General features: G+C 43.2%; 5 protein-coding genes and 10 non-coding genes across 18 annotated transcripts; 5 read left to right on the top strand and 10 right to left on the bottom strand.

Moving 5' to 3' along the window:
• Positions 1-24176: 24176 nt before the first annotated feature.
• Positions 24177-68400, top strand: Cep295 (centrosomal protein 295). The gene is made up of 30 exons (XM_059267350.1): positions 24177-24371; positions 27261-27394; positions 28988-29188; positions 30591-30715; positions 31627-31720; positions 37000-37095; positions 41379-41519; positions 43779-43962; positions 44146-44253; positions 46814-47035; positions 49684-49776; positions 49906-50009; positions 50348-50488; positions 50683-50780; positions 51058-54475; positions 55514-55694; positions 55800-55943; positions 60329-60478; positions 61460-61563; positions 62025-62127; positions 62487-62708; positions 63580-63725; positions 65327-65468; positions 65898-66436; positions 67123-67260; positions 67649-67742; positions 67827-67916; positions 67997-68096; positions 68172-68271; positions 68351-68400. The coding sequence occupies exons 1-30, from the start codon at positions 24254-24256 to the stop codon at positions 68387-68389; spliced, it is 7569 nt and encodes a 2522-aa protein (XP_059123333.1). The 5' UTR covers positions 24177-24253; the 3' UTR covers positions 68390-68400.
• Positions 61664-61743, top strand: LOC131915757 (small nucleolar RNA U2-19). The gene has a single exon (XR_009380412.1). It is a non-coding gene; the product is annotated as a small nucleolar RNA U2-19 (small nucleolar RNA).
• Positions 61867-61935, top strand: LOC131915756 (small nucleolar RNA U2-30). The gene has a single exon (XR_009380411.1). It is a non-coding gene; the product is annotated as a small nucleolar RNA U2-30 (small nucleolar RNA).
• A 240-nt stretch (positions 68401-68640) lies between the features above and the next one.
• Positions 68641-68769, bottom strand: LOC131915749 (small nucleolar RNA SNORA25). Its single transcript, XR_009380404.1, has one exon. It is a non-coding gene; the product is annotated as a small nucleolar RNA SNORA25 (small nucleolar RNA).
• A 175-nt stretch (positions 68770-68944) lies between these two features.
• Positions 68945-69065, bottom strand: LOC131915753 (small nucleolar RNA SNORA32). The gene has a single exon (XR_009380408.1). It is a non-coding gene; the product is annotated as a small nucleolar RNA SNORA32 (small nucleolar RNA).
• Positions 69066-69378: 313 nt separating this feature from the next.
• LOC131915745 (small nucleolar RNA Z40) lies at positions 69379-69452 on the bottom strand. Its single transcript, XR_009380401.1, has one exon. It is a non-coding gene; the product is annotated as a small nucleolar RNA Z40 (small nucleolar RNA).
• Positions 69453-69634: 182 nt separating this feature from the next.
• LOC131915750 (small nucleolar RNA SNORA1) lies at positions 69635-69767 on the bottom strand. The gene has a single exon (XR_009380405.1). It is a non-coding gene; the product is annotated as a small nucleolar RNA SNORA1 (small nucleolar RNA).
• Positions 69768-69842: 75 nt separating this feature from the next.
• Positions 69843-78555, bottom strand: Taf1d (TATA-box binding protein associated factor, RNA polymerase I subunit D). 2 transcript variants are annotated; one of them, XM_059267348.1, is made up of 10 exons: positions 78224-78555; positions 76798-77196; positions 75742-76117; positions 74309-74484; positions 73882-73933; positions 72731-72896; positions 71870-71930; positions 71141-71178; positions 70888-70921; positions 69843-69875 (listed from the first exon to the last, which is right to left on the bottom strand). In XM_059267348.1, the coding sequence occupies exons 2-7, from the start codon at positions 76866-76868 to the stop codon at positions 71920-71922; spliced, it is 852 nt and encodes a 283-aa protein (XP_059123331.1). In that variant the 5' UTR covers positions 76869-77196; positions 78224-78555; the 3' UTR covers positions 69843-69875; positions 70888-70921; positions 71141-71178; positions 71870-71919. The 2 variants fall into 2 exon arrangements, with proteins under 2 accessions (XP_059123331.1, XP_059123332.1); XM_059267349.1 differs by having other exon boundaries at positions 69855-69875; positions 71141-71196.
• On the bottom strand, positions 70040-70177 carry LOC131915747 (small nucleolar RNA SNORA8). The gene has a single exon (XR_009380402.1). It is a non-coding gene; the product is annotated as a small nucleolar RNA SNORA8 (small nucleolar RNA).
• LOC131915764 (small nucleolar RNA SNORD5) lies at positions 71030-71102 on the bottom strand. Its single transcript, XR_009380418.1, has one exon. It is a non-coding gene; the product is annotated as a small nucleolar RNA SNORD5 (small nucleolar RNA).
• Positions 71228-71360, bottom strand: LOC131915754 (small nucleolar RNA SNORA18). The gene has a single exon (XR_009380409.1). It is a non-coding gene; the product is annotated as a small nucleolar RNA SNORA18 (small nucleolar RNA).
• On the bottom strand, positions 72051-72178 carry LOC131915758 (small nucleolar RNA SNORA40). Its single transcript, XR_009380413.1, has one exon. It is a non-coding gene; the product is annotated as a small nucleolar RNA SNORA40 (small nucleolar RNA).
• Positions 78556-84487: 5932 nt separating the features above from the next.
• C7H11orf54 (chromosome 7 C11orf54 homolog) lies at positions 84488-100624 on the top strand. Of its 2 annotated transcripts, XM_059267346.1 has the most exons (8): positions 84488-84751; positions 88810-88908; positions 92065-92138; positions 92312-92413; positions 93900-94076; positions 95202-95351; positions 98071-98187; positions 100364-100624. In XM_059267346.1, the coding sequence occupies exons 1-8, from the start codon at positions 84697-84699 to the stop codon at positions 100535-100537; spliced, it is 948 nt and encodes a 315-aa protein (XP_059123329.1). In that variant the 5' UTR covers positions 84488-84696; the 3' UTR covers positions 100538-100624. The 2 variants fall into 2 exon arrangements, with proteins under 2 accessions (XP_059123329.1, XP_059123330.1); XM_059267347.1 differs by lacking the exons at positions 84488-84751; positions 92065-92138 and having other exon boundaries at positions 88808-88908.
• A 5963-nt stretch (positions 100625-106587) lies between these two features.
• On the top strand, positions 106588-127292 carry Med17 (mediator complex subunit 17). 2 transcript variants are annotated; one of them, XM_059267343.1, is made up of 12 exons: positions 106591-106997; positions 109255-109421; positions 110957-111176; positions 112375-112511; positions 112606-112690; positions 115122-115274; positions 116396-116526; positions 117394-117578; positions 121676-121813; positions 123657-123774; positions 125282-125441; positions 126769-127292. In XM_059267343.1, exons 1-12 carry the CDS (start codon positions 106754-106756, stop codon positions 126978-126980), a joined length of 1950 nt encoding a protein of 649 aa, XP_059123326.1. In that variant the 5' UTR covers positions 106591-106753; the 3' UTR covers positions 126981-127292. The 2 variants fall into 2 exon arrangements, with proteins under 2 accessions (XP_059123327.1, XP_059123326.1); XM_059267344.1 differs by lacking the exons at positions 112375-112511; positions 112606-112690 and having other exon boundaries at positions 106588-106997.
• Positions 127293-134376: 7084 nt separating this feature from the next.
• Positions 134377-135401, bottom strand: Vstm5 (V-set and transmembrane domain containing 5). Its single transcript, XM_059267221.1, has 3 exons — positions 135050-135401; positions 134820-134960; positions 134377-134420 (listed from the first exon to the last, which is right to left on the bottom strand). Exons 1-3 carry the CDS (start codon positions 135399-135401, stop codon positions 134377-134379), a joined length of 537 nt encoding a protein of 178 aa, XP_059123204.1.
• Positions 135402-140841: the final 5440 nt, after the last annotated feature.

The raw sequence follows: 140841 nt of genomic DNA, 5'->3' as shown, positions 1-140841 counted from the left end.
GGGAATTACTCCAGCCTAGGCAATCAGACTCTGCAGCAGCAGCTGGCATTGAAGAACCCTCAGGACTCTGGCATTGGCAGCTGTGGCAAATTCTGAATGAAGAACTTGTCTTTGTCATGTTCTAGTATCTTTTTCTAAAAAGGAGATGGTGATTCCAATCTTTCCATCACATGCTTGGCCAGCAGGGCCTCTGCCCATAGAAGGGGCTCAGTCACACTGGTTCCTTCCTGAAGGAAGCCCCCATATAGGTCCCGGCTTCCTCCCGGACCCCGGATTAGGCCCAAACCACACCCAAACACCTGTTTTCACAGAGAGCTCCTTTATTAAGCAGGGAAGAAAAGTTAAAGTGGCTGCTTCTGACTCAGGCAGAGAAACAGCAGCGAATGACTTGGCAGGTGTAGTTTTGAAGAGGAGGAAAAGGGGAGGTCTGTGTTAGGATGGGCTAGGATGGGGTGGTAAAGGGGATAGGGGACCTGGGAGAAGGGGAAGGGGACAAGGGAAAGAAGGATGGGATATCTGTCCCAGAGGACAAAGGACTGCCTCTGGATAGAAGGGAGACAGATGAAGCACACAGGCAAGTGGGGGTTTATAAAGGTAAAGGAAGAGCCCCATGTTAGGACGAGGTGTTTAATTTTAATTGGGCATGTTGATTAGGTGAACCAAAGGGGGCTTTTGATAGCTGGACCTTGGTAGTCAGCCTCAGGAGGAGGAAGTGGCCAAATAAGGGAGTAGACCTTGGTGGCTAGCTTTAGGAATGTAATCTAACAGTTTTTAGTAAAGCAGAGGGAATGAAAAGAAGGGCAAGGCCTGCCAGAGCCACTTGTTCGAGTGGGCTGGTGTCCCTTCACTTCCTCCTAGTCTGTCAGGAATCTAAGCCAGAAATTACACATTAGGAGAACTAAGTACCATGTTTAGCTCTATGTGAACAACAAATACTTTTCTTTTTGAAGGAAAAAATCCCTTTGACAGTCCTAGAACCTCCCAGAACAACTCCTCTCAAGTGTGAGCCACCCTCTCATACCTTAACTACAACTCAGCCTTACCCCAAAGATGGCCAGGGGAAGCCCTGGGATTGGCGTGTACGTGAGGAAGTGGGTGTGTGCACATGAGCACACAGGCGTGCATGCACATACATGCCGACATCAGAGGACAATTGAGAGCTATCCACATTGTTTCGAACAGTCTCTCCCTGAATCTGGAGTTCACCAAGTAACAGTTTCCTCTGAGATTAAAACACTCCACCTTGCTGGGGCAGTGTTGATGGACACTGGGGCTACACAGAGTGACCCCATCTCTGAAAAACCAAACCAACACCCCCCACCCCAGTTAAAAAAAAATCCATCTTGCGGGAAGTTCCTTAATCGGGAAGGTAAACAACTCAAAATAGCTTCAGGAAGTTTCTGAAACTGACCAGATTCACTAGGCCCCTCTCTACCAGAATAAGCACTAAAAAGCTGACGGAAGGAACCTGAGCCGCAAAGAAGACTCTCAGACAAGCAGAGGCATAAAAAAAAGACTCTGAGACCCGAGCAGCTGCCTGGAAGATGCAGAAACCAGCCGAGCTGCCTGGAAGAGGTTTAGATCAACGGAGGTACCTGGAAAGGACGCTCTCCAACCTGTGGAGCGCCTGCAGGCTGTGTAGTGTGCTCCAGGTTCCCAGCTTTGTGAGCTGTCACCATGCTGGGGTGGGCTTGGGTGACGCAGCTGTCTTGGAGTCATTTCTGCTCCTGTGAGTAACCCCTCACCCATGTTCCTTAAGTAACCCCAGTAAAACTCACTGGTTCACCAAGTTGAACTTCGATGGTATCTGTACTTTGGTCTGTCATGGGTTCCCTGTCTGTGAGGAGTAGGGTGTGTGTTGCATCTCCTCAGGAAAATTTTTGTCACACACCAACCTGGCTGGCTGGCTATGAAGTCCCGGGGGTCTACCTGTCTGCCTCTCTGGTGCCGTGATTTAAAACACATACTATCTTGCCTGTCTTTCTGTGGGCGCTATGGATTGAACTCAGGTTAATGTGTTTATAAGGCTAAGCTACCTCCCCAGTGCCTGGGTACTAGCATTTTTAAAGAAGTTTCTAAAGTAAGTTAAAGAATAAGTCCAATGGTCCAAAGATAGATTTACCTTCCATCTCTGCCTCTTACAATATGACCTTAAATACAGCACACAAATTCCCCCAGATTGAAAATGGAGATGTCATTGGGCTTATTGTCATAAGGATAAAACGATATAATGTAAGTTAGAGGCTTTTAAAACCACAAAGCACTGGATGAGTTTAGTTTTTATCATTTTGAAGACAAGAGTCTTTCAGGCTAGTTGTATAATGGGACACAGCCTTTCCAAGACTCTAGTACTTAGAGAGGGATGGAGATCTAGGCAAGGGGACACACCCAAGAACATGAGTGTGACAAGACCTTGTTTGCTTTCTCTGTGTTGATAATTCATGAAACTTTAGGCAAATTGAAAAAATGGTAAATTTCTCTGTCACAAACAACAATCTGCCTGATGGTGAATGGTTGCTGGGACTTTTTTCTGCAACATGGATTCTCCTTCCCCATTGGCTTCCTCCCACTACGAAACTCCCCCACTGGCAGGGCTTGGAGGGAGCGTGGACCAGTTCATTATTTTCTGCTCACGCAGTTTCTGGGCATCAGGTTTAATTTAGCTGCCAGAGCAGTAGGATGCTGGGATATTTTCAAGCCTTTAGCCCTTGGCACTGTAAATCAGCCTGAATGTCAGCCAGGAAGAGGACTGAGATGTGAGCTAGCCTTATGCCCGCAAATTCCATTCATTACTCCTGAAATAAGGGAGGAAACAATAAATGTTGCATTTAGACTCACCTTTGGGACACATCTTAAATATCAAGAAGCATGAACTGGGAAGTTTCAGGACTGTTTCTCCTCCCCACTCGCCTTGGCATTCAGATGCCCATTGTACACTGTGGCCCCACAATGCTCTTCTGTTTCTTTAGTCCGTGGTTCTCAGCCATGTCATATCATTTGGGGGTCTGAGAGAAACCAGTACCTCAAGCCCAATTTCAGACATTCTGGTACATGTTGATTCAGAATCTATGTGTTACGGCTGGGGAGACGGAGTTGATAAAGTTCTTGCCTCAGAAGTATGAGGACCAGAGTTAGAATCCCAGAACCCATGAAAAAATGCTGAAATGATGGTACGTACTTACAATCCTGAGGCTGGGGAGGTGCAGATGGGAGGATCCTGGCGCTTGCTTCCCAGCCAGCCAGCGTAAATAATGAGTTCCTGGCCGGGGAGATACCCTGTCTCAAAGAAGGTAAATGGCATTTCTGAAGATGACACTTGACCTCTGATCTACGATACATGCACACACATATACATACCTGTATTTTAACTTACATTCTCACACATGATTCCTCCTCGGCATACCAGGTTTGATCATCCCTGTTTGAGAACATCCATTTATCAAAGCATCCTGAACAGCACTCGGTGTTCTCCATCTCACAGACCCATCAGTGCTGTGACCAGGTCAGAACCACACAGCTAGTGACTGAGCAGAGACCCACCCAGCTCTGCTGATATCAGGAGAGAAGCACTTCCCACCAGCAGTGGTCTCAACCTTCCTAAGGCTGTGACCCTTTAGTATAGTTCACGTTGCAGTGACCCCAACCATAAAATTATTTTTGTTGCTACTTCATAACTGTAATTTTGCTACTGTTGTGAATCATAATGTAAATATATGATATAGGATATCTGATATGCGATCCCTATGAAAGGACCATTTAACTCCCCCATGAAGGTTGTGACTCACAGGTTGAGAACCATTGCTCTAGAGGAACAGAACTTAAATGAATCTCTGTCTCATATGTGTATATATATATATATATATATATATATATATATATATATATATATATAGTTGAAGTCAGCATCAAATCTGCTTCATTTTATATTCCTAACACCTAGTACTGCCTTGTAAGTAGTAGGTATTAGTAAATTGGTTATGGGCAGGGGTGGGGAGAGAGTGTGTCTGCTTATCTTGCACAAACTCACAGACACATACACATGACTAAAAATAAGAAAAACAAATCTAAAGGAAGCCCATGATGGTGACAGGGCTCACTACCTCCCATGTTATGGATATGGAAATTGAGGTTCAAAGAGGTTAAGTGGCTAATCTAAGGTCACACAGATAAGTATTTATCCAAACTCCTTCCTGGACTCTCGCTCTGAATAATTCTGTCTTTTCAGTCTCTGACACAGTCTGGACTGCTGCTGGTACCTGGAACAAGTGTCGTGTGTGTGTGTGTGTGTGTGTGTGTGTGTGTGTGTGAGACAGAGGGGGAGGGAGGAGACAGAGAGAGAGAGAGAGAGAGAGAGAGAGAGAGAGAGAGAGAGAGAGAGCATTTATTAGGATGACCTACAGGATATGGTCCAGCTAGTCCAACAGTGGCTGTCTACCAATTGAAAGTTTAAGAATCCAATAGCTGTTCAGTCCCTGAGGCTGGATGCTCCAGTTAGTCTTCAGTACATTCCAGAATCTGAGGAAGTAGGCTCTAGTGCCCGTGGAGGGATGGACTTGCCAGTGAGAGTGAGGGCAAACAGGCAGGGCGAGCACACTTCCTTCTTCCATGTCCTCTATACAGGCTTCCAGCAGAAAGTATGGGCCGTATAAAAGCGGATCTTGCCACCTCAAAAGATCCAGATTAAAAGTGGGCTTCCCATTTCAAACGGTTTAATTAAGAAAAATCCTTCATATGTGTGCCCAGCCACTTGAGTTTTAGTTAATTCCAGATGTAGTCAAGTTGACAACCAGGAATAGCCATCACACCACCCTACCTATTAGGACCATTACCAAAGACATGGAGTCTATAATTTCTTTTGCATCTTCCTGGTACTGTTCTTAACAGATTCCCTACAAATGGACCTAAGAGGGAAGAGTTGTCAAAGACACAGGAGGTGAAGATGGTGGCAGTCAAGCTCTTCACTGACAAGGACCATTACCCAGAAGTCAGAGAGATTTCAGCTACAGATTTCTGGTAACCCTGGAAACCTGCTTCCTTAGCAAGGTCTACAAGTCCTCAAAGGACAGGGTGAAGATTAGAAATGTAATTGGAGAGAGGGTGAATGGAGCCCTTGAGGAAGAAAGCTGCCCTCACATCTATGAACGCTTCTCTGCCAGGCAGTGCCCCAGAGCAAAAGCCTGCAGCCAGGTCAGCCAAACATCCGGTCATGGATGGACAGCATCGCCTCCAGGATCTTGCACTCTTGTCCTGCCTGGTCAAACTTCAGGTAGCAGCAGCAGTCCGGGCTGTGCCAAACACTGAAAGAATAATGCAGAAGGAGAGTCCTGGAAGGAGTTTGGGTAAGTGACCTTAGTGAAAGGCAAAGTCTCAGCTCAGAACCCCTAAGGCCAAGTTCTCTGCACAACGGAGATTTATTGGCCCTAGAGGGACAGAGAGCAGGGATTAAGAGACAAAGACAGGAGCTAGAGGATGAGGGAGACAGGGAAGGGAACCAGGGAGAGGGAGCAGGAGGATTTGTCCTCGAGGGGGTAAGGGTGGGGCAAAGGACCGCCTTTGGATAGAGATGAGACAGACGTGGTTCATAGGCAAATGGCAGTTTATAAATGTAAAATGGGAAGCCCTGAATTAGAATGAGGTGTTTCGTTTTAATTGGGTGTGTTGATTGGGCAGCCAAAGGGGGCTTTTGATTGCTGGACTTCAATACTTTAATAGCTGGACCTTGATGGTCAGCCTCAGGAGGAGGAAGTGGCCAAATAAGGGAACAGATCTTGGTGGCTAGCCTTAGGAATGTAATTTAACAATTTTTAACAAAGCAAAGGGACTGGAGAGAAGGGTAAGACCTGCCAGAGCCACGTCAGCCATGCTTGAGCTGGCCAGAGTCCTTCACTTAGTCACTTAACCTCTTCGAACCTCAAATTCCATATCCATAACACGGGAGGTAGTAGTGAGCCCTGTCTCCGTCATGGGCTTCCTTTAGATTTGTTTTTCTTATTTTTCAGTCATGTGTATGTGTCTTGGTGTTGTGCAAGATGAGCAGACACTCTTTTGCCCTCAATAACCAATTTACTAAAACCTACTACTTACAAGGCAGTAATAGGTGCTACGAATATAAAATGGACTTGATGCTGACCTTAACTTGTTTACAGGCTGGTGGGGAAAGGAACCACTGAATTTTGTGGTGTTTTGAATAAATATTTGTTTATGTAAAATGTATTTATTGCTCAGCAAGCACTCTTAACCACTGAGCCATTTCTTGGCTTCCTGTACTATTTCAGACTGGGCATGCACAAATACAGTTTGTGTGGAAGAGACAAGGAATGGACTTGGGAGGCTCCTTGACAATGTGGTCCACCCACCACTGAATCACCTCACACTTCACTAGCAAGACAGTGTTCTTAGTCGAAACATAGTCCTAGCAAAGCTGTGAAATGAAATGTTTCTCAGGAAAGATAATGACTATTTACCACTTCATTTTCGTCTGAATTACTCTATCCACGGGTTATTCAAGTACTGTTGTGAAGCAAATGTCCTATGAGAAAATTTTCAAAGCCTGCCCTGCTAAACTCTTGAGAAGCTGTGGACTCCTCTAGCCAACGAAGACCAAGCAGAAGTGATGCCGTGAGCTAGACTGAGTTTCTCACCTCTTTCCTTCTTCTCAATGGCAGAAAATGTCTCAGGAAGAGGTGACTGCATCAGCTTGCACCTCGCTGTGGGCCCGTGTGAGAAACAGAGCTCAGAAATGAGCTGATGTATTAATATAAACCTAGAGAGAGAGTTGGGAGTCTCATTTATTATTATGGCAGTCTCATTTGTTATTATGGCATGCTTGTCTTACATGCCCTGGAATCCATCTCTTTGTATTGGTGCGTGTCCAGTCTGAAACACAGTACAGGAAGCCCAGCAACCAGTGGTTTCTGTCAAGGTCTGCACTTTCAATGTCATAGTAGAACTCTGGGCTTCGAATGTTTGTACTCACCCCCGCAAACCTAACAATTATAACTTAGTTATAATTTATCATGAGAAAAGTCCATGATAGAAGCTGGAGAAATGGTTCCATGGTTATGAATGTTTGTTGAGCAAATTCAGAAAGACAGGCTTATTATGGACATACACATTGCCAGATTTGACCCCAACACAAAGCACCGTGATCTCCCACCAGTCAGGAAAAGGCCACATGTGCTTTGATGATTTCAGGGCACGTGTGATGCTGTGTGTTCTCGGTCTCTCTGTTCCATCTCTCTTAACACGTTAAGAACCTTAATACACTCTGACCTCCATCCTTGCATCCTACTTCACAACAGGGTCCCTTTTGAACAAACTGAACCGTCGTGGAAGAAGGCTATGAGGAATCTCAATATATGGCTCTCCTTTAGACTTTATGAAATAAAATCATCTATTCAGCCTTGCTCAGGCCACCTACTTGTCTAGAAAATTACCAGACACTTATCCAAGACTAAAAGATTGAATTCTTGTAACTCAGCAGTAATCATCAGAGGTGTTACTGGCTGTGTCAGATTTTCTTCAGGTATGAATTTTCATTTCTTCTCTCTTTCACTCTTTCAACCATGGAAATAAGTTGGCAAGGTTAAGAGGATGCTGCTGTGGATTCTGAGAAAGACAGGCTCTCATAGAACAGTATCCCTTGTAACCGTGGGAAGGCCTTTACTCTCTCAGAACTTCACCCCATCTGGAAGTCTGGAATCACCACCCAGAGCTCGCTGGTGACTGTGAGGTATCTGACACCAAGGAAACATTCCACAGATGATAACTATACCTCATTACCACATTTACCAAGCCTAGATTCCCCTCCTTGTGGATGACATTTTAGAGTGAAGTCTTCTTCATTAAGCTAATGTATTGAAGTTGTGAGCATCCCTGACTGCCCAGCTCCAGGAGACTATGACACCTGGAACTGATAAACTCCTATTTGCCACTTAACTGGTTACCAAATGGCCTGTAACATAATAAATGTTCAATACAAATGATAAATAAAACAGTGAAGAAGTGGGCTTTGAGGGAGGTTGCTCAAACCATTCACCGAAGTTCTTCTTTCTGTTTTCTCCATGTAGCTCACTTTCTGTTCTGTATCAATCCTGGCTCCCTTGTGGTAACCATCAGATGATAGAAATGGTGTAAGCGTGTGTGTGTGTGTGTGTGTGTGTGTGTGTGTGTGTGTGTGTGTGTGTTGTGTGTGTGTTGTGTGTGTGTGTGTGTGTGTGTGTGTGTGTGTTATAACGAGGACACACAGTACTCTGAGCTGTTCAGAAGACGATTGTCACATATGTTTTCCAACACACCCTGTTGAGCTGTGCATCTATCTGCACCTGTGTAGCTATTAGTGTTCATCTTTACCGGTCAATGCCTGAGAGGTCCAGAAACGAGCAGGCCTTTTCTGCTGTGCTGGCTGCTATGGATTGTTTTTCAGGAGTACACAGTTAACTAGCAAAAGTTACAGCCATCCAGTGGTTTAAATTATACATGAAATCATAATAAAAATTTTAGAAGTAACCAATGCTGCCACTTGCGTTTAATTTGATAGCATGTGAAAAATAACGAAGTTTGGGCTTTGTTCTTGAATAGATGTCAGATCTTTCCATACCTGAACCCTGTATCTGTCTAGTGTCCAATAAAACCCCTGCTTTGATGTGTCTAGTATACTACAGTGGGCCCCACATTTTCCCCAAAGCTTGAGACTGGATTCAGAGATTTCTAGGAGCATCAGGGTCCACAAACTGATGAAACTCTTTATCAGCCAAGACTTCACTCTGAAGTTCTCCAGAAATACAAAACGGTTCTTTCCCCATGGGCATGTTCTGTGAGTATAATACAATGCAGGATTTTGAAATGCCTCCGAGTCCCCAGGTGATTAGGTTTAAAGGCTGGTTTTAGGCTCTGCTGCAGAGGAGATGGGTCAGAATTTCAGAGAGAAGCTCCCCAGGTTAATCTTCCACATACTAAACTGTGAGAATCTCCAGAGTACTGATTAGAAACATGGTCTAGAGTTACATGAAGTCTAGTTTGTATTCTTACTGACCTCGGGCAGGTATCTAACATACTTTTCTGTAAACCAGGCTTATTAAAAAGCAAGCTCAGGGTACTATTAACTAGCATCCTATCCCCACATCTGAAAAACTACCTTCATACATTGAAGACAAAATGAAGCCAAGATTAGGCATGGAAGTGATTCTCTCTCTGGCTTGCCAATCTCAGGGGTCTTGTTAAAATGCAAATTTGGAGTCAGTGGCTGTTAGTCTGGGCCTGAGATGAACTTGTTCTAGTAAGTCTCTGGTAAAGCCAATGGTACAGTCCTCCATCTGCACCTTAAGTAATTATCAGATACATTACAAGCTCCTGAGGATGGTTATCCCTTCCATTATTCATCCTGGGGAAGATGGACAGAGTGTGGACACTGGTTTTTTTTTTTAACTTGTTTTTTCAAAAAATGCAGGTACTTAGGCTCTTACTTAGAAGATACTGAGAGGTACCCCAGGCAGAGCACAGGTATCTATGGTTTTGTTTGGTTTTAATGTGCATTGGTATTTTTCTTGCATGTCTGTAGGAGGCCATCGGATCCCTGGGAACAGGTATTTACAGACAGCTGTGAGCTGCCATGTAGGGGCTGGGAATTGAACCCGGGTCCTCTGGAAGAGCAACCAGTGCTCTTAACTATTAAGTCATCTTTCCAGCCCCCGGACTCTATGTCTTAAACTGTGACCCAGGAAGGACGTCCAGAGGCTCTGCAGTAATCAGCATGTCACGTGAATATTGTTTTACAGCCAGTGAGAGATTGCCCAGGGTCTCCCTACTAAAACCTCTTATTCACCATGGTGCCAGTCTACAAGGTTCCTGTCACCACATCAAAAGGGAAGAAGGAAGATGTTGTCCCCAGACCTCAGACTGCTCTGGACCCTCTAGCAATTGCATGGCCGGCTCCCACAGCCCTCTGATCGTTTACCACGCAAAAGAAAAGGTTACAAGATGCCAACACCAAGCATGTCCCAACTCCATTGTTTGCCAGCTGTGGGATCTCTGACATGATGTTTGCACTCACTGAGCCCCAGATACCCCACTTATAACACAAGGAAAACGTCCAGTCCATTTACTCACAGACATATTGTTATCTATTAAATTGTCCTGGTACTTTAGGATCCTAGGTCTCAATAGGAGAGGAACAAGCCTTATATTACACAAGAGTAGAGAGAGATGAGCACAAAGGCAACAAAACAAAGTGCTAAACAGTGTCCATACTTTTCTGTAAACCAGGCTTATTAAAAAGCAATGTCAAGCCGGGCAGTGGTGGCGCACGCCTTTAATCCCAGCACTTGGGAGGCAGAGCCAGGCGGATCTCTGTGAGTTTGAGGCCAGCCTTGTCTACAGAGTGAGATCCAGGACAGGCACCAAAGCTACACAAAGAAACCCTGTCTCAAAAAAGACCATAAATAAATAAATAAATAAATAAATAAATAAATAAATAAATAAATAAATAAAAGCAATGTCATGGGCTGGAGAGATGGCTCAGCAGTTAAGAGCACTGGCTAGAGAGGTCCTGAGTTCAATTTCCAGCAACCACATGTCAGCTCACAACCATCTATAATGGGGTCAGATGCCCTCTTCTGGCACAGAAGCATATGTGTAGATAGAATACTGATACATCAAATACATAAAAAAAAAAAAAAATTTAAAAAGCAATGACATGCCAGGTGTGGTGGTGCACACTTTAATTCCAGGACTCAGGGGACAGAGGCAGGTAGATTGCTATGAGTATCCTGGTCTACATAGCCAGTTTCAGGCCAGTCAGAGCTATGGTTAGAACCTGTCTCAAAAACAAAAGCAGTGCAGCTGGAAAAATGGCTCAGCAGTTAAAAACATTGGCTGCTCTTCCATATACCCAGGTTGGATTCCCAGAACCACATGGCAGCTCACAACCATCTGTAACTCCAGTTCCAGGGGATCCGACACTCTCTTTTGGCCTCTGAGAGCACCAAGTATGCATGTGTGGTGCACAGACACAGAAGCAGTCAAAATGCTTACGTATATAAAATAATAATAATAAAAAAATTAAAGGGGCTGGAGAGATGGCTCAGAGGTTAAGAGCACTGCTTGTTCTTCCAAAGGTCCTGAGTTCAATTCCCAGCAACCACATGGTGGCTCACAAGCATCTGTAATGAGATCTGGTGCCCTCTTCTGGCCTGCAGGGATATGTGCAGACAGAACACTGTATACATAATAAATAAATAAATTTAAAAAAAAAATTAAAAACAAAGAAAAGCAGTGTTGGCAAGCACACTGTTGAACCCAGCTCCGAAGCACAGCCATCAAAGCTGTCCAAGTGTGTCCACAGTCTCGAGTAGCAATACTCATTCATCAAATACTCACCATAAAAGGACACAGTTAAGACCAAAGAGTCAATTGGGCACAGCTTCTGAATGTAACTGGACAGTCATATGTGTATTTTATAAAAACAAACAAACAAACAAACAAACAAATAAATAAGATGCAAATTCTGGCACTCTGCATTCCTACAAGTTCTCAGAAAACAACCAATCTCCTAGACCATGTACTGGACTTTGAGGCGTTAGACTTGAAGGTTTAGGCCTCCCAGGCCTTACACCAGCACTCTTGGGGACCAGGGAGAAAAAAAATACCTCGGCATACTTTAACCACTTCTGCTACAACAGGTGACCTTAATTCTTCCCATCCGGAAGCACTGTTTCTGCAGCCCCGACACTGTTAGTGCTTATGAGCACACATGTGGAGGACAAGGGGACAAGTCCCAGCTGCACATGCGCAGAGCAGTACTGTGAGGTACTTCCATCAGTCAGTACTGTTAAGGGGGGTGATATAGTGGTGGTAGATACACTGTTCTGTGAGCTGAGGAACCCATCAATCTAACCCCTCTGACTTTTCCAGACCTGCACAGTTGTGTTCACTTACAGGTACCATCTTGGAGCAGAACAACGTGAGTGCCAGCTTCCAGGAGCCACACAAGACTCTCTTTTTATGTGTAGATGTTGAACAATGGTGTCAGCTCACCCTTCTGTGAATGTCCCCAGGTAATCGGCTCTATAGCAGTCTGCTTTGGTGTGATGTTCCTGCTCTACAGATTCATGGGACTGTTCGTTTGATGGGCCAGGAGCGTTAGACCACCCCAGTCTACCTGGACTCATGATATAAATTTTAGCAAGACATATATCCACAAGGAAAGATTGTGTTTAATAAACATTACCAAGAAAGCCTGAGCAGGCTCAACATCCAAATACTTATGCATGTGACTATATTCTTACTGGGAAATTTTTTTAAAAGGGCGAAATGAATAAATTTGACTGCATAAAAATGTTTACTTCTTGGCAAACAATAAAAATAAGGTTGAAAGACAAGTGGTGAGCCAGAAAAGGTACTGGCAATTTAAACATGCACTTAATACACAAAGAGCTATCCCCACAAGGGAGATAATCACAGTAGGAAAGTGGCCACAGGACACCACCCGGGAACTCACACACAATAGATAAAAATGCTGGACCAATACACACAAGGTGATGCAAATAACTCCAAAATGCAGAGAAAAAGAAAACAGTTTTTTGTACCAGGTTACAAAAGACAAACAATGTTAACAAAAACTACTTGAGTGAGGTATGGGCAGATAGGCCTATTATGTGTGTACTGTGGGTGGGACTTCAAATTGGCCATGTGTGTCGAACATACCTTTAAGATTCATAGCTCTAGAGTCAGCAATCCCATCCATAGAAACTCACTCTGTAAGGTGTTTGCAGCAGAGGATGAGAATGAACCCATTCTAGTGACATCTGAGCTTTTGTGTGTGAGGAATTTGATTATGAGTTAGGGGTACAGCTAAGCATATGCAAAGACCTCTGATTTCAAGAAGCATGTATTATGTTTCAATAGAAGCATGGCAAATACTGTGTGAAAGCACATGTATGCGCCCTTGTGGGGTAAGAGTTGTTGGAAAAAGTAAAGCAGGTAAGAGTAGTGGAAGATGGCGTGCACTACTCTTGAGGAGGGATTAGGAAAGCCCTCTCCGGTAGGGACACAGCTGAGCACTTGATTGACGTGGACAGGCAGGGCATGGAGATGCCATTGCCAAGATAATGCCAAACGGAGGGAAGAGCACATGAGCATGCGATATGTCTAAGTTAGCAGGGAGAACTGGGGGGCTGGAACAGAGTGAGGGAGGGAGAAAGTGACGGTTGCTGTGGCTAGGGGAGGATGAGAAAGGTACCCTGGCATCATTAAGAGCTTTGTTGGCTTTGATATGGCCAGTAGGGCTGCAGTGTTCATGGGTGTCTTAGTTACTGTTCTATTGCTCTGATAAAACACCATGACCAAGGCAACTTCTAGAACGAAGTGTTTAATTGGGCTCATGGCTTCAGACGGTTTGAGTCTATGATGGTGGAGCGAAGGCATGGTGACAGGGACGGCTGGGAGCTCACATCTTAATCCACATGCAGGAAGCAGAGAGAGGGCACACTGGGAACAGCTCAAGTCCTTTGAAACCTCAAGGCTCACCTCCAGTGACACATCTCCTCCAACAAGGCCATACTGCCTAATCCTTCCCAAACAGTTCCACCAACTGGGAGACCAGAGTTAATCATGTGAACCTATGGGGGCCATTCTCATTCATGCCACCACGTTCCATCTTGTACTTCGCTTTAAAAAAAAAATGTAGCCGGGCGGTGGTGGTGCACGCCTTTAATCCCAGCGCTCGGGAGGCAGAGCCAGGCGGATCTCTGTGAGTTCGAGGCCAGCCTGGGCTACCAAGTGAGTTCCAGAACAGGCGCAAAGCTACACAGAGAAACCCTGTCTCGAAAAACCAAAAAAAAAAAAAAAATGTAGGGGGCTGGAAAAATGGTTCAATGAAGAGCACTGACTGCTGAGGACCCAGGTTTAATTCCCAGTGCCCACATTAGATGGATCACAACCACCTGTAACTCCAGCTCCAGGGGATCTAATACCCTCTTCTGGACTCCATGGGAACCTGCATTTGTATGCACATAACCACACACACAAATTAAAAATTTTTAAAAACTCATAAAACCAATACTGCTATTGATTACAGTTTACAAGCAGAAGTTGTTTAGAACTATTTTCTCCACTTAGAGCTACTGCTCTCAGACAGTGGGCCCCAGAGCCCTCTGAGAGGCTGTCCGTGACGCATCATTTAATTACAACCCTTTGAACAAACAATTTCAACAAACAGCCTGACTCTGCTACTTATCCGCTGCTTGCTTTGTAAAGAGATATTAATACATTTAACTTTTGCCAGTCTGTTTCTTCATCTGTTAAATAATTTCTCTCTTGTTAATAATTTACATGAAAGTATCAATTTAAAAACCTGCCTCAGACAGGTGTGAGGATCAAAGAAAAGAGAGCGGATGAAATGCCCAGTGCAGTGCCTGCAGCCTAACAGGTACTCAGTGGTAGTCTGTGTCATGAGGACGTGTGCCTGTGTGTTCCTCTGGGGCAGAACTAGCATTCTAGATGCACTTAGATGACGATGTCAATGTCATGGTGGCTTTCATGTCTCCCTGATACTAGTGACCTTAAGTCATTCTTTGTAAGCAAGAGAATTTGTGGAAGTGGGGGAAGGTATCTGAGGATGGGGTGTAGCTCAGGGGCAGAGCCCTTGTCTCTCTGTGTAAGACCCTGGGTTGGATTCCCTAGAACCACAAAGAAATTGAAATAAAAAATACTGAGCAAACATTCCAAAGTTTGTCTAGCCTGCCCTCTAGTGGTGGATATTTTAATCCTCAGGGCTGATGTGTACTAGAGTTGTTCAGATCTGATGCCACTTCTTACTCTCCCGCACAGGCCAGACAGAACCTGAGACTGGACCCTCTCGTTTTTCAGTTTCAGGACTTAAAATACCCTTCTTAAAGTTCAAACATGGCCTAGGAAGAGTTGCCTGTGAATCCTTGAAGTTGAATTACGCCAAGCTAAAGAATAAGACCTTGTAGATTACATCATCGTGGGAGGGTCAGGAAAGTCCATGGCAAATCAGCAACCCAGGGTGTTCCCAGGCTGAAGAGCAGAAGGCACAAAAATTGCTAACAGTGTCTCTTCTCCCTCGAAAGTCACAGTGTCTGTTTAGGATCAACAACTCGAAGCAGGTGGCTGTGACCAAACTGGAACTCAGGACACAAAGACAACCTCTTCTCCTCGACAGCGCTTCCCAGGTTCCAGCATTCATGCTCTCCTGCCCCCTCCATCTCCTTCAAGCCTTGGCTCCTAGGGCTCCACTTTGGGAATTTCTCCCAAGTCCTGCAATCGGGGTCTATTGAGTCTGCATACATCTCCTTAGCTTCACTGAAGAGCTAAGGACATTATAACTTACCTTGACGTCACTGGACCACTAGAAGCAGGGCAGAAACAAGTGTTTCTATTCAGTGCATTTCCCCTTTAACCATCAACACAGTCACCACACATGATTCCAGAGTATGCAGAATAGAAACAAAACCATCACAGTCTACTACTTTCCCAGTCCTTGCCCTGAGATAGCATCACCATGGGCCACTTATTTCGGAACAAGTCAAGTCAAAGAAGATTCACCTTGGATACTCTTAGAGCCAAAGCTTTATCACATCAGACAGAGTGGGGCAGGTGTTTGAATAACACTTCCAGGCTGGAAGGACTTCCCACTGACTCTAGGAGATAAGATCTGGTGAGAGGAAATGGGCACTGGGGGATCTGCCATAATCCAAAGAATTAACACTGTGGCTGGGAAACACAGTGTCGTATATTTTCATCTATTGATTTCAAAATATACAGCATAATACCAAGCTTTATCTCTTACCAAGAGGCTTTGTGTGTGCCAGGGCTTCTCAAATGGTAAGGTGCTTGTAAACAATGGGCAGGTCTATTTGAAATACAGATTCTGAGGGCTTGGGTATAACTCAGTGGCAGACAGAGTTCTTGTCTCGCATGCATGAGGCTCTGAGTTCAATTCCAAAAAAAAAATGAGTAAAATTCAGATTGTGATCCAGCAAGTCAAAGCAGGACCTGAGAGCCTGAATTTCCAGCCATCTCCCGGTCCGTCCTGTCTCCCCCCACCCCCACCCCCGCCGCTGGCCTTGGGCTACACTGTGAGCACCAAGTGTTGAATGTGTGTAAATTACTGCTATGCTCACAGGTAAGGAGAAATAATTTTTGTGCTGCTGCTACTGTATTTTGCTGTTGTTGTTTTTGAGACATGGTCTCACTGTGTAGAACCGGGTGGCACAGCCCAAACAGCTTTCAATTGCAATTTTCCTGCCTCTGCCTCCCAAGTACTATGGTTTCACATTATGCCTGCTAGCCTCACTTTGGAAATATTTTTCGATGGAAGGAATGCTCTGCAAACAGGAATGCTCCTCGGGAGATGAATTAAAGCAGGTCAGTTGGCAGTAATAGAAATGATAAGGTGGATGTCACCTGCTCTGGCTCAGTAATGGTGGACAAATCCTACTGTGATCTTTTATAATTAGTTATGCTTCTAAGTAAGATGATTACAGCTGACTTGGTTTTTACAGCTTGAGGGATTTTATTTATTCATTTATTTTATGGGTGTTTTGCTTGCAGGTGTGTATGTTTCACAGAGGCCAGAAGAGGGTGTTGGATCCCCTGGAACTAGAGTTACAGATGGTGGAAAGCTAGCATGTGAGTGCTGGAATTGGAATCCTGACGCTCTGCATGAAAACGTGATCAAAATCCCTGAGGCATCTCTCCAGCCTCACAACTTGAGTTCTTACATGTGGTTTTCACAACTGCTGTTAGATGGAATGGGCATTTCTGGCACAGAGACCATTCAGTGAAAACTGATACCTTTATCCCCAAGAGCTTCAGAGAGGCTAACTTGTGGTAAAGCAGGTGCTCAGCCCCACATCTGAATCCAACATCAAAACCAATGCTGTCTCTACATAGCCCCACTTGACTGTGTTTTTCTGGATTGTAAATTACCTTTTTTTTCCTTTTTGTCTAGCCCTTCCTGTCTTTGTAAACATGTAACTTGCAGCTTGGTATCAATGGTTTTGTTGCATCTCATAGGAACAATATGACAAAAAGATTTAAATGATGGAACAATGGAATTCCTTTCCTTCTCCCTTCTTTTTTCTTTTCTTTTTTTAAATTTATGTGAGCATTTTGTCTCCATGTATATATGTGTACCACATGTGCCCATGGTGCCTGCAAAGGTCAGAAGGTGAAACAAATCTGGAACTGGAGTTAGGGGTGGTTGTGAACCACCATGTGGGTGCTTGGAATTGAACTGAGGTCTCCTACAAGAGCAGCAAGTGCTCTTAACTTCAGATCCATCTCTCCAGCCCATTCTTCTCCTTTCTTACTCAAGTAAATAGCTCAGTCCTGCTCCATGACTTAAGACAGTATTTGGGATTTGAAGCGTCATGGCCCAGGTTGCCACACTCTTGATCTCAGTCCCACTGAGCAACTGCCACTTGTTCCACCATTGTGGTGCTAATATGAGGTGCTAATATGATAGCAGGCTGTCAGATGGAACCTCTTAGATTACTTCTGTTCTTGAAAGATTGTAGTTGGAAGTTTCTTTGGTCTGCCAACTAGGTCCCAAATAATGACATTTTTTATTAGTCTTATTAATAGAGACTTATTAATTATAAATGCTTGGCCTTAGCTTAGGCTTGTTTCTAGCTAGTTTTCTTTTTTAACATAAATTAACCCATTTCTATTAATCTATGTGCTGTCCCAAGGCTCATTTACCTCATCTACATATTGTCCATCCTGCCTTCTTGCTTCCTATGTGTCTGTCTGGTCCTGGCTGGCTAGCTAGCCCCTGGCTGGCTGCCTTGGCTCCCCTTTTCTCTCTTCCTGCCAGCCCCACCTATCCCTCCTCTGCCTAGCTATTGGCCACTCAGCTTTTTACTAGACCAATAAGGTGCCTTAGGTAGGCAAGGTAAAACAGCAACACATCTTTACATAGTTAAACAAATGCAACACATCTTTACATAGTTAAACAAATATTCTGCAACATAAATATCTTTACAAAGTTTAACAAATATTCTATTCCACAACATTCCCCCTTTTTGTCTAAATAAAAAGAAAATGTTTTAACTTTAACATAGTAAAACTATATATAATAAAAATAATTACAAGAATTATATATACAATATCCAGTCTATTTGTATTTGGCAAATTCAGAGAAAATACTCCATTATTTATCTGATCTTGATGAATCCAAAGTTTTGTACCGAATTTACCTTCTATCATAACTAAAGAAAATTGTAACTATCTGGTCTTCAACTCCATCAAAGACTCCAGAAAGATACAATATTACCTGAGTAAACAGGAAGTGCAGCGCAAGCCACTTCCAAAACTATAGAAATTACAGAGACATCTGGCTGCTTGGACACTCACCCAAGGTTCCTTTACAATGTTGGGGCACCCATCTACAATATCTGACAGACTTTTCTATGAAGCAAGAATTTTGAAGGACTGTCCTGCCTTGTCTTGGCAAAGTTCTGCAGTCACCTTTCTTGTATGTCCTGCATGTTCAGTTTGGACAGTATACTGTCAGCAGTCGAGGCAAGGACAGTTTCTTGCCCAAATGGCTAGCTTTGCCACAGTGAAAGCAAACTTCATATGCAGGTTCTTTGATGCCCACCATCCTTTTATGAAGTAGATTGGTGCTGTCAGGAACAGACGTGTTTCACTGTCATAACAAGCCTTAGGTTATTAAACATCTTAAATACTATATTCTGTAGGTCTCTGAAGCATATGAAGATCACCTGTCTATCTAAAATACATCTGTTTAATTTTAAAAACATACCTAATATGACTACAAGTTTGATTATATAATGACTAACTACTAACCTGCATTTCTTAATTATATATTACATTTTTAAATGAGCTGGATAAGCACAGTACTCCATACAAGAGTAAAAACATACATATAGTATAACAAAAATAACTTTAAATTTATATCAATATACCAAAATCCATACCAATGTAAAATATTTGAGTTTAATAGTTGTCTTTGTATTCTATGTTCCTATATCCCCCATAAACAATGACTGCTGTGGAATAATCCTCTAGTACTCTGTAAAGATGGTCCAGTTGATCCAACATTTCAGAGTGCCCCTGTTGCAGTTTCCTCTGAGTTCTGCATCCAGATCGGCTTCAAGGTTGCTGCCTAAGATGATCCAGCCTCACAGACTACTCCAGTCAGGACTTGACCATAATCCTAAATTTTCTCAGGGTCCTCCAAAGATTACCAGCAACCCCAAACAGTAGTAAGTAGTCTAGAGAACTATACCCATATTCCCAAAAATAAATTATGAATGTTTGTTTTTATTTAAGGGGGTTGGCTATAAATTGTTTAAATTCAGCTATAAATGACAATCATCCATAACCCACCAAATGACCAAAAACCAAACACCCCACCTCTTGGGAATGTGGGCATTGTGTTCTCTAGACTGCTTTCTGTTGTCTGGGGGTGACTCTGAAAAAATTGAGATAATTTTCAAGTCCTAGGAAAACTAGTTGTAACATTTTTTTGTCCTGTCTCAGAGCTGTTCCCATGCAGAGGTATCAGTATATATGTCACCTGTCTTGTAGTTTTTCCTGGTTTATTTCTTTATGTCTGTAGCCAAGATTTTCAGGAGGTCTCCTCCAATCAAACCTGATCTCTATTAACCTTGAAGGAATCTACAGCTTTTCATTTCCTGTGGAAACAAAAGCATAAACTCTCCCCCAAAGCAATACATTTTCTGAATTCCATTTTAAAGTTAAGACATCTCTAAAGTATCTAGGCTGGTTTAATTCAGCAGTCCCTTTTACAATCCAGTGTCTGTCAGCAGCTGTTGTTCACTCATCAGCATTCCAAAAATTCAAAGTCAACACAACACATTATAGGCTCCAGACTCCCTGTTAATTTCCCATCTTTACTTGGCTTTTTTCCTTTATATTACTTTACTCTCTCTCTCTAAAGACTTTATAATTTTTAAACTATTTTTGTTATGACTATCTATCCTCATTTTCCTTTTTTTCTTAAGCACCTACACACATTTTTTAAAACAAACTGCAACCTGTTTAGAGATTCCTTTGTTCTGGACCTGCTTTATGGCACACCTGTAGCATTCTCTGACCGAGTGAGCCAAACAAACTGGCTACTTGGCTTTGCGCTGGTGGCTGGCTCAGGTCCATGAGAGCAGAGCTTTATGGCCCATGGTCCCGGCCAAGAGCTGCATTTAACTGGGAGCTTTGTTTAACCAGGAACTGTATTTAACTGTCCCAGCTCTAGGAAGTTGGTATCCTCACTGTGGGGTGTTTTTACTTAGCTTGTTGTTTCTACTTAATGTGCCTGCTGCTCAGGTGGTTGCTGTACGGCAGAGCTATGCCTCTGTAAGCTATTAGCACCAGGCTGCTAGGAAGCCATATCAGTTCTCTTCCTTCCTTCCATCCATCCTTCCTTCCTTCCTTCCTTTCTTCTTTCTTTTTTTCTTTCTTTCTTCCTTTCTCTCTCTCTTCCTTCCTTCCTTTCTTCCTTTCTTTTCTTTCTTCTTTTTCCAGCTTTCTCAGGCCCTGAATAGAAATATGTGCCCCACATTGGATTCTAAACGTAGTTGAAATATTTTTTGGTCCACCAACCAGCTCCCAAGTAATGACATGGAGACTTACTATTAATTATAAATGCTCAGCCTTAGCTTAGGCTTGTTTCAAACTTTTTTAACTTAAATTAACCCACTTCTATTAATCTATGTGGTGCCCTGAAGCTCACTTACTTCATCTAAATGCTGTCCATCCTGCTTTCCTGCTTCCTCCATGTCTGGTTAGCTGACTCTCCTTTTCTCTCTGCCTGCCAGCCCCACCTATCCCTCCTCTGTCTAGCTATTGGCCATTTAGCTTTTTATTAGACCAATCAGGTGCCTTAGACAGGCAAGATAAACAGCAGCACATCTTTACATAGTCAAACAAATGCAGTATAAACAAAAGCATCACATCTTTACATAGTTAACAAAAGCAGTATAAACAAATGCAACACATCTTTACATAGTCAAATATTCTGCAACACAAATAAATGCAATACATCTTTATATAGTTAAACAGATATTCTATTCCACAACGTAAGATCTCCTTTCTTTTGGATTGTTTGTTGAATGGGGTCTCACTGCATCCCTGGTTGGCCAGGAACTTGCTATGTACCCTAGACTGGCTTCACACTTGTGGTTATACCCCTGCCTCTGCCTCCTGAGTGTTGAGATTACAGGAGTGCACTCCACCCAACATTCTTTTGAACTTTATACACAAGACTCTGAGGACTCCTCACAATTAAATGCCATGTTTTTTTTTTCCAGAATGTAGTTAGAGATTAAAGTGAACTCAGAGCTATGAAACCATCTTAAACTATTCTGCTGTGATTTGAATGCATTGTCTCCCACAGTCTCACAATGGTGATGCTATCTGAGGAAGTCATGGAAATTTTAGAAAGTGTGGTCTACTTTGAGGGTGTAAATCATTGACAGTGGGGACTTGAGTGCATACTCTCCCCAACTTGTTCCCATTTCACTCTCTCTACTTCCTGTCCATGACTAAGATATGAAGTGCCCCTTGCCTTCCTGGCCATGATGGACTGAAGGCCTCTGAAACTGTAAGCCAGAATAAACCTTTCCTACATTAAGTTGTGCCTCCTAGGTACTGTGGTCATATGATGCTAAAGTAACCAATGCTCCAAGCCTAACAGGCTTCAGCTGTATTCTGAAGAGAGGCTGCATTACACAGAATCCAGCCACACTAATGTTACCATTTTCCTCTTGACCAGAAGTGTTTGTTTACTTCAAGGACTGGGAAATGGCCCAATCAATAAAGTACCTGCTGTGCAGGCATGCGGAACTGAGTCCGGATCCCCACTACACATGTAAAAACCAGACATGGTGGTGTTGGAGGTACAGGGAGGGGTTGTGTTTAGACAGGTATAACCCTTGAGAACCCTTGTCAGTCTTGCTACCAATCTAGCTCAGTGAAAGACTTTGTTTCAAAAGACAAGGTGGAGAACCATAGAAAAAGACACCTGACATTGACCTCTGACTTCCATACCTGTGCACACACACATGTTCAAACACACACACACACACACACACACACACACACACACACACACGCACACACACATTCATTCCCAATGGATGGGCAACATTAGAAGCTAAACATACCCACCTTCTCTACACCTATAAAATACAAGAACATAATTAAAAATCAAAACCAAAGCATTATGTGCTATGGTGACCATGCCTTTGATCCCAGCATTTGAGAGGTAGAGGCAGGCAAATTTCTGTGAGTTCAAGGCCAGCTTGGTCTACCCAACAAGTTTCAGGACAGCCAGGGCCACACAGAGAGACCCTGTCTCCAGAATAAAATTTTAAAAAGAATGTATTAATAGACAAAATTTTAAAAGTAGCTTGTGTCACACACTTTGTTGCCAGGAATTGTCTTAACAGCTTAAAACCTCATAGCAACCTTTTGGAGCACTTTTGCTACATCTGAGTTGAGAAAACTGACTTCTAGGGAAGTTCAGGAATTAGCACAGGGTCAGAGCCGGTAAGCTAGGAATTTACATCCATGAAGTTGGACTCTGGATCCCATATCTCAACCATTATTCTGTTTTAGCTCCCAAGATGCCAGATATTATGTCTACAGAATATAAACCTGTAACCTGACAAGTTGTAGTGGCACGTGCCTTTAATCCCAGCATTAGAGAGATAGAGGCGGAGGATCTCTGTGAGTTCAAAGCCAGCCTGGTCTTGAACTCACATGGTTCCAGAACATTCAGTAAGACGGTGTCTCACAAACAAAACACAGAACCCATATTGAAAACATCTTAAATCCAGGGTTCCTGTCAGAAAGATACAAAATGACCAGGGGTGCTGCTGACGTCAGAGATGGCTGCATCCAGGAGTTTGGACACTGTTGGACTTCCCTCACATGCTCCCTGATGTATGTCAGACTTCTGCCTTCAGATCAGCTTGTGTGGAAGCACTCAATGAAGAATTCACTCAGCAAGGCTCCAGATTCATACCCCAGCATGAACTCAAAGAATGTGTTCATTTTTGCTGGTTCCAGTAAAAACAATTGCTACAAAATACTGTTGGCCCAGTTGAGATCATGTACCCATCCATGGGCCAGTCACAATGACAAGGGAGATAGAGGATGACAATTGTCCTGTCTTGGTCATACTTCTGTGCCCTGAGGGGCTGGGTCTGTATCAAAGGGCAAAGTTCCGAACAAGAAAGAAAACACACAGAAGACCTTATGATTTTGAGAATCTGCAAAGTGCCTTCACATGATTCTTAACCTTTGAGTCTCCCATGGACTCAGGGAAGAGGGCGGCTCAAGTATTACTAAGGACACCGCAGGGAACTAAGATGCCTACAAAGACTTAATTTTGTCCTGACTTGAGTTTGGGCTGGCTCTGATACTTAGCCAATAAAATGCAGCAAAATTACAAAGCCTCAGCTTCCCCTGCAAAGGCACTAACAGCCTCACTCTTTCCCGGAGAATGCTCTTAGGACTCTCCCTCTGAAAACCCAGCAAACAAGCAATGCGATAGATGTCTGGTCCCCATGGTAAAGGCACAGGGAGGCAGGCACTCCACTGAACACTTCCAGCCGAGCCCTTAGCTGACAGGAAACAGATGCCAGGTGAAAAGAATACGCCACTTTGGACATTCCAGGTTGGCTTGGTCTAAAGAGAAACTATGCCTCCAGTGGTTTAGGGTCCCAGCTAGCATGCAATGGAGATGCTCTCTCAGCCCACTGCGCGTGCTTTGATTCCTCATGGTTTCCTATTGAAAACAGAACACGTCTCAATCCCAAATTTCCACTTGTGGACTACTTGTCCAAGACGCCCGCTGAGTAGAGCACATATTTGTTCAATCAGCAGATCAACAAAGACAAGTTCGAGGTGCCAGGCAACTGAACCAAACGCGCCTCAAGAACAAGAAAGACTAACGTCCCCTTCATGGCTCCCCAGAGACCTTCCCTTCCCTACATCTCTGCTTCCGGGTCCGTGAAACAAACAGAGCGCCAGAGAGGATGTGAGACTGGCCACCCGGCAGTTGTGAGAAATAATGGCCTCCTGCGCAAGACTGCGCGTGCGCGCACGTAGGCGGGGCTACACGTACGCGGGGCGGGACGTGGGCGGGGTCTCAGCAAGGCGCGGCCTACCCGGCGGCCCCGGCGGAGGCGGGACCAGGGTGCTTCCCGCCGTCCGCTCCCGCCATTGGTGGGCCGTTTGAATGGCGGAAGTGACGAGGTCCTGGCGATGGCCGTCCCGCGGGCACCCAAACGGCTGCTGGGTAGCGGGCTGGCTGCGGACGCCCGTGTGCGGTGAGGTCCGGCCGTACACGCTGTCAGGTGAGTGACGGAGGCCCAGCAGGGTTCTCCGGGCAGGCCGCGAGCAGGCGGGCGAGCCTTCCGGCCCTTTAAGCCGCCCCGAGGCCGGTCCTGCAGAGAGCACGGCCCTTCTGCGGGATCCGCCATCCGTAGCTCCCCTGGTACTCTTCCGTCACACTCAGCTTTGAAAGAAGAGCAGTCCCAGCCGGGAGTGTTGGTTCACCCAATGATCCCAGCACTCGCGAGGCAGTGCTGAGGCAGGAGGAGTGCCTCGAGTTCAAGGCTAGCCTGGGCGACATAGTGAAACCCTGCCTCAAGAAACTACAGCAACGAATAGTTGTCAGTCTTTTTATTAGAATGTGTTAGGCGGTTTCGCACTAATAAAGCCACATACTTAGTACAACCCTGTATGGTGGGTTATTACTCCCTTACACGGAGTAAAGAAACAAGACCCAAGGGATTTGAGACTTGGCTACTGCCTTCTGCTAGTGAATGGCAATGTTGTCTCTTGCATCCACATCTGCGGACGCCTGTGTGTGGTGAGGTATTAATGTTGTGATTACTGTGTGTCAGATACTGCCTAATCCTCAGAATGAAATATATCAAAGTAAGTCCTACTGTATCTATTATTGGACAGTTACAAAACATAAAACTTAAAAACCCACACGGATAGAAATGACTAGTGAATAAACCAGGCAACAGGAGTCGTCTACTTGGTAGGTGTAGAAGGAATAATTTTCTCCTATGGGAAACAACTTACAATATTCCTCCCTTAGAACCCCAAACATCCTTGGAAGTTTGTTTTTGTTTTGTTTTGTTTTCTTAAGACTATCAGTGGGGGCTGGAGAGGTGGCTCAGAGGTTTAAGAGCACTGGCTGATCTGTCAGAGGTCCTGAGTTCAATTCCCAGCAACCTCATGGTGGCTCACAGCCATCTATAATGAGATCTGGTGCCCTCTTTTGGTGTGCAGGCATATATGCAAGCAGAATACTGTATACAAAATAAACAAATCTTTAAAAGTGACAAGAATATCAGTGGGATGTATTGGAAAAGGTTTTCCATTCAAGCAATTACTCCTGTTTGACATCAGACCTCTTGTATATAATCATGACTGGGTCTGCCCATGTGGTACCGTACTAAATCTCTGTCTCATTCAGTCCACCCTAAATTATCTGTAAAGTACAAGACAGTTTTTTAGACAAAAACATAAGGTGATGAATAAGACCATATTTGTCCTGGCCACACTTGTGATGGAGAATTCACTGAAAAATGTATTGGTTCCTACTAGATTATCCAAGCACTTCTTTGAAACAGTATTTTTAAGTTACTATATTTATTTGAGTATTGAGAGTTAAAAAAAAAAAAAACCCTATAGCTACTATCACTCTACAAAAGACAGATAGTAATTAGTGAAAAACTAAAGCATAAGCCATCCCTTTTTGAATATGCATCCAGATAGTCTGTAGTCTAGGTGAGACGAGTGAGTAAAACTCATTCATAGAGGACAGCTCCTTAGAAGAGGTTAAGCTTAAGCACACTTCACACAGTTGTAAATATCCAGTGATATAGTTTGCCTGCTCATCACTGAGAAGAGACCAGAGACATGTGCACTTACCTCAGATAAAATCATAATGGGGTGGTGATGCTGAGTGATCATGGGAGCAGACTGGTCCCAAAATTACTTGGAAAGAGTTTTGAAATTCCACCAGCTATAGATATCCCAGTCTAGGTTCCAATACCACGCTCCTCTAATAAGAGCGTGTTAAAATTTAAGCTCTAGAGAAGAGGAGTGGGGTTATAGCGCAGTGGAAGCATGAAGAGGTGCAAAGCCCTGAGTTCCATCTCAGAACCACAGAGACAGAAAGGAAGCATAGGGCGGGCAACAAGGACACCCCAAAAATAGTAGAATAATAGACCTGGGAATCTAAGTACTTCATGTGTCCAATTAAAATTATTCTGTAGGTTGTTTTTTTAAGTGGTCATTTTGAAAAAAGGATAACATAATCCTGGTTAGTTTTGTGTCACCATGACACAAACTAGAGTTGTTTGGGAAGAGGATTTTTCAACTGAGAAAATGCTTGCACAAAATCTGCCTGTGGGCACATCTGTAATACATTTTCTTGATTGATGATGATGTGGAAGGGTCAGACCCACTGTGTACTGATCCATCTTTGGGCTGGCCATGCTCAGTGGTATAAGCAGGTTGAGCAAGCCAGTGAGCAGCATGCCTCCATGGCCTCTGCATCAGCTCCTGACTCCATGTTTCTGCCATTTGAGTTCCTGCTCTGACTCCCCACAATGATGGACTGTGATGTGGAACTGTAAGCTGAAATAAGCCTTTTATTCCCAAATTGCTTTTGGTCATGGTGTTTTATTGAAACAATAGAACCCTTAACTGGTATAACATGTTTGTAATTGTTGAGGACTAAGCCCATGGGATTGATAAAATTCAATGGCATTTAGTGGCACTAGGTGATCAAATTGTGTACAGCAAACCAGGGGCCCTTAAAGTTACCTTTTCTTTTTGTTAAAGTACAGGTTACCAGTGTTAAATTGTTCTTGATAAAACATTTATTCAGTGCCAACACATCTTTTAAGTGCTTAATAAATTCTGGAAATGCCAAAACAGGGAAGAAGGAAGGGCTGAAATATTGTTGGTCAGCTATAGGTGGGGACAAACTTCTGAGCAGTTCTACCTACTCTTCATTTTTTTCCTATCCATATGACAACCTGTGATCTAAAGACCAGATTTATAGCTGTTTGTAAATAAGTTAGGCTTTGTTTACCTATGCCATTTTATACACACACGTGTGTAAGTAACAGATTGAAGTTTTGACATTATTTTAATTGTTGCCCTATTTTAATAATATATTTTATAGGCATTCCTCTGTTTATTTCTCTTCAATTCAGATCCTTTATATTTAAAATACGCAGAAATGAAAAGAAAGGTGATGAACACTGGAAAACTGAGATTGAGTCCTAATGAGGAAGCCTTCATTTTGAAGGAAGATTATGAAAGAAGACGGAAACTAAGATTGCTTCAGGTATCATTTACTTGGAGTCTAAATTTTTGTTTTGTTTTGTTTTGTTTATTTGGTTTTTCGAGACAGGGTTTCTCTGTGTAGCTTTGCGCCTTTCCTGGAACTCACTTAGTAGCCCAGACTGGCCTCGAACTCACAGAGATCCGCCTGGCTCTGCCTCCTGAGTGCTGGGGTTAAAGGCGTGCGCCACCACCGCCCAGCAGAGTCTAAATTTTTTGTCTTCCTTAAATCCTTGGTATTTTTTGGATTAGATTGTTTTAATTGAAATGTTGCATTTATGAGCTTTTTCTATCCTTGAAAGAGCCTTGGTTCTTATTTATAAACCAGTTTTAGAACATTTGAAACATAAGCTGATGGTAAGCAGATTGGAGAAGAGTTGAAAAATAGATAGTGCTTAACTCAAGTATTGAAAAATAGTTGTTTAAATGTATATATACATATATCTGTATGTGTGTATATATATAATTTTTATTCTTTTGTAATTGCATATGTGGATGCAATGTGTTTAGATCATATCCACCCCTCTCTTCACCCTCCATTTCCTCCCCAACTTCCTCTCACATTCTCCCTACTTCATGCCATCTTTTTCTTTTACTTTTTTCCCCCAATAACCCACTGAGTTCCTTTAATTCTGCCTGCACCTGCATGTATGTACTGCCACTGGAGTGTGGGCAGCTTACCATTGGGCCACATGCTGACGAAAACTAACTCCCTGCAGCTATCAGCTCCCAGGAGCTTCTTAGCTAGGTGTGGGGCATCATGAGCACTCCCTCTCCATTCAGGAGGAATGTCAGGCTTGATCTTACGCAGGTCCTGTGTCAGCCACCATAAGTCCATGTATACAATAGTTCGGTTATATCCAGGAGATATTATTTTGCAGTAATTTCCCTCAATTTCTGACTCTTAAAATCTTACTGCCCCATTTCTAAATGATCCATAGTTGGTGAAAATTAGAAAAGGAAGCTTAGAAAGAATCTGGAGAAGACTACTGGAAAGATGAAACAGACTATTTATATCAGCTTCTAAGACAAATGTATTAGGAAATTTCTAAAGTTAAGCCTTTGTGAGTAAAGTAATAGCTTTCTATCTAGAATCAGAGATGATATACCCTGGAGAGGGAACTCTTATCTGACCTCTTTGGCTATGAAACTTGTGAAATCACCTAACCATTTTAGCATTTTGTATGTTATTGAAGGTAGAGAGAGCAGTTGAAACAAATCAATTAAGAGACTTTAGAAATAGCTTTGGGGGTTGCTGAGATGGCTCAGGAGGTAAAGGTGCTTTACTGCCAAGCTCGGCAACCCAGGTCCTATCCTAGGGACCCTCATTCCAGGGAACTCGTGCAGGTTGAACTCTGGCTCCTGTGCTATGACACACATATACATAAATAAATGGATGCAATAAAAAATTCTCTAAGTAACCCTCCCCTTTTTTTTCTCTGTCAGTTGGGTTTTTCTGCTAACCATAGTCCTTACTGAAGTATTTAGGAAAATTGATACACCTGAAGAGAACTCATTTGAATTCCTATTCTCAATTAGATTTTAAAAAATGTTTAAACCCCCTTCGTATGTTTTGTATGAAATACTCATCTTTCAGGTTCGAGAACAAGAAAGGGGCATTGCCTTCCAGAGAAGAGAAGACATAAAACAGAGGCGAAATCAGCAGTTTTCCCGTTTGGCTGAGGAGCTAAGGGCAGAATGGGAAGAAGCACAAAGCCAGAAAATACAAAACTTGGAAAAACTGTATTTGGCAAGTTTAAGACATATGGGAGAGGGACATCGACAGGCTAAAGAAAATGTGAGTGGCTCATCTCATCACTGGTGGAGGCAGTGTGGTTATACTAACTGGATTTATTGAATGATGACATGAGAAACGTGTTTTAATGTATAGAACTGGGAGAGCAAGCTGACCTTTTCTAAATCAGTTTAATCTACGGTGAGAATAATGGTGTTATTTGTTTCCTTGTAAGTCATGCTAAGCACACCTTTCTTCCTTTGGTGTCCAAGTTAGCATTGTTTCTTCTCATTCTTGCCTGTATAAAAGATGGTAACCTGTGCAATCAGAAGTTGTCTGTCCCAAGCAGTTTGACTAGATCTGGGGAACTAAATTCAGATTTCCAGACTCAGATTCACCCTGACCTCATAAATACATAGTAGTGAGTACATATGCACTTAGCTTTGGTTGATGACTTTCCTAAAGACAAAGGAAAGCTCAGTGTTTGAGCAGGTCCTTGAGCTCCTTTTTGCTGACTGTGATTTAGGGCTGGAAAAATAGCAGTTGGGCCAGGTGTGGTACACGTGGATGTTTGTAATACCAACCCTCAAGAAAAGAGACAGGAGGACTTCCTTAAGCTCTGAGCCAGCCTGGTCAGCATAGTAAGTTACAGGTCAGTCAAGGCTGCAAAACAGAACTAAATAAAATGGAAACAGGGAAGGAAGGATAAAGGAAAGAAATGCCAGTTTGTCATCCCAGAGTCAGTCACACAGAAAACAGGCTGGGTCCAAAGAAGACTAATCTTTAGTAACAATTAATTGAGGAAAAGGAATGCCTTGAGGTGATGTGGCATCTTGGTTTTTGTGTGTTTTTACCAATAGCCCTAAGTTTCAATGTTATTTATTTTAGTGATTTATTTTTACCTTTTTTGGGGTCACGATCAGCCTTGTGTTTAAACATCTTCCCAAGCCTAACTCATTTGAATGACACTCATGATTTTTGCAGACAAGACAGCCTACTGTATTACTATAAATTTGATGTTTTAGTTTAAATAAAATATTTTATTGGTTAATTTAGCCCTGTCCAAAGTAGCTTGATATTTTATGTTTTTATGTTAAGCTATTATGGTATGGCAGTAGTGGTATCGTTCCCATACTTTGGAAAATATCTGTGTACCATAGGAAGGAATGACAGAATTGAAAGGTCACTTCGGGGCTGGAGAGGTGGCTCAGTGATTAAGATCACTGGCTGATCTTCCAGAGGTCCTGAGTTCAATTCACAGCACCCACATGGTGGCTCACAGCCATCTATAATGAGATCTGATGCCCTCTTCTGACATAAAGTTGTACATGTAGGTAGAGCATCATATACATAAAATAAATGAATAAATCTTTTTTAAAAAAAGATAACTTCTGTGTTGATATCAAACAGACACATTTCTGTTCATCTACTTTAAAATGACTTTTTAAGCTATATGTACTTGTAGGAACCTGACTTGGATGCTCTGGCTCGGCGGACAGCAGAAAGAAAAAGAAAAGCTGAAATGAGGCATAAAGAAGCCCTTAAAGTGCAGAAAAGTCAAAAAGAAATGCTAATGAAGCAGAGAACCAGGTGACATAATACCTTTGACCATGTTTTCAGCTGATGGCAATGTGGCTAAGAAGAGAGGGCCTTTGGAGGCTGTGTAAGGACATACGAAGGAAGGTTGTGTATCATTGCACTCTGAACTGTGCTCACTAATTCAGTAGGGATGCTTTACCTAGCTCAGCAAACATTCTGAGTTCAGTGGCAGTTGCTAAGTTTCTGAAGAAATATATGGACAGTTCAGACTTAATATCAACCCAAAACTGTCTTTGTAAGTTCAAGGCCAGCCTGGTCTCCATACCAAGTTTTAGGCCAGCCAGGGACAGAACAAAATACACAACAACACACACAAAACACAAGGTTGTGGACTAGAGAGCTTCAGTTGTTCGTAGTTTTTTGCGTGTTGTTACTGGTCTGCACTGGTCATTTTATACAATGACCTGTCTTTAACATTTGTAGTTCTGCTCTTCCTGTAAAGAACTCTAGACTAATGGTTCTCAAACTGTGGGTGGAGTCAGAGGGCCCTTTCACAGGTCACCTAAGACCATCTGCATATCAGATATTTACATTAAGATTCATAACAGTAGCAAAACTTCAGTTATGAAGTAGCAATGAAATAATTTTATGGTTGGGGGTCACCACAATATGAGGAGTTGTATGAAGGGGTTGAAGCATTAGGAAGGTTGAGAACCACTGCTCTCTATGATTATTCAATTGACCCTCCTGTCTTTAGATAAGCCTCTTGTGGTTGGTAAACATGTTCTTACATGTATGCTTGGTCAAACTACAAATTGAGTGTGGACTCAGCTAGAAGATGAGTCTCTGGCTTTTATCTTTTTAACTCTGGGTAATGATATCAAGTAAATGCATGTCTGTTCCTCTTGGTGACAGCAGGTATTACCTAAGAGACTAATTGGTGACATCTCTTATTTTTTAAGGCACATAAGAGCTCGAAAGGAAGCGTTGCTTGTGGAAAAAGAGAGATCGGCTAAAGTGGCCAGGCTGCCGCCTCCTGTCCCAGCCCCTTTTGAGGTGAATTGCCTAGAGCTTGGTTTAAACAAGTTTTAATTGTGTAATAATATAGAAGTATTTTAAAATTTTAGATATTGTTTTACCTATAAATACTTCAATATATGTTTTTAAGAATTTTTAAAAAAATGATAGTACTGACATTTTTCTCAGTTTTACCTAATGCCTGCTATGTGTTGAGGTTTCCCCAGTGGGAATTTTGTGTTTGCGAAGCATAGTGGTTTTGGTTTTTATAGTCCTACTAATCGTTCTGGCTTTTTATTTTTTTATAGCCTTTATTTGTCAAAAAAAAATCGTTATATTAGTTGTCTTATAGACAGCCCACATTCTGGATTTGGCCTCTCACAATCTAATAAAAAAGTAGAGCTCAGATACATTTAAAACTCGGTTTACAGTCATAAGGTCATGAGAAGGTTATTTATAGTAGTAGGGTGTGTACTTTGTGATTAGACTCAATTTTGTTTACATGTTTAAAAGAGGTGAATTTTATGAGTACTAGAAAGGACATGCTGGCTCATACCTGTGTTCTCAGCACTTTTGAAGCTAAGGCAGGAGATAACTAGTGAGCAAAACAGTAAAGACTGTTTCTAAGGGAAAAGGAAAGAAAGAATCGGTTCTCTTATTTATATTAACATTTTATAGCCATTGGAGTGGCTATATAGATGACTGTCAGAATTACAGTTACTTTATGTGAAAAGTTAAATAGAGGCTTTCTAAAAAAAGCTTGAAAACTTAATACTGGCGTGAGTCTGTCTATCCTGTTTATATGTGTGTGTGTGTGTGTGTGTGTGTGTGTGTGTGTGTGTGATCAGCATGAGTGTCAGACTCTGGGGTCTTCCCTTCTGTTGTCTTCTCTCCTCTCACTGGGCCACCTGCCATGTCATACATGATCCAGTGGCGCCCAGGTGAAAGTATCCTATTTCAGCCACTCCCCCAGGACCATGCAAGATAGTAGAATGCAGGCAGTGTTTTAACCTATGATGCCTTTTGATAGCTTTTATTATTTTCCAATATTCATAAGCCAAAATAACTTTAGCTTCTTGAAGTAAAATGCCTTTTCAGAGTGCAGGATGGGTAGAATTATCAATTCCAGGGCAGCAAATTTGTTGTTGCTTTTTTTTTTTTGGCAGTGGAGTGGATGTCTTTCATTTTTGTGAGTATCATTCTGAAGGTATTGAGTTTTATTCTACACACAGCTATTGTCATTATTCTTTTCTCTTTCTGAAGTTCATATCATAGAGGAGAAGGCTCTTCAAACTGGCCCTGTATCCATGTTTCTCAGGTGCTTCTTTGTTCTCTAGCCCAGCAGATGACTGGCTCCCTGTGAATGTACACAGCCCCACTTCTGGGTCTTCAGAGAGCCTTGCCTTGTTTGTTTGTTTCCTTGTGTGTTGTTGTTTGTAGCTATATAGCTCTTACAAACTAAGATCTGGGCGATTGTATTCTTGTTTGGTTAAAAAACAATGTTTTACAGTAGGTTCTTTATTCAGACCTACTCAGGTGTTTGGGAAAGAACAGTGTCTTAGAATATATTTTGAGCTGGTTGTGAGTTTGTGATACCAAAGGAAAGACTAGGACTTTGTTTAAAGGGCTGAGTTGTGGAGTGTTTGGGGACCCTGAAGGTAAGGTGTGCCCTTTAAGACCTTGTGTCATATATAGAAAATACAGGTACATCTGGGTCACTGTTTCTTCACATAGATAAAAATTCAAATACGGAGAAACCTGAGGAAAGAGGTGTAAACTACTTAGGCTTCTCAAACTAAGAATATCTTAGCAGGGCATGGCAGCATTCTCCTGGAGGTGGAGGTAGGAAGATTAAGAGTTCAAGGCCATACCCTTTTGGAGGAGTAAATGGGAGGTGGGGGGGTGGGAGGGAGAACTGTGGTTGGTTTGTAAAATGAAAAAAATTAAAAAAAAAAAAGTTCAAGGCCAGTCTTGCCTACATGGCAAGTTAGAAGCTACCTTAGACTATGTGAGATGAGACCCACTCATGAAAAACCAAGCCAACAAATAAAACACAAGGTTTTTGTTTATTTAATCCAAGGAAAGAAAATAATTTGGATATACTAAACTCTTATCCAAGAACTGTTCCTGTGGTGTAGTGAGTGGGCGCTGTTGCATATCTTTGGCTTTAGGATGTCGCATTTACTCACCGTGATAGCCATGCAGAATAACAGTTATCCCTGCTTCACATGTGAGGAAAGGTGAAGATCAAGGTTGACTAACCTGAGTAGAGAACCAGAGTTTATGTCAAGATCTGATTCTACAGTCATCATCTTTCTCCTGCGCCACTAGCTTCCCATGGATCCATTTCTTTAGACTTCACTGAGGTAAACTAGTCTGCACTAAGGTCTGCAAATGTAAACAGCCATAGTATTGAAAACCTCAGTGCCGTGAGCACTGTAATGTCTGAGGTAGTATAGTGCACACTTAAAAGCATGTTCTTTCTTTTTTGCACTGCCTTTGGAGATAGTACTAGATACAGGAGAAAAACAGGCTTGTTCTTTGTGTAGTTGTGAGACTTGTTGGATACACCCCCTTTGCTGGGTGAGCCAATGTCAGTACTGATGAGCTCTGCTTTTAGCCTGCACCCTGGTAGTTTAAGTCCAGTGGTAGCTTAGAGCAGAGCAGAACTCAGCCTGGAAGCTAGATATTTTCTGAGCAATTTAAAATCGTTTGCAAATCATCCTAATGGTGCTGACAGTCCATGGACTTATTTAATGAAACTCTAAAGTTTAGCTCACTGGAAATTGTGTTTTAACTAAGGATTGGTGGCAATTAAAATCTTAGCAGGGAGTCCCGATTTCAGTCTGCCTCGATTTTGGGAGTACTGGTTCTTAGAAGTTGCTTGTAAATTGAATCATGTTTTATATCCAGTTTTTAATATCCTTGTGAAGAAGTAAGTTTTGTTTGTCTGGGGTATTTTTGGGTTTTGGTTTTGTCTGGTTTTGTTTTTGTTTTTTCGAGACAGGGTTTCTCTGTGTAGTTCTGGCTGTCCTTGAACTCTCTCTATAGATCAAGCTGGCCTTGAACTCGGAGATCCGTCTGCCTCTGCCTTCCAGAGTGCTAGGATCAAAGGTGTACGCCACCACTACCCAGTGTATTTTGTAATTGTACTGAACTTTAGTTAATTTAACTCCTGGCACATATTTGTAATCCCAGAGGTGGAGGCAGGAGGATCAGGAGTATAAGACCATCAACTATAGCAAGTTTGAAGCCAACCTGGGCTACATGAGATCCTATCACAGAAATAAAATAATCAGCTAATGTTTTCATTAGTGGGAAATGTTTTTTGTTTTTAATTTCTTTCTTTTTTTTTTTTTTTTTTTTTTGTGCCTCAGTTATAAGACTTTGAATGGGATCGCCCTGTTCTCACCCTTTCCTTCCTGTGTTTCCAGGTTCCCCTCAACACCTTCTGACTTGTTCTCAATTTCAACTGAACATTTGCCACCTGGGAGCTTAAAAAATTAATACTAGTACTAGACATTATCACCAAAGTTCTGATTAGATAATTGGTATGGTGAACAACCAAGATGTCTAGTTTTCAGAAGCTATTTAGGTAGTTCTCTTAGTTAGCCCATTCATGCCACTTGGTTTTCCTTAATCCTGTCTTCCTCTTTTTTGTATTTATTTGAGTGCTGTTTGTTTTTTCCCATTCATTTATGTTAAAGCTGTGTCTGATCATTTCTTGGTCATATTTCTCCCTGTTAATATTCTGATCCTGCCCTTTGGTGCCACCCTATGCCCTGCCGTAAAAGCCTGTTCTTAAGGGAAAACTCCGACCATTTCCCTCTCCTCCTCTTCCGCTTTCCTCCCTCCCACGAGTTGAGCACCTCTCGAACCCCTTTGCAGCCTGCCAGCCCACCGCTGCTTTTGGGGGGTCCCGCCACATACAATTCCTAACACTCCCTCTGAACTTGTCAGTGTTACCTCTTTGTGGTGTAACAGGTGCTTTCTCAGACACATTGTGAGTCCCACAATAATTGTCACCATGACCAGGTGACATAGAGATAACTGTGTGCCTTCTTTTTATATCAGAGCTGAGGGATAGTGCCGCTACCAGGTACAGAAGAGACTCAAGGAAATTGGACTGTTACTTTATTTTCTGTACAGTACCTAGCTGGGACAGAGTGGACACTCAGAAATCCCTTGTTAGTATAATTGATTTAATTACGTATCAGGTCATGATCAACTATGATGGGCTAAATCTACTTTTATGCCGAAGTGGTGGAAGCAGGGAACTACTCATTTCATCTTCCTGAGATTTGTGCAGTTGATATGCTTAAATATTCGCTAGTATTTCTAGACCAGAACTAAATATGTGATTAAACACTGACGGGTGAGACTAATGTGAATTCTAGTGGAATTTTTGTGATTAGTTGTGCTTCTCACTTGATTGGGTGTGTCTCATAAGCATGTTTTTATTCAGGAGATTTGAAAGTGCTCTGGAGATGGAGCTCAGTGGAAGAGCACCTCCCTGGGTACAGTCCCCAGTAAAGGGCAGAGTGTAGGAGATACTACAACAAAAATAAATGTCTCTTTAAATAACTTAGAAGTTAGAGTGAACTTCTGAACCAAAATAAAAACATTGACTATAATATACGTATCTAGAAGGTCTTTGAAATATTATAATATCTAGTACTTTTATTAAAACTTGAAGTAATTTAACTCTGGATGAAAAGAATTATTTCATTATTAAGCAGATTTTAGCATTGATTTGGTTTTAGTGCATTTTCTGTTTCTAATCATACAGTGCAGTAGGCGAGGTAATTCATAGAGAAGACTGGCTCATGGTCCAAGACTGATGGACTGCATCTGGCAGTAGTCTTTTTACTGGCAGTCACGAGTTGATGGAAAGTATCAAAGCCACAAATAAGGAGATCTAGGCAAACCGGTGTTTGTAGCAGACTCACCTTAGAAACAGCCTTGGAATTCATTAATCCCTTGAAAGGATTAATCTGTTCGTTAGAAGAGCTTCCCTAATAACCCCAGAAATTTCTACCCTGTTCCCTCTTAACATTCTCTTAGTGGGGATTCAATTTGAACAAATTTTAGAACAAACCATAGCATGACTTAGTACACTGTTTTGTGGCAGTGCATACCTGTAATCCCGGCACTCAGGAGGTTGACGCAGGAGGACTGCTATAAGTTCCAGGCCAACCAGGCTACATAGCAAAATACTGTTTCAAAAATAAAAACAATTTTACTTTGTGCATTGGATCTAGATTTATTGAAAATGTGTATTTTTAACCTAAACTCTTATTTTATGTCCTATTTTCCAGAACATTGAAATAAACAGAATTCCTTCATTGAAGACCAATAGTTCCACCTACCATCATATTTCCACTTTTGTGAGTAGACAGATGGGCACAAAGCAGGTGATTGGCTTACTGTTTGTTCATATTATTTCTATGTTCATTCCATTGAGTTTTATCTTGAGTCTACGTCTGGTGTGGCCAGTTCTCAAAATTTAAACAATCTTACTAACTATTCTAGGGTAAAAGAAAACAAAAAGCCTTGTAAATTGTGTTTTGAATTTTCATGTCAGATATATGGTTATCCCGTATGAATGGAAGAAGTATATGACTATTTGTGACTGTCTTTTAAAATGGTAAATACATTTTTATCATGCATTGTACAAAATAGTTTTTATTATAACATAAAGTAGGTTTTAAAACTTTTGATCATAAAATAATAGATTCTTTGCAGAAGTGGAACTTTGTATAGAAGGTAAACTAGGAGAAACATCAATGATCCTATCACCAGAAGACAAAATGGTTAATATCATATGAATTAGAGTCTGTCTTTATGTATAAACATGCACACGAAGGTTTAAAAACAGGATTTTTTTTAAAAATATTTATGGGTGTTTTGCCTTGTATGTGTGTCTGTGTACCATATCACATGCCTGATACCTGCAGAAGCCAGAAGAGGGTTGTCTGATACCCCTAGGACTGGAATTGAAGAGTATTATGAGCTGCCATATGGGTATTGGGAGTTGAACCTGGGTCCTCCAGAAGCATAGCCACTGCTCTTAACTGGTGAGCCATCTCTCCAGTCCCTAGAAAAAGGATTTTTAACAGCCCTCTCATAATTCATGCTTCACTAAATAATAGAAACATAATAATTTTATCTGACTATATATTAAGAATATATTTCTAGAGGAAAAATTCCTGCTTCCAAACTGTGAAATATTTGATAAAATTCATTAAACTGCCTTTTAAAAAGTACCAACAATATCAGAATGGCTGTCTTCCCATTCCTTTATCTTATAGATATTATGACTTGTGGGAGCCCACAAAAGCTTCCTAATGAGATCTGAGCTTGCTTTAAACAGCAGGGCTGCATTAGGGGATGGCTTGACCACGTGCATGGTCACCAGGTGTTTGGGATGGTCTGCACTTGGCTGTGCTGGAGGAGGTCTTTTGTTCTACCCCTTGGCATTCCTTTAAAAGCCCTTTAGGAGAGACAGAAGGGGCTGGTGGGTTTTGACCCAGACCCTCCCGAGCTATCCTGTGTTTCTAACTGCCTCTCTATATTTATTTCTATCTATATATTTCTCACTTCTCCTTCCTCAAGAGTACCCTGGGGGAAAAAGTGGGAGCTGGTCTCCATCAGTGACTTAGAAGTCCCTGCCAGTGTTAAGAGAGAACGACTGATATTTCCTTATTATAATTGCTATTACTCTGTAACAGTCATTTTTCCTGGGGTTTTTTTTTTTTTTTTTTTTGTCTTATTTGTTCTTTAGATAAAGTCCCTCACCATATAGTCCTGGCTGACCTAGAACTCACAGAGATCTGCTTGCCTCTGACTCTGTGCTGGGATTAAAGCATGTACTGGTACTCCTAGTGTAACTGTAGTTATAATACTTTTTCATATTGTATATATTTGGCTACTAGGGAAATCAGTTATCAATACAGCATTAATGTGGGGTTTTAAATACAACAAAAATTTGGTTGGCTGCTTAATATGAGTGCTGACGTCAACATACAGCTAATATATAAGATGAATGTCACATAATGAGCCTGTAGGTTTGAAAACTAAATTTGTTTAAAATTATAGGGTTTGGGGAGATGGCTCATTTCCTAAGTGCCTGCCACATTGTAAGCAGGACGACCTAGGTTTGATTCTCCAGCACCAACATTAAAACTAGGAATGGCAGCACACATCTGTAACCATAGCACTGTTGAGGCAAAGCAAGCAGATCCCTGGCTTGTATGGCTGGCTGACTAGCATAGCTGAGTCCATGAGCTTCCAGCTCCCTGAGAGCCTGTTTAAAAAAATAAGGTAGAGATTGATAGAAGAACCCAGTCAAACTCTGGCCTCAACGTGTACACATATGTCTGCCCCAGGTTACATTTAGTTACTCTGGAGTTTGTGCAATATTAAATACTTGTTGCTCTAAAATACAGTTTTCAGTCGGGCACCTTTAATCCCAGTACTCGGGAGGCAGAGGCAGGGAGATCTCTGTGAGTTCAAGGCCAGCCAGGGCTATGTAGAGAAACCCATTTTAAAAAACCAAAAATAAATTAACTAATTAAAATAAAGTTGTCCAGCCATCCCCAACCCCCTAGCCCCCACACCCCCACACCCCCCGGCCGCATGTGTGTGTGTGTGTGTATGTGTGTGTGTGTGTGTGTGTTTTGTGTATTGGATACAGGGCCCTGTATGTGCTAGGCAAGAGCTCTAGCTGAGCTACATCCTATATCCCCAACCCTCTTTTTATTCTTCACGTTGCCTACTCTATTATCTCTGGATTAGACATAATTATCATTCATGTTGTATATTGTTTTAAAGTTTTTCATCTCATGATTTTTTCAAAATTGACATTCTGCTTTAAATTCATCCTCAAGAGAGGGGGAGAATTCCATAGCAATTTTTTTTTTCATTAAAACTTTATGGCCTGAACGGGTGAAGTGTTGTTTAATGTTTTGTGCTCATTGTAATTTTTATTTAACCTGTTTTGTTCTGCCTGGCATTATTTAGATCTGTATAAGTTGGTTTTTTTTTTGGGGGGGGGATGTTTTGAGACAGGGTTTCTCTGTGTAGTCCTGGCCATCCTGAACTCTCTGTAGACCAGGCTGGCCTTGAACTCAGAGATCCATCTGCCTCTGTTTCCCAAGTGCTGGGATTAAAGGCATGTGCCACAGCCACCACCCAGCCGAGAGCTAATTTTTTTTTTTTTTTTTTTTTTGGTTTTTCGAGACAGGCTTTCTCTGTGTAGTTTTGGTGCCTGTCCTGGATCTCACTCTGTAGCCTAGGCTGGCCACGAACTCACAGAGATCCACCTGACTCTGCCTCCCGAGTGCTGGGATAAAGGCGTGCGCCACCACTGCCTGTCAAGCTAACTACTTTAGTAGGTTTATTTGACTAGTGCAATCCTTCTTACTGTCAGTATTTTTACCTATTTTATCTCACTATCTGGGGACTTTTCATCTTCTTTCTTTGAGACAGTGTTTCACTTTAGTCCTTTTTGGCCTTCAACTCAATCTCTTAAGTACCGAGTTTGCAAGAGTGAGCCACCATACCCACTCTGAGAGCATTTAATCTTGCATGTAAAGTTAATAACTTCTGTTTTCATTATTATTGTTTCAGTTTATTGATAGAATTTGATCATATAAAAAACAAAGTTTTTCACTCCTGATTACATTCAAACTGCTGCCTATGTGGCTGAAGACATGGCTCAGTAGTTAAGTGTTTACTGTGCTTGTAGAGGACTTGTCATAACCAGCTTTAACTCCAGCCCCAGAAAATCAGATGCCCTCATCTGGACTCCCGGGGCACCTGCATTCATGGATGCACATATACATAATTAAAATAAGATAAATGTTAGCCGGGCGGTGGTGGCGCACGCCTTTAATCCCAGCACTCGGGAGGCAGAGCCAGGTGGATCTCTGTGAGTTCGAGGCCAGCCTGGGCTACCAAGTGAGTCCCAGGAAAGGCGCAAAGCTACACAGAGAAACCCTGTCTCGAAAAACCACACACACACACACAAAAAAAAAAAGATAAATGTTAAATAAGATGGTGTGTATATTTGAAAGTAGATGTTCAAATAAGGAAGAGTAACAAGACGTATAACTGGCATAGTCACTGTTTCTGCATGAGTTCTAGGAAACCAAGATAATGTTCAAATCATTATTCTGGCCTTCTTAGCTGAATCAGCATTGCTATTTAGAGGAATTTCTTTTTGTCTTTTTATTAAAAGATTTATATATTTATGTACTTTATGTATATGAGTGTTTTATCTGCATGTACATTTGCGTACCAGAAGAGGGCATCAGATCCTATGGGACTATAGTTATAAATGGTTGTGAGACATCATGTGGGTGCTGGGAATTGAACTCAGAACTTCTGGAAGAGCAGCCAGTGCTCTTAACCAAGGAGCCATCCCTCCAGCCCTAGAGGAATTTCTTAAAAATCATGGAATACTATCTTTGAATGCACAAAGCCTGATGTGTTTTAAAATGTATTTATAAGACTCTACTAATAGTTTGATCATTTTATAGCCAAATGTTGTAGTTGCAGATATTAAAAACTTTTGTACTATTTAATTTTATGTAAGTAGGAAAAATTCTATTAGTGACGTTGCTTTTTAAAGCTATTTCTTTGTTTCACATAAAAAAAAAAAAAAAGATCTAAAATTGTGTTGATTGACTGCTAGCCAGATGCTCATTTGGCTGCTGAAGAAGAAGCTAGGCGGTTGGAAGGACTACGAAGGCAGGCCGCACAGGAGAGATTGGAGCAGTTTGAAAGGGCCCATGTGCGGGGATCCCAAGCCATGAAGAAGATCCACTTGGCCCAAGTAAGACCTGACATCTCCCTGTGACCTGTGACTGCTGCTGGTAGGCTGTTTGGTGGCATTGTAGAACTTCTCAGTGAGGGAGTTCTGTCCTAGAGTGTGAAGATAGTGTTTCTTACTGTCTTTTTCTGTTGTTGTGATCAAATACCCTGAGAAAAGCAACTTGAGAAAGGATAAGTTGACTTTACCTCATGGTTCAAGGTTCAGTCCATCTTGGAGGGCAAGTCAGGGAAGCAGGAGCTTGAAGTAACTAGTCACATCACACCACAGTCAGGAACAGTATGAATGCCTGCAACTACTCAGCTTCCTTTCTCATACAGTCCAGTACCCAACTAGGGAAAATGCCATCCACACTGTGCAGGTCTCCACCTCAATTAATGCAATCAAGATCATTCCCCACAAGCATGCCCAAAGACCCATCTTCAGCTGATTCTAGATTTTGTCATGTTGACAACATTAACCATCACAGAAAGTCTCTGATTTGTACAATTACATTAAAATTTTCCTAAAATCCTTTTCTTTTTTTTTTAAACTTGGATTAAATAAAGCTATTCTCAGAATGTATCTTTGTTTTACATGTTTACTGATACATTTTTTTTACATTTATTCAATCCAAAAAGGACCTGAGACAATTAATCACTTTTTTTAATGTAGTAATCTTGATTGCACTTGTGTTATATAACTTTGTGTAATTGATTCATTAAGTATTTTCTGAGCAGAGCACTTACTGGCCCCTTTGAGTGTCGATTCAAAGGTAGGCTCATGTTCTTGCTTATTGGTGAAACAGCATAAAAGTGATTCACTTTCTGCATGTTTCACTTTCCCTTCTGAGTTTGACTACATTTGTGTATTTTAAACACCCATCACCTTAGGAGAGGGTTTTTAAGTGCCTCAATGGACTTATCCTAAGGAAGTTGACTTGGATAGTAGGGGTTAGATTATAACCTCCTCCCTCAAATTTTTAGTTTCCATAAATTGGAATGTGATTTAGTTAACTGTCTAAATTATTAATCATTCCTATCTAAGAAATAAACCTCTAAGAAGTAACAACAGAAACTGTGAGAAACAGTTCTAAATCGAACACATCCTTCCATAAGAGCAGCAGTGTTGAGTGGCCACAGAAGTGAGCTTCCACGGTTTGCCTGGATTTAGCTCTGTAGTATTTGGCAATCTTAGCTCGCCTTAGCTCACTTTCATCATCTGTTTTCTGAGGACTGCGTGAAGCTCATAGGAACATGCATGGAGTTTAAAAATTCCCTGTTGTTAGGAAAAATACTAATGGAGTGACACACCATGCTTTGAGTGAGCCAGAGTAATGCATTTACTCAAGTAGCAAGTAACACATATCATCAAAAAACAGCTGTTGGGGCCACTCCTTTTGATTCTAGACTAGTATTTCTCACATAGGGAAAATCACCCCAAACCATGGCATCTCAGCATTAATAGATTCCATTGCCCTGGCTGAACCTTTGGCCTAAGACCTTTTGGTCTAGGGATGGATTTATTGCTGGGACTGTTGTAATTGGCGTTTTGGATTGTGTCCCCTCTGGTTTATATTTTGTGTCTGTAATCCCTTTGCCCTCTGTGCCTTAGTCATACAAACACTATGCTGGTTGGTGGTTGCCTTTAGCCGTTCCTGTGTGCTGCCCCTATTTTTTCTTCTACTGCTTCATCCTCTTCTGTGTGACTAAATGCTTACCCAGAAACTGAGAAGGTTTCTCTGATCCCCCTTCTTTGTCTTTTACCATCAATTAGATAAATTAGATAGCTTCATTAAGACATTCTGATTAAACTTCGTGTTAATAGTACATAGAGAAATGCACACATCCCCTTTAATCATGGGAATCAGAGTTTGGAGTGGTGGGAAGTATCATCAGTTAAGTCTCAGTCACTTAGGACTTAAGAAGACAGAGAGAGCTGAACTACAGCACCTTGCAGGAGCCCTGGCAGTTAAACAGAAAGTGACGAAATGGCTTTCCTCGGCCAAGAGAACAGTAGTGGCAGACACTTCTCCGACTTTATCACCTCTCAGTGCTACCTGCTTTGTCCCATTACGAGTCTAGGGTTGACATTTCCCCTGATGTTCTCGGTATGTAATCCAGCAGACACTTGTTGACTAGAGAAATTAGGGCAGTATGTTTTATGTCAGAGCAAATGGAAGAGGAGGGGAATTTTAGGCCTTATTCTTCATACTTTCCCCTGCCAGTTAATGTGACTCTCTGAAGTTTGACTCAGCTGTCATTAATCTGTTTATTCTTGAAGAACCAAGAGAGACTAATGGAAGAACTCAAACAGCTGCAGAAAGAGGACCTGGCACGTAGGAGGCAGACAGTGGCACAGATGCCACCACAACTCGTTGAACTGCCGTACAGACGCAGTGAGGTGAAGGAAGACTGGCAGCGGGAACTGGAGTTCGCCTTTGAGGACATGTACAGTGCAGACAGGAGTAAGGGGCTCTCAGCAGTGCTTCTAATGTTCCGGTGGGAAGTCATTTGTAGTAATAAGCAGTGTTTATTGTAATGGGTTATTGTGTAAAGAGGGCCTTAAGATTTTTATAGTTAAGTTCCCTTTTTCCCTAACTATTTTCAGTCATATTAGAAGGAAAACATGTCTGTTTTTCTTTATTCAGAGGTGAAAGGAAACCTGATTTTGCATCTTAAGCCAGAGCCTTTGCCTGCCATGTCTGATCAGCTCCAGGATGAAGAACTGGACCTTTCAATGGAGCGAGAAAACCCAGGTGAAGATGAGAACCTTCAAGTGCAGACCCTGACCTAACGTGGTCTAGGGAGACAGGCGGTAAAAGCCTGTAAGCTGAGTGTTAAAACTCATGGGAAATAATTGAATCATCAGCTAAGAATTAGGAAAATGTGTTCAGTTTAAGCACCAATAATGACTCTACTGGAAGCAGTAGCAGGAAGTGTCTGCATATTTCTGCCATTAGAGGTCAGTTCCTTACTTGTTGGAGGGAGCCATTCACCTTTGATACCATCTGGAGAGCTTCAGGTTGTGTAGATGCTTCGTTCTAGATTTATTTGAAGGCTCAGCAATGTTTAGACTTGACCAGATAATTAGAAATCCTATCACTGCTGGGTACTTCATGTATCGTGATGAGTTGTACAGACTTTGATCTCTTACCCTTCACACCTGGCTTCAACGTTGAACTTTCTCACTGGTTGTCCCATAGGTATTTAACACTCATATCCAGCACTTAGTCATCTCTTGCTTACTGAAACCTTCTCTTCCTAACTTAAGTGAACAATGGGGCCAGCACGATGTCTCAGCAGGTAAAGGCACTTGCCTCCAAGCTTGATAACCTCAATTTGATTCCTGGGATCTCCATGGTGGAAAGAGGGAACCGACTCCAGCAAGTTGTCCTCTGACCTCCACATTCCCTTCCCCAGTAAATAAATAAATGTAATTAAGTGAATGATGATATCATGGTTGCCTGAGGCAGATCAAACAATTTTCTCTTTTACTTCTGTATCTCCACACCATTGAACTGACCTCATTTTTCTTCTTTATTTCTACCTATATTGCCTTTATGTCATGCCACTCGGGTTTACATCTCATCATCTGCTCCCTACACTCCTACACTGGAAATGGCTCTATGGCTCCGACTTGATGATGGGGGCTCAAGGTCTTCTTCCTGTCTTTTCTACAAACCCCGAGTCTCACAAGTTTGGTTCTGCTGTGGCTCAGCAGACAGCAGGGTCAGTGCTTACCCATCCTGCTTTTCAGGATTTCCCCAGAAACGATTTCTTCTGAACCATCTTATTTTCTTGCTAGGCTAATAGTATCTTTAAGAAGACTTTTTTTTTTTAAACCATTTCATCCAGGGTTTAGTTGTTTTAATGGAGCTTTTTATTCATATTTCTAGTTAGCCAGAATTGAAGCCTATCATTATCTAAAGAAACACTGCTTCCTGCTAATCCCAGTTACAATCTGGCATAGTGTTGCTCAGTCTTCAAGCTTTTCGTAAATAGCTAGGAAGCTGGGTGTTGTGGTCCAGCCTGTAGTTTCAGCTGTTCAGGAGGCTGAGCCAAGGACAACCAGCTGTTTGGGGCTGGTCTGATCACAATAGCAATACTTTGTCTCTTGAAAACAACAATAACAAAGGGCTAGGAATTCCCATTACCCTTCTTTAAAACTAAGTCTTCTTTGATAAATAACTACAAATAAAAGTTGGCGATGTAGCTCAGTGGTAGAGTGTTTCCCTAGCATGTGTAAGGTCCTAGGTTCTATCCCTAGTGTGTACACACCCAAAATATGGATGGATGGATGCTTGGATGGATGGATGCATGGATGCATGCATGGATGGATACATGCATGCATGGATGGATGCATGGATGCATGGATGCATGGATGGATGGATGGATGGATGGATGGTGAGAATTAATCTGCCTTAAAAATGGGTAGGTCACAGACTAATGGTTAACTGAGAAGCAGCCAGAAAGTATTACCTCAGTACCTGGCTCTGTGTTTATATAGAACTAAGGAACAGGGTAAACTAGTCTGTGGTTGTGAGGTAGAGTTCAGTTAAGTCATCTTTTGGGTGTATTGACTGGAAGGACAAAGAGCCTTGTCAGGGCTGGAGCTGATGCACAATGGCCTGGATAATGTTGAGAGACACTTAGGTGAAATTTGTTGCACTGAACATGCAGCTTTTGTATGCTGAACTGTTTATTACATTTTTAATTCTATTAGAACTTTTCTTTAAATATGTATTAAAACATACTACTTACCAGTTTTCAACCACTTTGGTATTCTTAATTTTTTCTTTGATTAAGCTACAGCACAGTTTGGTTCCCATAGAGAATTTTTAGTTCTGTTCTTAGTTAGCTTATGCTGTCTCTGTGGAACGATGCTTGAAGAATTACCTTGTTTCTGGTTTTTGATAAGTGAAAGGATTTGCTTACAACGACAGAAAAATTTGCCTCACGTATTAGCAAGAATGATTTGAAAGCAGGTGCTTAACTTCAAGGCTGTAAGATTGTTTTTCTCTGTAGCCTGCTAAGAACTGTTTGGACCATTCCCTAGCACAGAGCATGAAACCTTACAGTGCATGACTCAAACTTAACCTTAGTCACAGCTGATTAGCAGAGTGAATGTCCTCCTGAGAGTTAAGCTTGAAATTAGTATATATGTATTATGTTGTTGGAAAATGGTCTAAATTTGAATTTAAGTTTATTTTTTGAGTACACTAACCTTTAAATATTGAAAATAAAGTTGTACCTTTGCTTAAGTAATTATAGCAGTGAAAGTTCTCTTTTTCTTTCTTTCTTTTTTTTTTTTTTTAGTACCCTTTGCAATGAAGACCCAAGAGATCCCCTCAAGAATTCTTTTTAAAAGATTGTTAAATAAGATTCGAAGCCAAAAGTCTCTGTGGACAATCAAATCCGCGTCTGAGGATGAAAGTGAAGTGACTGCAAGTGTCAGGGAGCCTGGGAGTAAAGCATCAACCATGGAGTCAGGAGCTGGGACCCTCGAGGAGGGAACGCTGTCCTCCGAGCAGGAGCAAGGTGCTTTCTCCGGCAGTCCGTTTGATGGCACACAGACCCTCTTCAGATGTTAAAAACAATGCTCAGACCTGAGTTTGGGGTTTAGCACCGCAATAGAGATTCAGAGCCCTGGTTTCAGCCTGTGTCACTGGAGGGATGGGGTGGGGGGTACATGGTGGTTGTCTTATGCATGGGAAAACAAAAAATAGCAAGCAAATCATATATATAATTCAAGGAGATCTTATTAGTATGATCCTAGTAACTTCTGGAAATATATGTAAGACCCATTCCCCTGTTCTTTAAAGTTAACAAGTAAGGAAAGGATCTCTGTTGGGAATGTAAAGAAATATAGCACACTCAAAAGACACTAACGTGTTTGTCTTTTAATTTAAAAAGTTTTCTAAAAATTCTTATTAAAAACTAAAGATGTGTGGAGGCTGGTTAAGAGTGCTGGGTTTGGTTCCCAACACTGGAGAGATGGCTCAGAGGTTAAGAACACTGGCTGCTCTTCCAGAAGACCTAGGTTTGATTCCCAGCACCTGCATGGCAGCTCAGAACTGTCTATAACTCCAGTTCTAGGGGATCCAGCACCCTTACACAGACATACATGTAGGCAAAACACCAATGCTCATAAAATAAAAATGAGTAAATCACTAAAAAAAATAAGAAAGGAAAAGAAATGGGTTGGAAGGAGGCTCAGTGTTTAAGAGCACTTACTGCTATTCCAGAGGCTTAGGTTCAATTTCCATCATCTTCATGGTGACTCATGGTCTTCTTTCTGTAACTGCAGTCCTAGGAGATCAGACCCTCTCTTCTGGCCTCTAAGGGAGGGTACGAGGCAGGCAAATGGTACACAGGCATACAGCCAGCAATTTAATTAATTTAATTAAATTAATCCATACACGTACAATTAAAAAATTTAAAGTTAAGAGACAATCCTGCTACTTAAAGGCCACAAAAGAACGCTGCACACCTTAGTGAGTTTCCTGAACTACTGCTGTTGTTCATTGTATGAACTTCTGGAAGTTATTGAATCACATCACTTAGTTACTTGTAATGTTTAGGCTATTGCTTTCTTACTGTTTCTGCATTATTACTGGTCTGTGCCCACATCTTTGTTCTCTATGCACTTGGGTGTGTGTGTGTGTGTGTTTTATATGTATGCTATGCCATATGCCTGGTGATTCACTCACATCTTTTTGTTTTTAAATATTCAGTTGGTGTGGTGTATGTGCGTGTGCATGCCTGGTTATGTGCACCTTGTGCACGTGCAAGTAAGTCAGAAGACATCAGAAGATCCTCAGAAACTGGAGTTACAGTTGGTCGTGAGCAAACAAGGGTGTTGGGAACCAACCCAGCACTCTTAAACAGCTAACTCTGCCCAGCCTCCCCACAGCTTTAGTTTTTAATGAGAATTTTTAGAAAAAGACAAACACATGTTAGTGTTTTTTGAGTGTGTTATATTTCTTTACATTCCCACCAGAGATCCTTTCCTTATTTGTTAACTTTAAAGAATGGGGGAATGGGTCTTACATGTATTTCCAGAAGTTACTAGGATCATACTAAAAGATCTCCTTGCTCTGATTTCAGTTGTATTTCTTTTGTATTTATCTTTTGGATAGATTTGTTTTAGAAGGTGTGTTTGTTTGTGTGTGGAGATGTTTGCTGCCAAACTGTTGAGAGGAAAGGTAGTTGGATTTTATGTTGTATTCATGAAGCCTCGGCCTGCGTCCTTTACTAGGCCTCCTAACCCTTCTCTGTTTCTCTACTTTGTGTTTTCTTTTGCTGCACCCATTAGTCATCGCCCCAGAGACCATTCCTCAGCTCTGTTTTCCTTCATTCAGAACTCCCTAGTTCACCTCTGACTCATACTGTACAATATTTTGTATTTACTGATAGCATCTAAAGTGTGTGTTTCCCAAGTTGGCCTCCTTAGATTCAACTCAGTATTTGATGCTTTCACTTTCAGATCTATTACCATCTTAAATTTGCCCCAAATTGATTTCTAGATATTCCCAACCTATACAGCTTTTTGTACCCCCAACTCCCTACAAGTCTCCCACAGTTCAGTACCTGGTAATATGTTAATTTATTTGCTGGAGCAGAAAAAGCTTATATCATTCTTGTTCTCTTGTTTCATTACCTACAATCCAGACAATCAGCGATTTCACACCCGACTCACTAATGTCTTTATAATACAGCCTGTTTTCTTTACATAGTACCTGATTTAATTCTCCAACTTTTTATGAGGTGATTCTGTGGTGTTTCTGTCCCTCTTTCAACCTTCAAGCCTCCTTGAGGCCTCTTGCCATTCAGCACAGTGCCCCTTGTCATCCGCCATGCCATTGTAGGTGGCTGAATGAGGGCTCTGTGCAGAATGACTGGCCCCTGATATGGGGGAGTTGGTGTCATAAAATCCCTAGTGTCTAGTTAGCCCAGGAAAGGCACATTGACCTTTCTCTAGCACCTCTTTAGTCTTTGATTTTTCTTGTAATATTTGGCTTAGGTTGGCTGGTTAATGTATGTAGCTACCAAAAAGATGACTGAGCCTTCACTGAGGGTCCACTTGCTGTGGACCAAGAGAGAGCAGTTGATCTGATCTAAATAGTGCAGGTTATTTGCTCCTTTTAAGCTTGATATTATCATACTGACAATGGTATTTGTTACAGTCATGGACTCTGATAGGCTGACGATTGAGTCTGGACCACTGAGTAGTGAAGATAAGCCATTTTTCTGCCAAGCAGGCGCTGGAAAGGAACAAGGTATTTCTGTCACATCCTCAAATTAAACCTGCTTGGTTCCTCACATCATTTCCTTGGTAAAGAAGGGTACCATAGTGTGGTCATCTTTCTGAATTATTGGAGCTAATTTTTGTTTGGTGATTCTTGTAGCAGTTGCTGTATTTCCACCTGTCACACCTGTGCCCCAGAGTTCAGTACTGCTTCATCCTCAGGAAGAAGCAGTCAGAATTCGAATGTCAGCAAGACACAAACAGGTAAGCAGGCCCTGGGGCTACAGTTTTGTTTGACTTACTCAGTTCTTCTGAATCTCAGATTGATACCGTGTTTTTAATCTTACATAACATTCAGCTGACAGGATGCATTTTGGTCTCTCCTTACACTCATTTGCCCCTTGGGTGTCTGCTGTGTGCTTCTTCCCCCTTTCTCTTGGTTCTCCTATAATCCCCTTGGCAACACCAATGGCAGATTTAAGACTACTTCATGGATGAGAGGTCCTTTTGGTGATGACATGTATTTCTTCTTCATGCAACATATGTGAACTTTTTCCTTCAGAGTATGTTGTTGTTAGAACAATAGTGCTCTTATTATCTAGATAATGGAGATAGAAGAGCAGAAGCAGAAGCAGTTGGAATTACTTGAACAAATTGAGCAACAGAAGTTAAGGTTAGAAACTGATTGTTTCCGGGCTCAACTGGAAGAAGAAGAAAAAAGGAAGAAGACTCAGCAGCCTGAGGTAGGATGCCATTGGGAAGCCAGAAGATAGCAGTCATGGTGTTTATGTTCCACCCACCTGACAGATTTCCTCATCAGTATGTGTGCTGTGCCAGTGTGGATGTGACCAGGTTTGCTAGTGAGCTGTATGCTGAGCTTTTTGGACTTACCTGTCATTGTAGAAAACAGTAAATTACTTCATTTCTTCATTTTTAGGTTTGCCCTGCTCCAGTGTCACATGCTACGATTTCTGATGAAGACTGTCACAGGCAGATGATTCGTAACTATCAACATCAGCTTTTACAACAAAACAGGTATGAACTAGGATATAATTTTTGTAAGACAGTGTGCTACATCTTTGGGATTTATTATTTGTTTTATATGAGGTTCTAATTGGAATTCCCTTAGGAATTGCCATGATGTTTTCATCAAGGGCAGTGGGAATGTACTTTTCTGTGGTAAATATGGCCAACTTTAGATTGTTACTTACAGGGTTTAATGTATAAATATTTGAGAATTTGATGGGTTTTTTTTTTTTTTTTAGTTAGTAATTAAATTAGTAATATTTGTTTTTATATTTGTTTTTGATAGGTTACACAAACAGTCTGTTGAAACTGCCAGGAAACGATTACTCGAATACCAAACTGTATTAAAGGAAAGATACCCATCCATGTCACCCACATCACTGATACCTGATTCTGTTATATCAGGACCATCACAGAAATCCCAAAAGCCTACTACTGCGTCAGAGCGCTGGGATCCATGCCAGAGACTGAAATTGAGTCTTAGCAAATATCAACCTGTGCAATCCTCACAGGTCCCTGCATTAGATCAAAGTCATAGTCAGGCACTAAGACAGGGTCACTTTTCACTGAGGCAAGGAGAAACAGATGCATCAGAGATATTAGCCAAGCAGTCTGTGGGGTCACGGGAACATCTACAGCATTTCTCTCAGGTGGAAGCACATCAAAGAGACTATGAATTTGTCCCTAAAGATTCTCATGCACTTTCAAGAACTTTGTCTTATGATAGGCCACAAACATTACTGGATGCTGGAGAAGTAGTATCTCAACCACTGAGGGGAATAACTTGTCAAACTTTGGATTCCCAACAGATAACATCAGAGGATAGTGAAAATATATCTTCTAAGCCAACTGAACCTTCTTCGTTTCTCCCACTGGTGCCTGAACGTTCTTTTACTAATCTCCCTGTTAAACTTGAATCTGGAAAAGTTCAGGAACCCTTTACAACCATAAGCAAAAGTACAGTTTCTATAAACCACTCGGTAATGGGTCACATTCATGATCAGCCTTTGTCATCCTCAGACACAATCACAGCCCAGCAGGGTAACTTAAAGTTTCTCCAAGAACAGTTAGAACTTCAGAAAGAAGTTCTTCAAGCAAGACAAGAGGCCCAGGAAAAGCTGGCTTTTTACACACAGAAAGAACTAGAAAAGCAGGCTAGTCTTCCAGTATTCTTCCCATCATCAGCTGGAGATTTCTTTACTTCACTGCCATCTACCTCAGCTGAATTGGGAAAAATCCAGGCATCTTCAGCAGAAAGTGATGCCACTGTTTCCTCAGGCAATATGGATACGCTTTGGGGTTTTTCACTACCTGTCTTATCACAGCAAACTAATTTAGAATTTCTCCAAGACCAGATCAATGTTCAGAAGGATAACCTTCAAGCTAGGCGGGAAGCCCAGGAAGTCTTGTTAGCACATAAACAGAGTAAGCTGGATGAAATTGTACATTCTGAACAGACTGGGCCCTCTGGGCCACATCAGGTGGCTCAGCAGTCATTTAGTTCACTAACACTGACTGATAGACAATCTAGAAAAATCCAGGAACAGCTTTTACCTACAAACCAGAAAGGTCTTCTCCCAAGCCAGTCTGAAATCTCAAGTTCTCAGGATGGGTCTTCAAGTTTTCTACAGCAGATCCTCCCTCTCCGCAGTAGTTTAAAGTTGCTGCCAGAGCGGTTGGCTACACAGAAGGATGAAGATCAGGCTAGAGGGGAAGCACAAGAGGACTTCCTTCTACACAGAGAAGGAAGTTTGGGAGACACCAGGTCTAGGCCAGGACATTGCCTCTCCTCGGTGGTTGCTCAGCATTCAGATGCTCCTTGTGCAGTTTCAGAATCTGAGCCTGAGAGGCCCCAGGAACTGTATTCATCTGAGGAGGCTATAGTTCCCTCTAATCATTTGATCACCCCAGCACTGAAGGAGGAGTCTCGTGGCTTTCCGCACCACGACTTGACAGGACAGGAACAATTTGCAACACTCCAGGAACAGGCACGCCTTCAGAGGGTTATACTTGGTGCTGGAAAAGAAATTCAGGAACATGCACACAAAGAAAATGAATTAGAAAAAGGACTTTGTTCTCAACAAACTGGTGACTTGTCTTCTCCATCCCAGGTAGCTGAATGGGAAAGATTCCAGGAGTTTGTATCAGTCAAGAATGATGATAGTACAGGGCCCTTAAGCCTTAAGATTCCAGGGTTTCAGGAAAGACTGCTTAGATTTTCACAACATACATTCCCTCTGCAAAATAATTTGCAAGAACACCAAGAATGGGTAGACCGAGAAAAAGAGAGTTCACAGTTTAGTCCTCAAACTCGGGAGAATTCATCTTCTCAACAGACAGGTTTTTCGTCCTTCCTGCCCTCATTAGGACCCTCATCATGTGTGTCCCTGCCTTCTGCTGCCTCTGGCACAACACAGCAGCCCCTGTCAACAGAGAGTGATAGTAAAATGACGTCCAGCCATCTTCAGATACCAGAGCTGCAGGACAGACTTTGGAAGATATCCCAGCTTATCCAGCCGCAGCAAGACAGCTTGAAGGCCCTTCAAGAACAATTAGCTACCCAAAGGGAAGCCATCATCCAGTCTAGACAAGAAGCTCATGAAGAAGTACTAAGAGAGTGGAAAGAAAGAGTATTCCCAGAGCAGGTTGGTCCATCTTCTCCCCTGATAGCTCAGCATTCACACGCTTCGTTCTCTCTCTCTGACTCTGAAAGAACACAAGAACTTCGTTCAACCAACAGTGCTGATGCAGTATCTTTAGGTTGTTCTGAGATGCTGGGTTTGCCCGGCAGGGCATTGGGTTTATCACATACTGCTTTACCTCAGCAGAATAATCTGACTGCACATCCAGAGCACCTCCATGCACAAACAAATTCCTTTCATTCTACTGAGAAAGCCCAGGAAGAGTTAGTGTTTCCCAGACCATGCAGATTTGAAGAGATACCTGGTGAACGTTTTATCCAACCTCATCATGGTGACTTGAAGGCACTTCAACAGCAGTTAGATATGCAAAAGAAAGTCATTAGATCTGGCCAGGAAATGCAAGAGGAACTGCTTTTGCAAAGGTTAAATGAATTGGAGCAAAGGGTATCTTGCAAACAGATTAGCTCCTCTTCAGTCTCGTCACAGGTAGCGCTACCTGTTGCCAACTCTGAAGGGACCATACAATCTTTCCCAACCAAAAGTGATGATACTGAGATGCCTAGATCCCGTGGTGAGTATCTGAGCTTTTCACAGCCCCTTCTACCTCAACACGGTAACCTGACAGGACAGTTGGATTTAGAAATGACATCTAAAGAACTGCTTTTACACAAACCAAACAGCCAGGACAAAGGTGACTCTCCTGAGCATGCCATCCCTGCCTTGTTTCTCTCCAAGGAACTAGAGCACCCATTCATTCCATTACCTTTTGCAGAAGCTAAATCTGAAAGCTTTTGTGAGTTGTACTTACCTAAAAAGGAGCATGCAGCTCCTTCTAGTGATGCTGTGACCCCAAGATTGCAGAACAGACTTTTGAGTTACTCCCAGCCTGTTTTAACTCAGCAAGACAACATGAGACTTCAGAAGCAGTTGAATCTACAACGAGAAGCTCTACAGTCTAGGCAAAAAGCCCAAGAAGAATTCCTTGTGCAGAGACAGACAGCCTTGCGGCAGCAAATTGAAAAACACAGAGAGACTTTGAAAGAGTTCTTGGATGTCAGTCAGGTATGTTCTGAATTTAAAACTTCAGCATTACACAAAGTTGTTTAAACCTGATTCCATTTTAATCCTAAACTATCTTCCCTTTAGTTATTGGGAGTATGGAAATTAAAACAAAGATTTACCTACTTCATAAGGTCATTTTAAATAGTTACCATTAAAGAATATCCATCTTCATTTATGAGTTTTGTTGCAGTGGCTTCTTATCTGACCACAGATAAAAATTGTCAAAAGGACTGGTTAACAGAATTTTTCTTATCGTGTGGTAGATCCTGTTCTCTACTGACTTGTGACATTTGTATATAAATTAAACTCTATGCCCTCTTTTTCTCTAAGTGTCATATGGTACAGTTGGCATGGTTGGAGGCTGATAGAGACCAGACCTATTGATGACTGCTTACATTTGAGTTGTTGAGAAGACTGGTGTGGTCACTCAGACATTGCCATATATTTATTCTCAGGAATATGAATGGGTCTATTCTATTTTAGGCCAGTTTCGTAGTACAAACAGAATTCTGCAACACCTAGATGTTCGGGAGGCTCTTGATTCTAGAAGTTAAGTCTTACAGTTGTGAAGGAAAAGTAAAGGGGGGAACCCAGAGGGACAGCAGGTCTAAGCTGTCAGCGGGCACAGTGGGAGCTAGGATTGGGTGTGGGGCTACATTTTGCACTAGGGGAGTCTCACCCCTTTAGTGTTAGAAGTATATCTCAGTTTTAATCTGTCAACATAAAACACAGAGATTGTTTATTCTAGCTATACTTGGGTATATGGGTTCAGGTTTTCCTGAATAGCATGTTCCACTTGGAAAGTTACAGGAACTTTATAGGCACAGAGCAAAAGAAAATCATGAACTCATGGTGCTTTCCAAGTACATTGTCAGGCCCATTAGGTAGGTGAATTACAGAGATACAGGGAAAACTACTATAGTGATGGAGCTAGTGATTCAGTTGAGGTTCTGACTTAAGTGAGATGTAAATCTTGTGGATTCTTTACATGACCCCATAACGTACATCCCCATTTCCCTATCCCATCCACTTTTTCAGGCAAGGAAGGCCACAGGTGAGAATGACCTGAAAATGCAGCCTATAGAACAGCTCAGAGGGTGGCTTCCTCATGTCCGAGGCTCTGCTTGGGGAGACTCTAATCAGAAGAGCACTAGCAGTGAGCAGCCACGTTCAGTAGATGTCCTTGAGGAGCACAGCGGTGAGATGATCCTGTTGTCTGGTGAGCATGCCCCTTTGCCATCATCCCTGAAGCTTGCTGACTGAAGAAAAGCTTCCTGTGTGTTCACAATGTTTCATTTGTTTAACCTTGTCTTTGACCTGATAGGTGAGAGTCTGGGCAAAGAACTGAATGGTAGAGCCTCTAAGCCACCTGTCTCCAAAGTGAAATGTGGTTTGGACTTAAACCAGCATGAGCTTAGTACTATACAGGAGGTGGAGTCACCAGCAAGTGGCAGGACTTCCATGCCAGGTAAACAGCGTGGTAAAATTCAGTAGTTTACTAGTTTGATAGCTTTCTGCCCTTTTTCAGTATACTAAAAGAGCTAGTCTTGAGTACTTGTAAAAGGAGAAACTAGTTTACATAAAAATAATCTAAAATTTGGGACCATCGAGATGGCTTTTTACCAGGTAAAAAGCATTTTCCTGCTCACTGTACAAACCTGACATCTGGAGTTCAGTCTCTGGATCCCAGGTGAAAAGAGTGAGCCAACTCCCCAAAGTACTCTTCTGACCTCTACAATACATGCCATGACACACCTACACACACACCAACACTCACATATCACATGCACATACAATAATAAAATAGAATGTATTGAAGCCCTTAAATTTTTGACTTAAAGAAATACAGCACTGTAGGTCGTTCAGTCTCACATGGGGTAGGCAGTGTACAATTTAATGGTTACAGCTCTGAAGGGAAAGGTATCCTGGCAGTCGGAAGCCAAGGATTACCTACAGCTGGAAAAGGGAAGGTATCCCAACAAAAGTGTTACAGCTCTGTTTCAGTGAGATGTTTCCCCCAGCAAAGTGTTAAAGTCCTTTCTCCAGGCAAGATTTCCCTAATGCAAGTGTAACAGCTGCTCCAGAGAAACGTTACAGCTCTGCTCAGATTCCTGGAATGTAACAGTTCTGGCCAGCAAGGGAAAGTTTTCCCACCAAAGTGTTACAGTTCTGTACTACCTGCTCTGCTTGGAGGGAGCCGTTACAGCTCTGCTCTGCTCTGGCAAAAATTGTTACTCTAAGCATTACGGCTCTGATGGAAAGGTATCCTGGCAGCCAGGAACCAAGGAATATCACAGAGTCACACTGTACAACAAACCTCACATAAGAGATTTATTGGGAGAAGAAAAAAAACCAGGTGATTGGCTGCCTCTCCTTGGGCAAGAAACAGCAGCAACCTGAACAGGATACAGAACTTATATAGAATTTCTTGGGAAGAGGATGGAGCTTTCCAGGGTGGAGATTGGTGGGATTTAATGTCCAGAGAGTGGGCTTTTTACTCTGTAGGGTGGAGGCAGGATCCAGCAGTTAGGACAGAGTGTTCTGTGGGTGGAACCTGGCAGTTGGAGGTCCTAGGGGAGGGGCCTGGCCACTCATGTGGCCTGAGGGGCTTACAGTTATAGCTCTGCTCTGCGAAGGCGGTTTCCCCGCAGAAATGTAGCAGTTCTGCTTTACTCCGGCCAGAGCCATTATAGCTCTGCTCCGGTGAAAGAAAGTCTATATAACAAACCTCGCTCAAGAGATTTATTGGGAGGGAGGAATCCAGGAGAGTGGCTGCTTCTGCCAGGGTGGAAGAGGGTAGCCCTAAACTGACCAGGTATAGGGCTTAGGGATGGAGCTTTCCAAGGTGGAGATTTTTGGTGTGGGGATTGGTAGAATCTCAATTCCTGAGTTTGGGACGAGCTCAGAGATTGATTGGATTTCAGTTCCTGAGTTGGTTAGGAGCAGGGTGTGTTTCCTTGGCTCTGGTCTCAGGGCCAAGGTGTTCTTTCACTGGCCCTTTTTACCCTAGAGTAACTAGTTTCTCTGTCTCCCGTGGGGAAGGCAGTGTGCCCACTAACTAGTTTCTCTGTCTCCCATGGGGAAGGCAGTGTGCACACTAACTAGCTTCTCTGTCTCCCATGGGGAAGGCAGTGTGCTCACTAACTAGTTTCTCTGTCTCCTGTGGGGAAGGCAGTGTGCACACTAACTAACTAGCTTCTCTGTCTCCTGTGGGGAAGGCAGTGTGCCCACTAACTAGCTTCTCTGTCTCCCATGGGGAAGGCAGTGTGCCCACTAACTAGTTTCTCTGTCTCCCGTGGGGAAGGCAGTGTGCACACTAACTAGTTTCTCTGTCTCCCGTGGGGAAAGCAGTGTGCACACTAACTAGTTTCTCTGTCTCCCGTGGGGAAGGCAGTGTGCACACTAACTAGTTTCTCTGTCTCCCGTGGGGAAGGCAGTGTGCACACTAACTAGTTTCTCTGTCTCCCGTGGGGAAGGCAGTGTGCACACTAACTAGCTTCTCTGTCTCCCGTGGGGAAGGCAGTGTGCACACTAACTAGCTTCTCTGTCTCCCGTGGGGAAGGCAGTGTGCACACTAACTAGTTTCTCTGTCTCCTGTGGGGAAGGCAGTGTGCACACTGACTAGCTTCTCTGTCTCCCGTGGGGAAGGCAGTGTGCTGTGACAGTCTTCGTTGTCCCACATTTCTGACACAGTGCTGTCTTTCATGTCTGCCTTCTAGACAGGTTTCAAAGATGAGACTCAGTTCTTTTTTTCCCTTCTGCTCTCTGCTCTCACTATTCTCCTACATCTTAATGGTGGGTTTTTTGTTTTGTTTCTAAACAGACTCTCACTTTGTAGTCCTGGCTGGCCTGGAACTCAATGTGTAGACCATCCTGGCCTTGATCTTTTCTTGTCTCTTTTATAAGATAATTATGCCTAAAACGCTGGCTTTACCAACAATTCTAACAGATTTATTTGTTTACCATACTACTTTTATGTCCAGACAACTAAAAGTTCCTTCCTGAAATCCTTGAATTTCTTAACAACCTTTAGAGTCACCAGATAATTTTCTTAATGAAATTTCCTAGAGTAGGGCTTATGTAGGAGAAAATTGGCTTTTTGTTGGTAAAAAGGCACATAGGAGTGTAATGTTAGTATCAGCTGTTTGGGTCAAGCCATAAACTAAGATGCCTTTGTTTCTTACTGAAAGATTGTGGGAAGGTGGGGAAACACAGAGGCCCTCCAAGATTCAGTGCCTTTCTGTTCATAGTAGGAGAAGACATAAGTTTCATGAAACGAGAGGATTTTATCAGTGGTTTTGGAAGCTTTTTCCCATTCAGGAATTAAACAGTTTACCTAATTTAGAATGATTGTGAGGAAAGTCCTTCTCACTGATTCCAGTAGTTAATTGAATCACGTTTGAGATTACAAAAATGCCATCTTGTCTAAAGAGAAAATCCACTTCCTCTTTAAGGGTTGACCCCTCCCTTGATGTCCTCCTAACACCCAGTAAATTACTATCTCTTAGTTCTCCTCTTTGAGCTCGTAGACCCGCCCACTTTCCATTCCCACTCAATCCTAACTGTTGTGTTTGGTTTTCTCCTTGCATGGCTGCAGTGACTCCCAGCATCATTCTTTGGTTTTCTCCTTGCATGGCTGCAGTGACTCCCAGAATCATTCTTTGGTTTTTCCTTGCATGGCTGCAGTGACTCCCAGCATCATTCTTTGGTTTCTCCTTGCATGGCTGCAGTGACTCCCAGAATCATTCTTTGGTTTTTCCTTGCATGGCTGCAGTGACTCCCAGCATTATTCTTTGGTTTCTCCTTGCATGGCTGCAGTGACTCCCAGCATCATTCTTTTGTCTCCTTGAAGCAGAGCATTGCAGTGTAGCTCAGACTATGCTCAGACATATGGTCTTCTTGTCTCAGCTTTCCAAGTGTTGGGATTAAATATGTGTGCCTGGCTAAACAAGGTCATTCATAAAAAATGTCCTTTCCCCCAAGGAAATGAAAACTGGTTGAGGGAAAAGTGGAAAGCCTTGCGGTGTTTTTAATTCACAAAGTAAAGCTTGGTTGAAAGTTCATATGGGTAAGGCAGTTAGAGGGAACACAGGTTGATAATTAAGTTGGGAACACTAATATGTATTGATGTTTCTTTTCTCTTTTGTATTTTTGTTGTTGTTGTTTGCTTTCTGGATAAATTCCCTTAATTCTTTTTTATTCCACTGTTTGTTTGTTTCTGAATTTTTATTTTGATTATCCAATTGCAGTTAACAGAAAGTCATTTTCTCTGGTTCTTCCTACACACCACCTTGGTAATATCCTAATTTTGTTTCATGAATACAAAATAGGAGTTACTTTAAAAGTTAGTTTTTGGTTTGGTTCTCTATTTTCTATTGGTCCAAAATTTTATTTACTGTTCAATTTCATGGAAAAGGTGGGGCATTTTCATCAAGGACCCTCAATAGGACAGTCTCTTATACCAGCCCAAGCCTGTCTGGTGTGAGTAAAAGAATGTAAAGGCCTGACTAAACAACCAGCACTTATGTTCCTGCTGTATAAATTGAGCCTTTAAGAGTTTAGAGTTTTAAAAACTATTATCTAAATGGCCATTTTACATAATAAAACAGCCATTTATGCATTAGAGAGGTGGTTTAGAGGTTGAACACTTACTGCTTTTCCAGTCCCCAGCACACAACCGTTTTAACTCCAGCTCCGTGGGATCCAGTGCCCCTTCTGACCTCCAAAGGCACTGCACATACACGAACACAAAGGGGAAAATACTCAAAAAATAAATATATCTAAAAATAAATGGCCATGTTAATGGTTTTAACAACTGCAACTTAATGAGTCTTTGTTTTGTTTTGAACCCAGGTAAACAAGACTTTTATCAAGACCGAGACCCCTTAAGGGTCTCCATAAGCAGAGAACAAAGTTTCCTGGGGAGTCCACTGGCACGTGACCCATTTGATTGTCACCAGCCACCTGCCCAGAACAGCGGAAGCCATGACTATGATGAAGCAGGTAAGTTGAAGTGTCACACACAGGACATGTGGACAAAAGGTGGTGATTAGGTTGTGTTTAATAGTGGTAAGTAGCTTTGGTGATTGGTGGTAATCAGATCACTGTGGTACACTCATGCCCTCTTGATTTATGCAGTCATTAACAGTCATGAAAGTGAAGCTGGGATGTGTGTAGACCAGACTATCCTGGAACTAACAGAGATCTTCTGCCTCTGTCTCCCAAGTGCTAGAAAATCTTTTTATTATAAAACTGTAGTATTATGTGAGTACCATTACGATTGTATGAGATATGATGAGTTGGTGACTTTGCAGGCCACATTATGAATACAGTACCAGGAAATGCTGTTTTCTGAAAATTGTGACATTCCAAGAGAGTGCTGCATGATACCTGTAAACATGATGAAGCATTTTAAGTCAGCCAATTCCACCACCCAGTGGCAACCAAAGTTAATTTTCTTGCTTTTGAATTTATGGATACATTATAGATATGAAGCTATAATATTGTTTACTAGCCTACAAAACAGAGCTCCAATACCATTTTATTAGTTGTAACATTCTTTTTAAGTAGTTATCTTTCTAGGATTTCTGTTTATTTTAGCTTCATTTAAACACAAATAATTGATAGGTGAATTATAGCTATTGGAGGGTTCATAAGAGAAGGATTGACTCCAACATCTGCTTTTGTGTTACAGTTGAAACAACATTATAGGACATTGTCATTTTTGATATTTTGACTCTCCCAACTTTATAATTAATATTTAAATATTTTAAGAGCGTTTTACCGCTGGACTAGCAGTGACTACATTTTTTTAAGTAATGGATATTGCCCTAATGAGTAAATTGGTATTTTTTTATTTGGCCTGAGGTAAGGCAATTTTAAGAAGCAAAATATAAAAATAAGGTATAGAAATGCAGGTGCTAAAATTTTACTTTGTCTTAACTTCTCCTACCACTATTTTGAAACCTCCAATCCACATTTTAGTTAAAGTCAAGGAATCTGATGTTGAGAATCATGCGATACTGAGTCATGCTGTCTCAGAAGAAGGGTGTACATACCTGGGTCCAATTGTAAAGCCAGATGATAAGGTCAGTGATGCTACTTTGTGTTCTATATTGACCTGTTGGATTTTGTATTTGTTTAGTTTGTTAGAAACTTCAAGTTTGTCCTCTGAGATCTACTGAGGTGGATCAATGATGAAAATAGCCAAATCTGAGCATCAGAAGACCTTTTGGTCTGCTTGGTGCATGATCTCTCTAGTTCTGAGAAGCAAAACTACAAAATAGCTTAAAACAATTAGGGTCTGTGTATGGTGAGAGAAAGGGTGTGTGTTGGGGGGTGGTATGGATGGTGAGAGAATGGGTGTGTCTGTGGGGTGTGTGATCATTTCTGAGCAATGATGAAAAGGCTTTAGAACTGAACTTGTCACTATGAAGGTTTCTACACTTGACCTGAGCTCAGAATTGACAACTAGCAATGTTGATCGTTTGTGGTTTTTCTAGATAGGTCATGATACATCATGATCTAATATTTCCTTTTGAAATTTTAGGCTGAAACACAAGAGATTTCTCAGGAGGCATTATCTTCAGTAACTGTTTCTACTGGAAGCTTCTTAAGTTATGAAATCACAGATTTGAGCCTTACAGATCCAGGTACTATCAAACTGTGTGAACATATTGAAGGAACAGCACTGGCTGCACTGAAGTGTGGTAATGGAGGGAGCATTGATTTTTCATGTTGTGTCCAGGTGATGTGTTTGGGCGAGAAGCTGTCTCAAGTCAAAAAAGGCAAACACATTGGTGTTGAACAGAATATTATACAGTGTGATATTCTAAAATGCTCTTTGGCACATTTTCCCATTTAGTGGAAATCTCTTTGAACAGATTTCTTGGTTCCCCCAATCTCAGCAATATATACTGCTATGACACAGTATGTTTGAGAGGAAGTACCCAGACATTAAATTAATGTTTTATAAATGTTAATTAAATGTTTTCATTATACTTGATTTTAGAGTCATTTTCGGAACAGATGGAGCATCAAGAACAAGAATCTACCAGTAAACAATCTACCAGTAAACAAGAAGGTATTTATCAGCAGTTGCACACCTTGGGTGCTAATGAATCTCTGTTGCCCACGGAGGAAGAAAGGGCATCCGATCACACACGTGTTCAGCAGATCAGAGACAAGGATATAAATGAAGCAAATTTGATACCTGAAAAAAGAGACTTGCAGGGTAAAAATCATTTTAAAAGAATGTTTTTTTAGCTCTTCACCTGTCATCATTTTTGGTTTTAAGTATTGTTTGAGTTTCATCTTTTTTATGGCCTGCACATCATTTATGCCACAGATAATATTGAGGGCATTTATGAAGCAGGGCATCTGGGAGCACTTTAATGAAGAATAGAAGGGGCCAGCCAGATGGCTTGGCATTAAATGTACTTGCTATCAATCTATGCTCTATCTGAGTTCAGTCCCCAGAACTTACATGGTTGAAGGAGAAAACTGACTTCTGGAAGTTATCTCTGACCTACACACAAGCACTATGAATATAATTTTTTAAATTAAAAAAAAATAAAGCAGCTTGAAGAGCCTAAAGAGAAGATTAATGAGGACATCTCCCTACAACTAAGGCAGGGATTTAGAGCATTTCCTGGCTATGAGACCTTTTCTTCCATAAAAAAGAAATTGAAATTAAATGAGATGTGCTCATAAAGTACAGTACGTGTGCCCTAGCAACAAAGACGACAGTGAACCTTTGTCATTTTCAACTCTTGATCATGAAATGAGCTAAGAGTTCAAAGCTTATAGTTAAGCTTTCCCATGTAGTCTTATGTGGCCTGCTCTTCCTAATTAACCTGACAAGCCTTTGAAGCTGGTAGAATGGAGATTTGTATTTTAGCTTTGTTCGTAGATTTCCATTTCTTACACCTGGGGAACAATCATGATTGAACTTATTTTGAATGCATCTGGTGAGCACGGAAAACAAACGGAAGTAATCCTGCCATATTAGAAGTGTTTAAACACGATAATGAGCATGTTCTCAGGACTCCTGTGCCAGGTTTCACCATGTTTTTAAATTAAACTTTTTTTCCCCCACTCAAAAGTTCCAGCTGTGGACCTTGACTTTCCAGAATTGGAACACGTATTTCCACACTTACATCGTCAGCTCTTTAAACCTTTAGAACCATATCTAGATTTTGACTTATCATCATCCTCTGGAATTTCTCAAGACAACAGAGACTTTTACGAGGTAAATTAAAGTTCATTGCAATGAGTACTGATGAACAGTTGATCTTGTTTTGTTTCATGTTATTCTTTTTCGTAGTCCAAGGTAAAACTGGATATACTGCGAAGACAGTCTGCATGTGCTGGGTGGGGTTCCAGGTGTGCACCACCGTGCCTACCCTGAGTCTTTTCTTAATAGGAAAGAATGTCACTTTCTTCAAATGCTCATGCTCCAGCAAATAGCCTTCTGTTCTTATGCAAACAACCCTAGTTAAACTCAACACTGAAGACCTGAAAGTGGGCTGAAGGGGCTCTGTGGGAGGAGGGAGAAGGAAAGAGCAACAGGGGATGGGGATGACTGTAATTCTTTGTATATATGCATGAAACTGTCACAGAAGTGTTAATATACACATGATATTTAGTCACATATTTTATATCAGTTTTGGTATATTTTACTATTTTAAATATTAGTACACTAAATATAGATTACTAAATTTCTTTTTTTTAAGATTTATTTATTTTTAAGTGTTTTGCCTCATATATATCCCAGAATTTGGAAGCACATGAGGGATGGAGGCCAGCCTGCTAGAGATGGCCTTATGCCAGTCAGCCTCATGTCCAGCTTGTATGATCCCATAGGGGCCTTATGTTTTTAGTGTTTTGGTTTACTTCTTACTTGGATTTTATCTTATCTGTTAACATATTTTAAAAGGTAAATATTTCACAAAATCTTAAAAATGTCAGTTATAAAGCCAAGCCCAAATGTGGGACTTTGTAATCCTGTATGTAGCCTGTAGGTGGTTCTTTACATTTATTTTTTGTGTGTACCATGTGCTTGTGTTATGGGGTGAAATGTCAAGGGTCAGAGGACAGCTTTGGGGAGTCATCTTACATTGTGGGTCTTGAAGATCAAATTCAGACCACTGGACATAGCTGCAATTGCCTTTGTATGCTGAGCCATCTTGCCAACCCATCTCTTCTACATAGTTCCTACTTATCAGAAAAAAAAAAATTAAGTAACCTATGTCTTTTTCAAGGATTTGGGAATTTAGACTGAATTGAGCATAGGTCCTTGCATTCATTCTCCAACACCAAGGAGACAGATTTATCAATAAGCACACTGTTACAGAGTTCACTAAGACCATTAGGAAAAGACAACAGACTCAATCCAAATTATAAGTAATTTATTAATACTGTTAGCAGGGCAACAGCCTTCCTGAAAGCCAAATTGAAGGTGTGCTGCACAAAAGGGACTAGGGGGCTTTTCAAAGTAAAGACTAGTTATGTTTTTGTGGAATTTGCAGTTACATGAGGTACTGTCCTTCTCCCCCTTGTACACATTGATAAAGGAGCTAACTCAGCATTAAGTGGGTTTACAGAAACCAGAGCAAGCAGTTCATTATCTCACAGCAGGTACACCATTATGGGCAGGATACAGGTTGCTAGTTCATCTTCCAGGAATTTAAGAGGGTGGAATGGAGTTTCTTTAGCCATCACAACACCTTGATTACAATGGTAAGGTGTAGTGAAAGAAAAGTAGTATTAAAGACATGTGGTGTGGGTGATTTGACTGGTAATATAGAATCAGAGTATTCCAGCCTTTCTCTTTCTTACTGTTCTCAGCAGAGCTCTGATGTTAAAGTATCATCCACAAGCACAGTTTGTTTCACAGCACTGAGGGCCAACTTGCATTCTTCTAAATCAAGGCTAAACCAGCAACCGGATGTTCACCTGGCTCATGCTGCAGCTCAGACTTTTGCTACTGAGGGTACGTGTAACTAAGTTAGAGAAAGACTCTCTTCATTTCTTTGGCATTTATCTCTCACGTCTTTCTTAATCTGTCCCTTTTTGAGGTTCTGTTCATGTTTGATTTAATACTAAGTCTCACACAATGAGAAGTCCCTTTTTTCCCCACCCAACCAACTGTAGTCCTCTTTCTGGATCTTGTACACACATACACTTAAGTATTTTTTCAGAACTCTGATGGGAATATCCTTACTGTCCAATAACCATGGAATTTAGTTGATATTAGGAATGCTTTTTTGAAAATCACTGACCACTGTGCGTTATCAGATGTTTATATACATCAACTTTTCCATCTATAGATCATAAAACCTATTTGCAATTTAACTTAAAATGTGACTTTCTCTTCTCTATACAGTGTTTATGCTGACTTTGAAATTTTTTTTTAATGCAGGATCTGAACAATCTTTTCAGCAGCTTCTACCAGAATTCTCTTCACAGGAAAGCCAACATGCTGATCTACCAAGTATTTACAGCATCGAAGCAAGAGGTACTTACCAAAGCATGGAAAACCAGAACTATTCTGAACAGACTGAAATACCACAAAATAAGAAAAAAACTGTTCATTTTCAGTCCTCGACAGAGAATTTGAGTCCAGTCTGCAGTTCACCTGATGATGCTACTGTATTTGATCAGTTACACCTGCAACACAGCACTCCATGTGGTTCCATCTCTAGTGAGTGCTCAGGAAAACAATTAGAAAGCAAAGAAGAAATGCCGGGCTTTCAAGAACTGTCCAGGAAAGTGGTTACAATGTCAAAAAGCCAAAGACTCACTAAAGATGAAAATGAAGCTATAAATCCACATGTAGAAACTGACTTGGAGGGAAATTCACAGAGTATTCAAATTAAAGCTGAAAGAAACCTATCTCAGGTAGCACAAGCAGAGCACATGACAAATTCCAAGTCATTTCAGAGCTCTATTCCCGTCTGGGTAAGTAGGTGTGTTTTGTACAACACTTCATCACCTTTCATCACTTTTCATGAGAAATCTTTCCAGCACATCTGGCTCAGCTTATCCCTTTTAGCAGAAGTTGTTTAGTTCTAAGCTTATAGTCAACTAGCTGTGGTTTCCACTTTCTAATACATACTGTGGCTGGGAAATCAGATGGACAGATGTCTGCAGTTGCTGGTCAGCCAAAATCTGTCAAAACAAAGGTTGGCTGATGCTAAGGCACACACCATTAATCGCTTATGGGATTAATCTGTTTACTGTGTAACAATTCAAAATGAGAGGAACATGTCATACATAAATTAAATTCCATAGTTATTGGACAATAAGGATATTCCCATCAGAGTTCTGAAAAATGCTTAAGTGTATGTGTGTACAAGATCCAGAAAGAGGACTACAGTTGGTTGGGTGGGGAAAAAAGGGACTTCTCATTGTGTGAGACTTAGTATTAAATCAAACATGAACAGGACCTCAAAAAGGGACTCTACCTCTTCAACTTATGTCAGAAGTTGATTTCTTTGGCCCTGCATACATGAACATGTACACAACAAAGATCTTTTAGGTTACAAACAATACTTCAGTCCACATAAGTAATGTCATTGCTCCCATATTCTCTGAAAGCCTAATTTATGTATGACACGTTCCTCTCATTTTGAATTGTTACACAGGAAACAGAATCTGGCTATGGTATAATGGAAGAACCAGACCTTACTCTAGTAAGCACCAGTGATATCAGCATTGCTGAAACAGATCTTGCAAACTTAACCCTTGATGAGAATGACAATGAAGCACAAAGCTGTTTCCAGGTAAATGCCCCTAGGTTCTGTGTACACAGCCTTTCTGGCTGGAAATTGGAGTCTTGACTTTAGAGCAGGATTATTAGTCAAGTACAGCAGGTTTCTATGCTACCCTTAAGCCATTGAAAACAGATTATCAATCTTCAATTCATGTGCTCACCTACAGAATTAAGACAGGAAACAAGAAACTTCTTGGCACTTAGGCAGAAGTTGGTGACAACAGATTGCATTAAATACACAAGCTACCTAGGCACATCCACTCCTAGTTCAGGGGTCTACAAAGGAAGACTGGGGGTGGGGGGTGGGTGGAAGGGAAGCAAGATTTGGTTTGAGGCTAGCAAAGCCTTACATACAAGGAAAAGCCTCAGTGCCACAGCAAAACTTTCTCAAAATTTAGGAAGGTGCATTTCTGCCTCCATCTCCAACAGAAACCTCCGATTATGGAGCTGTATCAGAGCCTTGTATAAATCAACCCCAAGTGACACTTTCAGGTAAGTGTAGTGTCAAATATAATATCAGCCCCTAATGTTTAACTGAAATGAGGATATTTGTAAACATTTTTTTTAAATTTACAGCCACACCAACGAAAAGGAAAAATACATGTATGGCGCAATCCTACCAGAGACAAAGAGAAGTGCGGAATAAAACTCAACTCCCTCAAACAGGTATGCATGACTCTGGCAACAGGTATTAGGAATGTTTATGTGACCTAGAACCAACCCTTTAATTAATCCCTTGATCTCAGGTTCGTCCCTGAGCCGCCTGAAGGGTGTGAATAAAGTTAGAGCACCTCCCCTTGAAGAGAGAAAGGCCAGACAAGCCCTCACTCACCAAAGGGCACTAAGGTATGGGTTTTGTTGTTCATTTGCTTTTAGTGTTTGGCCATTAATGCCATTTAATTCCATGTACATTTCTTACAGATTATACAAGCAGTTAGCTGAGGTAAGACAGCAAAGAGAAGAAAAAGCAAAGCAAGAAGTCCATGCTCAAAATAAAGCAAGGGCAAAAGAATTTCATAAGGTGAGCAGGAGCCAGTCTTTACCCTCAAAGGTGCTAACTCAAACAAAACAGCTAAATTTAATTTTCATTCCTTCTGCAGAAAACACTAGAGAAACTTCGAGCCAAAAATACATGCTGACTTCCTACAAACTGTGTAAAGGGTTTTCTTTTAGTAACTGTGTAAAGGGTTTTCTTTTAGTTTAATGTATAAAAAACTAGACAAAATTATTTATTGCAAACAATAAATTTTTATTTAATAAATAATTTTATTTAAATAAATTTTTATTCTATTCTGTTGCTTTTCATTCATCCAGGTCACATGGGTTCAGGATTTCTGAAGAGAGAGTTAAGTTTTAAGTTAAACTCTTAAACCTTCTGACTCAGGGAAATGCATGTATCTTCTCAGAAAAACACAGCACTATTGAGTGCTTGTTTTGTTCTGTGGAGAACATCAATCTCTGGTCACAGCGTTAAGAGCTTTTGGTTTCACGGTCCAATAAGCCCTCTTTGAAATGACCTTCACTATCTTTCTTGTATACATACCTTTCCTTTCCCAAGGATGCTCAGTCCAGTGTTACTTATTATCAGCCCTGCAGGACAAGAACATGGGAGGAGTAAGCAGCTGAGCATTCTAGGGCCATCTACCTCCAAAACAATCATTAATAACTGAGAAGAGATTTACTCATCAGAAACAAAATGTCCCCAACAGGTTAACTGCCAGCCAAGTAGCACATAGAAAACCTAATGGGAATTTTTTTTATGGTCATGTCCACAGCAAATGAGAAACTGAATTCTCAAAGCCTTGGTAATGACCATTATATAAAAATGACATTAAAACGACTACTTGCCTTTATTCTTTTTCTTTTCATGAGAAATTCAAGGTTTTCTACCTGTGGAAAAATGAAAATGGCTAAGTGTTAAAAACTGCCCTGGAGAAAATAAGGCAGGACTGTTAGTTCATAGCAGGCTACAAAGCCAGACTGTCTTGCTCACACTTGTAAGTCTGAGTAGGTAAAGATAACTGCACAACTTCCAAGATCCTCATGATTAAGGGAATAGACTTCCCAAGATGAAATAAATCAATCCTTTGGGTCTATATCATGGTATCTGGAAAGACCCACCAAAAGTAGATGTTCAGAAAGGCCAATTTCACTCAGCCCATTCAGAGCAGTTGAACATTTTTGCCCATCATCACAACATCATGTCTCTGACAGCAAATTCCAGTACCTTATCATCTAACTATAATGGTGTACATAAAGTTAACATCTTACCAGAAGATTTCTGGTGACTTCTTCAAACGATTTACTTTAGGAACCTAAAGGATTGATGATCATAGAGTAAGTATTATGAAATGAATCATTATCATGTCTTCACACAAGAGGCAAAATGTTACAGGTCTCATTGTCACCACTGTAATATATCTACTGTGATGGAAGCATGACCTGTGCCTCAATTTAGCCACATTAACCAGTTCTGGACACTGATTGACAGTGCCCATTCTTATGTAGAATGAGGCTCAGTAAAAGTTCCGGAGTCTCACACATTATTCATCAAGTAAAACCAGCTAGAAGCAAACAGAAACAATGCCTTACCATTTTAATGTAGGCCTCTCACTTGTTGACATCCTAGGAAGAAAAGGAGTGATTCATTCAGCAAGTGACAATGCTTGCCCACCGAGCATATACCAGCTATTCTCCAGAATCCCCATTGTAGTCAAACTTACAAGTTAGTTGCTCTGACCTCAACAGGGCACCCATAGCCACAATAAATATATCTAGTATAAAATAATAACTGTATCACTAGAAATACCAGGTTTAACATGCACAAAGCCAAGAAACCAACGATGCCAGATAGTGAATTTCTATTGCACTGTCTTTTGAACACGCCAGCAGGAAAGAACTGCTGAGTGCAGATACCATGCAGTGCCAATTCCTAAAACCCACAGCCTGGTGCTCCTAATGAAGACACTAATTAATGGTATGGTCCTAATCATGGTCTCTTCTGAATAACCAATGTTCCATATATTAAGGGGGCTGTTCATTTATGCAGGTGATTCAGAATTCCATCTGATTCTTCACTCCCACCCACACTGGAAAAGTGCCCAAATGAAACTTTAACTTGCCTGATTTTTTCTCTCTTTGGGAAAACAGACATATGCACACGCTGTTGGATACCCTCCCTGATCATCTAACTCGTATTTTCTGAGGGTTTCTTGCTGAAGTTCCCAGATTTGGCTATCATACCCGCCTAGCTTCTAGGGTTCTGAACCAATTACTGGGACCAATTACTTCATCTGCTAGCCATCTAGCCAGCAAGAACTTTATTTTCTGAGGCCCATTTCCAATAGTTTCCCAGGCTGGCCTCTAACTTGGCTCCTTCCGCCTTCAGGCTCCTAACCCCTACGACTGCAGGAGCGACTGCAGGAGCGGGACAAGCACACTGTATGTGGAGTGTTCAGGACCTCAACATTCCTAATGACTGAGCATTTCCAGGCACTTTGACTTATATGAGAGCACAAAGAAAGGTTGTTTTTCCTAGTCCATACACAGCAACTGCTTTTGCTGGGAACTATACCATGTAACACCTGAAGCATGAGACACTGAAACTAAAAACCAACAGAAATTTAGTTTCACTTACCAACGTGTTTGAAGAGTTCTGCTAATATTCATTCCTAGAGAATAGTACATAAATAAGCCTTTAAAAGAAAAAAAAGGATAGGATTCCCAGTTATAAAAACTACAGTCTAAGTTCACTGTCCAGGTTTAATAGCTGTAGCCAGTTCTATCAGAATTAAGTTTTAGTTCATGTCTGTATCATTCAGCAGTTGAACAGTTTTAATTCATCATCTGAACTGTAACTATGTTTTCCCAAGATACAGTGCCAAACTTACCTAACACTCTTAGTAATTTTTGAAGGATATGCCAGTACCTGAAGTTAAAAAAAAAACTGAATGAAATATTAGTGTTTCATATTTCTTAAATGTCTTGTAGTTCCTCCTTTCCACAGACCTAATAAGCAGTTCTGTGAATCAAGCAAACCACAAGTTACTGTATGAGGCGTTTCCAACGATGGGTGGCTATTAGGGAAGCCCCATCGGGATAGACCTCAAAAGCAAAGCATTGTGATGCCAACTTCTGTATGAACATCTATCTACAAATAGGACCTTAAGGAAATTACTAAAAGAAGTCATCTCAAAACACTTGCCTAGTGAAGCTCATTCTTATAGGGCCAGGTTCTCAAATACTCAGCACATGATATGGATTCTTTACCAAGCTGTTTTAAGCACCAGTACAAAGTAAATTTTCATCAAGAGGCTAAAAGTCTGATTTTTTTTTTAAGGACAGTATTGAGGCTTTTGAAAATTATATGTATTCAAGATTGTACAAATTTCTGCTGTAATTATACAATGTTTCAGAAACTTTATAGGGTAATGTTTTAACTTGAGTATGAGACCTTATAGTCTTCAGTGCTTTTTCTTGCACTATCCTAAACATTTCAAATTACTGTTTCTAAATATGCACACTTGAACATGCTCAAGGATTTCTTGAAAGCTAGAGCACAGAATAAAACTGGCATTCACAAATATAATGAAGATATAAATTGAGAGTATGCTACTTACCACACTGAAACAAACATCTATTCGCAGGTATCTTCAATCTGCCTGCATAGTCAAGACAAGCCTTTAAAAAAAAAAAAAGAAATATTCGTCACATTGGGCTTCTTTTATTGTTACCTATGCCTTTAAATTATAGGACAGCTAGAACCAACCTCATTAGTACCATAATCCCTTTGTGCTGTCCTATATTCCTTCTTGTATGTATCAAAACTCATACTGAACAGTGAGTTCTGGGTTGCAAAAGAGGATTTACTGTTGCACCTGTCTAGCCTGCTTTTGTCCACCAGCTGAACAAAAACACACACAAGTGCTGCCAAACCAGGCCACAGAAATCGGACACAAAAGCCAGCTTCCAACTGTGACTGCAATATCAACAATGGCAATATTCAACGCATCCTAGGGCAAGACACGCTCATATTCCACTCAAGAGTTACACACCTAGCCAGAAGCTGGCACACCACAGGTTGTAGCATCCAGAGAAGGGGTGTGTGAAAAGGTGACTCAGATTATGACTTGGCTCTCATTACCCATGAAATGGCTGGTTAATAACCATCTTTTAAGTCCAGTTCCAAGCGCCTTGATACCTTCTGACCTTGGGTACCAGGATGCATAGCGTACACACATACACTATGGCTAAACACTCACACAGAAGCTGAAATCAGAAAGACGTGTATGGGTCTTTATATTAGCACTTTTCTTCCAGCACCAAAATCACACTTGAAATTAGTTAAGCAATGGCTTTCCCCAGTAATTTGTGGCTTCTTTCTCAGGCTGGCTCACGTTTTGTTTCTTCATCTAGTTGGCATACAAAAATCACTTGTAGTCATGTGTTCCTATTGTTTCTTTTTTCTGAATGCTCTTTACCTTCTTTGATATTTGTATGTACATCTCCTTTCCAGGCCCTTCCATGCTCTCTCTGTGAAGTTTCGTTGGCCTTAGCTTTTTTAGAGAATGCAGGCTCTTTCTTACTCTTCTCTTGCTCTAAATTTCTCTTTGGAAATTCTGAGCTTATTATGAAGCAACTGTCTTCCTGCATTTAATAGAAAATCAGTTAGTAACTAAGTTCAACACTGACAAGTGGGTGAGTGCTACATCTATTCCTCAAAGTCCAAATAAACACCTACACTATTTTCTCACGTGACAGCCTTCATATCATGAGACTAATTAAATATTCATTACAAAATATTTTAATGGGAGGTGCAAAGATCACTCAGTGGTTATGAACACTGACTTCCTTATGGAGGACTAAGATTCAAATCCAAGCACCCACGTGTATATTACTCTAGTTACAAGGGACCTATGCCCAATTCTGGCATCCCCAGGTATCAGGCATGCACATAGCATAGACATACCTGCAGGCATCAACACCTACATACATAATACTGTAAACTAAACAAAAATCTTAAGAATGGAGTCATGCATAAGCCTATAACAGGAGGAAACAGTGCTGGCAGATTAATCCACTGGTCTACGGTCTCAGGGTTCATTGATATGTGTGATAAAATGGAGGAGTGGCACTGACTTCTAGCCTCCACACATATATATATATATATATATATATATATACACCCATACCTATACCTGCATACAAATATTCAAAGCTGGGGCTATAGCTCAGTGGTAGGATGCCTTGTCATAAATGAACGCACAGACAAGGTCCTGAGCTTTGACAGGGATAAGCAGAAGAGCCGCAAAAAAAAAAAAAAGAAAAAAAGCTCATTATCAAATATTCTAGAGTATTTTCATTCTTGTTTCCTACATTAAGTTTAAATGGAATTTTTTTTGTTTTTGTTTTTGTTTTTCAAGACAGGGTTTCTCTGTGTAGCTTTGCGCCTTTCCTGGAACTCACTTGGTAGTCCAGGCTGGCCTCGAACTCACAGAGATCCACCTGGCTCTGCCTCCCGAGTGCTGGGATTAAAGGCGTGCGCCACCACCGCCCGGCTTAAATGGAATTTTAATAGAAACCACTGTATACAACTTCTACATTCCATAAACAGTGAAAATCAGCCACTTACAACCAATCTGATATCACATCCAGACTCGGGATTTGTTGCCTCATCTTCTGTCCTGTAACATTAAGTAAATAACTGTCACAAATCTTTCTCTTTATATTCTAACACTACTAAAATCTATGCTCTAAGGAAAACATAACATCCTGCCTGTAACTCTCCAAACTAATGTCCTGTGCATATACCCAATAAACAATCCTACAAGTGTTATAATGTTTAAGCATTATCACTGGATGGTTAGTCCATCAACATGTCTTTAATCCTAGCACTTGGGAGATAGAGGTAGGTAAATCTGAGTGTAAGCAAAAGCCACAAAGTTGTGAGACTGCCTCAAAACTACTTAAATGTGGAATAATAGATATTTAAGTTAGCTTTAAAACACACACACACAACACAAACTCAGGAACAAATAACTCTTCAAGGTCCAACTTACAAAGGCTCTTCAATAGGAGAAAGAGGACCATCATCATCCATGTACTTGTGTCTCCGACTGTCAAGGTCTTCCTTTTCTAAATCTTCCCCAGCATGCATTTGCTCCAAGCATTCCTTAAGGTGTTGCTCATACTTCAGTTTTTCAATGTGGTGAAAAAATCCTCTTGCAACAGCTTGCTTCAAGTTAGATACATAATTCTTTAAATCTTAGAACATCAAATATTAATGATAATCAAGCTTGAAATTCTACAAGGGGATGGGCGACGGCTCACTGTACATCAAGAAAAGATTTGGAAGCACAGAAACCATGTGAATGTTGAGTGTACACAGTCGTTCTACTGTAATTAATTCCAGTCTTGGAAGGTCAAGGCAGTACCCCAAGAACAAGCTGAATAGGAAGTCAACCTAAATTAGCAAGTTCTGCTAGGTTTGCACATGCACACACACGAAAAGAATGACTACATTAATCCTTTTTGATTATAAATTCCAAGTAAGGATCATTTGTATTTTTGTAACATTTAATGCTCAAATATTTGAAAACCCTAATTAACACCTGGGTACTTGAGTATTCCAGATTTCATGTTATGGGTGTTTTGACTGCCTGTATATCAATGCACTACTACATGCCTGGTGCCCTCAGAGACCAGAAGAGAGCATCCCTGGGGTTATAGATGTGAGAGACCATGTAGGATACTGGACATTGAACCTGGCTACTCTGGAAGAACAGCCAGTGTTATGTATTTCTCCAGCCCTTGTCCTAGTTAGCTTTAACTCAATTTGACATTGCTCAGAATCACCTGAGAAGGGATCATCAACTGAGGGACTGCTACTATTATTGTGTAGAGACTGCCTAGATTGTAGGTGGTACCATTCCTTGGGCAAGGGCTCGTAGATTAACAATGCACATGACCAGCTAGAAAAGCATCACCTTTCACATTCCTATTCCACAGCCCTTTCTGGATACTTCTAAAAGTGGGCTTTAAGAAATCATAACCTTACTTTGAAATGACAGGTCTGACTTGGGCTACTGAAAAGGTACCTTGAGTATTGTATGCTTGAGAGTAGTTTAGACAGTAAGATGAAGAAATTTTCTGCATATAAACAATCTTGGAGCATTATTCTCTAAATTTTTGCAGATTTCACTCAGAAACACTTGAAGACTAGAGCACACTTCACATAGAAGCCACTGTTTGTCAAAATAAGTGTTCCAGGTGTACCTCAACTAAGAATGGCCAACAACCACACCTTTAATCCCAGAACTTGGGAGGCAGATTTCTATGAGTTCAAGGCCAGCCTGATCTACAAAATTCTAGAACAGCCAGAGCTATTAGAGAAACCTGGTCTTGAAAGGGGGGGGGGGGGGGGGGAAGACACGGGACGGGACACAAACATTCCACTTTACCTAGTGTATTTGTCTACATGAGAATGACTCACCTCGTACGTTAAAATTTTCTTCCAAGGTAAAGGTTTTCTTCCATTTTCAGATTCTAAGAATGGAAACACAGCTCCTTTGTCTTTAATTTGTTTGATATCTATTTGTGACCTTCTAGGGTTTCTAGCATTTTTTATTCCAGGTGGTCTTCCTCTTGGTCTTAATTTTGGCTTATACTTTCTCTTTTTCCGTTTCCTTTTCTTAAATCTTTCAAAAATAGCCTTCAAAGTCAGAGGCTTTGGTTCCAGAGAGGAGTCACTGGACGAGTCCGTTTCAGCCCTCACAGGTGAAACGACACATGCTGCAGTAGGGTTTCTTCGTCTTTGTGGAGGCGAAGAAACACACTGGGTTTTAAATAAGCTATCAGATGAGTCATCACTAAAAAAAAGTAAATAAACTGTATTATTGAATTATCACTAGACACAATTCTCATTACCGAGTGGCAAGGCAGCTCACAATCGTTAGTAACTCCCGTTTCCCGGAGCTCCACACACCCTCTTCTGATGAGAGCACAAGGAACACATGATACTGTAGAAAAGCACACATCGGACAAATCGGAGAAAACGTTAAAAATTCGAATGTGCCTTTCTTCCAAAGCCAACCCCCCCCCAATCATACCCAACACTTTAGAATAGACTAAGTACCAGTTAGTGTGACACACTAAGCCACTGTGTCCTGGCCATCATATCTAAAGCACACAGCTATTTAAAATGTTCAATTTTATCTTCCATGAGAAAGAAGCTCCAAATCATCTGCTTAACTTTTCTAAACCTTCCACTACGTACCTACTAGACAAAAATAGGCCAATCTAGGAAAACGTATATATGTTTTCCTAAAGTAAGACTATGTCCCACTTTTACATATTCAGGTTGGGGAGTTATCTGCAGTAGTTTGCAGAGTGTGTAATATGCCTTTAATCCCAGCTCTTAGGAGGCAGAGGCAGGATTATCTGAATGAAACCACCCATGGCCACCTACTGAGACTTTTTCTTAAAAAAAAAAAAAAAAGAACAGGTGAATAGACTGAATCTAGGTGTTTACACATAAAAGGTGCCTTACCTTTGGTTTCCAGTGTCCCCAGCTCTATCAGATGTCATGCAGTCAACAGAACTCACTCCTGGTTGAGCCATCACTTGTTCTCTGCCTTATCCAGTTTTCTGCAATTACAAATTTCAGTGTGATGCACCTTCCCGGACACCCAGCATTCTACTGAAAAGTTCGACATACACCATACCACCACATGAATTAGGTAAAACTAATTGATCTAAGAATAGTCCACTTTAGATCATCTTTAAAAACCTTCAAGTGAGAAGCTCAGCAGTTAAGAGTAACTTTCCAGATTGAGTTGTTCCCAGCACTCACTTTGGGTGGCTCACAACTTTAATTCCAGCTTCATGCTTTTTTGGCCTCCTGGATACCCCCCACATATGTGGCATACATTCACAGTATTTTTTTAATCTACAAGTGAAAGCAAAGAAACCACATTCCAATGCACTTTGTTTTTTCTCTAAATCTACCTAACAAGAGCACCTGAGTGGCTTTACCAGCAGCCAGCCACACAGTATTGCAGCATTACTAATTTCAAGGCGAACCCTTGCAAGGCTGAAACAAGAGCGTCATCATCAGTTCAGGCAGTTGAAGTATGCACAGAGACAGTGGCTCACAATTACTGTTCAAAATCACTGTAATGCCAAGAGTCAGTGTACAAGAATCTCTAAGGTGAGGCTGGAGAGATGGCTTAGCATTAAAGCATTAACTGGCTGAGCCGGGCGGTGGTGCATGTCTTTAATCCCCGCATTCAGGAGGCAGAGGCAGGCGGATCTCTGTGAGTTCAAGGCCAGCCTGGCCTACAGAGTTGAGTTCCAGGATAACCTGGGCTGTCTCGAAAAACAAACAAAAAAAAGGAGTACTGGCTGCTCTTCAAGGCACAGAAATTGGATTTCCGGCACCAACATGGCAGCTTAAAAAGGTCTGTATGTAACTGGCCAGGTGGTGGTGGTGCACGCCTTTAATCCCAGTTCTAGGGAGGCAGAGGCAGGCGGATCTCGGAAACCAGCCTGATCTACAAAGTAGATGCTAGGACAGCCAGAACCGTTACACAGAGAAATCTGGTCTCCGAAAACAAAAGGGGGAGGGACCGTAACCAGTCCTAGTGGATTTATGCGCTCTTCTGTGGGCAATGCACGCACGTGGTTCAGACTTAACAGGCATGCAAAACACCCACACATACAAAAGGGATAACTTCAACGTTATCCTTGGCTACACAAATCCTAGAACTAAACTAATCATACTAATCATAACCTTCAAGGCTAAGAAAGCCAGTTGACTAAGACTTTGTGAAATACCCACTATATGAATTGTTTTTTAAATATTAACCCATCAATGTTACCATACTTGGCCTGTTTGCACCAACGATATGTACGTGTGGAAATTCTAAGGTAACATCAAACTACAGTACAGCAATCTATCTAGAAATCAATCCTACCTGTATGGTGCTTTCAAATTCTGAAAATGCAATTGTGGAAGCCACGTGGTGACTGCCGAAAAACTGGTGAGAACATACGCCGTGGGCCGACCGACGAGGCCTTCTGAGCCCTCAAGAGATGTAGGCAGGCAGCACAGGGCACAGCCCCGACAGGACACTAAAAAACCCCTCCTGGCCCCATACACCTTGTCATCTCCCGACAGCGCCCGGGAGCCACGCGCGGCCAGCGAAGCCCTGGAGCCCGGCCCGCGAAGCCCCGGAGCACGGCCCGTTGCGCCTCACCCGACAACTGCGCCGACTCCGTGCGGAGAGCCGCCCAAAGAGCCCTGGCCCGCGGAAAGCCCCCACTCCTCGGTCGCTCCACATCGGGAGCCCAGTGCGGAAACGACCGTCTTGCTCCTCCACCGCGCCGAAAAGAACGTTCCTGCTCACTGCAGCGGGACTAAACAGGCCGAAATCTCGCGTGAGCTCTTAGCGGCGGGTGGGTGCGAGAGCGCGGCCACGTGGGTGGGCGTGGCTGTGTGGGTGGACTATGTGGTGGGCGGGGCCCTGGGAGGGGCGGTTCCCGGCTCGTCCCTAGGCCTTGAGCTGGCGGAAGAGGTAGGCGGGACTTTGAACCTGTGCTCCTGAGTGCAAAGAAGGCAGTCCTGCGAGCGCGAAGGCACTGCGCGTCAGGTGAGCGTCCGTATGTTGTGGGGGTCGAGCCTACAGCGTGCCGAGTTCCCCCTCAGACGAAGGGTGCCGGGTGTTCTGGGCACCCCACCATCCAGGAGTTAGCTCCCAGCAGGCATGAGCTGCCTCCTTCAGATCCTGAGCTGACTGAACAGCGTAAACCAGTTTAGCTGGGGTTGGTTTTAACCCTTACAGTGCTTTCTTTTCAATACTGAGCTTGAGTTATTTTCCGTGCTGCATGCTCTGTATTGTGTGACAAGGAAGCCCAGAGCTGCTGTCCATGCTGCACCTCTGTATTGTGTGACAAGCAAGCCAACTGAGCTGCTTACCCTTAGTCAGCGCCTATTATCATTTTACGATTGGACACGCCTTAAAAGTAAGGTCTTGCTCTACTTGGGAGCTGCCAGTGCAGTCGCGGTGAGCTCCCAGACAGGTATCTCAAGCTGTCACATTCAGAGCCCGTGTGTTGTGAAAGGACAGGGGCAAAGTCATAATACAGGGTCCTGTTCAAAACGAGAGAGACAGATAGCCGGGCACCGTGGCAAATCCTAGACCGGGAAAGTTTGAGGAAGGAGGGTTGCCAGGCCAGCCTAGACTACATGCTGAGACCCTGAATCAAAAACATGTTTTCCCGCCCTACGTAAAGAAAAATTAGAATTACTAGCGCAAGTTTTACCATCTTTCTTTATGTTGGTACTGCCAGTGCATAAGAGCTTAATGCACAGGGCATGGGGGAGTGGCAAACGCCTTTAATCCCAGCACTTGGGAGGCTGAGGCTGAGGCTTGCAGATCTCTATGAGTCGAGGCCAGCCTGGTCTACGGGGCGAATTCCAGGACAGCCAGGGCTACACAGAGAAACTCTGTCTTGAAAAACCAAAAAAGAAAAGAACGTAATGAGTGGAAATGTTGTGGGGTGGTCACCAGAGAGGGCTGTTCAGACATGGGTTTAAGCCAATAGAAAGTCTTTACTAGCTGGGTGCTCTGGATCCTAGTGTAGCACTGAGCCTTTCTCAGGGTGAGCTTTTAAGCACAAAAATCATATTCTGGACGACATACTTCAGTTAAAATGGACAGTTAGCCAGAAGCAAAAGTATAGGAGCTAAAAAGCAAGGTTAGTACATTTTGAGACTGTCCCAGAACTATGGACTTTGATGGATTAGGCCTTTTAGTTATGGCTGTTGGTGCTGTCCACGTGCTGAGTTTTACAGCCGAAATGGCACTTCCATCACGGAGTCAGTTGTCCTCAGGTCTTAGGGCCTACTAAGGTCATAGGACCCTGTTACAGAATCACTGCAGTTTGGGTTTTTGCTTCATAACTTGTACAAGTTATGTATTTGTTACTGTAGCTGTGGAACAATGTACAAAACACACTCACCTTCCTTTTACTTCCTGATCCTTGCACATTTTGCCTGTAACCTGGAATTCTGCAGCACCTACTATGCTAGACATGGCAAGTCTACCAGGATTAAGTTCTAATGGGACATTACAAACACTTTATTAGGCCAGGTGGTTGGTGGCGGCCGCGGCGCACACCTTCATTCCCAGCACTCAAGAGGTAGAGGCAGGCCAGTCTCTGAGTTTGAGGCCAGCCTGATCCACAGAATGAGTTCCAGGACAGCAAGGGTTACACAGAGAAGCACTGTCTCGAAAAAACAAAACCAAACCCCCCCACCTTATTCCGTGGGTGACCAGGTGTGATGAAGGACATACCTTGGCCCTACTCATGCTTCACTATCCTGCGAGTTTTCACAGTTCAAATGTAAAGTTGTTGGCCTAGAGATATAGCTCAATTATAGGGAGCTTTCCTAGCATGCATAGCCCTGAGTTCAGTGCCTGGCACCACACACACACACAAAACAAAACCCACAACTGTATGTGTGGTTTGATACATATAGATCTATATGAATATGGGTCCTGTGTGACTGACTGTACAATTTGCACAGCTGTGAGGCCAGACGCCCCTGCCTCTGCCTCTGCTGGAACTATACATGTGCACCACCACGCCTGGTGTGGATCTACTTTTGAATTCTGTTTCTGTATTTAACAACTATTTGATCTTGGGTAAATTCTATGTCCTTTCTGACCTGTTTCCTTTCCTGTGCAATGAGAAGTGTAATGCAAGTCTGTCATGGACTTGAGAATTTTGGGAGACTTTAAAGGGTGTGACAGTTTGTGACTTACGCCTTCAATCATGGCACTCAGCTTGGTTGCCACAGTTGGCCCATTGCTCTCTGTGTTGTTAGCTTCCTGCCTGTTCACCCTTCTCTACCTGTCTCTGAGCCACCGACACCCCCACTTCCGTCAGGAGAGTAAGTATTTGCTTTCATCTGGAGCCTCTCTGGCTTTAGTGGACACCATCCCCTTTTGGTCCTAACTCCAACCCCACCCTCCACACACACACACCGACACATGTTCTCCCCTGCTGTCAGCCTGCATGAACTCTACATTTCTAAACCAATTCTTCAGGCTGAAGCTCCCGTGGTTAGACTTCTGTCTCTATTTTGGTAGGGGTATAAAACAGACAGACCTTCTTTTAAGAAAGTAAGGAGTATAAAATTAGGGATATCTTTGAATTTAATTTGAATTCTTATTCCTCCTGTGAGCATAATTATTGAAAATGCTTTCATTTTTCTCCATATATACTGAATTATATTAAGGCCAGGTGTGATGGCACACACATAAAATCCCAGGACTCAAGAGGTTCAAACTGGAGGAGCACTGTTCCAGACTAGCCTGGGCATATACTGAACCAAAAAGGAAATAAAAATAAGCAACAATGAATGAATATGCTGTTCGTCGTGCAGACTTTGGTATGTTCTTACATTAGGAACTATCTGCTAGTTACCTGACACAGACTGTGATAAGTTACATCTGGGTAAGGAACATCTGGGTAAGGAGAGTGTGAGAGCTATTTGTATATGATGTACCAATCTTAAAGTATTTCAAAAGAAGAGTAAGATGTTTGAGTTCGAAACGAAGATCATTCAAGTACGATTATACCAGTTGGGGCCCATTTTCAATAGTTACTTGGCTTCATTTGAAAAACAAGAGTATATGTGTTAAATAACTAAAGGGCAATAAAACCTAATGTTTGTAAGGTACTAAAGTAAATGTCACCTATTTAAGCTACTTTGGAGACTGAAGCAGGAGGATGATTTGCAAGGGTAATGTAGGGATCCTATGTCTTAAAAAAAACTATAAGCCAGGTGGTGGTGGCGCACGCCTTTAATCCCAGCACTCGGGAGGCAGAGCCAGGCGGCTCTCTGTGAGTTCGAGGCCAGCCTGGGCTACCAAGTGAGTTCCAGGAAAAGGCACAAAGCTACACACAGAAACCCTGTCTCGAAAAATCAAAAAAAAAAAAAAAACTATAAATATCAGGTGCTAAATATGTGCAATGGCATGTTCATGGACAATATATGTTCTGAAAGTATGGTCAAAAATAGAAATTGCACCCAGCACTCGGGAGGCAGAGGCAGGCGAATCTTTGTGAGTTCGAGGCCAGCCTGGTCTACAGAGTGAGATCCAGGAAAGGCACAAAGCTACACAGAGAAACCCTGTCTCGAAAAAAAAAAAAATGGAAATTGCAGGTCAGCAAGATGGCTTAGGAGTTATAAGCATTTTTCGCCAAACCTGATAATCTGAGTTTGATCCCTGGAACCCACACAGTAGAAAAAGAAAACTGACTTCTGCAAGTTGTCCTCTGACCTCCACATGTGTGCTGTAGCATATATGCACACACGTGTACACACAAATAAATAAATATTTTAATGAAATAATTTTTAAAAATCCTGTGCCTAAGAAACCCATGAACCTGGAAAATATTTCCAGAGATTCTAGGCTAGAGAAACGGCACCACAGTTAAAAGCGTGTACCACTTTCCAACAGGACTGAGTTCCATTCCCAGCACACAGGTCATAGCTTCCCTTTTAAACCAGGTATGAATTCGCTTTTCATCCTAGCACTGGAAACACAGAGGCAGGCAGGAGAAGCTCTGTGAGTTGGAGGAGTTCCATTATTGGAGGAGTTCCATTATTGGAGGAGTTCCATTATGCAGACAGGGTGTGGATACCCTGCCTCAAAACATAAAATGAAAGAAACCCACAAGAGATCTAAGGGACCCACTTTTTCTTGCTGTGTGAGCACTTTTAAACCCCACAGTTTGGACTAAAGAGGTGTTCCATTAACAGTATTAAAGACTACTCCCGTGGTGCTCTGAGAGGCTAAATGTCCTTAGTGATTTGACTGTTCTAGGCTGTGATTGGCCTTGCCATCATCTCCCCACCCATCTCCTTTTCTTTCCCTGTATAGCTCTGGTCATCTCACTCTGCTCGTCAGCCTCACCTCCTGAACGGGGTGTGTATGTGTCTGTGTGTGTATGTATGTGTCTCTGTGTCCATTTCCGTGTGTGTGTCTGTGTGTGTGTGTGTGTGTGTGTGTGTGTGAATCTATTCATTCCATAGGTTTCCATTTCAATTGGTAACTAAAATTGTCTCTTATTAAAATGATAGATAAGAGGAATGATTTGAATGTAAACAAATGAAATTTTACAATATATCCTATAATATAATTTTGTAGCTTCAGGGAAGAAATAAAACAAACTCCTGGTATCCTGTTTTTCTATTATAATGCAGCTTTTGGTATTTTGTTGTTACTGAGATCTACTTTTAGAGTCAAATTTGTTCTCCATTGAGAAATAATAATGAGGGTAGCTGGGCGGTGGTGGCGCACGCCTTTAATCCCAGCACTCGGGAGGCAGAGTCAGGCAGATCTCTGTGAGTTTGAGGCCAGCCTGGACTACCAAGTGAGTTCCAGGAAAGGCGCAAAGCTACACAGAAAAACGCTGTCTCAAAAAAAAAAAATTAATAATGAGGGTAGTAGGCCAGCAAGATGGCTTGGTGGGTAAAGGTACTTACCATCAAGATTGACTGTCTGAGTTCAGTCCCCAACATCCACACGGTGGAGAGAGAACCAACTCCTATAAGTTGTCCTGTGACCACCACAGGTGTGGTGTGATGTGCACACACACACACACACACAAATAAATAAATTCAATATTAAAAACAACTTATTAGGTCTAAGACAATTAACTTTTAGTTTAAATGTCAAATAGAGAGTAGGAAAAAAATGATCTATCATATGTTTTCTATAGATAAAGATATAGAATCTTGTAAACGGTGCATACCTACACACATGAACACACAGAGTTCAACCACTTGTTTGTAATCCTTAGTACATATCTTTTGTTTCAAGACCACATTCTTAGACCCTCTTAGAAAAGCCCTCTGTTAGTATAGCACTCAGTGGGAGAGTGCTTTCCTGGTATGCCAGAGGCCCTGGCTCCATCTCAGAACTGAACACATAGAAATGAAAAAGAACAGGTTCAAATACAGTATTGGGCTGGGATATAGCACTCAGCTGAGGCCCTGGGTTCTATATACAACACTGCCAGGAAGGGAGGAGAGAAAGTGGGGAGGGAAAGAGGGGGGAGAGAGGGAGGGAGGGAAGGAAGAAAATAGAAAAACAGACTAAAAGGGAGAAGAGGGCAAGAAGAGTGGGGAAGAGGTCCCTCGCCTCCTGCTCACATGGAGTGGACATGGTGCTGTGTTTGGGGCACTTTGCCCTCCTTACATAAGTGAGCTCTGAGGATGTGGAACCTCGATGGCCTTTGCCTTCAGCAAGTAACTGAACTCTGGTACTCATTTCCAGAACCCCAGGGACGGTTCGTGCTGGTGCCCTGTGAACTCTCGTGATTGTTAGCCAACAGCTGCTGTGTTTGAGCAACCTTGCTGAGAAGAAAGAAAATGGCTTGTATTGAGTTTTCTTTTCATGTGCCAAGTCTGGAGGAGCTTGCTGAAGGTAAAAATGATGTTAGCCTTGGGATTTTAAGGACTGTCCCAGGAAACAAAACCAAAAGATCCCTGAGATACATATGTAGCTAATTACCTATCTGTATCTTATTGAAATGGTACTTTTGATACAAGAATTTTAGTATTATTTTTAAATTTAAAAAATCCAAAATTCTATCTCTCAAAAAATAAAATAAAGCAACTTTTATAAGTTTTTATGCTTATGTTATAAGCATTTACACTTATTAGCCCATCTTATGGAAGTTGTTTAATTTCAAGATCCTTAGCATCACGTAAAACTGCACATAATACCTTAAAAGCTGGTCCTCTCTACATACTGACACGTATGCAGAGTTTTAAATTTTTTGAAAGATGATTATAGACAAATTCAAAATTCCTTTTGTTCCCAACCCTCGCGGTGGTTCCTTCTCTGCTTATTTGTCCTAGAAGTAACCATCATCTCTCATTTATAGTGGTCTTGTTGTGCAATGAAAACTAGCAGAGAGTTGTGCAATATTAACAATAACAGTATTCTTTAAATATATAGTTTGCTGGAGAGATGGCTCAGTGGTTAAGAGCACTGGCTGAACTCCGGTGACCCGAGTTCTGTCCCAGAACTCCCATAGCAGCTCACAATTGTCTGTAATTGTCAGTTCTAGGGAATTCAGTGCCCTCTGCTGGCCTTCAGCTCCAGACGGTGCACAGACATACATGCAGGCAAAACACTCATACATTACAAATAAATAAACAGATAGATAGATAGATAGATAGATAGATAGATAGATAGATAATCTACTATTGAGTATTGCTCATAGTCCCAAATATGCTTTGCCTGCCTCCTTATTCACAGATTGTCAATTCACTTACTTAAATTTGTCTGTGGATATTTCTTGTGTTTTGTTTACCTTGTTCAAACAAGAATTTAAGGAAGTTCCCCCAATCTAAACCAGAGAAGGAAAAAGATGACTGAATACACAAAATGAAGCCCAGAAGGTATACATTCAAACCTTTGATGTCTCAGGATCTGCCCTGTCCTTGATGTGGTTAGGTTCCGTTCTGTAGAACTCCTGTCTCCGTAATGGTCCCGTACTTCTCACAGTGTGCTACCTGGTAGTTAACTGTTCTTGAAGAGACTGACTCAAACATGTACCTGCTTTTTGCTTTTTTTTTTTTAATTGCTTTCCTATACTATTTTTCTGATCCTTAAAAATATATTGCTCATAGGGCTGATGAAATGGCCCAGTGGGTAAAGATGCCTGTAGCACAAGTATGACAACCTGACTTCCATCCCTGGGACCAACCTAGTGGAAGAAGAGAACCGACTTAAGGAGTTGTCACCTAATCTCTACATGCACCTTAGCACGCATGCGTGTGCATGTTCTATAAATAAACAAAATACATATATTTGTTAAATTGAGCTGCACTGTAGCAGTCTTAAATTATCCTGTCTACCCTTTGTCTCTGTGCTTTTACCTTTCTCTATTTCTGTATATCTTTTCTCTCCTTATTCTGTGTCTGCCTGTGTGGCTGGGTGGCTGGCCCCTTCTTTTCTCACTCCTTCATCCTACTTGCTCCTAGATCTTCTTTCTGTTTATTCTCTCTGCCTGCCAGCCCTGCCTCTCCTTTCTCCTGCACTGCTATTGGCTGTTCAGCTCTTTATTAGACAATCAGGTGTTTTAGACAGGCAAAGTAACACAGCTTCACAGAGTTTAACAAATGTAACATGAAAGAATGCAACACATCTTTGCATCATTAAAACAAATGTTCCACAGCATAACAAATGTAACACATCTTAAAATAATATTCCAAAGCCAGGCAGTGGTGGCACACGCCTTTAACCCCAGCACTTGGGAGGCAGAGGCAGGCGGATCTCTGTGAGTTCGAGGCCAGCCTAGGCTACAGAGTGAGTTCCAGGAAAGGCACCAAAGCTACACAGAGAAACCCTGTCTCAAAAAACCAAAATAATAATAATAATAATATTCCATAACACAAAGCTGTCACTCACTTAATTGGTATCAGATTCTGATTTTCACAAGTATCATTCTTCTCTGGTAAGGAGCTATGGGATACCAGGTTATTGGACATACTTTTATAAATTATTATTAAAATTCTCTTGAACAGAGTCAGGAAGATCTCTCTCTAAGTTTGAGGCCAGCCTGGTCTATGTATTAAGTTCCAGGACACCCAGGGCTACATAGTGAGACCTCTGTTTCAAAAAACCAAGTAAAATAAAATAAAGTTATTGAAGAATAAAGTTCTGGAATGTTAAGACACTATGTTTTTCTACATTTGTATTATGGCATAATGCACTTCAATAAAGTATAGTGCTTGCAGAATGTGAGCACCACACTAATGTGTGATGGTTTGAACAAGTATGGCCCCATAGATGTGTGTGAATGCTTGGCCTTGCTGGAGGAAGTGTGTCAGTATTGGGGTGGGCTTTGAGGTCTCAGAAGCTCAAGCCAGTTCTCTGCCTGGTGCCTGCATATTCATATGTAGAACTCTCAGCTCCTTCTCCAGCACCATGTCTGCCTGCATGTTGCCATGCTTCCTGCCATGATGATAATGGACTAAACTTCTGAACTGTAAGCCAGCCCCAATTAAATATTTTCCTTTATGAGAGTTGCCGTGGTCATGATGTCTCTGCACAGAAATAAAACCCTAACTACATAACTACCATTCAAGTCAAAATATATATTCAGCATGTATATCCATGTAGGGAGGCGAATGTTGTTCTAAGTCTCTGTCTTTTTATTTTACCAATAAAGACTCAGGAGCCAGATGCTGAAGTGAAAATCTGCTAGCTCAGAGAGGCAAAGAAAGCAGCCGGTTGACCCTCCTCCTCTGCTGTCTTCTTAGAAAGAGATTTTTCTCCTAGTCTGTCTGAAACAAGAACTCCTCCAACCAGTTGTCCCTCCCTTCTACTTCTTGTGCCTCTCTCTCTCTGACCTCCTGACTTCCCTTCACTCTCTATGATTACTTCCTTTCAACTGGTTGCTTGCTCCACCTCTTGACCTATGGTTGATTTTATTTAAATAATGCAACCTCAGGGTTCACAGTGTGATCAAATATATAGCAACACTTGTCTGTAACCTCCACTAAACATGTGGCTTGAAATCCCTTTCATTGGGTTTTTGAAATCCCCTCAAGGGAAGCTAGCCCTTACTTGTGTGCCATCTGCTTCCTTTCTGCACGTCTTAGTCACTGCTCTGTTGCTGTGAAGAGACACCATGACAAGACATGACAAACTGTCCTTCACATCATAGAAAAGAGGGACGGACCGGGGCTTACCCAGGCACCATGGCAGCTCCTATAAAAGAGCATTTAACTGGGGCTTGCTTACAGTTTTAGAGGATTAGTCCATGATCACCACAGAGGGAAGCAGACAGGCATGGTACTGGTGCAGAAGCTGAGAGCTTTGCATCCTGACCCAAGGCTGCAGGAAGAGAGAGAGAGAAACTAGGCCTGACAAGAGCTTTGGAAACCTCAAAGCCCACTCCCAGTGACACACCTCTTCCAATAAGGCCACACCTTCTAATCCTTCTCAGACAGTTCTACTCCCTGGTAACTAAGCATTCAAATATATGAGGTTATGGGAACCATTCTTCTATAAACCACCACACCAAGGTTAGTAATTATTGGTATGTATGTGTCATAGAGTACATTATGTCTTCTGATCATGTCAAAGTCTAATTTTATTCATCAGTAAGACCATTCCTCAGTTGGTGGTACAGGTCATTGGTAGACTGCTTTGTGCTGAAGTCCTGGGTCCATCCCTCCTTTTTTTTTTTTTTAGGTTTTTTTTTTGTGGTTTTTTTTTTAGTTTTTCATAACAGAGTTTCTTTGTATAGCCCTGCCTGTCCAGGGAACTCACTCTGTAGACCAGGCTGGCCTCACACTCACAGAGATCCACCTGTCTCTGCCTCCCGAGTGCTGGGATAAAAGGCATGTGCCACCACCCTGACCCATCTCTCTTTTTTATAGTGGTCTAAGTTTGAAGGAAGATTTAGTATATGGTGGCCAAATTTTGCCTAATGCTAAATAACTCCTTTGCTTGTCTTTTATTAGTTTTGCAGAAGGGGCTGAAGGACAACTTTGCTGATGTCCAGGTTTCCGTGGTTGACTGCCCAGATTTAACAAAGGAGCCATTTACCTTTCCTGTCAAAGGTGCGTAGTCTTAAAAAAAAAAAAAATGGTTTCGGTTTTCAGCCATACTCTTTTTCGGAAGCCAGTATTATTTTCCTCTATGAATAAAGGCTGTTGTTACAACTTTCAGGCTCAATTTGGCTTAGTTTCTGTGGGCCAGATTTCATTGTGTGTTCATAATCCTTGATGAACGTTTGGTTATGTAACATACTCAGTAGGCTAAAATTTGAGAGCACAAGAATTTTGTTTTTAACTTCCCAATTGACTTATGAAAACTTCTCTTTGGGGGCTGGAGAGATGGCTCAGAGGTTAAGAGCATTGGCTGATCTTCCGGGGGTCCTGAGTTCAATTCCCAGCAACCACATTCAATTCTCATGTGTAATGAGATCTGGTGCCCTCTTCTGGCAGGCAGGCATACATGCAAACAGAACACTGTATACATAATAATCTTAACAACAAAACTTCCTTTAATTTTTGGTTGTATTATTTACTCAAGCTCAGAAAATCTCTTAAGAGGCCTATGTTTGGGGGCTGGAGAGATGGCTCAGCAGTTAAAAGTGCCTTTGCTCTTTCAGAGGACTCGTTTGGTTCCAGCACCCACATTAGGTGCTTCACAGCTGCCTGTAACTCCAGCTCCAGAGGATCCAAGGCCCTCTTCTAGACTCCGAAGGAGTCTGCATTCCTGAGCATATATGCCCACACATCATACACATAATTTAAAATTAAATAAGCCTCTTTTTAGGGCTTATATTTGATTCATCTATTAAATGCTTAGACCTCTTCAAGAAATTTGTCAAGTTTAAGTGAGAAGGGAAAGAGATGACCATTGGTTGAGTGAAACAGTCTCAGTGTGACAGACTGGAGCAGACGTGCCATGGCAGCAGTATTCCAAGGTACGTGGAGCATGAGAGAGGCTCAGTAAACCCAGGAGTGTCCTGATCAAGACCAAAGACGGTGTGTTTCAAAGTCTAACCCCCTTCCATATGCCCTCTGGTAATGAGGGATTAAAGATTAGTGCATTTTTCTGTTTCTTTTATTATGTTAATTGACATATTTGGTTAAAAAGTAATCTGCTTGGAATTCTTAGCCGCTAGTCCTGCCTCTCCCTCGTGTCTGTGAATCCCATTACCTGGACTAAGTCCCATAATTTACCACAGCCTTAGAGACATTAAATAGGAAAGTTCAGTTTCATGTTGTGGGAGTCGTCCAGGTCAAACAGTCTTTGATTGTAAATAGACCAGATGGCAGTCTCTCTCAACACCTGAAACCATTAGAAACCATCTCAAAACGTTTACTTTATGTGTAGTAGTGCTTTGTCTGCAGGTATGAGTGTGCACCTTGTGCATGCCTGGTGCCTGTGGAGGCCAGAAGAGGATGTCAGATCCTCTGAGACTGCAGTTACAGACAGGAGACGGTGATGGGTGCTGGGAACTGAACCCCGGTCTAGAAGAGTGTCCATGCTCCTAACTGCTGAACCATCTCTCTAGCCCCAGTGAAACCTTGTGAACAAACAAACAAAAATCGCCCCTTCTTTCCTCTCCCTGTAATCCCCTGTGGTTTCTGATTTCATTTTGAAGAGTAATTTGTTTCTCAGGCTGCCTTTCTCTGTCTAGCAGACTCTTTAGGATGCTCTTCCCAGGATCTTTCCCCCTGCCTCCACCTCTTTTGTATAATCTTCGGGAGTTTTTCACATAATCTTGTCATTTTAACCAGGATCTAGCATCTTTGAAATTTGTCTCAACTAGCTCTCTAGGAGTTTTCAGTTGTGTGTAGCACAGCTCTGCCTATGGCTCCCTTCTTACCTGTTCCCTGGACAGCCAAGAGCCCTATAGGAGTTCCTCCTCCAGCCATCACCATCTCTATCACTCAGTGCACAATCTGGGGATAATTTCTGCTCCTCCTCAAACACAGAAGGCACCTGTAAGACTTTGCATCTCTCCTCTACATAACAGTAGGGAGATTACATGTACTTCAGTGAATGATATCCTTGCAAGACTTCTCAAGTAAAAGATAATTTCTACTCTACTTTAAAACAGTGCCTTCTCCCAAATTGTGTCTCACTTCATTGTTATAATAATTACTAAAAATGTAGGTAGAGGGGCTGGCAAGGTGGTTCAACAGTAAAAGCCATTGCTGTCAAACCTGATGAACTGAGTCTGATCCCCAGAATCCACATGGTGGAAGGGGAAGACTCCCACAAGTTGTTCTCTGACCTCCACCATCACACACATACAAAATAAATAAATGTAAGAAAGAAAAAAATGTAAGTAGAGGGGCTGGAGAGATAGCTCAGTGGGTAACGACTCTTGCTGCTCAAGCCTGAGTTCAGATCCCAACACCCACATAAACACCTGAAGTAGCCATGTGTACTGGGGCAGATGCAGAAGGTTGCTGGAGATTGCTCCAAGTTCAGTGAAAGACCCTCAAGGAATAAGGTAGAGAGTGATAGAGCAGGTCACCCAACATCCTTCTCTGGCTTCTACTTTTGACATACATGCGCAGTATGTGCACATAAACATACACTCTACACACATACAACACGCCCAGATATATACACATGCAATCAATTAATAAATCAAATATATTTTAAAATGTAAGTAGAGACCCTAGGGAGGGGACAGCTTAGTGGTAGGGTATGTTTTTAGCCCTGGATTCAGTCCTTCACACAAAACAACAAAATACCTACACAACTACAGACATACACACATAGAAACTTCCTAGCATCCAAAGGTTTTCTATCATACTTGTTATTTGTATAAACAATGTATAGAAAGATTTCTCAGCATGGATCTAAAGAAGAAAATTCTAACCGAGCAAAGTGTCTTAAAAATTTAAAAATACAACTTAGGCCAAAAGAAAGAATACATTTTTTTAAAATAAAAATGCCCTTGGCAGGGGAAGATTTCTAAGAGATTACTAGGCAGATGAATTCTAGAAACTCTACCCACAAGTTGGCCCCTGTCCTCTCAATAACCACCAGTCCCCAAGCCATGCTCAGTGACGATGTTGTCGGCGGCAGTTGAAGCGGGACCAAGAAGGGACCACTTGAACCTTCCCATCCCTGTTAGTTCCAACACTGGGATCCTCTTACATCTGTTCCTTATAAGTCAGTGGCTTCTGGAATCTTATACTTGAATGCTGCGTTTGCCTGCTTTTAAGATGGCTTGTGTTTTTTAGGCATCTGTGGGCAAACTAGAATTGCAGAAGTAGGAGGTGTGCCTTACTTAATGCCTCTTGTAAACAAAAAAAAAGTAAGTATGCTTTTATTCTTTGTATTCACAGACTATAGAAACTGGGTTGACTCCTGTTTGTCACTAAGACCACCGATGAGTGTGGCAGGCAGGCGAGGAAGCAGTTGACTATTGTAAAATACAAATCAGGAAATTGTTATATTACAACTTCAGTAACTTTTTTCTTTTTATAGGTTTATGACCTAAATGAGATTGCAAAAGAAATAAAGCTGCCTGGAGCTTTTATCCTTGGAGCAGGGGCAGGTCCATTTCAGACGCTTGGGTTCAATTCTGAGGTCAGTGTGTGTATAGGAATCTGTTCATTTGACGTCTGGTTATTCAATGGCCTGTCAAAATCGATTTTTATTCTTACATATATTAGGATCCCTCACTTCTCTGCAAATCCTTGTTGTCATATAAAAGCAGCTTTGGATTGAAAGAGAAATGATGGGGATATCTCCATGTTAAAAACCAAACATTAAGAAACTATCAGAGTGAACCAATGGCTATTTACAAAAGTTAATGGCTAGTACTAGTGTGTATCATGGGTACTCTATGTGGCGTGTTAATATGTGCCATTTATACTAAGTACAGTATTACTACATATGCCATATGATAGTAAGATACCACTGTTGATTTACATCTCACGATGATGAGACCAGACTGCCACTCTCTTTTAACCTCACCAGATAGACCGAATGTTCAAAAATCACAGAACCTCTTGTAGAAGATATAATTTTCCCAGTGTTCAAGATAAAAAAAAAAAAGTTAAAATCTATGACTAGACATTTTGAGCCATACATCATGACTCATGCTTGTAAGCCTAATATTTGAGAGGTTGAGTAGGATTACTATACATTTGAGGTCAGCCTGATTTACATAGGCAGCCAGGACCACAGAATATGACCCTATCTCAAAATGTAATTAATTAATTAAATAAGATGTTTTGTCAGGTGTTGGGATAGACACAGTAGTATCAGAATTGAGGCAAGATGAGTGTATCTGAGTTTGTGAGTTCCATGCCACCTTAGGCCTCATAGCAAGTTACTAGGATACACAGCCAGAGTCGTCTCCAAAAAAGAAATGTTGTAAACATTTTATAAAACTGAGGATGGAGAAGTGGCTTACAGGGTAAGTGGCTACTCTCCCAGTTCAGTGCCCAGCCACCACATGGCAGCTCACAACCGTCTGTAAATCCAGTTCCAGGGATCCAGTGCTGCCTTCTGGCTTCTGTGAGCATGTCTGCCACACGTATGTGCAGGCAAAACACTTAGACACATAAAATAAATGACTAAAAGAAAAATTCAAAAACCATTTTATAAGTCATGATCTTTGTGACAAGATCATGGCAGTAGGTAGTTCAAAGGACACACTTTTGGTTCGTGGTTTCGGAAGTTTGTGTTCCTCGCTGATTTTCCTGATTGCTTCAGCCCTTTGGGGAGAGAGAACACAGTGAGGAAGACATGATGTAACAAAGCTTCTCACCTACTGCATCTGGGCAGCAGAGAGCAGGGAGAGGGGGAGCCAGCTCCTCTCCAACCATTAACTCCCACAGAGGGGTTAGTCTGTCCCTGAAGTGGCACTGGGGAATGGTCATGTTGTTGGTGGATTACAGTTTGAAATAAGGGCAGGGAGTGGAGGCCAGTGGGAGAGCCCTGTCCTAGCATGAGCAAAGACCAACACCACAAAAGTATGAGAAAGAGACCTGCGATAACATTTCTTAAAGTCTGAGAGAAAACATTTTATTCATTAACACACTAAAATTGACTTTTTTATTTCTAGTTCATGCCAGTTGTTCAGACAGCAAGTGAACACAACCGTCCTGTGAATGGAAGTTACTTTGCCCGAATTAACCCTACAGATGGGAAGTGCCTGCTGGAGAAATACAGCCAAAAATACCACGACTTTGGATGCGCACTGCTGGCTAATCTTTTTGCCAGTGAGGGCCAACCTGGCAAGGTGATTATGTCCATCACAACATGCATTCTTTATGTCTTCTCATCTAAAAATTTGAGCTTTTATTGCCCCCAGTATAGTCTCCGAAGAAAACCAGATGTGCCAATGCCAAAGCTTTTATATAATTAAATAATATTAATTAATTATTCAGAACAGTGCAGGGAAAGAAAATCTTTTTTAAAACCAAAGTTAAGAATATTACTTAGGGCCGGGCGGTGGTGGCGCATGCCTTTAATCCCAGCACTCGGGAGGCAGAGGCAGGCGGATCTTTGTGAGTTCTAGGTCAGCCTGGTCTACAGAGCGAGATCCAGGAAAGGCGCAAAGCTACACAGAGAAACCCTGTCTCAAAAAAACAAAAAAAAAACCAAAAAAAAAAAAGAATATTACTTAGTAAAAAGGACACTTTTCTGAGTAGAAGATAACAAGATACTAATCTAGGGCGTTGTCATTGCATGAAACAATAGGATTGTGCCTACTTATGGGTAGTAAATAGGCACTTGTTTATTTCAGGATAACCTGAATTGTGCCGGAAGTGGTAGCTAAAACAAAAGGAGAAGGAGAATGAGTGCCTGCTTCATCTCAGTATTAGCCTCTGTGAGGACTTAGGTCTTGAAAGAAGAGCCACTTCAGCTATTTGAGAAATGAAATAGAGATCTAAAAGTACCCAAGAACATAGAGAGACCTCGTCCAAAATTTTATAGGAAGTGAGACCTTGTAAACATGTCGTGAGCCCCCATTACCAGAGATGAATCCCGTTAAGCCTGGTAATCCTCAAACTTTCCCCATCTTGGTCTCCAGAGTTCAGCATAGGACTCAGTTCAAGGACTCATGAATAAGATTGTTGGAGTCACACATAGCTGGTGTGCGTGTGTGTGTGTGTGTGTGTGTGTGTGTGTGTGTGTGTGTGTGTGAGAGAGAGAGAGAGAGAGAGAGAGAGAGAGAGAGAGAGAGAGAGAGAGAGAGAGATTTAATTAAGACAAGGACTGAGACACCCCAGCTCTAATCTGTGTGCTGAGCAGACAAGACTATTTCCTGGTGGCAGGAAGTTTTATAATGGTACATTTAGGCCGTTATCCACGTAGACTTTGACAGTTGGTGAGGTTCTGTGCACCATTTCACCCTCTGCAGGTCATCAAGGTGCAAGCCAAGAGAAGAACGGGACAGCTCAACTTTGTGACTTGCATGAGGCAGACTCTAGAAAAGCACTATGGAAACAAGCCTGTGGGGATGGGAGGCACCTTCGTTGTGCAGAAGGGGAAAGTCAAGGCCCACATCATGGTAAGGGCTCTGAGGCTGCCTGCATAGACACAGCAGTTTTTCACGTTCTGTGAGGAAGAGGAGGCAGAGTCTTGCTGGATACTTCAGGCTAGTCTCAAACTTACTTATAGACTGCATTGACTTTGGATTAACAAGTCTTTGGCCTCAGCCTCCTAAGTGCTAGGATTACAGATATATACCATTCATGGTAAAAGTTTTTAATTTTCACATGGCCCAACAAACCATGATCAACCCCAGTGTCACAGGAAATTTCCCCTGTGGTTTTTTGTTCATTTCTGTAAATTTTAGCTCTGACATTCTATCTTTGCTCCATTGAAGGTAGCTTATATATGGTGCAGAGATCACATAAGCTTCATCCCTCTGCACGTGTGTGTCCGTTTTTCTCATTGACTGGTGCTTGACACTCTTGTTGAAAAATCACTCACCCAGGCAGGAGAAATGACTGAGTAGTTAAGAGCACTTGCTGCTCTTGCTGAGGACCTGGGTTCAATTTCCATCCCCCACATAGTGGCTCACAACCTTCATTAACTTCAGTTCCAGCGGATCTGATGCCCTCTTTAGGCTCCACGGGCACCAGGCATGCACATGGTGCACACACATACATGCCGGCAAAACATGAAAACACACAAAATTAAAATAAATACCATTTTTAAAAGGAAAGAAATCATTTACCCCCCACTCCATGCAAGGCCTTTGTTTCTGGCCTCTCTCCTCTGCTGCATTGGTCTACGTGTGTTCTGGTTAGTTTTTGTCAACTTGACATAGGTCTGTCACCTGAGAAGGGAGAACCTCAGCTGAGAAATTGCCTCCATTCGATTGGCCTGTGAGCAAGTCTATGGGGGTATTTTCTCAATTAATGCTTGATATGAGAGGGCCTAGCTCCCTATGAGCAGGGTGGTGTAAAAGATAAGGCCTAGCAAGCCATGGAGAGCAAGCCAGTAAGCAGCACTCCTCCGTGGTCTGGGAGGAGGTGCCTGCCCCGACTTCCTTCATGATGGACTGGAAGCTGTAAGGTGAAATAACCCCTTCCTACCGAGGCCTTTGGTTGTGGTTTTATCACAGCAGTGGACAGGAGCAGGGAGAACATGCCTGGCTGTGCAGCTGTCCCCTATCAATTGCGGTAGCTAAGAAGTGAAAACTTCTCACTTCTTTTACAGATTTGTTTTTAAAATATCACTGGTATTTCATAGAAAGTTTAGGTGGGTTTGTCCACTTAAAAAGAAAGAAATCATTAAGATGTAAATAGCAGCTTGGTATGGTGGTGCATGTCTTTAATCCAGGACTTGGGAACAGAGGCAGGTAGACCTCTGTGAGTGCCAGGCCAGCCAGAGATACATAGTGAGACCAGCATCTAAATAGCGATTACGTTGATTTTTTCCGCTTTGCCCTTTGCCATGCTGATGATCAAACCCAGGGCCTCACAGTCACTTTTCCACAGAGCCACATCCCTACAGTGATGAGTCTTGTTACTGGATGGGGGTGGGGTTCTAGGGATAGAAGCCAAGGTCTTACACCCAGGAGGCAAGAACTGTAGTGCTAAGATGCCCTCAACACTGACCAAGTCCTCAGACAGTCTTCATGAGTACCGACATCTCGATCTCCAGTCATCTCTGCCTTCCCTAAACACAGCACATTTTTCCATCCTAACTTCTCTGTGTTTTTATTATTGTGTGGGGTGTATGTGTGAATGCAGGGGCACACATGTGGAGATCAGAGGACCATTTTCAGAAGTCTGTCCTCAGGCTGAGAGTTGCCTGCTCTGGAGACCTGGAGATAAAGTTTAATGCCCAAATCCCACTTAGACTCTGTGTAGTCCTCTGACCTCTATATTGGCACTGTGACACACATACCCATCATGCACACATACATTAATAATCTTTTTTTTTTAATAGAAAGTTGGATTTTTTTCTTCCATTGTGCATTTGAGGGGTCAAATTCAGGTTGCAAGGACTTTGACCTGCTGAAGCAAATTGCTGGCCTCACTCTAATTTCTTCCAGCAATTTTTATAGTTTCCTATATATGTTCTCTCACCTCCTTTTTTAAGCTTATTGCAAAGTATTTTATTCTCTTTAATGTCTCTACCAACTTGCAGGGCCTTGTTTCTCTCTCCACCACTTGCTATTCCTGGCAGCAGTTACGGGGTACAGATCAAACTTACAAGAACTGGGCCTGGGGCTCAGTGGAGAGGCTTTGACTAGCATGTGCAAGGTCCTGGGTTTGATCCCTAGCACTGGAGGAAAAAGAAAGAATGGGGTGGAAGGGTTGGAAAGGGAAAGCCGAGTAGCTCTGTGATCGAGTGCTGCTGGTCTCAGTCCCCAGAACTACAGCAGAAACATAGTTTGGAATGGGGAGGGGCTGGGGCCATGGCTCAGGAATATAGTACTTGTGTAAGTATTAACAGCTCCCCAGTTATCACAAAAAATAAAATTAAATTAAAATCACACATCAAATGGAAAACATATACAGCAGAGAGACTGAAGGTCTATGAAAAGTAAAAGCAGATAGTAATTGCCTCACTCCTTCCTTGACTTAGGAAGTAGTTTTAGTTTGTACAAATTGATTGGCCAGCCTTAAAACTGGGGTATGTAATTAATGCCAAAACCATTCAGTGAGATGTATAAAATTTACAGTGAGGTCATATTTTAAATGTTTTTAATTCTCATTTAATAGTCAGTGTGTTCTCCTGTTTAACAATTTTCATTTTTTATTTTTTTGCAGCCAGCAGAGTTTTCTTCCTGCCCGTTGACCTCAGATGAAGCTGTTAATAAGTGGTTACATTTCTATGAGATGGAGGCTCCTTTGGTCTGCCTGCCAGTCTTTGTCTCCAAAGACCCAGTGAGTCTTCATCTGCCTTTTATATCAGTGCTAATGCTTGGTGGCATACTCATTTTTAAAACAGTTACTTACTGTTTGGTGTGTGTATGCGTGTGCATGTGCACTTGCACACCACATGCTGCAGCACATGTGTGGAGGTCAGAGCGCACCTTGTGAGAGTCACTTCTCTCCCACCATGTGAGTACACAGATCAGACTCGGCTTGTCTGCCTGGGCAGCAAGCACTTGGCCAGCTGGACCATCTTGCCAGCCAAATATGGATTTTGTTATTTAAGCAGGAGGATAGTCTTGTGGATTTTTGTTTGTTTGTTTGATTGTTTTTTGGTTTGGGTTTTTTTTTGTTGTTGTTGTTGTTGTTTTTTTTTTTTTTTTTTTTGACAGGGTCTCTCTACACAGCCCTAGCCATCCTAGAACTCACTACGTAGACCAGACCACATGCCTCTGGTTCTCAAGTGCTAGGATTAAAGGCATGTGCCATCACACATGATTTCTTTTTTTAAATTTCTTGACCTCATGCATCAATCCAGGCCACCACCAACTCCTTATGTAGGCAAGGATGACCTCCTGCCCACATCTGCCTTCTTTGTGCTGAAGTTACAGGTGTGCATCACCATGCCCAGTTTATGGGAACTGTTCTGAAAGATGAAGGGATGCGTGCTTTCTCCACTCACTGAGTATTAGGCCGAGCAGATTTTACCTTCAGTAAAGTAAAAGAACAGGCATTGTAAATTACACAGAAGTTGTTCTATTAAATAATAAAAGAGCTGGGTGTGGTGGAACATGCCTTTAATCCCAGCACTCCCTAGGTTCTCTGTGAGGTCTGGGCCAGTGAGACCCTGTCTCAAAAAACCAATAAATAATAATAATAAAGCACAAGATTTGGATCTCTTTCCATTGTGTTTAGAGTTCATCATAGTCTAATGCTACAGGCCAGAAGTAAGTGCTGTTGGCTAATTCAGAGAACGTGTCTGCCAAAATAGTGATGGGTAGGCCTTTGGAGCCAGTGACAGTATCTCAGATTTTATCTTTACAAGACTGTAAAATGATCAGTTAACAGATTACCAGTGACAACAGTTTGTAGTAGTAGAAATACTGTAAATGTGGCTGTTGACAGAGTCAGTCCCTGAGCAGAACGCCAGCCACATAGGTATCAAAGAAAGCCGAAGCATTTAACATTTAAACTCTCTCCAGCTGTATTGTAGTTTGTAAAGAAGGAAACTAAATGTTGTTACTTTTGTGTGTATGGATGCTTTGCCGACGCATGTGGTGTCAGTGGTGGCGCATGTGTGTCTGTGTACTATGTGTGTACCATGTTGTCCATGGAGGCCATAAGAGGGTGTCAGATTCCCTGGAACTGGAGTTACAGATGGTTACAGCTGCCACGTGGGTGCTGAGAATTGCACCTGGGTCCTCTGGAAGAGCAGCCAGTGCTCTTAACCGCTGAGTCATCTCCCCAGTCCCCTGTGGTGTTAATTTTTAAATAAGCAGTATGCAGAACAGTCACAGAAAGCTACAGTTTGGATAAAAATGTTAAGAGTTTTCCCAGAAGGACATACAGGAAGGTGCTCTTGTCTGCTGCCTTGAGGAAAGGAAGGGAAGAAAGAGGGAAGTTATATCTCCATGACTGTGCTGACTTACCCTCTTGCATCCTTGGCTTCTCTTATCATGTGACTCCATTGCTTCCTTAAACACTAGTCAGCTGGAAGATGGAACTCAGTGATAGAGCCCTCGCCTGGCATGCATGAGGCCCTGGATTCAAGCACCAGCACTACCAAACATTTAATTGCATATTTAGTGATAGAGGCCTGTGATCTGTCTTTCGGGAGATATAGGTCAGAAGATTGAGAGTTCAAAGCTAGTCTCAGCCATGTAGTAAGTTCCTGTCTCAAACAAAAAGTAATGTTAAAAAACTTTTTAAAAGTAACGAAAGGTAGCAGGGCGGTCGTGGCGCACTCCTTTAATCCCAGCATTCGGGAGGCAGAGGCAGGCAGATCTCTGTGAGTTGGAGGCCAGCCTGGTTTACAGAGATCGAGAACAGGCACCAAAACTACACAGAGAAATAGAGAAATGGGGGGGGGGGGACGGGGGCAAAAAGCTTCTCCTTCTTCTCCTTCCCCTTAAATACATTGTAATCAAAATAGTTTGAATCCATACTAACAGACTGTCCGTTGTCCTAGGGTCTCGATTTGCGACTGGAGCACACTCATTTCTTCAGTCATCACGGAGAAGGCGGACATTACCACTATGATACTACCCCAGACACAGTGGAGTATCTTGGCTACTTCTCGCCTGCACAGTTCCTCTATCGCATTGATCAGCCCAAAGAGACCCATGCGTTTGGAAGAGATTAAAGCAGCTAATGCTTGCTTAGAAGAGGAAATGATTAGCTAAGGTTAAATCACTAACTCAGGAGCTGATACTAATTCAAAAATCCACTAGAGGGCCCTGAAGAGAGTGCTTCCATAGCAAGCAAAACCCCAGCTTAACCCCCAGCACAGAAGAAAAACAATAAATCACTATGTAAATGCTATTTTTATGGCATTTGAAATGCAAGGATATAGATACATGATACTCACATTATTTTGCATCTTTCATGTGAAGGAGATTATTTGGAACAAAGATACATAGGCATACCTCTTGCCTTCTCCTTAAACCTGAACCTTATGCCAAAGACCCCAACATGGATTTAGCAGGATGGTGGGGGGTGGTTGGGAATCCAGAGACCTATTTGTTCCTCTTCCCAATGTGACTACATTCAAGAAATCTTATGCTTTTCAAAAAAATGACAAGTTACTGTGTGATGGTGGTTAGTGTGTGGTGATGATGATTGGAAAAATTCTTGCTGCTCTATATCATTAGCCAGAAATCAACTCTCTAACCTTGATAATGTCGACAAGGTGTGGGTCTAAGAACTCCTTAGAACTAAGCTGCAAATAAGTGTTCTGATTCTCTATTTTGTAATGCACACGACTTGTGAGTATGAATCCCCAAATTATTTTTAAATAAACATGATTTTGTGGCAAAACTGAATAAAATCATGTTTAATATTGGTTTTAGTATCTTACCTACATAAAAGGAATATTACTATTCTTTTTAAAATGTGTATGGGTATGCTACCTGTGTGCATGTCCTCGTGTGTGAGTGCATGTCAGTGCATGTGCATATGGAGGCCAGAGTTCATGCCCAGTATCTTTCTCTCTACCTTAAAAGCAGGCTTGCTGATTGAGCGAGGCTAATGAATCAGAGCAATCCTGTCTTCACCTACTGAGCACTGGGATTACAATGAGCTGCCACACCTACCTGGCTTTTTAATGTGGGTTCTGGGGATCCAAACTCCAGTCTTCATAATCAAGCAGCAAGGACTTTATCCACTTTCTCTCTCCAGCCCAGTGTTTGTTTGTATGTATGTATGTATGTATGTATATATGTATGTGTGTGTATGTGTGTGTATGTATGTATGTATGTATGTATGTATTTTGGTTTTTTGAGACAAGGTTTCTCTGTGACAGGATAGCCCTGGCTGTCCTGGATCTCACTCTGTAGACCAGACTGGCCTTGAATTCACAGATATCCCCCTGCCTCTGCCTCCCAAGAGCTGGGATTAAAGGCGTGCGCCACCACCACCTGGCCCAGTGTCAGTATTCTTTCATTTCTCTTCCCCGCCCTCTGGAGCTGAGTGAGGTGTTGATGCCCCGTTGTAGCACAGTGCCAGCGTAAGCATACACTAAATATTTGTTGGCTGGGTGGATGATTATGCACGACATGTCGCTAGATTCTGGGATATGTTTAGTTGGAAAAACCAAATAAAGATTATGTGATTAATACATGATATTAACATGTGAAGAGAAATATAGCAGGGTGGAATGTAAGCGAATTCTCTTTCCTCATGGGGTCCCATGCAGAGAGGGTGGATTCACTTCCCTAATTTAGTTCAGATATCAAGACTAATGAAATCACATACCAACGAGGTATTAATCCTGATGTAATGAAGGTTTCTGGACAGATCAGGACAGCTACTAGGCCTGTCTGGAAAAAAAATGGCCTCACAGAACAGGGAAAGATTGGCTTTAATGGTTCCTGCATGAGCTTTTCCCACAGGTATCAAAGGAGCATCTGGGGGCTCTTGATTTGTCAAATTGTAGGGTACAAGGGAAAGTGGAGACAGTACAATTTAAAGGCATGCCATTTAATTTAATAAGACAAGCCATGGCAACTCTTACATAGGAAAATAATCGGGGTCTGGTTTACAGTTCAGAGGTTTAGTCTATTATCATCATGGCTGGAAGCATGGCAGAGTATATGTAGATATGGTTGGTGCTGGAGAGGGGCTGAGAGTTCTACATCTGGATCCTTAGGCAGCAGGAAGGGAGAGTGAGCTACTGGGCCTGGCTTGAGCTTCTGAAACCTCAAAGTCCACTCTCTGTGACACACTTCAACAAGGCCACATCTCCAGACATGCCACTCCCTGTGAGTGTATGGGGCCATTTTCATTCAAACCACCACAGCGGTCAAGCATCAAAAGTAGAATTGGGAGCTGGAAAGATGTCTCAGAAGCGCTTGCTGCTCTTCCAGAGGGCCTGAGTTCATTCCCTACCACCCACGTGAGGCAGCTCACAACTGACTCAGCTCCAGGGATTCCATTGCCATCTTCCACCTTCATGAACACCTGCACATGCATCCAGGGGTGGACACACACACACACACACCTTTGCTGGGACTGGGCTGCCACAGAGTTAAATTGAACCAGGAAGAACTGATACTTGTCATTGTACAGCTGGCCAAGTGCTCTCTGCTTTACCTGGAAATCCAGGGTAGGTAGGCTTGTTAAATGTTGGTCTCCAGCAGCTTTCAACTCCCTCAGTGTGACAGTAGTAAGTGGTGGCAGTTGGTGGGAGGGGGCATTGTCAAATGGCACTCTCTAATGCTTCCACTCTCCCTTTTCTTTATGCCCTGACCACTGTAGAAACTTTTCAGTGTTTACCTTTAGTTAAATGGTTGCTGGCTTTTAAGCCACAGCTGTCTGAATCAGCAACTTCAACTCCGCCGCAGCTACCAGCAACAGTTATGCCGCCAGGGCCGTAGCCGGAGGGGATTCTGTTCCCTGTGGCCCCAATTCTGGCAAAGCTTCAAAGAGAACCTAACTAAACCTCTCTCCCTCTAAAGAACTCAAGATTCAAAGGTTAAGGTGGAATTCTGCTCTGTAGAGGCTGAATAGCAGGTAGCTCCGCTCCTCTCTTTGCTCTCCTCCTCCAAAAAGCCCTCGTGTTTCTCCTTGTCCCTTCTTAAAAACCCTTTCTCACCTGGCTCCTCCCTAAGACTTCCTGTCAGCTAGTTGCTGACTCAGCCTCCTAACCACAGGTGAACTTTATTTAATCAAATCTTTGCATCATTAAGCTAATGTTCCAGAGCATGAACAAAAGTAACACACCTTGAAATAATATTCGACAACATTTCAGCATCTTCAGCTATCAGTGCCATGGTCACAACTACTTGGGATGTGCTAGAACCGTGTTTGAGAGCCAGGGCACCTGAAGGGCTGTTCAGACTCTGGACACTGGGCCCAACAAGGATCACTCAGGAAGCATCTCCTCTAGCAGATGGACTCTCCAAGGCTTTAGGGACTGCACCAGCACCACCAGGGGCACTCTTGCCTGTGGGCATTGTCAGGAGTAAGTCAGAGGCGAGCCACAAGAAAATATTACAGAGATTTAGCTGTGTATTAAAGCTATACTTTGACCGGCCAAGGGCCTGTCAAAAGGCAAGCCATTTATTATGAATATTTGGTGCTATCCAGCTTTTAGTATTTCAGCTGTCTATGAAATTCTGTGTGCCCAAATATTTTCCTGACCATTTGGCTAACATTTCAGCTCCCCAAACCTGCTGAACTTCTAGGTTACTTACTCGCCCACCCAGACATGTAGCTTTGCTTCTTGTACAAATGAGGCTCAGACCATCTTCCTGCCTGGAGGCCTAGTGGCTCTCCAGAGCAATTGACTGAGAACATAAGAGGTTTTTACATATCAAAGTAGAAGGTAGAACAACATTCCTGAGAAGGCAGAGAACCTCGTGGCCAGGAAAAGAAAGGACAGACATTTTCTGTAGAGCAGACAGAACAGTGTGGCCAGAGAGAAGAAAGGAAGACAGAGGTTTTGTAGACGGTAAGGCAGACTCTTGTAGAGTCCATCAGTGCCAAGAGTAGAGAGTAGTAGAAATGGAGAACGAGGAAACAGAGGGCGAAGATGAGGCTGGAAGCATAAGAGCTTAGACGTTAGCAGGACCATGAGAGGAAACCAGAAGGAATTGAAGCTATGTAGACAGGATTTCACTCCAGAGAAATAGAGTAGACAGATAAAGAGCTTGGTGTATCTAGGTTTATTCTTGTCTGAATGCCTGATGGAGCTATAGCTGAATTGATAGAATTTTGTCTTAGAGGAATAAAGTTAACAGACATAAGAACATAGTGTATGTAGATTTTTTTTTCCCTCAGATATCCCACACCGGATGTAGCAAAATCCCCAGGAACCCTGGGTAATCAATACTTTTGCAGACTACAGCTTCCTCAGCTGTCAGTCAGCTGTGCTGAAGCCTCCATCCACACTTAGTCTTGGGAAGCAAGGGCTCGAGAACTTACAAAAGATTATTAGACAAGGCAAGGTTGTTCAGGAGACCAGCATCAGATTCAAGATGGTATCAAAAGCCAGCCTGTCTACAGAGTGAGTTCCAGGACAGCCAGGGCTACACAGAGAAACCCTGTCTCAAAAAACCAACCAGCCAACAAAATACAACAATGAAAACACTGGACAGAAGTAGGGGAGTTAGTACCTTCCAAGCTGTGGGCCACAGTTGCCAACCTGCTAATGTTCCTTGCTTTTTCTAGTATGGCCTACATTACTGAAAGTAAGCACGGAAAGGCCATTCAATAAAAGGCATTGCTGGCTGACATCACAACACCATGAGAGGCAGACAGGAAGGTGCCTCTTGACAGATTATCTGAGGAGTAGCCTGCTTATACACTCCAAGAAGGAATATTTGGGCCAATAACAGCTGTTTGTTTCACTAATGACGTGTCCTGTGTGTGTCCATGTCCAAAGTCCAGATCCCCAAAAGACCACCAAGAAGACCAAATCTAATAGAAAAATCAAAGAGTCTTTAATTCAAGTTAACTCAGGCCTCTCTGCCGGAGAGACGTCAGGTAGCACAGGCTGAGGGTTTTTATAGTGGCTAGACAAGGGGGATTGGGGGATTCCAAGACTGCCTAGTTACAGACCTGGAATTGGATCAAGCCCTGGTTAGGGGTATCTGGACTGAGCTGACTGGCTCTCTTGGTCTAGGGAATTCTAACATTTTAGTCTCCGCAGAGGAACACCTAGAGCTGCTTGTCTGCTTCTGGTTGGCCCTTCCCTGGAGGGGTGGGGGTGGGGGGAAGGTGTTCCAGTTCTCTCTGTAACTAGGGCAAAGGTCAGGGGCAGTTGGGAGTGTGTGTGTGTAGGGGGGAGGCATCCTGTTCAGGCCTTTTTGCTGTGGCTGTACTTCTGCTGAGGCCTGGGGTGTGTGAGGTGGCTGCAGAGACAGCACAACCACCCTCCATTTTGTCATTAATCCACCTGCCACAGTGGTCCCTCCACCAGGGTAAGTGCGCCCCTCTGGCCAAGTGAAAATGATTAATTCAGGTATGTAACTGCACAAAGTCCTGGCCCAGGTTGTGAGGACGGGGCCAAGACAATCAGTTGCAGTGTAGGTATATCTAGGTGTCCTTGGGGGTTAAGACAGATGGAACAGCCTGGAGGGTAAATCTTGCTAACTGTTTGACTCAGTCCTTTTGCTGGAGGCAGGTCCATCAACAAGAGAGAGTCCAAGGGCTGCTCATTAAGAGTTAAATTCCCATCTACAGTGTTTTTGTGAGTGCTTACATAAAGCACTTACTTGTAATGGTGCATACATCTTCACCGTCAACCTCCCTGAATGTAAAATCACCTACAGGAGACACCTCTGGGTGTGTCTGTAAGGATGTTCCCTGAGAAGTTTAACTGCGAAGTGACAACCTACCCGGAAGATGGGTGGACGCCTCTCACGGACTGGTGTCCTAGACTGAATGGGGGTGGGGTGGGGGTAAGCTGCGTGTTTCAAAAAACAAACGAACAAACAACTAATCAAATGATTAACCAGCTAATAAGGGAGCCGCGTGTCTCAATAACCAGTTAACAAATTAATCAAGTCAATAGGAAAGAAGCTATTTCAAAAACCAAGCTGCCAATTTACCAACTAACGAAGACACTTCCGGCGCCCGGTGTCTCAAGACTAGCCCGCCCTGCCTTCCCCGCAGCGGCTCCATCTCCCTCAACCGGAAGCTTCCGGCTCCCTTGTGCAGCACACCGGAAGTGTCCGAGCAGCTGGACCTCCACGCCTGCTCCAAGTGTTCCGCGAGACGCGGAGCATTGTGGGGTGGTGGTGAACGGTTGGCTTCCGTCTGGGCGGCTGCGGCCGGCTTTCGGGGAGTGTGGCGTGCAGTCTCCGCGTCCCTCCTTGTTACTGCGTCTCCACCGTGCTGCCCGCAGGCCGCTGCCAGCATGTCGGGCGTGCGAGCCGTGCGCATCAGCATCGAGTCGGCCTGCGAGAAGCAAGTGCAGGAGGTGGGCCTCGATGGCACCGAGACGTACTTGCAGCCGCTGTCTATGTCCCAGAACCTGGCGCGCCTGGCGCAGCGCATCGACTTCAGCCAGGGCTCGGGCTCCGAGGAGGAGGAGGCGGCGGGGCCCGACGGCGACGCGCAGGACTGGGCGGGCGCCGGGGCCGAGCAGGACGACGAGGAGGGTGAGGTGTTCTCTGCCCCGAGGGTCTTCCCGAGGGGTAAAGTGCGTCTTGTGGTGCAGAGCTAGGCGGCCTTGAGCCTGTCACTTTGCTTCTCTGTGCATGTAGGTGATGAGTAGCGGCCGTCACTGTAAAGAGATGTGTTAACTGCAATGGGAAGGCCGACCTAGTCTGGACTCAGGTCGTGCACAGCGCAGCAGGCCAGGAGAAGCATTTGGCTTTTCTTTTTTTTTTTTTTTTTTGGACAAATTTAGATATTCTTTTATTACTATTATTGAATATAGATTATTCTTTCATACAGTACATCTCAAGGACAATTTCCTCTCCCTCCAATTCCTCTAACCCTCAACCTCCCCTTTTAACGAGGTCCACTCCCCCTCCATCTACATGCAGAAAAGAGCAAGTCTCCAAGAGAAAACACCCAAACACAACAAAAGAAGATAAAATAAGACAAGGCAAAAGCCCTCATATTAAGGCTGAACAAGTATGCCCTTGTGATAAGGAAGAGTGTCTTAGTATATGCCCAGGAGTGGTATAGCTGTATAGTCTTCAGGTTGATCAGTTCCCAGTTTTCTGAGAAACTGCTATATTGATTGTTAGAACAGCTGAAAGCTTTGCGGGAATTTTGGTGGCGTCGGATGATTGATAAAGATGACCTCGGGAGCTTTGAAGTGAATGAATTACAAGGAAACAAAACTCAAAGAGGAATTTGGAGAAGCAACCAGACTGGATTTTAGATTCTCCTTATTATCAGAAGTTTTTTTTTTTTTTTTTAAACCACAGTTCATGATTTGGTGATGCGACAGGATCGGTATAAGTGGAGATGTTCCTTTAGAGTGTGGTAATACAGGCATTCCTAGCCCTCACCAGGAAGAGGCAGATTTCTAAATGGTCACAACAGTCTGAGCTAATAGTGAAACACCGTCTCAATAAGTAAATAAAAATTTAAATGTAGTGTTTCATAAAGTTGGTAGAAAATTAAAACATTGTTATTGGCCTGTGTTTTGAAAGGTAGATCAGCTCAGCAGTTGATCCATTTGATCCATTAAATCCCCCACTTACAGAAAGAACTATACAGCACAAGTATACATTGAATTACAGTACTGACGTCCTTAGAAGAGCTTGACCTGTCTATTAAGTAGGAGTGCTTAAATGTGACACGCCTCCAGGTTTCCAAATGTCCTATGGCAGTGGTTCTCAGGGTTGTGACCTCCTTGGTCATTTACCAGATACATACATTACGATTCATAACAGTAGCGAAATTACAGTTATCAAGTAGCACCAAAATAGTTTTATGGTTGGGGGTCACCACAACGTGAGGAACTGTATTAAAGGGTCGCAGTGTTAGAGAGGTTGAGATCTGCTGTCCTAGGGTGTGTGAAAGAATGAATGGGTCCTATATGCTGATGTGAGGTGTCTCTAGGACACAGCCAATGAAGGAAAGGGCAAGTAACAGAAGAATAGGAACATATGTGTGTAAATTAGCGAAGAACCTTTGGAAGGGTTTATCCCCACTGTTAATAATGGGTATGTCTCAGAAGGGAGGATACTCAGACCTGGGAATAAAGGGAAACTCACTCTCACTCCCTGGTGCTTTTAGCTTGAATTCTGTGGAGTGAGCGTGTATTAAACATTGATCAAAAGGAAACTATGCTCTTGCAGCCAATAGCAATGCTGGTGTTGTAGGCCATTTGAGGCTTTGCCTGGTTTTTTACAGTTTAGAAACCCACTACAGTTATTCAAGTTCTATGCTGGAAGGGAGCAGGTTGTTTTCAGTTCAGTGCTTGTCTGGCATGAATGAAGCCCTAGGTTCAAAAAGATATTTGAGTGTCTACCTAAGACATAATGACAGATTTGGCCTGTGGAAATTAGATTGCATTTGTTTTGCCATAGAAGGAATGCTGTGTTAAATGTTAACAGCTCAAGATAGGGTGGTGAGGAGGAGATAAAAGGGATGGTTTGGAAGAAAACCTGATTCTCCTTTTCATAAATTAAAAAAAAAATAATGATTTATTTAAATTCATTTATGTGCATTGGTGAGAAAGTGTCAGATCCCCTGGAACTAGAGTTACAGACAGCTGTGAGCTACCATGTGGTGCTGGGAATTGAACCCAGGTGCTCTGGAAGAGCAGCCAGTGCTCGTAATTGCTGAGCCATCTCTCCAGCTCCCTTTTCATACTGTTAAAACCGCTAATTAAACTTCCTTCTTTTATTCAATATAACTAGTAAAACGTTTCTGTTTTTCCTTTCTGTTTTTCAGGGTTGGTAAAATTCCAACCTTCTCTGTGGCCTTGGGACTCAGTGAGGAACAATTTGCGAAGTGCCCTCACGGAGATGTGTGTACTCTACGATGTCCTCAGTATTGTCAGGGACAAAAAGTTCATGACTCTGGACCCCGTCTCTCAGGATGCGCTTCCTCCCAAACAGGTACATGTGGCTTTAACCAAACAGCTTCTCTTAAGTCCCAGGACCAACATTTGGTTGTATGCATTTTATTTTCTTGAAAAATGAAATCCACGAGCTAGAGAGCTGGCTTAATGATTAAGAGCACATATTGTTGCACATGACCGGAGTTCAGTCTTAGCGACCATATCAGACAGCTCACAACTGCCTGCAGCTCCAGCTCCAGGAGATCAGACACTCCTCTGACCACTTCATATGCACAGACACACATGCTCACATAATAGAGTAACATTATTATTAAGAAAGAGAAAAATTAAGTCCCCGTGAAGATGTAAGGACTGAGCGCTTCACAGATGAGGAGCATCATTGAGTCAGGCTCCTTTAAGTAGGAACAGAGTGATATGGTCTCTCTCCCATCTGAGTATTAGCCAGCCTCACCCAGCTTAGCTAGCTTCTAAAGTCAGCTGAGGTTGGGGGTATTCAGAGCAGTATGGTCATAGAAGACTGTGGCCTTTTTATAAAACTTACCTGTGTCTTTTTGCTTTGTTTTTTGATATATTCCTACAGTCAGAAGACTTGCACTTATTAGACTTATTACTTGGTTGTTGTGGTATCCACAATCTGAGGTCAGTTTTCAACATCTTCAGTCAGTGAGTGTAGTGCTGTGTGACTGACACCAGTCACAATTTCAAAAGTACTTTAGTAGGTTTAAAGTGTGTTCCCAGGAGGTACCTACCTGGTCATATGTTGTTTATTGTAAGCTGGGCATTGATGTGTGCCATGTAGGTGGTGGTTTCTATGCATAGGTTGTATCTAAGCAGGGATTTGGAATTCACTGTGAAGTGTGAGTGCCACAGAAAGATATGAACGGGTAGGGCTGGGCTGGTGAATAAGGACAGGGCCCTGCCTAGGTCTGCCCTGGGTGGTGCATTGCTGAGTTTAGTTTCTAGGCCACTGTGGCAGTTTTGACTTAAGGTCTTTTTGTAACTTGGCCAAGAAACAAGTTACTTCTGTTTAAAAAAGGTTTGCAAGGGAAAGTGTTTTTCAGAGTCTTGGTATGTGTCACTCCGCCACCCACCCGTTTTCTTCTACAGTTATTCATTTGTGTATGTACTTGTGTGTGCGCACGTACGTGTGTGTGTGTGTGTGTGTGTGTGTGTGTGTGTGTGTGTGTGTGTAAGAGTGTAGAGGACAGAGGTTACTTTGGGTGTCTGCCTCAGTTGCTCTCTGAATTATTCTGTCTTTGAGTCAGCTTCTCTTTCCGAATGTAAAATTTACCACTTGGCTAGATTGGCTGTCCAGCAAGCCTCCTGGGACCGGGGTCACAGGTGCGTGTGGCTGCACTGGGCTTTATGTGGGTGCTGGAGCTGGAACTCAGCAGGCCCTCATGCTGGCACGGCAGTCCTTAGCCAACTGTCATCCTCTTCCTCCCTGTTTTCGTTTGTTCATTTGTTTTCATTACAAATTTCCTGCTTGAGAAGAGATGTAGTTTTAAAGTTATCTAAAATCATTTGGAACTCCAGTTTTGGATAGGAAAGATGCTGACTTCTTTTTGGTAGAGTCCTCAGACACTGCAGCTGATCTCTAAGAAGAAGTCCCTTGCTGGAGCAGCTCAGATCCTACTGAAGGGGGCAGAAAGACTGACCAAGTCAGTGACTGAGAACCAGGAAAACAAGCTCCAGCGAGACTTCAACTCTGAACTCTTGAGGCTCCGGCAGCACTGGAAACTGAGGAAGGTTGGAGATAAGATCCTGGGCGACCTGAGCTACAGAAGCGCGGGTACAGATTCTGACCTTAGATACTGCTTTGTGTGAGCAAAGGGGGTAAACTATGATGTCTCCCAGCCTCCTTTCGTGATCATTTCTCAGCTCCCTGTTGTACCGTGGTATTTAATTTCTTTACCTATAAACCAAAACATTCCTGGCAGGGCCTGGTGTCAAACACTTGAAGGCTGAGTGGGAGGGTCAACAGTTCAAGGCAAGCTTTGCCTACATGAGACCCTATCTTTAAAACCCCACACAGACCAGTCTTACTATAGTCCTATAATAAACAACCTACCATCAGATTGAAAACCTTTTAGATACATTTAAGAGAGAGTTCAAGGATGGGCTATTTAAGGTTCAGAGCTCAATGGGAGATGGCCAAACATTCCTGCTGGGATGCATGAGAACAGTAGTAGAAATGTACCAGACTCCTTGTGCCAGAGTCAGACTGTTATTAAAACACAGTGAGTCAGGGGTCAGTGCTCCTACACTGATGTGAATTCTACTGCAAGATGAATCGGGGCTTTCTGGTTTTAGATATTGTAAGTTCTTTCTCCCAAAACAATTATGGGCAAATATTTAATTTTTCTTTGTGGTGGTCCTTTAAGATTATAGAAGAATTTAGTTGCATTCTTTAACTGCAAGAAGATCCTGACTGTCTTCCCTTGTTAGACAGGCATTGGACCTAACCATCCACTCATAATGTAGCAGTTACTTAGACTTCTGACCTGCACAGAGGTGCTTCACATAAAAGTAGAGGAACTGGCTGGAAATAGTACTGTAAGCACTGTTGATCTGTCCTTCTGATGCTGAACTCAGAGCTAAGGAATGTACTCATAGAGGCATGTTCATTTTATCAATGCTCCATTAGTTACAGTGTGTGGCTTGTGGAGGTCACCACCATGCTTGCATAGTATTATTTTGTTGTTGTCTTTTGGTTTTATTTTGACATACGGTCTCATTGTATAGCTCTGGCTGGCCTAGAATTCACTGTGTAGACCAGGCTGGCCTTACACTGTATAGATTTACCTGCCTCTACCTCTCGTCCACTTCCTCTTTTGGTTTGGCTCAGCAGTGTCTCCTCTCTCTGCACATACACATTTCCAGTGGAAAGAATTCATGCTTTAGTGATGTGGGTGTGACGTGCTATACTTGACAGTTTGTGTTTAGTTAATGTGCTGTGTTAATTTTTTTAATCTTTAATACCCAATTAGGCTCTCTCTTTCCCCATCATGGCACCTTTGAAGTGATTAAGAATACAGACATTGATTTGGATAAAAAGATACCAGAAGATTACTGTCCTCTGGATGTCCAGATTCCTAGTGATTTAGAGGGGTCTGCATACATCAAGGTACTGATTAGAGTCTTTTTTCAGAGTCTTTTTTCAAGCCTTTTCTTGCCAGTTACCCAGAAGCAACTTTGCTAACATTTTTCATGTTGTCTAGGTTTCGATTCAGAAACAGGCTCCGGACATAGGTGATCTTGGCACAGTCAACCTTTTTAAGAGACCGTTACCCAAATCCAAGCCAGGTATGTCATGGCATTCAACCTCCACTCTATACTCATATAGTCAGTAAGCCAAACAGAGAGAGAGGAAAAGAGACCTGTGTTGTGAAAACAGTTGGAAGTCCATCTTTAAAAGCAAGTTGGTGGTTATTGAAGATGGTTTAAGCATTGAGGGTTGAGGGAAGGAGGGGTGCTCAGAAAGGCACTCCAGAGCATGGATATGGGTTTCTGAAAGAACTGTTATCTGTTTTGGCTTTTTGAGGTAATCTTTGACTTTAAACTCATAATCCTTCTGCCTCAGCCTCTTGTGTCCTGGAATTGCTTCTGGAAGTGAACTTCTTATAATTTACGAGTAAACCACTAGTGAAGAGCTGTGTGGTTTTGTAGATTGTAAAAGAAGTAAGATTTCAACCCATCTAGGGCTCAGGGAATAACATGAAAGTAGAGACAGAAAGAACATAGGAGCCAGAGGTGGGGAGGAGGGCTGTGAAGCAGTGTGTCTGGGTATGACACACGTGTTACACAGGTGCTCTCTGTGGCTGTGGTTACCTGCTGCGGATTAGTACAAGACTGGGCCCTCACCATTTTACTGTGGATGGCCGAGGGGCTCGTGAGGCCCCGGACCCTTACTGAGGGACTATAGGGACTATGGTTTCTAGGCCAGGTGCAGCATTTTCCTCAGTGGTGTAGTGCAGAGGTCCCTGCAGTCTTTACAGCCATCAGCAAAATGATCCAGGTGAGGTAAATATGAAACTTGGTTCATATTGATTTAGTCAGCGTCACTGGCACATCTTAGCCATCACCAGTTCAGAGTGACTTAGCCATCACTAATTTATCTAAGTCAGTCATCACTGTTCATCTTAGTCATCATCACTGTTCATCTTAGTCATCATCACTGTTTATCTTAGTCAGCTGTCACTGTTCATCTTAGTCATCACTGTTCATCTTAGTCATCATCAGTGTTCATCTTAGTCATCATCAGTATTCATCTTAGTCATCACTGTTCATCTCAGTCATCATCACTGTTCATCTTAGTCATCACTGTTCATCTCAGTCATCATCACTGTTCATCTTAGTCATCACTGTTCATCTTAGTCAGTCATCACTGTTCATCTTAGTCATCACTATTCATCTTAGTCATCATCACTGTTCATCTTAGTCATCACTGTTCATCTTAGTCATCATCACTGTTCATCTTAGTCATCATCACTGTTCATCTTAGTCAGTCATCACTGTTCATCTTAGTCAGTCATCACTGTTCATCTTAGTCATCACTGTTCATCTTAGTCATCATCACTGTTCATCTTAGTCATCACTGTTCATCTTAGTCATCACTGTTCATCTTAGTCATCACTGTTCATCTTAGTCATCATCACTGTTCATCTTAGTCAGTCATCACTGTTCATCTTAGTCAGCTGTCACTGGTTCAGACTTCTAGAGTCTGACACTGGGTCATTTATTTTAGCCATATTTAAGCACAGCACAATTTTGGGAAAAAAAAAAGTTATGATAACAATTAACTCAGTCCTGTGTGTACAACAAAGCTTAGGTCATGTTTACATTGAAACTCTTTACAAAGTACATCTGGCTTGTTCCCTAAAAATGTTCTGTTGACTCAGAGGACAGTGCTCAAGATAAAGGTCTAGGGAGAATGACTGAAGTGATCGTAACGTCCGTGGGAGTTCAGGATTTGGCCTGGTCCTGTGATAACATAGAAGTCACTTAGGCTGTTGTAAAGTACATGTAACATCGTCACAAGGATGGGCTTAAGGGACTTAGAAGCAATGCTCAGGATATAAAGGGAAAGGTCTGGGACAAATAAAACATAAATTCTGGGGAATGTGGGTGAAGCCTGGCTCTATAGACAGTGAAGGATCACAGGTTTTAAAATACATCCTTATCCAGTATCCTGGGAGGAAGACATGGTAAACATATCCTCCCTTTGAAGAGATAAGCCTGGGTGTTTACTTCTTCTGGGTTCTCCAGTGCTTATCTGTGTATACAAGAACCTCTAGCCCTCTACAATGTAGCCACTGGTTAGTTGCCTATATTCCTGTAGATAATCTCATGCTCAATAATCTCAATCTCGTTCCTGTAAATAATCTAATCTCATGCTCAGAGCAGCCACAAACTGTCTATCTGTATTGTCTTTGTCTCTGTCTCTGTTTCTCTCGCACGCACGCACGCGGGGGTGGGGGTGGGGGGTGGGGGGGGCGGGTGGTCTTTGGAAGAAGAGTTAGAGTAGGAGAGGACAGGGATAAGGGAGACAGTGGTGAAAATAAACAGAAGTTTGTTTGCATCTGTCAAATTGTCAGAAAAATTTAAGTGAGATTTTATGTTGGAGAAAAGACTATACCAGCATTCTGAACCTTGATTATGAAGTCAGGTTATCATTTGTGCACTGTGTACATAATCTGGCTGAACACTGGGATTATACATGCCTTCTGTCTTCCAGGTTCCCCACATTGGCAGACGAAATTAGAAGCAGCACAAAACGTCCTTCTTTGTAAAGAAATTTTTGCACAGCTTTCTCGGGAAGCCGTTCAGATTAAGTCTCAGATCCCTCACATTGTGGTGAAAAACCAGATCATCTCTCAGCCCTTCCCAAGTAAGAGCAGCCAGCCTGCTGAGGCCTGTAAACAGGACTTTATGGTGTGTGTGTGCTGTGAGGGCTGCAGGAGCAGGCTGTGCTGTGTATCCAGTAGTGCGATGCGCCAGCGGTGCCGCCCATTCTGTTCTGTGTCCTGACGGGGGCATCTTGGCTTTCACAGCATATGTTTAAAAACGGGTGGTGCTGTGGTAGTTGCTGTAGTTCATAGCTGCTGTCAGATGGCGTTTTATTTCAAGGATACTGCCTTTTCTAAATGAGGTTCCAATTTAAAAATACTTTGCAAAACTCCTCCTGATTTGTAGAAGTGAGATTTCTGTTCAGAAGCAAACAGGCTTAACCTAGAAATCAGTTGTCATTAGCTATGCACGTGGTTTAGGCAGTGGTTCTCAACCTGTGGGTCATGACACCTTTGGGGCTACATGTCAGGTATTTGTGTTACAACTCCTAACAGTAGCAGAATTACGGTTCTAAAGTAACAACTAAATCATTTTATGGTTGGGCTCACCACAACATGGGGAACTGAATTAAAGGGTTACAGCATTAGGAAGTTTGAGAACCACTTGTTTAGGGTTAGACATGAACAGTTTTCCCTATTACTTTTGGGAACAGTGAGGAGAGCCTGTTAGAACCAGATACTAACTGCATGTTGAAACAGAACTAGAAAAGCTTGTTTTTAAAATTGTGTGTTTGTGAAAACAAGAGTTGCGTTTCCCCCAGCCTTCAGCTGCACTCAGGAGCAGCACCACATTATAGTGTGGAATTACAGTGTCCTAGCCTGTGGGAGTTTACCATGTTAAGTAAGGGGTCATTGGAGTAGAGGTGCTAACATGAAGCAATTGGATTTTTTTTTTTTTTTTTTTTTTTTTTTTTTTTTGAGACAGGGTTTCTCTGTGTAGCTTTGCGCCTTTCCTGGAACTCACTTGGTAGTCCAGGCTGGCCTCGAACTCACAGAGATCCGCCTGGCTCTGCCTCCCGAGTGCTGGGATTAAAGGCGTGCGCCACCACCGCCCGGCTACAATTAGAGAGTGTCTTGAGAATGGGCCTGATTATCCTTTGTGAAGTTGGTCTTGGTGTCCAGTGCTTGGCTCTCTGCATCTGTCCTGCCTCTCTCTACACAGGCTTGCAGTTGTCCATTTCCCTGTGCCACTCCTCAAATGATAAGAAGTCCCAGAAATGTGCCACAGAGAAGCCGGGTCCAGAGGATCACCTCTATGTTCTGGAGCACAACTTGCACCTGCTGATCAGAGAGGTAACTGTGAGCACGGCTGAGCAGTGCACAAGCCTCCACCACTGTACCAGCAACCTGCAGCAGTGTGGAAAGGCCTGCTGTGTGCCAGGGATTCAGAGACAATCAGTGCATGAGCCTTGCTCGCAGGCTAACTTGTAGCACTAGGGATGTACAGCACGTTCTGGAGCTACCATGGGAAGCATGTGCCACTGGACAGAAATAGAGTGGCCGTGGTGGGGAGGCCTGGGCTGCACGGTAATGTCCTCTTCTGAGAATCTCTATAGATGAATACATTCCAGCCTCTCACCTCTCTGCCCCCAACTCCCAAGGTGGCGTTCCGTTGGTCATAATGGTATACAAGCCTGTGTTTTTAAAAGGTTTTCAGACTGAGGATTGCACTCAGGGTTGAGCACTTGCTTAGCATGGGTGATGCTCTCAGTTCAATCTCAGTATTACATGTTTCTTGGGTTCTACCAGACAGTCTAGGACAGTTAATCTGATCATGATATGAGACTTAATGGAGAATGTTTTGTAATTTAAAACTTGGAAGATAAAATTGCAGCTCAAAGGAGCCCTCCTCTTTATAGACTTGAGTCATGCCTGTGGCCACTCCGTGCATTTATCTCTGTAGCAAGAAGATGATGATGATGATTTGGAGGCAGAGTCTCACTGTGTAGTCCTGGCTAATCTGTACCAACCTATGTAGGTAGACCAGGTTGGCATCTGCCCCCTGAGTACTGAAATTAAAAGCATTGCTACTACGTCTGGCAAGATTACTTTTAATTTATTACTTTCATTATTTCCAAAAATTTGAGCCAAGCTTTTATTAAACATTTTTGTCATGCTTATTATGTAGGTGCTGGTTATTAAAGTGGCTTTTTTTGTCAGTTTCATAAACAGACCTTGAGTTCCATCGTGATGCCTCACCCAGCAAGTGCTCCTTTTGGCCACAAGAGAATGAGACTTTCGGGTCCTCAAGCTTTTGATAAAAATGAAATTAATTCAATACAGTCCACAGAAGGACTCCTAGAAAAAATCATCAAACAAGCCAAGCATATTTTTCTGAGGAGCAGGTAAGAATGAAGAAATTACTGCTTTTCTCTGACATTGGGTACTTTTCCTGCTCTCTGTAGTGTGTGGTCATTTTGAGTGTATGTAAAGTTCTTTTTTCCTGCAGGGAGAAAGCGGCTGAGAGTAAGGTTATGGTGATGGACTGGGTCCTCCCAGCTAGCTGAATGCTCTGGTTGTTTGTTTGTTTGTTTGTTTGTTTGAGACAGAGTTTCTCCGTGTAGCTTTGAAGCCTTCCCTGGAACTCACAAGCCCAGGCTGGTCTTGAACTCACAGAGATCCGCCTGCCTCTGCCTCCCGAGTGCTGGGATTAAAGGCATGCGGCACCACCGCCTGGCTGAATGCTCTGTTTTTAATACCACCCTGAACTGGTGCTAACAGTTGGCTGATAGCCAGGAAAACAGCTTTTCTCCTGGCTTTGTGTTTTGTTTGGCAGCCCATCCTTGAGGCCTTATTCTCACATGTTGATTTAATTGTTACTGGGGGCAAATAGCATTAAAGCCGCTTTCACTGATGAGCTGGTTGAGGCTTTGATAATTTAGTCAATTTGCTCAAGGCTACACAGCTAAAGATAACAGCCCAAGGTTGTGTAAGCCCAAACACGCCTTGTCTTTCTGTTTTGAGAAGGGTTTCACTGTAGACCTGGCCTTGAACTGACAGGTCCGCGGCCTCTGCCTGCCCGAGGCACCAAAGGCATGTGCTGCCACACCGGCTTTGTTGTCCGTCTTCCATGCTCAGTATTTGCAGGGTAGCGGGCGTGATGAGAGGGAGGGCGTCTTGCTGCGTTGAGGGCTGCCCTCTCCATCATTACTGTAGCTGATGGGGAGGTCTGTTTCCACTTGATAATCTTGCCTTGGAAGTTCTGTGGCATTGTCAGTTAATAAGTGATATTGCTGATGGATGTCTGGATTTTCAGTGTCTTCTTCCCAGTTGTCATGGTGATGCTATCTAGGGGTGCAGGAACAGGTTTATTTTCTCTGTCAATCAAAATAGTAAATGGCAGGAGGGCTGGAGAGATGCCTCAGCTGTTAATAAGAGCACTAGCTGCTCTTCCAGAGGACCCAGGTTCAATTCCCAGCACCCACATGGTAGCTCACAACTGTTTGTGTCTCCAGTTCCAGGGGATCCAGCATTTTCACACATACATACATACAGGTAAAAATAAGTAAATAAGTAAATAAATAAATCGTGGGGTTTGTTTTGTTTTGTTTTGTTTTAAGTAAGTTAAACAGCAGGAAAAACTACCAGAATGAATCTTGAGAGGTCCTAGCAGAGCCATCTAGTGGTACCTGGGAATCAGGGTCCCCTCTTAAGATTGAAACAGTTTATTAGAGTTTAAAAGGGACACCCCCCACCCCACTGGCAGGAAAGCTGTGAGTCTCCCAGCCGCCCGGAAGGAAGGAGAGTGTGGAGAAGAGAAGGAGCCATGGAGTGCAGCCTGAGCTGAGGCAGTGAGAGGTCGGAGCTTTAGCAGAAGAGCAGGGAAGCCCAAGGCAGTTGTTAGGGAGCTAAAAACACAACCCGAGCTCCTGCCAGCACCCAAGGAAAAGAGACAGAAGAAAAAGAAATAGTTATGTCTTTCTGAGTCAGGCCTGAACAGGATAGGTAGACCTAGCTAAACCTCACACTTTGTAGTACCAGAGTGAAGATATTCTGGGAAAGAAAAGTACACATTATCTTAAGGTACCTGCTTTGCTTCCTAGGGGTGATCTACTAGCTAGGTCCCCGCCTCACCCCACTAGATTAACCTTTCAGGAAAGAGACAAGGGCTTGTCTTCCCCTGGAGGCAGATTCCGTTCTTTACAATGGTTTATTAGGACGTTTGCTTATGGTCCCAGCAGGAATAACAATGTGGATTCTTCAGCTTCTAGTCAGCTGAATTAGGAAGAGGTTTTAGAGTGCTGTGATGCAGCAGAAGGAAGGTGGGGTGGAAGGTGGGATGGATTTAAGACCAGCTTAATCACTGACATGCCCCTTAGTGTCCAAAGCCCTCCGTTTATTCCTGCTTCACTGTGGGTGTGTATAAAAGCCTGGTCTTGGGACAAATTGAGTAACTTGTGCAGATGTATCTTAGAAACATTAAAGTGCTGTGTCTGAGGTACTGCTTTCCTTTATGGATTTCAGTGATAGATGATATTGATATAAATGTGTTGTTAGTATTACATTTTTCTCATTGACCATGAAGTTAAATATTCCTTGAAATATGTGCAAAATGTGTAGTGTGGAGGGTACTTGTGTGCATGCTGCCACACCTGAGGATCCTTAATGTGCTGGTGACATTTACGTGTGTGTGCAGTGAATGAGTTGTGGTTTTTTTGTTGTTTTGTTTTTTCTTGAGACAGGATCTTAGTCTATGGAGCTCTTCCAGAACTTGCTTTGTAGACAAGGCTGGCCTTGAACTCACAGAGCTCTGCCTACTTCTGTCTCCTGAGTTCTGGGATTAAAAGTATACACCACCGTGCCCAGCCAATCCTGTTACTTTTTTGTTTTGTTCTGCAGTGCTGGATCAGCCTGTGTCTGCTGGGCAAGTACTCTCCCACTAGCCTACACCATAGCCCCAGTAAGATAGGGGCTTATGTAGACCTTGGGCTGCACTCAGCTTTGCTTTCCTCCTGCCTCCTCTTCATAGGCCTGCGCGTGCTCTTGCTCTCTCTCTTTCTTTCTCTCTCTTAAAACAAAAACACTTAGAATCATTTAATCATTACTATTATACATTTTTCTTTCATTAAGTGTTTCTCAAAGATATTTTAGTAGCTGTTAACATAGCATTAGATACATATTCCATGATTTATTTCCCCAGTTAGTGGCTGGTGTGTGTGTGTGTGGGGGGGGGGGGGCTATGGGTCAAGCTTGGCAGCTAGCACTTGGAGGCAAGCCCCTGCCACTGAGCTGCGTCCAGTATGTTGGTATTTGCTGAGCAGAACATCCTCATGCACTTGTCTGCTGCAGGGACTTTGAAGCGTTGTTCGGGAAAGGAAAGGAAGCGAAGAGCAAACCTTGTGTGTGTGCAAATGCCTCTTGGGCTGTTCTCCTGTGTTCTCCTTCCTTCCAGCTTCTTTCTGTTTCTGATAAAGTACTAGGGTCAGAGAGACAGTGAGAACGAAGGGTCTTTGGTGGGGGCACATACCTTATGCTTCGGATTTAAGCACTGTTTAAGATAAGAAGGATGGCTGCTTCGGAATTTTGTTCCTGGGTTTGGGCTCTGAAGTTAAACCCCACGCTGTTCCTGAGCTTATTTCTGTATGATCCAGTGCAAATGCTTAACCTGTTTTCAAGCTGGATGTAATGGGGGGTGGTCCTACAATCCTACCATGTCGAGGTAGAGACGGGAGGATTGGGAATTCAAGGCCAGCTCTGGCTACAAGAGACCCTGTCTTAACCTACTCCTCCTCATTTAAAAAAAGAAGGAAGGAAGGAAGGAAGGAAGGAAGGAAGGAGGCTTTCTTAGGCAGCAGAGCTTACCTAAAGCCAGGCAAGGCACACAATGTAACCTCAGCACTCAGGAGACCAAGCTGTGACTACAGAGGGATAGACTGCTTCAAAGCAAGATGAGATGAAAAACAAAAGCCAATGCCTGCCAAACACACAGGGCTGTTAGGAGAACAGATGATATTGTTCTTGACCACATGCAGTTTTAGATGCTTAGGGGTAGCAAGCATTGCTGACTTTCCTGGTGGGTGATGTTTGGATTGTGCTCAAGGCTCTGGTTTGCCTTGATTATGATTTTAATAACAGGTCTGGGTGTGTCCCAAGTCACTTGTTGCCAGAGATCAGGCACTAACACCTGGGAATGGTGCGTGACAGATTAGTACCTGGGAAGTATCTTACTGTATGGTGATAAGCTTTCATGAGCAGGACAGGATGAATGGAGTCGCAAAGGAACCAGCCCGTCAGGATAATGAGAGGTGGTGTGTGTGTTACAGTGCAAAACTGGGACCAGTGTGTGCAGGGGCTCCCAGAATCAGCTCATGTCTCTAGAAGCTTCACCTTCTAAGTGGTGATATGATCAAAAAGTAGGCAAGAATGAAAATGTTTAGGTTTTTGTAAAATTGATGCTTTCATTTATATAATGATTTTTAATTTTTTAATTTTCCTTTTAAAGAACGGCTGCTACGATTGACAGCTTGGCAAGTCGTATTGAAGATCCCCAGATCCAGGCCCACTGGTCAAACATCAATGACGTTTATGAGTCTAGTGTCAAAGTGTTAATCACATCTCAAGGTTATGAACAAATATGCAAGTAAGTGTCATCAGCACATCACACAGGCAGCTGCTGAGGTGCTGGCTGCCTCTCTCTTCAAGGGACTCTGTAAAGCCTCAAGTTATTTGCTAGTTGTCAGGGAGTTCCCATAAATTATATCACCTGTAAAGTATTTGCAAAAACAAGTGGTAAGAGGCTGGAGAGATGGCTCAGTGCTCTCCCAGGGGACCTGAGTTCCGTCCCTAGTACCCACATCAGGTGACTCACAAGTGCCTGTAACTCTAGCTCCAGGGAATCTTAGATTCTCTTCTGACCTCCAGGGGTGCCTGCACATATGTTACATACACATACAAATCTTTTTTAAAAACACTTAAACTCTCATGTGTACAGCTTTGTGGTGGGCCATATTCATAGCTGTCCTTAGCCACATGCAACCTGTGGGCTCCCAGTCAAACATGCCTAGGTTTTAAAGTGGAAAATGAGCCCCAGCATTGAGCAGAAAGCTACCTCACTTGCTGAGACAAGCCTGTGTCAGGTCTTGTCTAGAGGCTGTACACGTCTAGTGTGTCAGGCGTGAGTTTGGCCATCCATGTCTGCACTCAGCATTGTCTGCTCAGGGCAATCTGAGTTTGTAGTTCTCTCCTGACTTGGCGTTGCCCTTGGTTCTGATGCATGAGTTGATAATTGTGTCTCTCAACCGGGTTGACCATTGTGTGTCTGTGAAAGCAGCACAGTCCTTGTCCTGGCATTCTTAGGCAGTTGCTTGATAAGGTGTACGGCTCAGAATGCTTGTTTGGTGCGTTCAAGGCCCTGGGTTCTATTCCCAACATTGCAACAAAAAGAAGTGTGTTTTCGGTTTGATCCCCAACACCTTATCATAAACTGGGTGTGGTGGTATACACCTGTAATCCCAGAGCTTGGGAGGTGGAGGCAGAAAGATTGCAGTGAGGTCAAGGCCAGCCTGGGCTTTACAAACAAGATCATGTCTTTAAAAACTGCAATAAAAAGGTGCAGTTGCAACCCCCTGTGTTGGTCTGAGAGACCTGATCCTGCCTCTCCAGGCTCTGCACGTGCTTAGATGCTAACTTAAGACAGCTAGCTGGCCACTGTGAACAAAGCACTCCCCTGTGAGGGAGGAGCAGAAGGTCTGCATGCAGTACTAACTTTCAATAACAATAAACAAACATGAGATGAAGTACAGAAAGTAAAAGTATGTGATGTGAAGGAACTGAGGGGAATGTGTTTTCCATTTATTTCCTTATTTGGGTACTGTTGTGTATGCATGCCATGGTACATGCCTAGAGGTAAAGGACAATCTGTGGAAGTTGGTTCTCTCCTTCCACCATGTGGGATACCTGGGATTGAACTCAGGTCCTCAGGCTTGGCTGCAAGAACTCTTATCCACTTTTTTGTTTTGTTATTTGTTTTTTGTTTTGTTTTGTTTTGTTTTGAGACAGGGTTTCTCTGTGTAGCTTTGTGCCTTTCCTGGAACTTGCTTTGGAGACCAGGCTGGCCTCGAACTCATAGAGATCTGCCTAGCTCTGCCTCCTGAGTGCTGGGATTAAAGGTGTGCACCACCACCGCCTGGCCTTATCCACTTCTTAAGTCAGGGCCAGTCCCACATATCCTGCCATTTGGGGGATGAAGTGTGCTGCTGTGCGCATGTCCTATGATAACTCCAACTAGCCTGCTGTGGAGCTAGTGCTGGGTGCAGACTTCTAGGAAGTTGCCTTGGATCTCATTCGGTGGAGGCTATGAAACCCCCTCCTCTCCGTAACATAAAAGTTAGTTTAGGTTGTCAGAACTGCTGCCATCTTTGTCCATGCTGTCAACATGATGTAAAGGTCCTTGCGATTGTACAGACTAGAGTGTGTATCTGCAGGTCCATCCAGCTGCAGTTGAACATTGGTGTTGAGCAGGTACGAGTTGTGCACAGAGACGGACGGGTGATCACGTTGTCTCATCAGGAGCAGGAGCTGCAGGATTTCCTTCTGTCTCAGGTATGTTTTGATTGGAGTTTTTGTTGTTTTATTTCTTTGAGATAAGGTCTCACTGTGGCTCAGCCAACCTGAACTGTGGCTCAGCCAACCTGAAATGAGTTGTGCAGCCCAGTGGTCCCCAGCCTCTGCCTGCTGGTTGCTGGAATTGCTAGTGTGCAGCACATGCCCAGCCACACTTCAAGAAGCCTCAAGTCCCTTGTTTAACTGCTTACCGAACACATTGAACAAGCAGTACTGCCGTGGTTACAGAAGGAGAAGCCATTGTTTCCACCCGTCACTCATTTCCAGTGCACACTCCTGGTTCGTCTTCTATCCTGGTTTTATTTGCACTCGTTTGTGGTGCAGTGAAGGATGTGCAGTTCTGCAGCCAGCAGGGTTTCTGTCTTTCACGATTGTCGGGGAGTAGGACCTCTCTGGGGTGGGGAAGGGTTAGCCCAAGGAAAGCAGAGAGAGCAAGACAGATGCCAACTACAGCAGCCGTTATCCGTAGTAACAAGTGCAGTGACGGAGTCTTTGGCCCTGGGGAGGGCTGCTCCTGTGAAAGGCAGTACAGGAAGTACAGACTTGTTCTGTGACACTGGAGTGCAAGAAGAGCTTTGCTTTGCCTTCTTGCTTGGGATTACCTAGTGCAGTGATGAACAGTGGCAGAAAAGGTAGGGTTTTTTCTTTCTTTTTTTTTAATGCTAACGTAAAATAATGATTATTCACACAAAGTAAGAAAAAATACGTTAAAGTTTCCTCCAGGTGCAGTACTCTCATAGAGGATTTATCTCTCTGATGCCCATCAGGTGTATCTGTGAGGGCCATGGCTAACTTAGCCCTAGCTGGCTACAGCCTAAGTGGGTTTGGCTAACTGGAGTGCACACAGATGTGTTGGAGTATCTCAGAGAATGGCATGTCTAGAGACCAAGGTCTGCAAGTGGACAGGGACCAGGGAAAGCAGGTAGTGGTGCTGCCGCTGCCCTGGTGCCGCTGCCTTCACTGTTGGCGGTAGAGTGCATTCTACCAGGGTGAGAATGAAGAACAGGGAGGATGCTCTTTACTAAGGGTCAGCTGATCATGTGAGCCTGAGGTCAGTAGTCTTCTGGCCTTGAGGGCTGTCATGTAGAACAAGCCACTTGATGAGCAGATGAGCAGCTTTTTGTCATGATGTCCAACTGACCTAGCCAGCCTCACAGGGACAGTGGCAGGAGGACAAGACCTGACCCACTCTGTTCCTTACCATTCTGCATTACCGGCCGCATTAGGTGCACCCACTTAGATGGCTGCCGTTACCTAAAGCCAGAGAACATAGTAAGCTAATGGTGTCTGCACTCCAGCTGCCAGTGGACACAGAGAGACAGTACCAGGCAGCTGCAGTTTCTGCAGGGAAGGTGGGAATCTGCCCTCCTCTAGTAGTCACAGAAGTCCTCAACTTTGGGCCAGAGGTTGAGAACCCCAACACACTTAGAATTACATCAGATCACCAAAGTGGGCCTGTGACTCAGTCACATCTTCTCATTCACAGATGTCACAGCACCAGGTGCACGCAGTTCAGCAGCTTGCCAAGGTTATGGGCTGGCAGGTCCTCAGCTTCAGCAATCATGTGGGACTCGGACCAATAGAGAGCATTGGCAATGCCTCTGCCATCACAGTGGCCTCCCCGAGTGGTGACTATGCTATTTCAGGTACTTCCCACTGCTCCCACATTTATCTCTGGGATGAGCTGACGTGTTTACACTGCTGTTATCTGATGTTATTTGTTACTCTAGACAGGAGAGTGAGTGTGTGTGTGTGTGTGTGTGTGTGTGTGTGTGTGTGTGTGTGTGTGTAGGGGGAGGGACAGAGGGAGGAAAGAATGTGTGTGAGAACTTACTAAGCAAGCCTTCTGTTTTTATAACTAAGAATATTGGGAAGTTCAAGGGGCCATTTTTTAATTCTTACCTGTGTCAGTTAAAACTTCATTAAAACCAAGCATTCTCCCTTTATTTACTTTTTTCTTTTTCTGGGAGACCAGGTCTTGTGCGTAGTTTGGGCTGGCTTCAAACTCTGTGTAGCTCAGGCTGGCATTGTAGCCCAGGCCAGCCTTGGTCCTCCTGTCTCAGCCTTTGAGGGCTTGGATTACAGGTCACCACACCTGACACATCTTGTCTAATTTTTATAGAACAAATAATTCAAAGATATTTAAATCATCTTAGAGTGTGAGCAAAAATTTGGCATTGGATGCCTGACAAGATGGTGTAGCAAGTAAAGGCACTTGCCATGATGTGCTTTTGATGACTTCTTTGATCCCAAGAACCACATGGTGGTCAGAGATAACAATTGAAAGTTGTCTTCTGGGTCTACAGAGCGACATCCAGAACTACACAGAGAAACCCTGTCTCGAAAAAAACAAACAAACAAACAAAAGCTGTGTTCTGACTTTCACATGTACATACACACATGCATTCATACATACACATGCATAAATTATTAATAAATACAGTATTTTGGAACTGAGACACACTGCCCTTGAACTTACTATGTAGCCAAAACTAGCCTTGAACTCCTGATCCTGCAGACTGCACCACTAGGTGCCAGGCCTCAGGGTGTGCCAAACCAGGTGCCGGGGCTTAGAATATGCACCACCAGGTGCCAGGGTTAGAGGTGTGAACCACCAGATGCCAGGACTCAGGGTATGCACCACCAGGTGCCAGGGTTAGAGGTGTGCACCACCAGGTGCCAGGGCTCAGAGTATGCACCATCAGGTGCCAGGGTTAGGGATGTGCACCACCAGGTGCCGGGGTTAGGGGTGTGCACCGCCAGGTGCCGGGGTTAGGGGTGTGCACCGCCAGGTGCCGGGGTTAGGGGTGTGCACCGCCAGGTGCCGGGGTTAGGGGTGTGCATCGCCGTGGCCAGCTCCTGAAACACTTGTTAAGGAGATTGGGTAGGTTTCTGTGCTCACAGAACGAAGTTCGGGTTTTCCATCACTTCCTGAGTTGCAGTATGTGTACTAATGTTTGGTTTCCTCAATAGTTCGTAACGGACCTGAGAGCGGCAGCAAGATTATGGTCCAGTTTCCCCGGAACCAGTGCAAAGACCTTCCGAAAAGTGATGTTTTACAGGACAGCAAGTGGAGTCATCTCCGTGGACCGTTCAAGGAGGTTCAGTGGAACAAGATGGAGGGCCGTAATTTCGTTTATAAAATGGAGCTGCTCATGTCTGCACTGAGCCCCTGTCTGTTGTGATTTTCTCCAGAACAAGTTCCAGAAACATGGACTTGGATGTCTGCAGATCAGTTACAAGCACAAGGGAGAGATGTCTTCCATATAAGTACTGGCACGCCAGTCCTTCACAGGAGCACTGTGTAAAAGTTAGCAGCTGGCACCCTCACTTTATAAGTGACGAGTGCTTTGGAAGGGGAAAGTTTATGTACAGTTGTAGTATACAGTATGGGGAGATGTAAAATAATACATTTTTTATACGGCTAACCTGAAAACATTACTAACTTAAGGGCTTGAATTTGCTTTTTAAAATAAAAATCCTATCTTTGATGTTAACTTTGTTTAAAATCTCCAAGTGCTTTGTGAATGTAAGCTGTATCAAATCAGCCACTCCTGCTGTCTCTTTAAAAACCATCTAAGAAGCACATCTTTGACACAGAGTCACTGAGCACAGCAGGCCCTTTCCCTGAAGTTCACCAAGATTACCCATAGCAAGCAGTCCTCCCCAGCACTGGGGTTCTTGGGGTGTCTGGGAAGTGACGCCCATCTCACTCACCTGGGTCAACAAGAGCAGGTTAAGAAGTTCCTCAGCAGGGAGCGCAGAAGGAGACGGGTGCAGTCTAGGACTTGTTTCTGAGTAGTCTGTTTTCCCACTTACGTGGCTTATCCACTCCAGACATGCCCACCCTGCTCTCGATGCTTCCTAGTTCCTAGGAGTCTTTGACTTTCTCAGCAGAAAGAGGTCATCAGATTTTGCTTTTTGGTGTGAGTTTTTGCTCTGTGTTTTGAGACACAATCTTACTCTGTATCGAAGGTTGGCCTTGAATTTGTGACAATTCTGCTTCAGCCTCTGAAGTATGATTCTAGAGAGTTGCTAAGTTCGGGTGTTTTTCACCTTAAAGGTGTTTGGACTTGGTGTCCTGCCTCACTTTATGCAGAAACCAAGAAAACCTACCACGATACAGCCCTGTTTTCCCTGTTAGTGGTGACTGAGTCTTTGTATAAAACCTTCCATAGAGCTGAGTGCACTTGACTTGAGATTTGACAAGTTAAGTCTAAGATATAAAGGAGAGATGCCAAGTGTGGTGGCACATGTCTATAATCCCAGGACTAGAGAGTTGGAGACAGGATGATCAGGAGTTCAAAGTCAAGCTGATCTGCATGAGATTCCATTTGATTTTTCGAGACGGTTTCTCTGCGTAGTCTTAGCTATCCTGGAACTCACTCTGTAGACCAGGCTGGCCTCGAACTCACAGAGATCTGCTTGTCTCTGTCTCCCAAGTGCTGGGATTAAAGGCGTGTACCACCACTGCCCAGCTGAGATTCTGTTTTAAAAATAAATAAAATAAATGTGACATACAAACTGAGAAACCTGGTAATAACTAATGAAGTGAGTACGCCAGGAAGAAGCAGAACATAGATCCCCGTTTTCCCTCTCCTCTCAACCTTGCAGGAGTGCCCAATTGGAGTCCCTTGTTGGAAATTCTGATTGGCTTAAACTACTGAGGAATAAAATAGAAAACTGAATTACTTAATAAGTCTACTTTGTTTAGTCAGGGAAAAGTCCTAAAGCAGGCAAAGGATGAGGTTCCTGAAGAAAAACATTTGCGGGCATAGCTGGGGCTGTTAGACCAATGGAATTTAGCCTTCCCATATGTACACTGTAAACCAAGTCCAAGGTAGACATTTTGACTCATCCTACATTGGCAGTGTCCTCTCACCCCAGTACTCTGACAAGCTTCCCCTGGAACCCCTCCACTTCATAAAACACAGAATTCCCAGATAGACAAAGGCATCACCAGTGGGGAGCCAGGCTGAGGAGATGGCCTCGGGGAAGCACTTGCAGTGAGTGTGAGGACGGGCTTGGGTCCCAGCATCTACATAAATGTTAGATGATTGTAACAATCCGCCTCTCATCCTAGTTTCCTGTGGCAGAGCCGGGGTCCCCAGAGCCAGCTCTGTCTCAGCCTATAAATTAGCCATCGAGGAAGATCATGGACATCAACCTCATGTCTCCATGTGCACAGTACATGCACACATACCACACATGAAAAAATGTGAGTGGAAACCATGTGCCTGTAATCTGAGGTAATAATAGAAAGTTGGCCTAAGATTTTCACTTTTGCGTAGTGTGCTCTAAACCTTTAATCTCAGGGGGAGGCAGAGGCATACGGAGTTCCAGGCCATCTGGGGCTGCATCGGGAGAACCCTGTCTCAAAATTTAAAAAATTAAAAAAAAAAATATGTCATGGAATTAAAAGGATTTTAGTAAAGAGACATGAAGTAATGCCAAGACTCATCAGAAAGAGCTGTAGGTGATGTGTACTGACTAAACAGGTTAGGGGCTGGGATGTAGCTGGATGGGAGAGTGCTTGCCTAGCATCCGGGAGGGCCTAGGCTCGATCTCCAGAACTGCAGAGAAGTGGGTGTGTGTGACTGTTGAAATGTGTACTGTAATGAATAGACATGATTATGTATAGGTGTGTGTAGAAGATACTGTTCCCTCTGGGAAGTGAAGTTGAAGAGGAAGAACTGTCACTGTATTAGGGACTTGTAAACCTCTTGACTTCAAAAAGCATTTATTATTTTTCAATTAAAGATTTTTGAGAGGCAGGAGAAATCATGACTCCAGCAACTATGCTCTCATGAAGGTTTGATTGGCAGCTGAGATGGTGGTCACATGCAGAAGTGCGCGCGCGTGCGCGCGCGCGCGCACACACACACACACACACACACACACACACACACACACACACGGGCAACCCACCCCTCTGTGAGTGGAAATTGATGTGTAGCTGTGCTAGCAGTAACTTCTCAATCAACTAAAGGTGTCTGGTGTCTGGTGTCTGGAAACAGCACAAGAAGCCAGTTCTGATACGTGAAAGCTGGCGACCTCTGGAGGAGTCTCCACTGTGCTGGTACCCACTAGGTTCTCAAGGCAACTGCATCTGAGACACAGTTCTGGAGGCTATCCCATCACATTTGGTTCCCTGCTCACTCCGTGGCACCCTAGCTGCCACCTCCTCTGCCCATGGTTACATTTCTCCTGCCTTTCTGAATGATGTCCTAGCAACCTTACCTCACTGTATCTGTTCCTCACTGTGGTGTTGCTCCCACTTATGCCCGAGATGGTCTCAGGCAGTCACCATCACTGTGGGCCTCAAGGGCCTGGGGTTCTATGTCAACTCTTTAATACCAGGAAGCTGCCACATGAGCACAGCACACACCTCCTTGGTTCTCAGTTCATACTCTGAGAAGACACAGATGCCCACAGGGTGTTGTACACGGCAAGGACTGCACCGTTAAAGTAGGGGCGTGGCAGTCTCCTGGTCTTCTCTTTCCAGAAGGAGCAAGGACTCGAGAGTTACAGTTAGAATTTTGGAAGTGCACATTTCAAAATGGTCTGCTGGTTACAACACAACAGTTTTGTTTTTCTAAGATGGGAAATATGTTGACAGGACCAATGTAAGTTCTCTTGTCATTTAAAATATGCATCTGTCTTAGCATGGTATGTACTCACTCATAAGTGGATACTAAATATACAGCAAAGGATAACCAAACTACAACCCACAGCTCCAGGGAGGCTAGCTAGTAAAGAGGACCCTAGGAAGGACGCATGGATTGCCCAGTGATGGAGAAATGGGTGAGATCTACATGAGCGTGGGGGTGAGGGGAGGGTGATGGAGGGCAAGGGACAGGGGATGAGAGCTTAGGGCAGCGGGAGGTTTGAGCTGGAATGGGAACAGAGTGGGAGAACAAGGAAAGAGATACCATGATAAATGAAGACACCATGGGAGAAACAGAGTGCTGGGGCGCGGGGGTGGGGGTGGGGTGGGTGGGTTCCCAGGAATCCACAGGAATGACTCCACCATAGACTACTGGCAATGGTCAAGAGGGTACCTGAGCTGGTATACTCTGGTGATCAGATGGCTGATTACCCTGACTGTCATCATGGAGCCCTCATCCAGTGACTGATGGAGACAGATGCAGAGATCCATGGCCAGGTGCCAGGCCGAGCTCCAGGAGGTCCAGTCGATGGGGGAGAGGAGGGACTCTGTGAGCAAGGGATATTGAGACCATGACTGGAAAAAGTACAGAGACAATTAGCCAAACTAGTGGAAACATGTGAACTGTGGACCAATAGTTGAGGAGACTCCATGGTACTGGACTGGGACCTCTAGATAAGCAAGACAGTGGGATGGGGACCGGTCCCTAGTGCATGAGCCGGCTTTTTGGAACCAATACCTATTGTGGGACACTTTACACAGCCTTGGTGCAGGAAGGAGGGACTTGGACCTGCCTCACCTGAATATACCAGGCTCTGCTGACTCCCCATGGGAGACCTTGCCTTGGAGGAGGTGAGAATGGGGGGTGTGTTGGGGGGAAAGACAGGAGGAGGGAGGACAGGGGAATCTGTGGTTGGTATGTAAAATGAATAGAAAATCTCTTAATAAAAACAAAACTTATTTAGAAAAAAATAAAATAAAACATGCATCTGACTCCAGGCAATGTTTGACAGGTCTGTCTGTATGTGTTCAATGCTAACTGGAAACTTCGTCCAGAGCCTTTGACTTTTTTTAATTTTTAAATTATTATTTTATGTGCATCGGTGTGTTGGCTGTACCACATGCATGCCTGGTGCACACGGAGCCAGACAAAGGCATCAGATCCCCTGGAACTGGAGTTACAGACAGTTGTGAGCTGGGACGCAAACCTGGGTCTTCAGGAAGAACAGCCAGTGCTCTTAACCTCTGAGCCATCTCTCTGGCCCCAGCGTTTGTCTTCTTGACAGGAGTGTGCTCACACAAAAAACTAGGACCTTAATTTCAGGACTATTTATTTTCATTCATTTTTTTTAAACAATTTTTCACAGTCTCTGAAACAACTTATTATTTAACATTACATTGGTCATTCTCTATAATTTATTATTTTCTTAAAAAAAAAGACAAAACTTCGGACCCTAGAATTTAAAAACGGAGTGGCTTCAGAGGTGCCCAGGAAAGCCCCTTTCCAAATAGGGCAGTGGAGAAAATGACTCCACGAAGATTCTCCCAGGACAGTGTGAGCTGCAGAGGGTTTGTCCATGGAAGCCTCCCTGGGATCCACTCCATTTCTCTCTGTTCATGAGGCTTAGCCCCCTGACTCCCAGCCGGGATGCAGAGCAGCGAGCGGAGAGCTCGCTGGGTTTGAGAGGCATGTGTCCTTGAGTCCTTGCCCCAGTGGAACGCGTGGAAACTGCCCTGGCCCAGTACCTTCTTCCTCAGCCCGCTGCTGGGAAAGGGAGCACGGGTGTGGGAGCCCGGACACAGGAAGTGGCAAGGGTGAGTGCTTCCGCTGAGTCAGGGGCACACCAACTGCTCCCTTTGCTGCTGTCTGAGCTCCCTCTAGCCTGCCACAGGGTCCCATCTGAACCCTCCCCAGTCCTCTTCCTCTAGCTCCGGATTTGGTCTTTAAGGAAAGGCTTCTAAATGGCTTCCCAGGTAACTCCCATTGTCCGGGACTATCCTCCATCTTCAGGGATTCTGCCGGGCCTGTTGACTGCCTACTTTTCCTCATAGAAGGAGGGGGCAGAAAGGATCCTGGAACCCTCACCTGCATATCCAACCACCCCTCCCAACTACTTGTATGCAGCTCTGGCCTATTGCGTGTGGTCTTGTGGGGGAAAGCCTAGAGCATATAGGTAGGAAAGAAAAGGTCTTCATTGAAGCAGTCATGAGGAAGTCATCATTGCCTCTGGGTGCAGACCTTCTATTATTTTAATGTCACCTCTGCCCAATCCCCTCATCCAGTGCTCTGTAAGAAACCTACTACATTCATTGGTTCCTGGGTGAACTTTGGTGGCACTGCACCTTGGTTGTTGGGACGTGAAGAGGAGAGGCAGCCGATGTTTATGTCTCCCCAAGGAAAGGGATTTTAGCAACAACCCTTTAGCTGCCATATGGGAAGTAGAAAAGATACAGACAGGCATTGGGGACCTGAAAGGAAGGAGAATAAAAGGAATGTTCTAGCACGCTTATCTTTGTATGCATGAATCTGCAGCCAAGTGCCTGCACATAATTATTGACCTCAGCTTCCATCATAGTTGGAGTGGTAGCTTTGATCTGCAGCTGTGGATACTGAAGCAAGAAGGGCGTGATGCCTGCTGCTAGAGCTTGGCAAATGGAAGCTGGGAAGGAAGCCCTTTCAAGTAAATATTGTGACAGCAACCTGAGAATGTGAAAGCCAAGGCCAGCTCAGACCCAACCCCCAAGCTCAGCTGGAGCCCTGATAACCCAGGTCATTGAAAAAAAATTTTAGATTATTTTTTAAATTTTATTTCATGTGTGTGTGTGTGTGTCTGTGTATGTACACCATGTGCATGCAGTGCCCATGGAGACCAGATGAGGGCATCAGATCCCCTGGAACTGGAGTTACAGAAGGTTATGAGCTACCATGTGGGTGCTCAGAACTGAATCTGGGCCCTCTGCAAGAACAGCCAGTGCTCTTAGCTGCTGAACCTTCTCTCTAGCTCCATCCCAGGACATTTTAACCTTTGCTACTCAATACAGCACTTTCCATATAGCTTTCCAGATCCTTCAATGATTCTCATGCTTTTCTCCATGATTCCAAGAGATCTAGGCTAATGCTGGCTTCCCCTCATGCCCTGTGAGGTAGGTGAAGGCCACACAGTCTTCAGTCCTGGAACTGACTCGAGACGAGAGTTGGTGACGAATAGGATGTAGCTGAATGAAGCCTGACATTATGGATTTTTCCTGTTGTACCACCCATCCAACATAAGCCATGTTTTCCTCACACTAAACCCAAGTTTAGACCACCTGATTAATTTTGTATGAGGGAGGATGAGAACACTACCTTCTGTTTCCTCAGCGCGCTCAGCTTCGCTCCCTGAGGTGCAGCTCACTCCACCTCATCGGACTGTCTCAGGGCCTCAGGCTTGCTCACATGGTCTCCACAGCAGTGTTTATGGGACAGAAGACAGGGAGATGGAGGGTGCAGCAGTTTGCGGACCAGACAGGAGCACAAAGGCACAGAGAGCATGTCCTAATGCTGGCCGCACGTCAGCCCCTCTGTAGACACTGGCCCTGGAGACAGGGACTCCTCCATCAGGCCAGCGTGGGATCATAGCCGGTGCTGTGAGCAGCTACTGATGCCTGTCTGTGTCATCGGTTAAGGATCAGCATGGCCCTGAAGCTGCAACCAAGGAAAACTCCTGGCTGAAAGCCTCAGTTGAACTGTTCCTTGAACTACACACAAGTCCTAGAGCTGGCTGTCTATAGTGAACTGCCACCTCAGCTGTTCCGTCAGGAAAGGGGCGCAGGCCAGGATGGCGAGAGGCTGCAGCAAGGATCGGCTCGCTTTGTTCTTCGACTGGAAAACACTGTTTTTCTTGAGGTAGCAGTGTAATTGGGCACAGTCTTGGCTAACACTCAATGTCTTTCATTTCAAGCTCCTCAGTGGTGCTTTCTACAAGCAAAAGACAAGTCAAAGGGTTGGGGAGATGGCTCAGATGGTAAAATGCACAAACATAAGGACCTGAATCCAGAGCCCCAGAACCCAGGTACAAAGCCTGGGCACACATCTGGAACCCCAGTGTTGGGGGCATGGGTGGAGACAGCAGATTCCCGGGTTTATTGGCTAGCCAGTCTAGCCAATCGGTGATCTCCAGGTCAGAGAAAAACTGCCTCAAAAATAAGGGATGGAGTGTGCATGAGGAAGAGACTATATTGACCTATGACACAAACACACACACACAGAGTCAAGAGGTTGAAAACCTACCACACAGCAGTGGTTTCTTACAGTGAATGAAGTACCACCTGTGGCTTCAGAAGCATGAAGGGATTATCACAAGGCCCAGCGCATTACCTTGGAGCTTGTGTCTCCTCTTCCTTTGGAATTTGTAGGCACACCGATTGCAGACCCACATGAGGCTGATGAGCACTGCAGCCACAGCGGCGAGCAGAGCGAAGAAGACGGCGACAAAGTGGAGGTCTTCATAGCGGATCTCTGCGGAGCGACAGGGGGAAGGCAAAGTCTCTCAGTACTACAAAGTCGCCTGCCTGTGCCTGCAGCTCAGGGAGTCCTGGGGCTCTTACCAGACACATGCAGTACGATTGTGCCAAACTGCCTGCTCCCCAGGTGCTCTGTGACAGTGATGACGTAGTAGCCAGAATCCCTCACGCCCACACTGAAAAGCTGGATGGAGCCATTGTCGAAGGTGCAGACTCTGTCTCTGTGGCTTTGGGAGACATTGGTGGGGGTCCCTGGTTTCCACTCCACAATCTTCTGCACACCCCAGGTTGAGGTGTACTTCCACTCAATAGTGGGCACCCCGTGGCAGGAGTAATCCACGGACAGTAGGATGTCTTCTTGGACGGTGGCATTGATGGCTGACCGTGGGATGTGCAGCGACACACCCTGACCTGTAGGGTACACATACGAACCCATACTCAATCAACGGATCAGCTTCTTGATGAACATTTACTGAGCACCTACTGCATGCCAGCTGAGAAGACAGAGGCCCCTCCAGCTCTGCTCTATGTTCAGCAAGGGGTGGAATACTGGGGACCCCATAAACAGAGCAACCTGCTGTGAGATAATGGCCAGTGTGCTGAAGACAGTAAGCCAGGCTAACAGTGAGCAGTAGACAGAGATACACAACAGCTTGGGAAGACCTCCCTGAGAGAAGGGCATTTGAGCTCAGACTCAGTGGACAAGCAAGAGGAGGAAGCCCCTGTGAGGGAGACATGGGGCAGACGTCTTTGGCAGAAGTGAAGAGAGGTCTGATGCCTGTGTCCTGAGGGTGAGCAGGGTGTGTTTGAGGGTGGCCAGATCATCGGAAGGCAAGAAGCACTAGGCAGAGCTTAGGATGCAAAGCTGGAGAACTGGACAGGAGTCTAGACCATGCTCAGAGGTCATGGGAACGACAGGGTGCCTTAGGCCCAACGATGATGCTAACATCTGCCATGGAGACCAGCCTGGGGTCTGGGGGGGGGGGGGTAAGAGTGGGAACAAGAGAGGCCACCAGGTGGTTATTGCAAGAGAGAGACCTGAAATTAGAAAGGATGGGGTGGGGCTGGAAAGATGGCTCAGTGGTTAAGGGCACTGACTGCTCTCCCAAAGAACCTGGGTTCAAATCCCAGCACCCACATGCACATGGCACATGGCAGCTAACAACTGTCTGTAGCTCTAAGATCTGACATTCTCACAGACTTCCTGTAGGCAAAATACCAATGCACATAAAATAAAAGTAAATAAATTAACAAAAATAAAGGACAGTGTGATTTAAGACATGCACTCGGAAGTACTTGGGACTGGAGCATGATCAGCTGGATGTGGGTGTGGGGTTGGATAAGGCAGAGGCACCAAGCAGGGATTTCTGCAGAGTGTAAGGGAACAGCAGTGCTACGTTGAGTACAGATGTGTTTCACAAGTACTAAATAGGTACTATGTTGACCAATGCACACCAGACACCAGGCCCATGCTATTGAAGCCTCCCATAATTCATTGCCAGTTAATCAGTGGTTAAGCCTCAGGCTCATCATGATTAGAAAGCCTGTCCAGGGTCAGTCTGCAGGGCTGAGGTTTACACATGGGCAGCTGACTTCAAAGCTCAAGCATTTACATCTAGATTCAACTAGAAGGCCCGTGACTGGCAGTGGAGGGGACAGATGTGACAGGTGCCTCCCACACACAGGAAATCTAAAGATGGGAGAGTGGTGTGCTGCCTAGTTTTAGGTCAACTTGACATAGCTAGAGTCATTTGGGAAGAGTGAACTTCAACTGAAAAAAATTCCCGCACCAGACTGGGCTGTGGAGCAAGCCAGTAGTGCATTTTCTTATTGGTGATCGATGTGGGTGGTGTCACTTCTGGAATGGTGGTTCTGGAGTGTAGAAGAAAACAGGCTGAGCCAGCCATGAGCAAGGAAGCTGGAAAGCAGTGCTCCTCCATGGCCTCTGCTTCAGTTCCTGCCTCCAGGTTCCTGCCCTAGTTCCTGCCCTGAGTTCCTTCAAAGGTGGACTGTGATGTGGAAGTGTAGGTGAAATGCACCCTTTCCTCCCTGGGTTGCTTATGGCTGTGGTGGTTTTATCACAGCAATAGAAACCCCAGCTAAGACACTTAGTTTCCACCTTATGTCCTGGTTAGCTTTCTCATCCTCTGGTGCCCTGGATCCCTGCTGTTGGCTGTAAGTAACCCCACATGTAATGTTTCCAGGCCCTTCCTATTGTTCCGTGGCGTTGATAACAGTATCCTTCTTGCACCTATTTCCGAAGGCCTGGCTGGGTAACTAAACAATGCAATGGATTTCATGCTAAAATATGGGTAGTAGAGCCATTGAGATGGCTCAGTGGGTTAAGGAACTTGTCACCAAGCCTGATGACCTGAGTTCAGTCCCTGAGACTCACATGGTGGGAAAAAACTGACTCCTTCAAGTTGAGCTCCACACAGTCCTCCCAGAATGTGTGAGCATGTGTGCGTACCTTTTCCACACAAAATAAATACATTCAGTAAAAATCTAAAAATAATGACCTTCTAGAGTGATTCTGCCAAGAAACAGGAGTGCATTTACTTTCTCCCTCTAATTATGATACAACAAGGAATAAATATTTGATTTGTCTCCACTTCCTGTCACTGCTTTCCTAAAACCCTGGACACAGCATGACTGCTGGCTGGCGACCCCTAGATAGTTTTGGATTGGACTGGTCACCAGGAAAGACAAGGAGTGATTGGAATGTTGGAACTTTAAGTCCCTCTCCCAGCCTCCAGGGAGGGGAAGGGGGCTGTTCTTCCAGTGGTCTGCACACAGTCAACACATGGAAAACCCTGAAGGACAGTGCTCTGAGAGTTCTGGAGAGTCAAACACACAGATGCCCGCAGGGAAGCTCACCCAGAAACGGTAAAAAGCCACATGTGGGCAGCTGACTTCGAAGCTCAAACATTTACATCTAGGCTCAACTAGAAAACCAGCGGCTGGCAGTGGAGGGGACAGATGTGACAGGTGCCTCCCACACACAGGTGCCAGAGAAGTCCTCCCTCCCACACCCCTTCTCCTGAGTCTTCCTCTAGTGTCCATCTGCAGCGTGTGTAGCATCCTCATGAATGAGTAAATGTAAGAACGGTATTTCTACATGTTTTATGAGCTGTTATTATTAGTTGAGTGCAAAGAGTGGGGCATGGTAACTCGTGACATGTGGCCAGACAGTTGAAAGCATGGAGACAACCTGGGACTTTTTAAAATCAGAGTTTTTTTTAAATCTTTTTAAAATCTTTCTTTTGTGTGTATACATTGCCTGCATATGTGTATATGCACCACCACATACATGTCTGCTCCCTACAGAGGCCACAAAAGGATGTCAGATCCCTTGGAACTGGAGTTACAGATGTGAGCTGCTATGCGCTTGCTGACGACTGAACCCCTGTCCTCTGCAAAAGCAGCAAGTGCTCTTAGCAAATGCACCATCTCTACAGCCCCACCCTGGGGCTTTTGATTGGCATCTGAAGAGCAGGGCAGCTTTGGGGACTGAACCATAAGGAAGTAAGTTACAGACAGCCTGAGACCTCAGAGCAGTTGGTCTCAGACATATGCACACCATCATCCACCCCTGAGATTTAGCTTTGGAATAGCACCATTTTCTTAGTACGTGTTGATTTATTTATGGGTGTGGCTGTGCGAGTATGTGCAATGTGTGCCATGTATGGAGGTCAGAGGACAACGTATGGGAGTCAGATCTCTCCCTTCCACCACGTGGGTCCCGAGGATGAACAGATTGTCGGTGTCGGTGACAAGCACCTCTACCCACTCAGCCGTCTTTCCAGCCCTGTGAGTGACACTGTTTGCTAATGTACAGCGTATCTTCAGACTTCCTTCACTGTTCACAGAATGACCCGTTGAGTTCTTACACTGAATCCGATCCCTGCGTTTGGTCTTCATGCCATGTTAGTCCTGTTTAATCCTCCAAGGTTTCTACACCTTAGAGATGGTGTGAGACTTTCATGATGACGTTTTAAAACATCTTACTCTACATGTTTGGAAACAAGATAAAAGCACCGTAAAAGTGAGGTTTTCATGCAGCATCAGTCCAGAAAACAAATACCAGAAGTTTGTTCTACGGCGGGTGTGTGTGTGTGTGTGTGTGTGTGGGTGGGTGGGTAAGTTGGTTAGATCACCTGGGTTGTGATTGGCACGTCACTCCTTTTCTCTAAAGATCACATGACCACCTTGTTAGGCAACACTGGTGCATTTGGAGGTTTGGACGTCTGCAGATGTGCCTCACCTCTGTTGGCTGTTTCATAGATGGTTACAGCCATAAACCCATGATTTTTTTTCTTTTGAGACAGGGTTTCTCTGTGTAACAGCCTGGCTGTCCGGGAACTCAATTTGTAGACCAGGCTGGCCTCAACTCAGAGATCTGCCTCCCAAGCACTGGGATTAAAAGTGTGCACCACCACCCCTGGTGATTTTTTTTAAATTTTAATTTAATTTTTTAATTCTATCATTCTTCTAAATTTATTGGATGGTATTATTCTGCTAAAAATAATAATAACAAAAGCCATTTCTCAAGAAAGACTTTTCTCAAACAAGATAGAAAGGTTTGACCTCCTGCATGCCTCCCAACTCCAGTACACACAAAAAAAGCTATTTCTCAAGATTAGCACAGTGGCCTATAATCCCAGAATTTGGGGAACTGAGGAAATTTCAGGCCATCCTGGGCTACATCATGTCCCAGGCCAATCAGAGCTACATAGTAAGACCCTGTGAAATTCAAGAGGGATGGGGATATTCTTGGTGTTCCTGTAGACTTGTGGATTACTTTTTCAAATTTACTCTGTCATACTGATGTCATGTAACATGTCCTAGGAGGTAGCTACATTTGGCCAGTGGAAGCTTCTTTAGGCCTGTTAAATGTTCTTTGAAATGTCCTTGCTGATCTTTCAGCACTGTCTTGGACTGATTACATTTTAACAAGGACCTTCATGTCTCAAAGCCAAAGAATGAGAAACAAAGGTGATTCTGGCACCGAACCAAACTGGTGAGGGGATCTCTGAGAGTCAGCGGTGAGATCTCTGAGAGTCAGCAGTGAGGGGATCTCTGAGAGTCATTGGTGAGGGGATCTCTGAGAGTCAGCGGTGAGATCTCTGAGGATCAGCAGTGAGGGGATCTCTGAGAGTCAGTGGTGAGGGGATCTCTGAGAGTCAGCAGTGAGGGGATCTCTGAGAGTCAGTGGTGAGGGGATCTCTGAGAGTCAGCGGTGAGATCTCTGAGGATCAGCAGTGAGGGGATCTCTGAGAGTCAGCGGTGAGATCTCTGAGGATCAGCAGTGAGGGGATCTCTGAGAGTCAGTGGTGAGGGGATCTCTGAGGGTCAGCGGTGAGATCTCTGAGGGTCAGCGATGAGGGGATCTCTGAGAGTCAGCGGTGAGGGGATCTCTGAGGGTTAGCGGTGAGGGTATCTCTGAGGATCAGCAGTGAGGAGACCCCTGAGGGTCAGTGGTGAGGAGATCTCTGATGGTCAGTGGTGAGGAGATCTCTGGGGTCAGTGGTGAGATCTCTGAAATGTAGTGTTAAGGAGATAATCTAGAGCAAGTGGTCTTGAACCTGGTGCTCCACACTTGTGGTGGCCACGTGGTCACCTTTGGGACAGAAGCCTGGACTGGCTCTATGCACAGGTGCATCTCAGCCTCGCTAGGTATAGACTTCCTGGCCAACATTACCTCCGGACGAGAATTCAAAGAGCTGAGCTTCCAGCCTCTGCCAGGACTCCCCCTCAAAGACAGTCTGCTCAAGGCTGCCTTTTCTAGTTTCAAGGCTCCTTCAGGAAGCCGCCCTTCAGCCCAGCCTGGAATAGTAATGCGAATCACAGGAGTTGTCCAGAGTTGGAGTGAGTCA

The sequence above is a fragment of the Peromyscus eremicus genome, chromosome 7, assembly GCF_949786415.1.
Source record: "Peromyscus eremicus chromosome 7, PerEre_H2_v1, whole genome shotgun sequence".
Classification (NCBI taxonomy): domain Eukaryota; kingdom Metazoa; phylum Chordata; class Mammalia; order Rodentia; family Cricetidae; genus Peromyscus; species Peromyscus eremicus.
The sequence above is the reverse complement of the archived record's forward strand: the minus strand, read 5'-3'. Positions and strand labels throughout refer to the sequence as shown.

What these genes read in the sequence shown, in the direction of transcription:
- Med17 (XM_059267343.1), top strand. Translation starts at nt 106,754, where the DNA reads ATGTCGGGCGTGCGAGCCGTGCGCATCAGCATCGAGTCGGCCTGCGAG. An exon ending in AGGGGTCTGCATACATCAAG is followed by an intron (nt 112,512 to 112,605) that starts GTACTGATTAGA and finishes CATGTTGTCTAG; the next exon opens with GTTTCGATTCAGAAACAGGC. An exon ending in AGGATTTCCTTCTGTCTCAG is followed by an intron (nt 123,775 to 125,281) that starts GTATGTTTTGAT and finishes TCTCATTCACAG; the next exon opens with ATGTCACAGCACCAGGTGCA.
- C7H11orf54 (XM_059267346.1), top strand. Translation starts at nt 84,697, where the DNA reads ATGGCTTGTATTGAGTTTTCTTTTCATGTGCCAAGTCTGGAGGAGCTT. An exon ending in TCTGGAGGAGCTTGCTGAAG is followed by an intron (nt 84,752 to 88,809) that starts GTAAAAATGATG and finishes GTCTTTTATTAG; the next exon opens with TTTTGCAGAAGGGGCTGAAG. An exon ending in GTGAGGGCCAACCTGGCAAG is followed by an intron (nt 94,077 to 95,201) that starts GTGATTATGTCC and finishes CACCCTCTGCAG; the next exon opens with GTCATCAAGGTGCAAGCCAA.
- Taf1d (XM_059267348.1), bottom strand. Translation starts at nt 76,868, where the DNA reads ATGGCTCAACCAGGAGTGAGTTCTGTTGACTGCATGACATCTGATAGA. An exon ending in AGAAAATTTTAACGTACGAG is followed by an intron (nt 74,485 to 75,741) that starts GTGAGTCATTCT and finishes TCTAACTTGAAG; the next exon opens with CAAGCTGTTGCAAGAGGATT. An exon ending in TCTCCTATTGAAGAGCCTTT is followed by an intron (nt 73,934 to 74,308) that starts GTAAGTTGGACC and finishes TTAATGTTACAG; the next exon opens with GACAGAAGATGAGGCAACAA.
- Vstm5 (XM_059267221.1), bottom strand. Translation starts at nt 135,401, where the DNA reads ATGGGTTCGTATGTGTACCCTACAGGTCAGGGTGTGTCGCTGCACATC. An exon ending in AATCGTACTGCATGTGTCTG is followed by an intron (nt 134,961 to 135,049) that starts GTAAGAGCCCCA and finishes GTCGCTCCGCAG; the next exon opens with AGATCCGCTATGAAGACCTC. An exon ending in GAGGAGACACAAGCTCCAAG is followed by an intron (nt 134,421 to 134,819) that starts GTAATGCGCTGG and finishes TTTTGCTTGTAG; the next exon opens with AAAGCACCACTGAGGAGCTT.
- Cep295 (XM_059267350.1), top strand. Translation starts at nt 24,254, where the DNA reads ATGGCGGAAGTGACGAGGTCCTGGCGATGGCCGTCCCGCGGGCACCCA. An exon ending in TTTGAGCCTTACAGATCCAG is followed by an intron (nt 62,128 to 62,486) that starts GTACTATCAAAC and finishes ACTTGATTTTAG; the next exon opens with AGTCATTTTCGGAACAGATG. An exon ending in ACTCACCAAAGGGCACTAAG is followed by an intron (nt 68,097 to 68,171) that starts GTATGGGTTTTG and finishes CATTTCTTACAG; the next exon opens with ATTATACAAGCAGTTAGCTG.